Genomic DNA, 116,689 nt, shown 5'->3' on the forward strand with positions numbered 1-116,689 from the left:
TGAATAAAACAGAAAGAGAGGCGTTGTTATGCTGGTCATGTTGTCCTCCAGGGATGTACTACTTGGCGCTGGGATTTTTGGTGGTGCAGCAGCCGTCTGAGCGAGCCTGTTGTTTGCCTAGTCACATGTAGTGTCTCAGGCCTAATCCCTCCACTTCTCCCTCTCGGAGCTCCCTCCCTCTCCTCCCACAGCTTTCCCAGCTCCTTCTCCTCCCTCTCTCCCATCCCTTTTCCCCAGCTCCCTTCAGCTCCCCCGAGTCCCTCTGCTCCCACAGCCCCCTTTCCTCCTTCATACTCGCTCCTGTTAAGGCTAGGGAATTTGGCTGCCAGTAGAGGCTTAATCAGTAGAGGACCATTTTATGCCACTGAATTTGATATATGTCGAACTATGATCATGCGTAGATGTTGTCAGAATATTTTTCAGGAATTTATTTCTTCCCTTTTTACAAAAGCCTAAACTTCCTCACTGAATGTAAACTATCAGCTTGATTTGGTAGACACAGTGCACTTGCATTCTTAAAGCAGCATAACGGAATTATTGCTAATCGCTGAAGAGATGCTAGCGGCTAAAACTAGCGAAACCGCTTGAAATATGCATACTTTGACACTATGACAAACTAGTTAGTCAACAACTGTCCTAACACAGTAGGCCCGTATACATGTGTCAATTTAACCCACCAAAATCGCGTTTAAGCCGGTAAAAGCTCGTAACTCACTTATAATTGCCTCATTTAGCTCACGCCTAAATTTAACCCGCTCATTTTTCCGGCGATGTCTGAGCCTTTCGAGAGAGGTGGCCTACGCCGATCGATGAGCTCAAACAAGGCGGGTCAAACAAGGCCGATGTAACATGGGGCTAGTGGTGACAGGGAAGCCACTCATAGGGAGTGTGTGAGAAGCTGAACATTTCCCTTCTCACTGTTTAGAACATTGCGCACTGTTTTACCGTGAAATGCAGGAGTAAGAGACGGTGACTCCATTCATTCACACACACGCACGCACGCAGCCACCATTACACAGCTTCTTCCCGGAGATCACAGAATATGTGAACCATGAACATTGTTGAGAGTGTTGTGGGATGTTTTGGGGGTTTGTTGTGCTTGTTTGTTCCACTGTGTGAGTTTGTAATGGTGTCGGGTGTTTACCGCGAATTTGGTGAATAGTTTGGTCTGTCGCGATATACAACATTCATACATGATATTTGCATACACCTGCTGTTGCTCAATTATACTGATATACATACTGTTTACCCACCATCTCATTCACTTACCATGTGCATGGCAATAAGATTCATAAACTGGTTAACATGTACTCACACTTCCTTGTTCTCACGCTCACGCACATACTGGTCCCATCGCGAAAGCGCGCTCGCGTTGGAATGTCACTTTTACATTGTGTCACCAGTGGAGGGAGCGGGGCATTATGTCACAGGGGTGTTTGTCATGTTCACATTTCACGTTCGTAATTACTGTGCATTGTAGGGTTATTTACTATTGGGTTAAGTGGTGATTGAAAGCATAACAATATGTGTGTTATTTAATAGACATTTCATGTGTTAAATTAGTATCGTTAAGAAGGAGCCAGATGTGCTATGATTCCCCATATTTATGGGTCAGCCCTATTAGGCCAATTAGTGGCAATAGATAGGCCTTCTTAAGAGGCTAGCTCAGTGCCATTCAGGAGGTTGAAGGAGTAGGACAGCTTTCCTGTTGTGAGGAGTTGGTCTCAAAGGGTAACCCTGTTACGCTGCATTTTTGCTATTGAATCTTTGTTTTGTTTGAAGAACTTTGTTTTGTGCTGTTATTACTTTTGTTAAAATTCCTAACTGGGAAAGAAAATAAATCTTGGTACATTGAAAACGTGAACCACTGCTCTGGCAAGTCTTTTTCTCCACCATCTCCGAGTCCACATCCCTAATCGTGGGCTGGCAGCGGCGGTCACTCACATTGTTATGTGCATGCGTGCCTATGTGGCAGTACACCAGCAGGCTACAGACCGTAAATGTAAATATCAGCAGCAGTGGTGGCTGGTGACATTTTTTTGAGGGGGGGCGCAGTTCGGCGGCGCGGTTTAAATAGCACTCCACAATGAGAAGAAAACAGGTTTTGAGTAAAACATTTGATACTGAGGTTAAAGGACGGCATATTTCTGCTTTCACTACATGGCACTGCATGAGATGGTACATATGGGTGTGGTCTGCATTGGGAATAGGGACCAATACGCACTGCACTGGATTACATCAATATGAATGATTGTTACACTATAACAATTACACATAACCAATATTATTAAGACACATATCATAGTGGACATTACACTAAGCAACATACATAGGTCTCATTCGTATTATATTTACAGTATGAGCTGTATGAACTCATCCTTATTACATAAATCAATAAGAGAACATGCTAATGGTATTATGCTAATCGCAAATCGCTGCTAATAGCAATGTAAATCCCACTAACTTCATGAAACACACTTACTTTTATCAGGTACGCACACAATGCCTCACATACGAATTGAAACAATGATGATTGGAAAACTAGGCACTCAGTATGTTGAACAACTTAACTATTACTGCCACTGAATTGGCTAGGAATGAAATGTATCGATATATAAAGTAAAGTTCCTCCCGCGATCAGTGGTTGTCTGTTAAACTTTTAAATCCGGACGTTCCCTGTGTTTTAGTTTCTTCTTATCGACATCTGATCGTCGATTGAAAGGTGTTCCACGAATAGATACAACTGAGTTTTCAATCGCCATACTCTCAGATTAAAAGTTTCTGATGGCTATGATTCTTCCGTAGATATGTGATATTTAAATCTGATGTGAGGGAATAACAAAAGGTCTCTGATTGGACAGTCCTGTCAGCATGATATATAAGAAACCCTTTCATTGGCTGGGGGCGCAAGTGAGGTGCGCCCCGGGATCGAACTGTCATCCGCCAATGAGAAGCTGTCCTTGCTCAAATGTTCCTGCCCCTTTTTTTAGACTTCCACTTCAGACTTTTTTAGACTTCCACTTGGCCGGCGCCCACAGGGAGGAGTGGCTTCTCTCTCAATGATAACGAATGGCAATATATTATATTTGGTCACATTTGAGTTTTTTTTTCCACAGGGGCTTACAGTCTCCGGCACACATTTAACGCTTTAAAACGGTACATTTCTTATTAAATTATTTGATGTATAATGTTTTTTGACATTTCATTTATTTATTTTTTTCATATCAAAATTGTAGGGTATTCGGCGCCCCAGCGCCTTGTATTGACGCACAGCCACTGATCAGCAGTAATTAATCAACTGTACTGATATTAAATGTACTACTAACATGCCATTCTCAAATTAAAGCCAGTGACATGAGTATTTTGGTGGAGTTAGCGTAAATACCGACCGTTAGCATACCTAGCTAGGTAGCATTACCATTGGATCTGAATGGCAGTTATGCTAAGCTAGCTGGCTACACCCAGGCAGGCTTTTTTGCCAGCCCAACGAAGGAGCACTTTTTACGGGACACTTTTCACTTGACGAGCAGGGGCTATCAGTATTGGCTCGGAAGCTGCCTGTAAGTGCTATTTTCATATTGTTGTATGATATTATATTATATAGATATTATATCATTTATATTCATATTTAGTGATTGTTAATTATAATGATAGCATATTTGTATTTATAGTTCACATTTAAGTTTAAAATACGTTTCAGTGCTCATGCATTGCATTGCTTGGAAGCTCGGTTATTAATGAATCAACTGTCACATTTGTTGCACTGGTCAGAATTCAGTAAAAGACGGAGCAAACACAGTTTTCTACCGTTGTTGAAACACATACATGCGTAGACTCGTTTTCTTTCCGTCTGAGAGTGGTTATTCAAAGACAATGTTAAGAACTATCTACTGATAGAAAGAATGGAACTTTTAGCCACTACACTGCCTGTGCACGATGCGGATCCACGTTGATGTTGTTAGTAAACAAACAAGGTGAGAGCACATCTCCGTCGTCTTTGCGCATGCCAAGGCAAGGTCAGAGGCTTAAATTTCGGTCCATGTATACACTTACCAACAAGAGCTGTTTCCCTTAAAAAAATGTCACACCTATTCGGGAAAACGATTCTGTGATTTGGGTTGAATTGGGTGGGTTAAATTGACACATTGTATCCGGGGCTACTGAAACATCAAGCAAGTGCAACACAAGACAAATCAAGATGGTAAATAAGCTACTTACTAGTTGAGACAGTAGAGACAGTAGAAACCGGGTGGCTTCAGGCAAACCTACATAACGCAGTAATATGCCTACGGACCCTGGTATGGCAATGGCACGGAAGTGATTCCTCCATATTAGTCATTGTAGCGCCCCAATTTTTTTAAGCTGTTATTTTAAGGTAAAACTGCTTATCCTTACCCTAACCCTGAAGTACAATTACTGCATAATGCCACTTTAAGAAAGAAATGTAGTATTTCTAAATTAATGTTTTATGTGTGAGTGTGTATTGAGAGAAAAAGACAGATGTTTACACTTGTTGATCTGTGCCTTGTGCCGTAGGATAGAGGAGGGGGGGGGCTGTCAGTATAGTGTGTACCCAGAGTTAAATATAGTACTGCAACTATGCCGCTGTAGCATGTCCGACCCCGTCATTCAGCAGTGCTTCAGCTAAAAATTCTCACCTGACCTTCACTCTTGGAGGACTGCTTGGGTAGACAGCAGCCAGCAGAAGAAGGCAGAGGAGCATTCCCAAAGACCTTTGTGGATTTACCACCAGCATTCCCAAAGACCTGTGTGGATTTACCATCAGCTTTCCCAAAGACTTGTGGGGATTTACCATCAGCAATCCCAAAGACCTGTGTGGATTTACCATCAGCGATCACAATCCCCCACCCCTTCCGGTCTCACTATCGTTCTGTTGGTCTGTCCAACATGGAGCGCCACGAGTATGAAAACCAACAGATTATACCAGAGCAGGTTTACATGGACGTGTGATGCATGGAGTTGTTGTTCTTGACTTGGACAGTCTCTCGACTCACACCTCCACAGCTTGTCAGTATGGAGGGCACAGGCATGTGCTGGAGCAAATCCAGTATGATCAACTTCATCAAGTGCCTTGGTAGGTGCATGCTGGGCTCAGGCTGCCATGGGGGGTAGATGCATTCAGGGGGGCAGAAGAGTAGGTTCAAGCGGGGGTCTGGGGGCAGGAAGGCATGTGCAGGTTAGGGGCAGGAGGCAAAGTCAGGTTGGGGGTTTTCCTAATCCTCATCTCTGGCCCCCTGTGCAACTTCACCTGGCTAGCGGCCATAGGCCTCATCTATAGGGAAAATAATGAATGCTAACAAGTGGTAGGTCAGTTACTTCAAGTCAGTAGCTTCAAACCTAGCATTAGCCCCTAATGTCGTGTTTAATAAGAGAATAAGAATAAATACGTCTTTGTGTTATTAAATATATATATATATTCTGTTAAAGAACCTTCTGGTTCAAAGTACAGCAGGTCCTGTGCTGCAGGCTTGTGACTGTGCACAGCAGCACTGCTGTTGGAAAAAAACACAGTGGAAACACTGGTTGGTTCTTGTTTTATTTTTTTAATTTTTTTAATGAATTGTCTGGTGAGGTGTCTCAAAATAAGAGTGCTCTACCCTTTATCAGGCACATGTTTACCAGATCCTGACATTTTAGTCCTTTTTATTTATGCATCACAATATCACATGACCCTGTCAGCACAGCTGAGCACACAGCACACGAGTGCCAATGCTGATGTAGAGCATTCACACCGCATTGGGACTCAAAGCATGTATCACATGAAGGCAAAAAGCCACCCAATTGCATGCATTTATTTTTCAGCTTACACCAAAGGCAGGTGCACCTAGCCAAGTTAAGAAACGTGCACATGGTAGCTTTTACTGCAGTTCAAGATATAAACCGCCATGTTGTGTGTTGTAATGTAAGTTGAGTTGAGTAATGTTGAGTATGAGGCAAACTGGATGTACTGCATAGTGGTGAATAATATGAATACCACATAAACAGAGAGAATGAGCAAGAAATAAGTCAAACAAGGGGAAATTGAGTAGAGATATATATATATATACAGTGGGGAAAATAAGTATTTGAACCCCTGGCGGTTTCACAAGTTTGGCCACTTGCAAAGAAATGTGTGATCTATAATTGTAATGGTAGGTGTATATTAACAATGAGAAACAGAATATCAACAAAAAAATCCAGAAAAATGCATTTTATAACATTTATGACTTTATTTGCATTTGATGCAAAAAATAAGTATTTGAACCCCAAGCAAAACTGACTGGCAAAAATGACTTAGTACTTGTCGGAATAACCCTTGCTGGCAAGCACAGACGTCAGACGGTTCTTGTAGTTGGTCACCAGGTTTACACACATCTCAGGAGGGATTTTGGTCCACTCCTCTTTGCAGATCCTCTCCAAATCTTTAAGGTTCCGTTTTCAATGGGAGGGAATGAGGGAATGAGGTTCAAGCCCAATATTCCACGTAACATGGCCCCATCCATAGTCCCCTTGATGCGGTGAAGTCGTCCTGTACCTTTGGCAGAAAAACAGCCCCAAAGCATGTTTCCACCTCCATGCTTGATGGTGGATATGATGTACCCTTGGGGTCATATTCAGCATCCCCCCCCCTGTCAAACACGGCAAGTCGAGTTGATGCCAAAGCAGTGGCGATTCTAGAAAATTTAACATGGGGTGGCAGCAGGGTGGCAAGTTGAAATTCAAGGGTGGCATATCACAAACACATTTTTTTGTAGGGATAGGCGCACTCTACATTCAAAATAAAGGCGTTTTTGGGTGCGAGTAAAAGATTGTTTACTTACAGTAGAAAAAAAACGCACTCGCAAGCTTTTCTCATTGCTATTTCATTTAGACCAGTTTATTCACAGACACGTTTTGTCACACTGACGATGTCTTAGGCCAAAACGCGTCTTTGAATAGATGGTCTAAATAGAATAGCTATGAGAAAAGCTTAAGAGTGCGGGTTTTTTCTACTCTAATACCACACACACATGCCTGGTGTCTATATGTATTTATTTATACAATTCCAGATAGTGAAAACAGACAACAGTAATGTCTTGCCAAGAGTCTAGATATTGTTACAAAAAGCCAGAACAAATATTTGTCTTTAAGACTTAAAACACTGTCAGATATTACATATAATATTAACATATTCAGCAGCAAAACGTTCATGACATATTTCCCTTCATAATGACAAATGTGTTTCTAAATGGCCAATTTCATTTCTAATGGCTTGTTCTGTATGTATTGGGTTATCACATACAAAATAATTTATACGTGACAAAACGGTTAGTGGTATCTAAAATCTGATTTCTTAATGATACGTAATGAAAATAAAAACTGTAATAACATTTACTGTCAGTCCACTTTACTGTAGCCTACTAAAGACGTTAGTAAGATGTTGGTTAGCTAAGCTAGCTAACAGTGGTAACTTCAAGGTTAGCTAGCGCAAGCAAGCTGTAGGGGAGAGTGGGGTAAGATGTGCCAGCGGGGAAGTTGTGCCACCCCTTATTTCTAGGGAACCATAGAAAAAATTGGTCAAGTGGCCACATATTTTTGAAGAGTCAGCCATTTAACTCATCCTGAAAAGAAGAGAGTCTCTTTGCATGAGAGATAAGCACATTTAAGTTCAAAAAACTGTTTTTTGCCTTCCAAAGTAAAATTGTGTCTAAACGGGTTTAGACAAGTTTAAAAACAATTCACACGTGTTTTAGTGCTTTGGTAAGCTACACTATGAGTCTATATAGCTAGTATGAATTTAGCTCAAAACAGCTGGATGATGCATTTTTTCCAAAAAGGTGGGATTGGGGTGATTTGTGCCAAAGGGCCTGGGGTAAGTTGTGCCAGTGATCTATATAGAGAATTCCATTCAATTTGGTCTTCATTTGAATTTCATTTTTTTCTGAACATGTGTTTATGTAAATTACCTTTAAATAGAATTGGCTCAACTCAGCTTTGTTCTGATGTGTTCAGGAAGCTCTAGGCCTTGTTTAAGAAAATGTAGGCTACCTTTGATGTGCTCATGTGGTGCAATAGGCTTGTAGAAAATCCGCTTTTGTTGTTGAAAAATAACTTTAAATAAACCTTAAATGAGTAATTTTGCATTGAATTTGTCTAGCTTTTATATGTCTGCTAATAAGTATAACGTTAGCATGCTGATATGCTCTCACACTTCCCCCTCCTTTAGGCAGAGGTAGCCTACTGTTTGTCTCCAGGCTTGTCTTTCACTGCCGTTTTATGTAAGGTCCGCCATTCTAAATAGGTTCTACATGTGAAATACATTCCATATTTAATGGATAGAGAGCAACGCTACCAGCATTACTCCATAGCAAATTACTATGCTGACAGGGCAGTGTCCTTGTGTAGCTGCTAGGTCAGTGTCAAACATCGGCTATGCTGTTAAACAATCAAAATGCTAAGTTTAATAATGGTTTAACAATCGATGTGCTCATTTTAGTAGCTAATGGATTAAAATGACAACATGAACGTTTGGCAAAAACACACGCGGTCAGATAATTAACACTACAACGATAGCTGTCTAGTGAATAGCTAACGTTAGCTAGTTTAAACCAAAGATAACTTGCCTAAGCCTAGCATAACATCAGTGGTGAAAGTAAGACGGTACTCACAATGACAAAAATGTGAATAATGAGTTTGCCTATGACCATGTAGGCTTAGTTTATTACTTTAGCAGAGGAAAATTCAAACCTAACAAGTTCCATTTGGGAGACCCAGAGGTAAACTGTCACCCGCGCCCCTTGTCATTTCAAGCTAGCTGTAGAGAAGGCACTTTCATATGGAATCAGATCAATGCCATAAATATTTTGTAATCTGTAATATAGATTTTGTATATGTAACATAGATTTAGTATCTGTGAAACCATCTACACTTTCAAAACCTATCTTCACTTTCAAAATGTATTTTACAGATACAGATTTCAAATACGAAATGTATCTACACTTTCAAAAACTATCTACACTTTCAAAAACTATTTACACTTTCAAAAACTATCTTCACTTTCAAAATCTATTTGCAGATACGGATTTCAGTTACGCATTACGGATAGGGATACGGATTTCTGTTACGAATTACAAAATCTTTTTGGCACTGTCTTTACTGCCTTTCTAAAGAGCCAATCAGAGCTTTTGGCAGATTTTCTAAAGCGCCAATCAACACATTGTATCCTGTACTGACTAGCCAATCACCGCTAGCTTGCTGGCAACTGCTGCTGGCCCGCTCATTATTCAATAGTTATAACCTAAATCTGCCACCGCTCTGCCTAGGGAGAGATCTGGGGTCTCCCCCGCACGGTTTGAATACAATTCGGTTTACGAACACCGTGGGGGAAGTTAAACAAGCATGCCTTATGTCTGGACCAAAGGGCTGATGAACACCTGTACTATTTAGTTAATCTTAGGCTCTGGTGATTCAGAGATCGCTTGGCTGCAGAACGCATTGTAACTAAGAAATTGGTCTCATATATCTCTTCCACTGAGACGCTAGAAAACTCGCTTCCACACAAAATACACAATCAAACGTTTTCAAGGACTTCAGAAAAGGGTTACAAATAGCCTACCCCAAAGTGCCATGAAAAGAAACGAAAATTACATTACAAGGTGGTTTTGAAATCAGACTGGTCATTATCCAGCTGTTGAGGATGCACTTAACGGTATACCCCCACCATCACTTTGCATGTGTCTGGAGAACAAGACAATAGCAGTCTGTCTGCTAAATGTTCTCATCGTGATAATGGGTCATATGAATACTGTTCATTGTTAACTTAATTAAATGTGAATAGGAGATCGGTCACGAAAATGCTAACGTTAGCTTTCGTTAGCTACCAAAGCAGATCCTAATATCTTCCATACAACGACAAGGATCTTTGAAACAGGTGTAACGAAGTGTGGAGTGAAAACCACTGACTATGATTGTGCGTTTTACAATGACTTTATTAACAACTCCAAATATAGGACTTCTTACTTGTGCCATTTCTCGGTCTCTGATCCATGACTGCTGCATACACCGTTTCACTCAACTTCCCCAGTTACCAGCAAGCTAGCGCCGCTGATTGGCTAGTCAGTACAGGATACAATGTGTTGATTGGCGCTTTAGAAAATCTGCCAAAAGCGCTGATTGGCTCTTTAGAAAGGAAGTAAAGACAGTGCCAAAAAGATTTTGTAATTCGTAACAGAAATCCGTAACTCGTACTTCAAATCCGTATCCGTCTCCGTATCCGTAATGCGTAACTGAAATCCGTAACTGAAATCCATATCTGCAGATAGATTTTGAAAGTGAAGATAGTTTTTGTAAATGTAGATAGTTTTTGAAAGTGTAGATACATTTCGTATTTGAAATCCGTATCTGTAAATAGATTTTGAAAGTGAAGATAGTTTTTGAAAGTGTAGATACATTTCGTATTTTAAATCCGTATCTGTAGATAGGTTTTGAAAGTGTAGATGTTTCACAGATACAAAATCTATATTACAGATTACAAAATATTTATGGCATTGATCTGATTCCATACTTCCAACATCGAGTCACCAGCAAATAGAACAGCAGTGGTCAGAAACAATGTACTGTTCGAGGTTTTATATAAAATACGGTAGCCGTAATGCTGCAAACGGCGCGGCTTTGTAGTTTACCAAAGTCGTACTAAAACATTTTGACAGAGCGCAACCAGAATTAATCCATATATAAGGCGCTCCAGATTATAAGGCGCACTGTCGTTTTTTGATCAAATTAAAGGCTTTTAAGAGCACCTTATAGTCCGGAAAATACGGTACTTATGAGTTACTACATGAAGGCAGGCATTTTGGATATAACATTTAACGGCCCACTACTGCCTACAGTGCACCTACAGTGGACGGATAATCCACCAGATGAAAGAAGATATGTGACATTGTTTTTCAGGAAAAGATTGATGTAGATGTTTAAAGGGTTAAGTAAAACAAACATGCCCTACGTTGGGTAGCCTAATTAGAAGAGGGTGCATTTACACTAATATTGGTCAAACGTGTCAAAAGTGGCCGCTGCATTGGCAAAACCATAATAACATAAGGTCTCTAGTCCGAAGACCTTAAAAATAATCTGACTTCAAGATGTAATGGTTAAGCCATATTTAATCGTTCTGTGAACACACAGTGAGTAGTAGTTTTAAAGTAATGTGCGTTTAGTTGCCTTTCTCACTTTCAAATGACTCATCAAATGCAAACTAGGCATATCTGCATGTGGTTAACCATTTGATGCTATATGCTTAGGCCAGGTGCGTGGGAGTGAGGGACATTGGGGTGATGCAGAGAGAGAGCTTGAGGACTGTGTGAAAGTGCAAACTGTAGGAGAACCTCAGTGCACACACTATTGTCAGAGATTTGTACCTCCTGTGGCGTAAACTTACCAAAATTAGATCTGGGCTGTTTTCTTCATCTTACATCTCTGCAGTGAGCATGAGAGCTAGATGGAATATGTAAGGTCAGTGTACAGTAATCTGTCCCATAATTACACTAAGCAATTTCAGGGTGATGTGTGAACATGTGCATGCATGTGTATTTGGGTGTGTCCTCAGCATCTCCTGGGTACAACAAGCCATCCATCCCCCCAGTGTGCTTCCCTCACGGGGAGAGAGGGCCCCCAGCCATGATGCCCATCAGCATCGACCCGGAGAGCAAGCCAGGCGAATATGTCCTCAAGAGCCTCTTTGCCAACTTCACCACGCTCTCTGAGCACAAGATTCGTATCATCATGGCTGAACCACTGGTGAGCAACATTCAACCTAAACCTTAATACTCTGTGCCACTTCAGGTATTTAAACTCAAATTCATATACAACTCTGGAGTGAGTCTGGTCCCTCGTTGTGAACGTCCGGTAACACCAAGGTGGTTATTCCCTGTTAATGATTTGGTTGCTTTTTTAACAGGAGAAGCCATTAACCAAGTCTCTCCAGAGAGGTGAAGACCCCCAGTTTGACCAAGTGAGTATATGTCTGCTACTACATGATACTTGGCTCCCTATTCTGGATGCATTTGCTGTGGTCTGTGAACTTGAGCCGTTGCCGGGGCATGTATGTGTGTGTGTCACCTTTTTCCTCCTTTTTAGATATAGTCTGATCTACTGAGATCTTTTAGTTTACTTTTTGCTTCTACTTAATTGCATAGTCAAACGTTACACTCTGCCATCAATAACATGTGCAATGTGTTATACTGCCCTGATTGATTTGATGTTATTTGAAATGGCATAAATTCCACTGGTGATGTTGTATTTGAGGGCAGAGGGATGAATGGAGTTTTGTGGGTGGGTGAGTCTGAGGGGACAGAGCTGTATTTGTGTGAGGTTGAATGAAGGGGAGGCTGTGTTTCTTGAGCTCCAGGCCAGGCCGGCCCTCTTGACTTTCTTTCCTGCTGATGTGGAGGCCACCCACCCACTGGCACTACTACATCCCTCTGCCTGCTCCCTCTCTTGCATCTCCCACCATAGACTTATATTCAGTCTCTCTCCATTTTGCTTGCTTGCTCTCTGTCCCTCTCATCTCTACCCCCCCCCCCCCCCCCCCACACACACACACACACACACACACACAATCTCTCTTCACCCTTCTCTGTTCTTCACACAAACTTTATATTTGTTGTCTTTGTCCCCCAGTTTGTCCTTCAGGTGTTGAGCTGCCAAAGGTGTTTGTCTCAGAGTGAACAGACTAAACTCTGTGTTGTGTACTGTTTCTAGACTGCTCACTGCTGTCCTCCCATATTAAATATTATCAGTGCCATATTTCCTTGCCGCCTTTTTAACACAGTGTGATACATTTACTGATCTGATCTTGTTTTTTCACACTTCAATGGATTTCTAGACTTTGTAGACGTTTGCTTTCTGACATGAATCTGTGTCTCATTACAGCTGGTTAGTACCATGAGTTCCCTGGCCGAGTACTGCCTGCCTTCTATCCTGCGCACACTCTTTGATTGGTACAAGAGGCAAAATGGCCTGGAGGATGAATCCTACGAGTACAGACCAAGAGCCAGCACCAAGTCCAAGAAGTGAGACTTAACAAAGTCCCTCTTAGAGGTCCCTTTCTTCCAACCATGAGTTTCACTTTGTGTTCAGAAGTAAGGAGTTATAGCAACAAGTAATCATGGGAGTCTATGGTGTTCTAGTCCTTTGAGAGATTCAATTCCATTTTATTTATATAGCACCAATAACAATTGAAATGGTCTCTAGGCGCTTTACAGTGCCCAGAGCTGGAACCTCTAGAGCATTCAGCACTTAGTGACTGCTATACCTGCCCTCAGTTGGGTTTATCACAAAAGCCAACCTGATAGTAGGATCAAGAATAGAGTACATCAGGCCAAAAGCTGAGCCAGTCTGTTGATTGAGCATTTTGAGCACTGTTGCAACCTGGAGACTACAACCTTTAATTCCTGAATGCCTGAATGATGTACTGTATATTGTGGTCTCTCCCTCTTCTTAGCGATGAACTACAGAGGGATTATTTACTGGAGAGGAGAGATCTGGCCATTGACTTCATATTTTCTCTGGTACTAATAGAGGTCCTAAAGCAGGTATTTGATCCCAATAACCATTTCCTTCATTTCATATAATTTGTATGGCTACACAAGCAGCCTGGATGATGATGGTATAGTAGTAGTAGTCGAATTGATGCTGTTGTGACATTAACAGTAAAGTTTTTAAATGTTCTGATATAAGTCTCCTTTTATAACCAGATGCCACTCCATCCAGTCCTTGATGGGTTGGTCAATGAAGTAATTAACTTGGCATTTAAGCACTTTAAATACAAAGAAGGGTAAGACATCCTAAGTCCATAGGGCTCCTGCTTCTGCCTGTCTGTGTGTCCTTCTTTATGTTTTTCCAACTTAACTTCCTTGTTCCTTTTTTTAAATTATTTGTCTTTCATTGTATTTTTCATTTCATGGCTCTCTCTTGTGTTCTCAGATACCATGGTCCCAACACTGGCAATATGCACATTGTAGCAGATCTTTATGCAGAAGTCATGGGAGTCTGTGCCCAGACCAAGTAAGTTGAAGTCTGTGTAGATGTAGGACTCAAAGCTGCTTTAAGTATGAAAGGTGGAAAGGGTTTGCAGTACCCACTGGCATCTGTCACACTGGAACATATATGGCACATATTATTCTCATAAAGATACATCATGACTTACAAGTGAATAGGTGTATGTGAAGAGAAAGCTTTACCTCTACAAATAACTGATCTGACTGAATTCAGAACAGCTTCTGTTTAATTTTCCCCCCACATAAATCCTGGTGCTTTGTAAATCTTTCTGTTACACCTCAGCAGAAGACATTTGATAAAAACTGAATTAATCCAACTCAACAAACAAAAGTGCATTAGTTGAGTTTTGTATCTACTATGTTTATGTATGCATGTATTGAAGCAACATTGGGGCCTTGGGTTTTGTGCATCAGGTTTCCAGCCTTGAAGAAGAAGTTCCTGATGGAGCTGAAGGAGCTGAGACATAAGGAGCAGAGTCCGTACGTGGTCCAGAGCACCGTCAGTCTTATCATGGGGGTCAAGTTCTTCAGGATTAAAATGTACCCTGTAGAGGAGTTTGAGGCTTCCTTCCACTTCATGCAGGTACGGCCGCCCCCATCATCTGTCATTGCTTGCCATTGTGGTGATCAGTACTGATTACAATGAAAGCATTCCCATCTGCATTGCAGGAGTGTGCCCAGTATTTCCTGGAGGTGAAGGACAAAGACATAAAGCATGCCTTGGCCGGGCTGTTCGTTGAGATTTTAGTTCCTGTTGCTGCCGTAAGTGAAATGCAGTTACGATTAGATTATTCCCTGCAAATATTCAAGTTCTCTGCTAATAGGTTTGATGCTTTAATTTACCATTGATGAAATAATAACTTGTATTGGATTGTGTGTTTGAACCACATAGGCTGTGAAAAATGAGGTGAATGTTCCTTGCCTAAGGAACTTTGTGGAGAGCTTGTATGACACAACCTTGGACCTGTCTACCAGGAAGAAGCACTCTCTGGTGAGTCACCCGGCCAGTGATTATGACCTATAGTGCTTTCTTCATCTAACAGTACCTCCATAGTAACTGCAGAGTAGCTGACAAGCTGTACAGAGCTGTCCCTGAAACTAAAAGGCAGAGTTGCGTTGAATCAGTCAGCAAACCTGGAATATTACTTCGGTCCCTCCAGGATTTTATGATCTTGCATTTCCACAAATTCACGCAAATTCAAGGATTTCCTGCAACTGCAATTGTCTATTGCAGCAAAAAAAAAGGCAGTCATGGAATTTATCCATTGTTACGATTGATTTTATTTAACTTATCACTACAATTTCAACCACATTTTTTTTGTATTTCCACTGCAAATCCTGTAATTTTTTGGCCCACAATAATCACAACAAACCCTCACATGATCCTGAAGGGACTGACTGCAGATATTTCTGCTGCTACAGAGCTTTGATTAAATTAGAATCCATCCGGGAGGGAGCTGGTGCAATTGGTAGTGCCCACTGGGACCCGGGTTCATGTCCCTCTGCCACTCACTCCTCTCTCTTTCTAATAGCCAATCCAAATAAACATACAACTCAGAACGAAGACAAAATAGTCAGTTGTAGCCTAATCTATTTAAGAGTTGGCTATATTAATGCCAGTCGGCTATGCAGCTGTTGGTAGTGACTGCGGTCGCGTCGTCGGTATGCGCATCATTTTGTTTATTGGTTGTGTTGTGTGCAGAGGTTCCGCTAGAAAAAAAAAATATGTAATGATAAGCTGGTCAAATATCTATTACTGATTCTAAATTAGCCTATTGAAGAAAACGGCATGCTATGTAGCTTAAAGAATCACATAATAGCAACATGTTTATTTGCCTAAGTTTACAATGGGAAAAAAACATGAATGTCTGATGCGCGTCAATAAGTGGCCTTTAAAGTGAGCGCCGCAACATGGCCATTGCTTTGACTGTGTTCAATGAGAGTAGAGATTCTAAAATGATTTGACCCTCTTGTGAATCCGTTGCGTCGTCCTGCCTTTTCGCAGTGTGAACAGAACATTTTATCGTCATCAATTACCTTGCGCCTTAGCCAAGGGAACTCACTCCATTCCGACACTTCGGCATTTTCTATAGTGGAGCTGTCCGAACATTAATGGCTTCAGGTATTACATGTTCATCCTAATCAGACAGTTCACCCTCATCAGTTGGTGTTTGGCCTTTGAAAAAAGTTTTTAAGGCTAGCCTAGTCTGCTTGGCCATGTTGAATCCTTCTCACCCTTCTCGCTCCTTGTTTATAACCGGCGGTTGGGGCTTTATTTAAAATGCAGCATATGCGTGTTGTTTAATAACTTTCAAACAGCAGGATAGCCTGTTCCTTTAAACAAATGATAAGGCAGTGCATGTTTGTTTTATAGACCTAAATATTAGGGTTATTCTCAAATTCCAATCGGACAATAGATCTAATATTTTGGACATTTACCTTTTTTATCCTGGACAAACGGTGCGAATCCATACAAGCGATCTGGGCGACGCGATCTGGGCGACCCCATGCATTTAAACGGGAGCCAGCTCCATTGTGACGTAGACCAGCGATCTGAGCGACGCGACTGATGAAAATTCGAACATGCTCAAACTTATGCAAATGAGGAGCGATATTTCACCGGCAGCGGCCAGACATTTCAGAGAAAGTACACGCCCACTCGAAGCGATGGAAGCGATGGAATTTGATCGCGTCGCTGGTATGGATTCCCACCAAACCTGGCAATTACCGCACAACGGAAATGCTGGTTGTGTGATACATTGGCGTGTCTGAGTGTGTGATGGGAGTATGAGGCGGTGACCGAACATAACCAAGTCACGCTTGGAGCAGGGTTCCAGGTGCTTTGCCTAGCGCATTTTCATATCTATAACTAGCCTACCGGTACGTAAAAAAGGAGAGCCCACCCGCAATAACAATTGTCTGGCACCAGGTCTGGGTAGGAGGCCTGTTGTTCCGGGGATATAATATTTAGTTAGATGGTCCGCGAGTTTTTTTTTATTGGCTAAGTGGTCCTTGGTCTGAAAAAGTTTGAGAAACACTGAACTAGACCATACATGGCAACATAGGACATGAGAAATGTATTGTTTGTGCAGAGTGTACTTTAACATCACAGTGCCTCTTTCCTCGGGTGTGTAGGCCCTGTATCCCCTGGTGACCTGTCTGCTGTGTGTGAGCCAAAAGCAGCTCTTCCTGAGCAGGTGGCATGTTTTCCTCAACAGCTGCCTTTCCAACCTCAAGGTGAGTAGCAATCGACTGTCTCTCATTAAGACAAGCGCATTTCTACAGCCACCTTAGGAACATGTAGATCTGTGAAACTACTTCCCATCAACAACAGACATTCTTTCCATGACTTTCTAAATGTAGTGCTATGGAATGGATCATCTTTTGCCAGGTGTTGTGATCAGGAAGCTGAAACGGTATATCATGTCAATTTACAGAATAAGGACGCTAAAATGACCCGGGTTGCCTTGGAGTCTCTGTATCGCCTGCTGTGGGTTTACATGATCAGGATCAAATGTGAGAGCAACACAGCGACTCAGAGGTATGTCCCTGTATGCAGTGCTGTAGTGGTAAAATTAGAGGTGGGTAAACTATGAATTTTATGATCAGACAGGCCTCGACGCGACGTGAAGCAACGCAACACAAAGCGTCGTGACTCTGTAAGGCTGTCCTGGCTATATTACATTATTTTATCAGTTAAAGTCTTATTAAATCAATGACAGTGAATAGATGTGTTTAGCGTTTGTAGTTTATTGAATTTCAAGAAAACAGTAAAGAAAAGTATGAACAAAAATGAAGGGGGTGGTGGGGGAGACAAAAGAAAAGGACCTCTACAGGACCTAAAAAAAATGAAGGCGTCTGGAAACAGACCCAGAGTGTTACAGCTGAAAGGTAGATTATGAAAAGAAACCATGCTGCAATTAAACGCTTCCCCTATTCTTTAACCATTGGATAAACATCCAATGTCAACACAACAAGACAATTGCTGGATTAAGAACTATCTAGATATGACATAAAACCGCAGTGAAAAACACGGATGGGAGGCAAACAGAACATCTGCCTTAATGAAGGTGGTGTGCGAGAGCCCACCGGTCGGGTTTATGCTTGTTCTGCTGTTGCTATTCTTCTACACTTATATTTGACCTTGATCGCGAACATGGAAAATTCTATAGCTAAGCTAAAGCATTTCACTTAGCTATGTCTAACTGGCTTGCAAAGAATCTGTCTACAATTTCCAATGAATTCGCCTAATCTGCAGCGATATGCGTGAGGATGATTACTCATGCATCTTAAATTACTGAAAGAATTCACGTTTTATTAGGCCTATTTAGATGGAACCGGAAAGGCTGGCTTGTTTCCTGCATCATTGTATTTGAAAGCAGGTTCTAAATAGCGTTTGACTTTGTCTCTGTCTTAATGCGATGTTGTGCGAAACAAAACAACGTTTAAAATCTTCTTCAGTCTTACTTGGTACTTGAGGCCTTTTCCGGGCATCTGACGGAGTGGTCGATGGTTTCTTAAAAAATCGCCTGATATCCATGGCTAATTAATCCATACCGAAAAGAGAAGCAGGCAGGCTAAACCACAACGTGTATGTGTTTACATACTTCCTGGACCCTGATTGGTGTTGCCGTCGCAGCAGCAAGGCACTGATTGGAGGGTCACAGACCATAATACGCAGATGAAAATGATTCCGACTACAGCCTTTATATGTTCAACAATATTGGTTTTAGGTGTTTTTAAATGACACCAAATTTATTTCGGATTCTTACAACAGAAGAATACAAGGCGCAGGGAACTTTGAGGTGCGTAAACGCCACTTACAAGTGCGTAAACGCCATTTAGAGGTGCGTAAGCGCCTATTTCCAAAATTCCAGAGGTGCGTAAACGGCGCTTAGCTGCTTTAGCTGTTACAACATTAGAGAAAGACAAGTCCCTCAGGGGAGCCTGATTAAGGCAAGACCTGCAGGGAGTTTGTTTTTCTTCAAAAATATAGGCACGAATATCATCTTTCTTGGTGGATTTGGAGTGTCAGACAAAGCACATGAAACAGCCGCAACCCCTCTCCTCCCTCTCCAAGTTATCCCCAGATTTTTTTGTCTTGGCCCAGCCCCCTTGGCCTAGCCTCTGTGCTCTCTGTGCTGAAAGTGGCCCTGTAAACAGCAGCAGTGCAGTGCTACCTGAGAGGATGTGGCTGGGAGGGGGGGCTAAGGTGGGACAGAGGCAGGCTTTATTGGATCAACTTTAGTTAGCAGTCACTTAGCATCCACTATTTTGATGCCAGGAAGTTTGATTACCACAGGCTGACTTATATCATGAGCATGTGTGCATCAGTGTAGGGTTGTAGTTACTGAGGTCATTGGTCATTAGCAGCTGAAGTGATTCTCTTCGTAGTGTGCCAAAACTGAACACCATCAAGCTGACTGGGCTGAAGTAGCCAGCATAGCATTGAAATGAATGGAGTGGTAATCCGGCAGGTGTCCAGGTCTATTTAAGACCTTCATGGTTTGAGATGTCGCCCCTAGGGCTCCCCTAGTCCTCTCCTCTGGTGCTGGAGGCTGTGTGCGATGAAAGCCAGGCCTGAGACTGCTTTTGGACAGACAGGGGTGTATTTGCTCTGAAGCATAGGATTAACAAGCAGCAAATCAGGCAGAAGTAACAGAGATTTATCTGGGAGGTCATCTGCATATCCACTGACACTCTGTGGAAATCACAAGGGGGCCAACGCAGACTTGGAGCAGAATAATTATCCCCAAAAACGAGCCAGCCTTAAATTAGACACCGTGTGAGTTTAGTGTGAGTTTAGAGTGCCAATTGAACTTATCATGCCTTCCAATATGCAGACTTTATGCTGTCACATTCTTTGTTTGTCCTTTAAAAGAACACAACTTCAATGACAAATGGTTGTATTTTCCCTTCTGTAGTCGCCTCAACACGATTGTCACCACACTGTTTCCCAAGGGATCTCGCAGTGTGGTTCCAAGAGACATGCCCCTCAATATCTTTGTCAAGATCATTCAGTTTATAGCACAGGTAAACACTTGCTCTTTTCATTATGGTGAACCCTATTGTTTACATTTCTGTGTTCAAGACTGTAATAAATAGCATATTTATTGGAAGCATACTTCTTTTATATTGTTTTGATGGGTGAAAGTGCCGTGGTTGGTGTTAATTTAAACTGAATAATGATGTATTACTTTTTTTTCCCCTTTGTTACGCAGGAAAGGCTGGATTTTGCCATGAAAGAGATTATTTTTGACCTTCTTTGTGTCGGAAAACAAGCCAAAGCCTTTAGTCTTAATCCAGAGGTATTGAGGGAGGAATTTTCTTTATTCTATCTATTTTTCTTTTTAAATGTATCCATTTATTCTTGTTCTTCAGTGTCCAGGTGTTGTCAGCCTAGTAGTTGGTAAGGTGTGTTTGTCATTGTGAGATGAGTGTTGGTGTGTATTCTCTCCAGAGAATGAACATAGGACTCAGAGCATTCCTAGTGATCGCTGATATGCTGCAGCAGAAGGATGGAGAACCCCCCATGCCCAATACGGGTGCCACCCTTCCCTCTGGGAACACCCAGAGGGTGAAGAAGACGTACCTGAGCAGGACACTGACCGATGAAGAGGCCAAGGTCATCGGTGAGTGTGGATCAGGGACACTTACTGCTTCCATTATCTATGCATAAAGTTACCATCTGCAATTCTAACCCAAAAAAACGTTTTGTATTGCTTCTAATGGTCCTTTAGTTGTGCATTCAGTGTGTGCGCTCAAAAAAAGATTTGTGTTCGTACCCAGTCCTGGCAGGGGCGGATCTAGCCATTTTGGGGCCCTAGGCAAAATATAGACATGGGGCCCTCATTTTTGAAACACGTACACAAAACAAATAACCATCCCAATACTCTTAGAATCGCAATAAACCCATAGTGCACTGCCACTCAACTCTCCACAGTAAAATCAGTTTCAGATTTCTCCAGCCTTTGCCAAAATGACATGTTTATTACTCAGATCAAACGAGAGAGAGAGATGATAATCTTGTTATATGTAAATGTACTAAGCTGTTCCACAACCAATACTTTGAATGCTTGTTACTCTTTATTTTTATTCACTTTCAATCATCAGTCTTGTATGTGTCCTGTGTAACACAGAACAACCTCAGCACCTCTTACTGGTGGGAGCCTAGAAATGAATACAAGAAAATCTTACTCTAGATATTACACTATCAAAATTGTTAAAACAAAACAACACAAAACCACACATAGAATTTTCAGTCAAAAGGGATTTATTATCCAAAAGGAATAGCAGTAGGCCTAGGCCTATTTGTGCACATCAAACAAGCAAGTAAATGAAACCATAATAGACCCAAAATATAGCATGCACTCAAAACAAGTGATGAAACATGCAAACAAGATCACTTAGCGAGGCCCTATTAAAATAGGTGTTGCTTCAGACATGCAAACAAATAGGTCCAAATAATGATTCAAATAATTAAAATAATGATTAAAATCTGTTGCTGCAATCTATTATCAACATGAATAGCACCAATCATTACTGGGCAGTAGTTCGAGTTGGTAACTCTCCACAGAAAAGCATGTCCTCTTGTAGAATACCACTCCAACGACAACGCACAAAAACCAGCAGTAATGCAGCGTTACTGGCGTCCGTAGACTTGTATAACTGTATTGAAAAGAACGGCTACCTTTCATCCTTTCTAGGACCTGGTTCTATATGCCAGAGGCCATCTCCGAAATCCGGCGACTTACTGTGTTATTTGAAACACTGCAGCAACTTTTTCTTTGCTTTTGTATCATTTACACCTTCAGGGCACCTGGTTTTTTACACCCTTTTCTTTTTTGGACAACATAAAATACATAATGGACCTAACATTGTACTTTTATTCTTTTAGGAATGGGCCATTATTATCCCCAAGTTAGGAAAGCCATTGACAGCATCCTGAGATACCTCGATAAGGATGTTGGTCGTTGCATGATGATGACCAGTGTGCAGATGTTCAATAAGGAGCCAGAGGACATGATCACGTATGTGTCCCACTTAAGAATACATTTATTAAACCACTATCTGAGCGCATGTGGAAGTACAAATATATTAAAAAATAATAATAATAATATAGCTGATGTATGAGGGTTCTGTCTTGTGCTTGTCCTGTGTTTGTGTCTCTGTTTTGTCTCTAATTGTATCTGTGTTCAGTCTTGTCCTGTGTTTGTGTCTCTGTGTTGTCTTTGTTTTGTTTGTGTTTAGCCTATTTTCTGTCTGTGTTGTGTAAGAGCGCTCTTGTTATTTAGATCTATTGCTGATTACGGTAATTTTGCTATACTTCTGAAAGTTTAGTCGCTGCACAACAAATATCTGACAGCAGTAATGTCAGGTGATTGAGGTTAGACATGAGCATGACCTTGTATGTCCTTTGGCAGGGGGGAGAGGAAGCCAAAGATTGACCTGTTCAGGACATGCTTAGCTGCCATCCCACGCATCCTACCTGATGGCATGTCTAAATCGGAATTATTAGATCTGCTCACTCGGTAAGTTTGTGACTGTGCATTGGTGTTATTTGTGTTTTGTATGTGTGTGTGTTTGTGTGTGTGTGGGTGTGTGTGTGTGTGTGTGTGTGTGTATGTGTGTATGTACGTGTGTGTTTACGTGTATGTCTGTGTCTTTGCCAACACATCATGGAATGATAGTGATTTACAGTGAAAGCCCATGTACAAGTTCTACCTGTGAAATACAAGTTGTCCTTATAGTACTTGTCACAACCGTGTAACCACCAGGGGTGCTGTTTTTACTTAACTGCATTGTCAGAGATTCATGAAAAAAGGTTGTTGATATTTAGGCCACATCCAAACGAAACCTGGATTGCCTGAATCTGGAAACATTTTTGGATCCGGTACTTTTTTGAATTATGCCACACGAAGCCATGTAAAAAAATGTCCACACAGAAACACTGGAGTCACTTAAGTGACACTAAAGTCACAGGAGCTCTAACAGAGGGTTTCAGATAGAGGGTGACTAGATATGTACAGTATGAGAAAAGTTTTCTCCGGTGTCTTTACAGTTACAGACACAGGTGTGTCTCCGTAGCTATCTTTTCAATGTTGTCAGACCCTTATAATAACATGTATGAGCCTGTCAGTGGCGAACTACTTTGCTGTTGCTACGGTTGCTGGCTTTAACGTTAAATTACATTCGTTAACTCAATACTGAACCTATTTTGATCATTAAGTGTTCCTAGTAACGTTTTAAACCCAAAAAGATCTACAAAATAGAGCCCAGGTTAAAAAATCATAACGTTTTACTTTAAGTTACCCTGTAAGCTGTTGGCTGAAGCTAGTTCAGTGGCTCCATAAATATTGCTTTGTTACTTTGTCACTGTGAATTAACACAAGCAATAAGTGAAATATAGACTGTTATTAGACTGTTATTAATCTAAAGGGCTAGGAGCGGAAGTGGCGCCAAAAAAATCTGTGGAATAAATAAGGTGTGCAATAGTGTAACTAGAACTGACAGCCTGATTAATTATTGATAGATTGATAAAAGGCTTAAACAGGGTCTCTAAAAGAGCCTTAAGCAGAGACCACATTCTAGCCTCACTGAATTAGGTGTCATTTGTAAAACATTGTGTAAAATTGTAAAATTTTAAGTGTAAACCCTAACTTTAGCAGTGAACTAAACTAATCTTCACTTCTTTTAGTGGTGTATCCTGTCTGTGATGGATGCAACTTTTGAAAGGAGGATGTATGTGACCATGCATCTAGCATTAGACCTACTGTTGAATTAGAATTCATTTGTTTTTCTGTGTGTGTATGTGTGTGTGTGTGTGTGTGTGTGTGTGTGTGTGTGTGTGTGTGTGTGTGTGTGTGTGTGTGTGTGTGTGTGTGTGTGTGTGTGTGTGTGTGTGTGTGTGTGTATGTGTGGTATAAATGTTTCATTCTTGACTTTGTGGTTCACACCAGGCTGACCATCCATATGGATGATGAGCTGCGGCTCATTGCCCAGAACTCCCTGCAGAGCCTGTTGGTGGACTTTCCTGACTGGCGTGAGGATGTCCTGTTTGGTTTCACCAACTTCCTGCTGCGTGATGTGCAGGACATGCACCAAAGCCTACTGGAGAGCTCCCTGAAGCTGTTGCTGCAACTCCTCACCCAGTGGAGACTCACCTTGCTCTCCGCAAACAAAGTCTTTGACCCACCCAAAATCTGCACCTCTGAGGTCATTATAGTTATATATCATTTTACATATCACTGACTTATTCAGTAGTCTATTAGTTATAATGTCCACAATGACATAGTGAATCTCAGCACAAGTCGCAACTCTTTAAGTACATTTTACTGCACACAAGAGAGGGAATGATACAAGGTATGACTGCATGTACAGTAGGGAAAATAAGTATTTGAACCCCTTGCGATTTCACAGGTTTGGCCACTTGCAAAGAAATGTGTGATCTATAATTGTAATGGTAGGTGTATATTAACAGTGAGAAACAGAATATCAACAAAACATTTTTTTTTCATTTTACAACATTTATGACTTTATTTGCATTTGATGCAAAAAATAAGTATTTGAACCCCCAAGCAAACAGCAAGAATTCTGGCTCACAATGACCAGTTATGTGCCCAAGAAGCACACAGATTAGTCCTCATTAGGTCTAACAAGGTACACCTGATCTGAACTGGTGACGTTTATAAAAGAAACCTGTCCAAAGAATCATACTTCACACCTTCAACCTCACCACCATGGGCAAGACCAAAGAGTTGTCCAAGGACGTCAGAGATAAGATTGTAGACCTCGAAAGGCTGGAATGGGCTACAAAACCATTGGCAAGCAGCTTGGTGAGAAGCAGACAACTATTGGTGCGATTATTCATAAATGGAAGCAACACCAAACAACTGTCACCCGCTCTAGGTCTGGAGCTCCATGCAAGATATCCCCTCGTGCGGAATCAGTGATCATTCGAAAGGTGCAGAATAACCCCAGAACTACACAGGGGGAGCTTATGAATGATCTCAAGGCAGGTGGGACCAGAGTCACCAAGAAAACCATTGGCAACACACCACGCCGTAATATTTTGAAGTACTGCAGCACTCGCAAGGTCCCCCTGCTCAAGGAAGCGCATGTACAGGGCCATCTGAAGTTTACCATTGCACACTTGGATGATTCTAGGGAGGATTGGGAGACAGAATGTGGTCAGATGATACCAAAATCAAGCTCTTTGGCATGAACTCGACTTGCCGTGTTTGACAGGGGGGGGAATGCTGAATATGACCCCAAGAGTACATCATACCCACCATCAAGCATGGAGGTGGAAACATTATGCTTTGGGGCTGTTTCTCTGCCAAGGGAACAGGACGACTCCACCGCATCAAGGGGACTATGGATGGGGCCATGTAACGTGGAATATTGGGCTTGAACCTCATTCCCTCATTCCCTTCCATTGAAAACACAACCTTTAAGATTTGGAGAGGATCTGGAAAGAGGAGTGGACCAAAATCCCTCCTGAGATGTTTGTAAACCTGGGGCCGTATTCACAAAGAATCTTAGGGCTAAAAGTAGCTCATAAGTGGCGAATTTAGGAGAAACTCCTAAAAATAATGGGCGTGTCAGTCTTAAATGTAGGACTCCTAATTTTTTTTACTAAGAGCAATTCACAAAATATTTTATCTCTAAAAGTATTTTATCTCTAAAAAATATTTTATCTCTAAAAGTAGGACTCCTAAGGACTCCTAAGTCACTAAGACCTATTCACAAAAAATCGTAAGATGGCTGCAGCCGACTTGGAATTGATAAAAGACATTGCTTAAACCGTGAAGGTATTAATATTGTCGTAGAATTAGCGCGGGATGCAATGACGCCTTTAAACAACGATGTGTCCCGAAGTGAAATGTTTGGAAACATAAAGATAGCCTATTTGGCTTCGCGGAAAACGCAAATGACGACACTGGGAATCATCATTCAGCCGTTTAATTCATCAAACTATCAACGCACTGTAGACCCCACATCATCCAACAGTTGGATGTACCGATGACTTGTGCATTTCAACGGAGAGCGGTCTGCAGCAGGTTTTTGAGAACTTACCAGCTGGATGCCGCTGGGGTGACAGTGGCTATTGGTTCGGGACCAGTATGCTTGCTTAGGCTATACGTTTCACGTTCGTTTCGCTTTGATCAATTAAGATTGGAGGGCTTTGGGCCGCATGTGCTGATATTTGAAGTTGTCAAGGGCTGGAAATATAATAGCCTTACAGTTTGCTGGGTGCTTTAATTATTACTGCCTTGATTACATGCAATTGCCATATTTTATATTGATCGCTTTATATTTCTCTTAACGTGCAAAGTGTCATTCCCGTTGGATGCACAAACTTGTCATCATGCGTGTGCATTCTGCTAACTGCACTGTCCATAACTATTTAATATGACTTAATTTGAAGCCTAGGTTATTCTCTTATTTTCAGTCGATATAGTGGGATTGTTAGAGAGACGTCACGAATGAGTTTTTAATGAGAGAGCCTGTCAACAACCAATCACCGTCCTCACCCCTTCTAAACTCGTGCATGAGAAGCGACGTCATCCATAGCAACGGAGTTTTTATCTTAAGCTTAGGAGTTGGTATTATCCTTAGTATGAGTAGGTCTCAGAGCCGTTGTGAATCACTTTTAAGAAATGACTCCTACGTAAAAGGTTTTAGCGCGAGTTAGGAGCACTCCTAGTGGTAAGATAAGAGGCTTTGTGAATACGGCCCCTGGTGACCAACTACAAGAAATGTTTGACGTCTGTGCTTGCCAATAAGGGTTATTCCACCAAGTACTAAGTCATTTTTGTCAGTCAGTTTTGGGGGTTCAAATACTTATTTTTTGCATCAAATGCAAATAAAGTCATAAATGTTGTAAAATGCATTTTTCTGGATTTTTTTGTTGATATTCTGTTTCTCACTGTTAATATACACCTACCATTACAATTATAGATCACACATTTCTTTGCAAGTGGCCAAACTTGTGAAATCGCAAGGGGTTCAAATACTTATTTTCCCCACTGTATACCAAATATGATCCAGTCCTCCCAGGCATTTGTTGTTGATTCTGCTCCTTTTCTGTGTGTTTGGCAGCTCCTGCAGCTGGGCTCCAGCCCGAGACTGGCAGCAGAGCACAGTGGCCACTCCCGGGTGCTGCACGCCGTGGAGGGGTTCGCCCTGCTGCTGCTCTGCTCCTCCCAGGCAGTCACACGCAAGCTGGGGGTGGCCATCCTCAAAGAGGCCGGCCTCCTCCACCTCAGAATTGGACAGGCTGAGGTGAGAGCAATGACCTTTTTAGGAAGAACATGCCTGACAGGCAGACATAATTAGAAGAACAGCAGCGATTAAATGAAGATCTAAGTGATATAGTTAATAAATAAATAAAACAATAACCCCTGCACAACTTACATAAGTACATGGTGACCATAAAGCGATGGTGAAACACGATGGTAGTTGTCTTTTTTGTATGTGTTATCTAGGATGATGAGAAGCCCATGATTGATGTACTAGACCAGCTAAGCCCAGTGGTACTGGAGAGCTTTCTCCACGTCGCAGTGTCGGACATGGGGAGTGTGTCAGACACGGGGAGCGGGTTGGAGGTGGTGAGTTTGTGTGGTTTCACTAAGTGTGTTGAACTTGGTGTGTGTGTGTGCTTTCACTAAGTGTGTTGAATGCGGTGTGTATGTGTGGTTTCACTAAGATTGATCAACTTCAACAATGCTGACCATCCTTCTCACAGTAACAGGTAACAGGTGTTGCTCCAACATGGGATCAATTAACTTGTTTGTATCACATGATCTGGAGAAGAACTTCTTCCATCCTTAACTCTGACTACTTCCCAGCCCTCAGTGCCTTAACTCCAAAGCCATCATCTGCCCTCACTGCCTTACGTAGAATAAGCAGGCGAGCAAAGTGAAGCGGAGCTAGCAACAAAATCTTAATCCAATGTAAATGAGAATCGAGTTTTGCCTGGGAGTAGCCATGCAGAATGCAGCCGTTGACATCTTCAGCTGTTTGAAAATGGAGGGACTTTCACCATGTTCGGTTATTACAAAACTCCTCGTCCCTCACTGATTTAACTCCTCATCCCAGATTATCTAAGCCCCTAAGCAGGTCTCAGCCCCTAGGAGTCCTTTTATGAGGTCCCCCAGTATTCAACAACTTCCTCCATAACAGGTCTAAATTGCATTAATCTATGCATCCATTTGAGTGATTCGAATGACTGAATGTAATGACTTATAATGTTAATATAGTATAAAATAATAGCCCCTGCATGCTCTCCCTAACCCAGGGTCCGCAGCCTGTGGGTCACCATGTGGACCTGCAGTGGCTGGTGGAGTGGAGTGCTGTGTTGGTGAACAGTCCCTATGATGTGTGGAGCCCATCTCACGTGTGGATCTTTGCCCAGTCTGTGAAGGACCCCTGGGTGCTCTGCCTCTACAGCTTCCTGCGCCAGGAGCACCTACCCAAACACTGCCCCACAGCTCTTAGCTACGCCTGGCCCTACGCCTTCACTCGCCTGCAGCACCTCCTACCCCTGATAGACCCAACGTGAGTGGCACACACGCACTGCTGCCCATTCCAGGCCTGCTTAAGCACCAGAGTCAGCTCTGTACTGCTCCATTTCTAAAATGACCATGGGGAAAACCTACATGGTTAAGGGTGATTTTAAAATGACCATGGGGAAAACCTTCATGGTTAAGGGTGATTTTTATGTCTTTGAAAAGCTAATGTTGCACTGTGCAATGTTGTTGTATTGAATCTTGTTTGTCTTGATCACAGTAACCCTGTATATGCCAAAAGAATCACAGCAAGTTGTGGAGACAACTATACAGGCCTGTGGAGGAACTACCTCATCCTGTGTTTTGGCATTGCTAAACCCAGCATCATGAGCCCAGGCCACCTAAGGGCATCCAGCACTGAGATCATGAACCCCACCACAGATGGCTGTGTCAGTTATGACTGCAAGGTGTTTACTCTTACCTAATGTACTCCCTGTTTGTGATGAAACCTTATGCATGCCAGTCATTTACAGACGGACCTTTCTTTGTAAAAATAGCAATTTTACGAAAGTCAATTTGATTCCTGTGTAGAAGCATATTTAGTGAATAGTCATGTCTCTAATTTGTATTTTGTTAACCCTAAGCAGAGGTAACATGCAAATTAAATTACATTTTTCCTTAAATTGAGTGTGGTTGGGGCTTTTAGCTGTGTAGTGACGAATGCCTCTCTCATTAGGTGATGGGGAGCCCATCTGTGACCTGGCTCCTGAAACAGCTCGTCCCTTTGATGAGAGCAGAGAGCATCGAAATCACTGAGTCTCTGGTTCTTGGCTTCGGCCGTACAAACTGCCTGGTGTTCAGGTGAAGTACAGGATTTTAAATGTATACCATATTATTTGCTTAATTTTGGTCATAGATACCATTCAAGTAAATGTATACTTTAATGGTTCACAGCATTTCTTATTAAACTGTTATGGATAGGGCCATGGCAATGAGAGCACTTAACCCTCAACAATCCACAAAGAGGTTTGAAAGAACAGTCCACTATCAGCCAAAGGACCAAACCAACATGTGCTCGTGTCATGTTTTGTGTAGATAGAGAGATGGTTTGAAGTGTGAGTGATTTAGAGAGATTTACCAAGACAAAGCATGGGAGAGGCAGCCTGTGGTGGCATAGGGACTGTTTTCTTTTTTGTGTTCTGAATTTTGGGTGATTGTATGAAAGACAACAGGTGCTGTTACCGTTGTACCTTACTGTGGTAAATTCATCAAAGCTACCATCATGTTAATAAGAAGGTCATTCTTTCCCAAATCCTTATCCACTTTTTAATGTTTGCTGTTTGTTCTCCAACCTTCCCTTTCTGAGTAGAATTCTGGAAAAAAATTGTCTTGAAACAGTTAAATGATTTCTTAGATGCTAACTGTACCTTTTGACATTTTTAAAATCTGGCTTTTATTCCCATCAAGGCACAGAAACAGTTTTAGTCAAGGTGGTAAATTACATCAGAATTAATGCTGACTCTAAAAAGCTCTATTTCGTTGCCCTTCTAGATCTGAGCGAAGCTTTTGACACTGTAGATCATGATATCCGTATTAAAAGACTTGAGAATTGGGTTGTCCTCTCTGGTCCAGTCTAACCATCTGACTGGCCAGGAGTATTTTGTCGCCATTGGGGACCACAGCTCAAAAAACATTTGTATGACCTGTAAGGCCTTTACTTTTCAGTCTGTACATGTTTCCCCTTGGTAGTTACATTAGGAGGCACAACATTAATTACCATAGCTATGCAGATGACACACAGCTCTATATTTCTAATTGTAAGATTATTTTACTAGTCAGGCATATCAGGCATGTTCTTAAGATACACACCCGGTAGATCCCCGAGGTCCTCTGGCACTGAACTCCTAACAGTACCAAAAGCCAGGACCAAAAGACATGAAGAGGCAGCTTTTAATTTCTTTGTTCCCATCCTTTGGAATACTCTGCCAGAGGACCTAAGAATGGCTGAAACAATAGAAAACCTTTAATCTAGCCTATTATTCTCTGTGATATTTATCTGTGGCTCATTGGTGTGCAGTGGCTCTATAGTACATGTGTATGAGCGTGCCTTGTAATATGTTTGCACCTCACATTATATGGCTTTTGTGTCCCTCTGAAAATTAGTATAAAACATAAAAGCATTTGTCCCATCTCATTTTCTTCTGTGAAGCACATTGTGTTACATCCTGGTATTAAATGCCAATGAAAATTTTTATTTTATTTTATTTAGCAACCACCATAAGGACCAACCCAGCTACCATAACAAAACCCTATGTCCCACCACAACTACATCAGCAATACCCTACCATCCACCATAGCAATCATCTCAACAACCAGTGCACCACACGTTCAGCACAACTGCCTGAACTACCATAGCAAGCTCTGTAGCAATCAACTCAACTCTTTTGTAGCAACATTTTGGCAGTAGAGATGTATTGTTTGACATTTACTTATACAAAAGCTTTCTTTTATATTTGTTTTACATTTCACAGGTATAAATGTCTTCTTGTTATTACTTGCAAGCACTGATCAGGAAATGGAAATCTTTTATTATCTTTTTACTGTTTTATTTTATGTTATTTTCATACAACAGGCCATATCTTGCCACACCACTGATAGGGTATGACTACGGTTGTCAAAGTTGTGTTCACATTACCCGCTTCTCATGGCCGCTTACAATCACATATTTCCACTGAAATCATTACCCCTTAAAATGGAAGATAGTTGAACCATAATACTGGCATGAGTTTAATTTAACCTGTAGGTGTTTTTACAGGCTGTTGTAGTTGCCATTGAGTTTTTTTTTATTTGCCCCATGGTATCGAACAGCTGGATGTTTGGTTCTGTTATAAATGTCGGGATAAGACAAGACCTATAAAGATCTGGCATTGTGCAACAAAATTAATTTGATGTTTTGGGCCTCATGAATCTTTTCCTTGTCTTTTCATGTCTTCAAAGGCAAGGGCACAGATAATGGTTTGCCTTGCAAATCTACAGACAGCATTGAAGTCTTTAAAAAGTGCTCTTGTATTCCCACAGTTTAAAGTCAGCAATGTGAATCATAATGGTTACTCTCTGCCTACAGAGAGCTCATTGAGGAGCTTCACCCTCTAATGAAAGAGGCACTGGAGAGGCGACCTGAGGTGAGCTCTAACAGTATGTGCCATGAAAAGCTAAGCATGAATTTGGTTCTGTGCTGGATGCTGGTGGTGGTGTTTTGTTGGTTGTAATCTGATGACTATCACAGAACAAGAAACGGCGTGAGAGGAGAGACCTGTTGAGACTTCAGCTGCTGAGGATCTTTGAGCTGCTGGCCGACTCTGGGGTCATCAGTGACAGGTGGGTGAATCTCCCTTTACATTCATTCACATACACACACACACACTGTGGTCCAGAGTAGTTTGGTGATGATGTTCCCCTTTACAGCACTAACGGGGCTCTGGAGAGAGACACACTGGCGCTCGGGGCTCTCTTCCTGGAGTACGTGGACCTGACCCGCATGCTGCTAGAGGCCGACAGCGACAAAGACATTGAGATCCTCAAAGACATGCGGGCCCACTTCAGCGCCATGGTGGCCAACCTCATTCATTGTGTCCCTGGTAAGTGAATAATAAGGACAAATCCAGGACTTCCATTTGATAGGGGCCCAGTTATGCTGATATGGTCTTGTATAGGGTCTCCACTCAGAAATGGATCGGTCTATGCCATGTGAGTGTGCAGGATCAAGCCTTGTAAAAGGTGACAGATCCTGATACTGTTGGCTGCACCTCTGTAGGCCTCTGTGCTGTTAAATTTACCTTGAAGTCAACCCTTACCGTACAACTGGCAGGTGAACAACATTGACAGTCCAGTTACCACAGGGTGCTCAGCACGTTTTACTACAGACATACATTTGATACATGAGACACTATCACAGATAGGTGTTTCATTAGTGTTTTGTTGGATGTGTTTATGTATGTATTGTCAGTATATCAGTTTTACTGATACCGGTATATGTTTATTTGTGTGTAGTTGGATATAACTGTATAACTGACGGTTGTCCTTGTTTCCTGTTTGTGCCAGTGCACCAGAGACGTTTACTCTTTCCCCAGCAGAGTCTGCGTCATCACCTCTTCATCCTCTTCAGCCAATGGGCTGGCCCTTTCAGCATCATGTTCACCTCACTGGACCGCTACAGTGACCGCAACCACCAGATCACAAGATATCAATACTGTGCACTTAAGGTACAACTCATACACCCAGTCAAAACTACAGTTTTTGTCATTCAGCGAATTTCCCCATTATCCTCTGTAATTATGCTATACAACTACATCTGCTTACAGGTGGTGGCTGACTATCACTTAATTGCAGTGATTCTCAGCTGCAGCCTTTTTCATCTGCAAACTCTCTCTCTTACTCTAATTGTAACTGGAGGGTCTTTATTTAGCCTTACCCATGTGACCACACCATGCCACAGTAATGCAGAGACTGGGTGGCAAAGCGAGGTGCTCGAGAGCAGCAGGTTAAATAGAGGATGACAATGGTACCATGGTCTCGTCTACTTCACATTCCATGGTTACACCGTGCCTGCCTTTGCTCTGAGAAAACACTTTCCATGATGTCAGCCAAGTGTTCGGAGATGAAATAAGAATTCCTCTTCTATCTAATGAAGGAAAGTGAGGAGGACTAATGAAAAACCTCTCCGTTCTTTTCTCAGGCTATGTCAGCAGTGCTGTGCTGTGGTCCTGTCTTTGACAATGTGGGCCTTTCTCCAGATGGCTACCTCTATAAGTGGCTGGATAACATCTTAGCTTGCCAGGATCTGCGGGTATGCTGCCAGAGATTTATCATGCTTCTGCATTTTTACAAAGACATGAACCAATTATGCTATTCATGGGCTTGCCTGCTTTGAGGCGTGGAAACCAACAAGGACGCTTACAGCTGCTGCTCCTTGTTTTGATTCAGTGTTGCCAAAGACAACAGGCTGGTTCATGTAGAGACTGGGATTCTGACCAGATAAAATTCACTGTCTTGGAACTTAATGCCATTAATTTACATTAGAGTGACTAGACAGATTCTAAGACAGCATTATTTTCACAGGCTAAAAGGATTTTAAAATAAAAATACAGTACCAGTTTTCTCATTCAATGTTTTTTCTTATTTTCTACATTGTAGATGAATACTGAAGACATCAGAAATATGAAAGAACACACATGTTATTATGTAGAAAACCAAAAAGCGTTAAACAAACCAGAATATGTTTTATATATTAGATTCTTCAAAGTAGCCACCTTTTGCTTTGATGACAGCTTTGCACACTCTTGGCATTCTCTCAATCAGCTTAATTTATTTTTAAGTGAAACATATTATTATTTTAACACTTTCTGTAGGTTCACCAACTAGGGTGTGAGGTGGTCATCTTGCTGCTGGAGCTCAACCCAGAACATGTGAACCTGTTTAACTGGGCTGTGGACCGCTGCTTCACAGGCACCTACCTGCTGGGATCAGGTTGCTTCAAAGCCATCGCCACTGTCTGTGGCAGCAGGTACTGTATATCCAGTATGGCCACACAGTCAGCCAAAGTCTTTATAGTCACCTGAGTTTAATGAAATGTTTGTGGTTTGAAGTTCCATTAAATAAACCGTCATTTGGGAAATGTATCATTGGAATAAAATGGAGGTTTAAATGTTTGGGCTCTTTTGCTCTGATACCATGATACTGATCTGATACCCTCGTCAGAGTAGGCAGAGTAAGTCACTTGCAACTTTGTACTTGGTTTCAGTCTGCAAAGCCTGTTACTCAGGCCCTAATCTCTGTTTGTTGTTTCACTGCAGGAACTACCCTTGTGACCTAGTGACATTGATGAATTTGGTCCTTTTCAAAGCCTCAGACACCAACAGAGAAATATATGAGATTGCAATGCAGCTAATGCAGGTAAGAAAGACTAAATCTGATAATAAATAAGGTATTAAAGAAGTTATTAATTCATTATCAGTGACAGTGAAGAGTGAAGTCAACTGTGGGGCCTCATGTTCCAAAGCGATGCATAGTCCAGCTTTCACGCTCAATGTATCAAGATGTATGTATGTATCAAGAGTGAAATGAACGTGAGAATGTGTGCTCCTCTATGCCAACTTCATGTCTGGAGTATGCACATTTCTTATTGTTTTAGTCAGTTGGTGACACCAAGAGGCTATGCAATGTCACTACTAACATTACAAGTTTGTTTATGAGTCTGTAGGCTCACGACTGAAAACAATAAGTCCTCAAAATTACCAACTCATAGATGCCCAAGGATGATTTGATGCGTTTCTCTGCATCTACAGCCACTGCCACACTTGACAATATTCTTTGTTATTATTTCCAGATTCCAAATTGCCAAGTAAAACTATTTTATTAGATAGATTTAATAAGATAAGAGGACTTCCACCTTGCATTCTCTGAAATTTCATTTTTGGTTGATTTGCTGCTTGCTTTTGCCATTTAGTTTCAATCTGACCATGGGGTAGCCTAGGCCTAATAATATGTATTAGCATAATAAAATGTGTGTATTGAAGCAGGAAAGAGGGTGGAGTGTGGTGCTTGTGCACGCATGCTTGATTTCTTGTTGATCAGGATTTACAAAGATAAGGTGCGTGGAATCTGTCATGCGCACAGTTTCATACATCTGAATTGTTTTGTATGTACACAGCATTACAGTTTTGTGCGTACGCTACGTTTTAGTGTGAATTCTATGCAAGGCTTTGTAAATGAGTCCCCTGGTCTCTTTTCCTGTTCAACAGATCCTGGAGGAAAAGCTTCTGTCCTACTCAAAGAAATTAGCTGAGCAGAAACCCAGCAGTATCCTGTTTGAAACCCACCGGCCCTTACCCCCACTCTACAGTGTCTCTCTCCCTCAGCTCTCTGGCCAGCTGGCGAGGATGTACCCTGAGCTTACACTGCCTCTATTTTCAGGTAACCTCTAGCTGAACAAAGACCTGTCACTCTGTCACTTCAAAGTAAAGCTTTGATCACTGCTGTTAAGATGTGTGTACTGTTGTGCATGACATGGCTGAAATAACACTAAGGTTTTCTGTCTCTCTCAATGGAGATGTCTGAAGGTCTGTTCTTTTTGACAGTGCATCACTTGTCTCTATGACAGATGCTATCGGCAACCAGTGTTTACTACCCTGCCACTAGAGTTCTAATGGATCAGTGCAAAAAAGTTAAAATGTCCTTTGTGGTGAGTAAAAGCCTCTCTCCCACAGAAATAAGTCAGAGGTTTCCTACCACCCACTCTAACGGGCGCCAGATGATGCTCATCTACCTCCAGCCCTGGCTGCGCAACATTGAGCTAGTGGACAGCGGCCTGCTACCCCCTCTCTCCAGCCCATGCTCACCTGAGGAGGAGGTCAGGAGCCGGGCCAACACCACCCTCACAGACCTGCGGGGCTCTGGCTGGGGCTCACTGCAGGCCACCTGTCTGGTGCTCAACAACCTCATGTTCATGACAGCCAAGGTAGAGGACCTGGGAATCTACAAGTCTTCTGCTCATAGCAGGATATTAGCATACAAGGGTCACTTTGAGCATCTTATATTAATGGCTATGTACTGTTCTGTAGAAGTTGGTGTTCTTTTACTGTGGTTCATGAGAAGGTCTATTTAAGCAACATGACCCGAGTGAGAGTCGGGTTGGTAAAAGATATCAACATGGCTGTGCCCACGAGCATGAGTATCAGTTCAACTACCAACAAATTGAGCTTAATGATAACACCAGATTTGGATTCCTTTTGTTTATTTCACAGCACATGTAATCTCTTAGTCAGAATCAGCACCTGTAATCTCTCAATCAGAATTAGCACCTGTGATCTCTGTCAGAATTAGCACCTGTAATCTCTCAATCAGAATCAGAACCTGTAATCTCCCCTCACCCTCTCTGCCAGTTTGGGGATGATGTGCCCGGCCCCGAGATGGAGAACGCCTGGACGGCCCTGATCAGCAACGACAAGTGGAACAACAACCTGAAAACCACTCTGCAGTTCCTTATCAGCCTGTGTGGCGTCAGCAGTGACACTACCCTCCTGCCTTATGTGAGTCTCCATTGTAGCCAGGATCACCCAAAGAATCCAGTTGTCCAATTCCCTGACTGTCCAATTCCCACTCGATGCAACCCATTAAGGCAGGGACTTTCATTGTCCCACTTACGTTTCACTGGACTTACTGAAGGGGCTGATTTCATATTTCGACCCAGTTATATTAGCAAGTGGGATGTCATCACCCAAATACCCATTAAATCCTGATATATGATTTCATTGTTCTTGAAAAACAGATCAAGAAAGTGGTGATCTACCTGTGTCGGAACAACACTACTCAGACAATGGAGGAGCTGCTGTTTGAGCTTCAGCAGACAGACCCTGTCAACCCTGTGGTGATCCATTGTGACAACCCTCCCTTTTACCGGTTTGCTGCTACCAGCAAGATCCCCATCGCCACCTCAGGTGTGCACTTCCACATGCACAGGGTGCTTTCACAGCTGCAAGCTTAGTCATGTTTTCATCTCCTGTTATTCAGACATCTTTGTGAATAATAATTCAGTAGCTTGTATGACATGATTGAGCAGTGGTGTTTGTGAGATGCTTGTGTTTACCCTATTAATCCAGTGCTACTGTCTTGTGATGTTTGCCTGTGGTTTAGGTACCACATCTAGTAGCAACACAGTATTGGCAGGACAGGAGGGCTTCTCTGATACAGACGAGGCTAAAGCAGCCAGGGAGCACGAGGACAGGTGGGCTCTTCTACCAACATTTGCCACTCCATTCACCACTGTATAACATAGTAAATAGTCAAAACACATGCCAAAACATACTATCAAAACACAAACACACTGCTATAATAAAAGACCATATGCCTTCTGTGTGTGTGATTGGTTACACAAATTTGTATTGTTAAGTGGTTGATTTTGTCTTTTATTTTTGTCTCTACAGACAAGCCCACAATCGTCTGGAATCGCGCTACAGCAACAGTTCAGGTGGCTCGTATGATGAGGAGAAGAGTGAGTATGTCACAAGACAGGCACGTCACTATAGCCTACTCAGCACACTCAGAACCAGTTCAAATAATGGGATATATTGGCAATGTGCCTAAGGACTTTACACACAAAGGAAGACTGAGACACAGAGGCCTACCCTGATCTCCTCCTCTCTGATCTCCTGATTTCCTCTCCTGCCCTCCTTTCCCGATGTCTTTCCCCGAGCTGACATGTCTTTCATTATTTGTTGAACTGAAACCCAGTGTGTTATCCTGTCCCCAAAGATATGTGTGTGTATGTGCATGCATCTACTTGCATCTACTTTATATTATGGATCAGAATATGTGTGTTTATGTGTAACCATTCATTTCTTTGTTGTGTGTGTGTGTGTGTGTGTGTATCCACATATCTAAAGTGAGTTAACTGTTGGGAAGTTCAGGCTGCAGTCTAAGAGGGTGTGTCACACATTTATAGGATGCCGCTTGTTAGTGATAGGCTGTTTGACCCGGTTTGTCTCACCCCCAGGTGAACCCTTGCCACCCTACACTGATTGGCTGCTAAGCATCTTGGAGACCAATCAGCCACTGCCTCTGCCCATGCCTGTAAATGGAGGGTGCTGGGCACCTCTCGTGGACTTTCTTCCTGAAACTATCACCCCCAGAGGACCACTGCACAGGTGGATGAACACATCCCAGCACTCCTCCATACTTTCACATAATCTGCTCTCATAGCGGTTACTTAATCAAGAGTATGACACCTACAGTTTTCAGATTAATGTTGCAGGTCTTATTCAGATTGGGTAACAGTCATTTAGTAATCAATATCTTAGGGGCTTCTCACCTCAATCCATCCATTATCTTCCTGTACAATACTCCCACTATGAGCTACATTATGTCGAGGGTCACTTCAGCCTTCACTGGGCCTCATGGAAGGTTTGATGATGTAGGTATGTTTGATAAACTGTTTCATGAACTAAAAACAGATATGAATTAGTCCTTACCTGCTACTAGGCTTGTGAGGGACCGGACGGTCACCCCATGTTCTTTTAGGGATGTGGCGACTGGACTTGGTGGTGAAGTGGAAATACATAGCAGGAGATTTTGGTTTTTGGTATAAAAAAATCTATATTTATTTACAGGGGGGACTGACAACCCCAACACAGTGCATACAACTTAAACACATGGAAATCAAATAGAGAACAGATACAGGCCGTACTCACCCAGGACTGAAGTTACCTGGCACCCTAGGCACCCGCTTGGCCGATTAGGCCCAATTATCGGCACCCTCTTAAGGCCCAAGCCAGGCCCAAACTAGGCCCAGGCACTCAACCCGGAGCTAAGTACATCGCTAGCCGTACCAAACCACGCCACAGTGAGGTGGGGGAGAATTCACTCACAAGGCTCCTCTGTATGGTGTGGGAACAAAGAGAGCTTGGGGAGTCACTGATTGGTGGGGAGGGGTAAATGATAGGCCGGGGCAAAGAACTGATAGGCTGGTGTGACTCACCCTTCTTAGCAGACCCGGCGGCAGCACAAAAATATGAGGGGGGCGATTCATTTATCACAGGGGTCGGGGCGCGCGCGCGTAATGAATTGGGTGCGCTGCGCTCCTGGAAGGCTCGTGTATATAAACCACATGCCTGCAAGACCCTATTAATAATGATGGAAGTAATTTTTACTACTATTGTTGGAATGATCTGAGCAGTGAAACACTCACGCAAGCACGCACACCCACCCGTCCATACCGAACCCAAAATGAACTAACCAAGGCTACACACCATAACGAACTGAACTGAAATGCCCGTGAAACATTCATACAACGGCATTATTATGTAATAACCAATGTATTTTCAAGCACCAGCCACCCAACTCTTCCTTCGTCATAATGTAAATTGTGCTCAGTACTCCGTTGACGTTTAGGCATATCTGCACTGAAACCACATGCATAGACAAATTAAAATGATATTTTTGAGAAAACGCCTACCTCAGTAAAGTTGAAGCCTTCGGTTGGATGCCGCGTTGAATCTCCTCAGAAGGACCTCTCGCTACTCTCCATTGAATTTCCTGGTTAGGTCATTCTCAAATGCCAGTCTTATTAAGCTAGCCTTTTGTCCATGCAGCATGCTGCGTCTGTGCTCACTGAACACTCTTTTCAGTGTTGAGAATGAGTTCTCGCACATAGCAGTCGAAGCCCCAAATGTCATGGCTTGTTTGAAGGCCTCAAACACCTGAGGCATAGCTACGAACACAGCTCTGTGTTTAGTGACGAGCTCACTTATGGTCATCGGCTCACCACCCTGGCTCCGTACAAACTCGCGGGCAACAATGAACTGCGTCTCGTTAATTTCAGTGCCACTTAATTCCAATAAAGGTTTCAGTTTTTGCGTGTTCAAAAACTCCTCACTTGCAGGGTCAATGGCTTTTAGAGCAATTGCGTATTTTTGGTTGGTCTCACTAAAGCGAGCAGCCATTTCTCCAAGCACACTGTCTATGATGGCAAAAAACAGTCGCTTTCCTTCCTGCTCATTGAAATCTTCCTGTTGGCCTAGAGTCTCCTCTACCACATACTCTCGGAGGGCTGCAGGTGCCTGTCGCAGCCGCTTTGCGGGAGTAGGGCCAGCACTTGCAGTCTCAGCCCAGAAGTTCTGGAACTCCTCATCACACCGAAGTCTCCTTAGGCTCTCTGTGGAAGCATGGATGAGCTGTACTGCAGTGAGAAGGTCGCAGTTCTCCGCTTGGAGCATCTTGTTGGGTGGGTCCATCAGTTCTAACACCTTCAGCAGCAATCTGGCCAGAAATAAGAAACTCGGCTCACTGATGGCGTTGTGAAGCCCAGACGCTTCTATTCTGACTTCTGCAGTGGTTTTCCTCGATCGCAAGTCTGCCAGGAACTCTGCAAGACTCACATGTGATTTCACAACTAGGGACACCGTGTTAAGGTGTCCTGTCCACCTTTGGTCCAAAAGCCGTTTGAGGCTCGGCCCCGTGTACTGTGCTGCAACGGTGGGCTTTCGCAGGAACTTGTACAGCATGTTGCAAACATCAAAGAAAGACTCAACTGCGTCCTCGGATGTTAGGGCATGCACAATGACGAGGTGGAGTTGGTGGTTGAAGCAGTGAATGTAGGGGATCTCTCTGTGCAGTCTGTCCTGGATGATCCTCTGCATCCCCCCATCTTTGCCAGACATAACACTTGCCCCATCGTAACACTGGCTGAGCATTTTGGCGGTGTCAAGCCCAACTCTTTCAAGCTCTGTAAGCACAGTATCCGCAAGTGATTGCGCGTCACACCTGTCTGTTGTGAGCATCGCCAAAAGCCTCTCGTGGATCCGACACTCACTGTCCACATAACGGATTATTACGCTGATGTTCTCGCGCCCCGTTGGATCCTTGGTGCCATCGACCTTGAGGGTAAACCTCTGTGAGAATCTTACACATAAGTTCGATCACTTCGTTTTGGATATTATGTGACACGTATTTCACATTTTGGGGTATTGTGTTGTAGATAGAGGCCAATTCCTGATTTTGGGTTAATGTGTAGTCAAACAACGACAAGAACAGCCCACAACCCTTTTTGTCCCGGTCACCAACCGCGTCAAGGGCACCTCGCAAAGGAAGTTCGTTTAACACTAGGAACACGATTGTGTCCATGATGCCACGCATATACAGTCTGTTCCGGGACAGCTGTTCGGTGTTGACAAGAGTAGAGATCTCTTTTCCCAAGGAACGTCGTTGTTGTTTCTCTCTCCAAGCAGCTACACACGCAAGATGCTCCTTGCAATTAGCATGTCGGCTAAACCCTTTACTCCTGTCAGTCGCGTGTTTCCAGTTGTTGTAGCCGAATGTTGTGAAGGTACAATCACTGCCTCCAAAATGTCGGCACACGAAACAAAAAACAGCATCTGCCTCGACGGAATATTCTAGCCAGTCTCGGCCACTGTACCAGTTACATAGAAATGATCGGTTACAGTCGTTTTGGCTTTGTTTTTTTCTTGGGTATGCTGCCAGCTTCGGTTGAGCAGGTTCATCTTGGCCAAGGTCCCTTGGCTCATGGCATTTACCTTGATTGCTAGCTTGACCTCGAGAGTTGCTAGTGCTGGCAGACCGTACCGCTGTAGAAGTAGGTGCGACTGCAACCGTGTCTTGAGGTGCTGGTGCTGGCGCTGGCCTCGGACCCTCTGGAGTGGTCTTACTTGTTATAATCCAATTTCTAATATCCATCATTTATCCATATCCATAACTTCCGTCACTTTTCAAAATTCAATATCAATCTGTCGACGCTGTCTCGAATCAATGGCGCGTACGTCTACCATTCAATCGACCGTAGGCATCAACTCAAAGTCAAAGACGTGTAGCCTAACAACCATCCCGCAACCCTCAACCTATCACATCGCCTGTACACAGACACGCCATATCCGTCTATTTTAAAAATATTTATTTTAGTTAATTCGTTTGGTTTATGTGTTAAATACGTTATACAACTGAATAGCTTGTATTCCACCATATTTTCCGGCATTTTTTCTTTTTCTTTTTTTTTTTTGAGAACTCACACTCAAGGGGGCGGAGCATGTTAGGTGAGGGGGCGTCGCCCCCAAACGCCCCCTCATGACGCCGGCCCTGCTTCTTAGATGTCTTCTTGGAATTAAGTGTCTGGAAGTGTTCCTTCATTAACACTGCATTTCCAACCTGTTAAGTGTCCCCAACTTCTTTCAAGCAATATTCATCCCAGGCAATACGATGCATACTTTTAGTATATGATGATGATAGAGAAGTAGTATATCCTGTTAAAAATGTTGGGGCTGATCCTCCTATAGGTGTAGTAAGGCCTGTGTTTGCAAAGAAGCATGCCCTTTCCATGTTCATACTCTACCAGCACACTTGTGTATTCCTTGATGGTCATTATTAGGTGTGAAGGAAGCTTCACTTAATCTGGATTGATGTACCGAGACAGAAGCTTTACATACAGTATACCAAGTGTGATCGTGAAAATCTGTGTGTCTGAGCAGGTGTAACATTGCAGTGATCTTCATGACGGAATTGGTGGTGGACCATAGCGTGAGTGAGGACTGGGCTCTTCATCTGCCTCTGCTCATACATGCCCTGTTTCTGGGTCAGTGTCTCATCCTTTATCTCTCTGTTGAGTCATGTCAGAGGGGTTGAGTGACGTGAGTGAGAGGGATGCAATGGTCCGTGTTATCGGCCGTCTCTATATGTCTTCGGTGTGACTGAGACTAATACCAGTTCAGTGATATTTACCATGCATGTCTCCAAGAGACACAACATAGTCATGCTGAAATATTGAGCACTAACACACACATAAACGCTCACTCACATCCATAGACACCCACGTACATACAGTATACTTAATCCCTCCTCTCTGACATGATTGTAAATACACAGAAAACAATGATTTGGTTTTGATTCTGATTATAGCATTGTTTGTTGTTTTGGTGTTTGTTTTGGACCCTGCACAGGCATGGACCACACACGTCCTGAGGTGTTTGAGCACAGCAAGCGTCTGCTCCTCCACCTCCTCATCACCCTTTCCTGCAACAGCAACTTCAAGGTCATCGCCTCAGTTCTCCTGCAATCTAGAGAGATCAATTGCACCAGGAGCCTGACCATCAGACCCACCTATGAGCATGAGTTTCTCTACGCAGGTAACACAACATGCACAAAACTGTCGATGATACTTAATGAGATATTGAGACACAGGATGAGTGAAAGAAGAAAACAGAAGATGGGATAGAAAACACAGTCTTAATAAAAGCATTCCACTTCTCTGCTAGACTTGGAAGAGGTTCTCTGATAGGGACAAGAGTCTGTTGAGAGGGGAGGGATAGTTCTATGACCACATGTCAAGTCATATGGGCTTCTGGCAAATTAAATATCAGAAAGCTTCCCAGATCCCCTCAACGGAGGTGGAGCCATATGCATACCTCATTGGATAGTCTGGATTGGTCCTCCAGCCCAGGATTCTGCATGAGGAGGCTAAATACTCAGATTCTTATTCAGTGCAGGCTTAGAGTCTTGGAGCTAGTGGCCTTAAGTCACAACTGAAGGTAGTAGTGATTACTGTGACCAGTGTTTAATGACCTTAGTGGGATGTGAGGTTCAGTTCTCCCATGTCTGCTTCTGTGCTGCAGGAGGGCCTGACTTCCTGCGGGACTGGCAGCCGTCCCCAGTGCCGGACTCAGGCCTGAACTCCTCCTCCACCTCCTCTAGCTTCAGCCTGGGGGGAAGCAGCAGCCACCTGCCTCCAGGGCCCCCTCAGGTCAATGAGCTGGAGACAGCCACAGAGATAGAGGAGAAGACCAACAAACTTGTAGAGTTTCTCACCAACAGGTACCAAATACATCAGTGGCATCCTAAATCACCGAACACTGTTGTGTCTGCGGTTCACTGGGTGATTTTCACATCTTTACCCTTACGATCCTAAAGAGATTTATATTAGGGTGCTATCAATACATGCCAGGTCTTCTCCATTAATTGTGTGCTAACAAATTCCTTGCAATAGATACATGTATGTATGTAGATACATGCATGTATGCTATAGCTTTGTACTAATGTTGTGTGACATTCACCTAGGTCATATGGGCCCTTGTGGGGCCATGAAGACATCACTCCCAAGAACCAGGTCACCAAGAGCACTGAGCAGCTCACCAACTTCCTCCACCATGTGCTCTCTGTGTTCAAACAGTCCATATCAGGTAAGGCCTTTATGTTGTGTTTCTCAATGAAGGATGCAATAGCACCGAATCATTCAGTTTTTCCCAACTGCTAAGATGCATTTTTTAAAACAATTCACCATTTTTTTTTACCCACACTTTCTCAAAAGGAGAACTTTAACTTCCAGGTTATAGTAAGGTTGGTTGATATTTGAGCTCAACAGACAAAGATATTACACCCCTCCCTTACGTGCTCATGAAGCAACGTGTTGATTGACTGTAATTGTTTATGTCTCAGTCCGTGCCAATATGTTTGGTTCCCATATTATGTCCACTAAAAAGTCCCAATCAATCTTTTGCAAATGTGCATTTTTCTGTGTGTGTGTGTTTGTGTGGGTGGGTGTTTGTGGATGTGACGTGTGTATATGTTGTGTGTGTGTGTGTGTATATGTTGTGTGTGTATGTTTGTGTTTACAGTGTGTCATCTGGAGCAGCAGCTCAGTGAGGTGTCTCTGCAGACTGCACTGTGCAGCTCTTCTCGTCACTATGCTGGCCGCTCCTTCCAGATCTTCCGGGCCCTGCGGCAGCCGTTGTCAGCTCACGCCGTGTCCGACCTATTGTCCCGCCTAGTGGAGGTGGTAGGGGAGCACGGAGACGAGGTGCAGGTAAGGGGGGTGTGAGGGTGAGAGTTAGTAATGGGGTTTGTGGTAAGGGTTAACCCTAGGGGGGCTGCTGTCTCACCTGGTGGAGGGACCAGGTACAGGTGAGGGGGGGTGTTAAAGTAGGGGGTAGGTATGGATGTATGTGAGGATGTGTTTGTGTTATCCTTTTTACACTTGAAAAAACATCATGTTTTATCATCTCCCTTATCTGGCGGAGGTGGGGGGAAAGCATGGGGACGAGGTGCCGGTAAGATTGTGTGTGTGTGTGTGTGTGTGTGTGTGGGTTTCTTCTTTTTTCAATAAACGTATTACATGTGTTTGATGTTTTTAAATACATTATGCATGTATGCATGTATGCATGTATGCATGTGTGTGTGTGTGTGTGTGTGTGTGTGTGGGCGTGTTAATTAATTAATTGTATTTATTACAAATGTATTTCTGGTCTGTCTAGGGTTATGTGATGGAAGTCCTTCTCACGCTGGAGTCAGTGGTGGATAACTTGGCAGAGTGCCTCAAAAACAACGACCTGATGGCAATCCTGACAAGGTACCCTCCATAGGAGACCTTCCTAGCCATTGTAGGAAATTTCACATCCGTTTGTTACATCCACTCATATTATTATATCTTGCTATGCAGAGCAACCTCTCCAGACTTCTTGAGTAATGGGAAGCTGACCTCCAGCAGGAAGAGCACTGGCCAACTGAACCTGATCCCAGACATGTCCTCCTTAGAACACAGCCGCCACCAAAGGAGTTACTCCGTTCCCAAGAAGTTTGGTGAGGCAGAGCACTCCTCCCAGGTCCAACGCAGTGCCACGCTGGACCGTATCCATGTCTATACCCACCAGAGCCAGAGTCAGGGCCCCATCCCCTCCAAAGACAGTTTCAGCAACCCTGACAGCATTAACCACCCTAGCAACCTGCTGGCCACCATCTTCTGGGTGGCTGTGTCTTTGATGGAGTCAGACTTTGAATTTGAGTACCAGATGTCCTTGCGGCTTCTGAGCAAGTTGTTGGCCCACCTGTCTTTAGACAGGCCAGAGAACCGGGAGAAGCTGGAGAAGCTGCAAACTCAGCTGAGGTGGAGTAGCTTCTGCGGGCTGCAACACCTGCTGCTCAAGGGCTTTACTTCCATCTACAACACCGAGCTCACACTGCAGCTGCTCTGCCAGCTCACACCCATCTCACGGGCACCCGTGGTGGACACCTCGCAGGCTATAGGTGACATGGATGCGCACACACATGTAAACATACAGATCAAGAGAAGTGTACTAAATTACCACAAGTTTCACCAGTCCTTTTCTGTGATATGGAGCTTTTAGTGTTTTGTATTTGAGAAGTATCAATTTAAATTAAATGTAACATGATTGTGTTAGGAACATTTTAAGGACTTTTTAGAATCTGGATTTTTTTTAATTTTCGTTTTGATGTGTAAACTTTCCCCCCCCCCATTTTGTAGGTTTCCCTCTGAATGTACTCTGCCTGCTCTCCCATCTTGTGCAGAACTTTGAGTGTCCTACACCCTTTTGTAAAGATGCTGCTGAGAGAATAGCCCAGGTTTGTTAGGGAACAGCATTGGCTCAGATAGTATAGGAATACAGTGTTGGTTCTCGTTTGTCTGAATGTTCCCTTACTGATGCGCAGGTGTGTTTGGAGGAGAAAAATGCCAAATTGTCCAATCTGGCTCATGTCATGACACTGTACAAAACGCATTCGTACACGCGTGACTGCTCCTCCTGGGTGAATGTGGTTTGTCGTTACCTCCATGAGGCCTTCTCTGACATCACCCTCAACATGGTCACCTACATGGCAGAGGTGTGTGGGACCCAGGGCTCTTTCATCCACATGTCTTTCCTTTCCTCTGTCTGTATTCTTCATATGAGTTGTTTTTCACCTTTTGCAGTTGTTGGAAAAAGGCCTTCCCAGTATGCAACAGACCCTTCTGCAGATCATCTACAGCCTTCTCAGTCACATGGACCTCAGTGGCATCCAAGCCAAACCCCTTAATGCTGAAGTACTCAAGACGATAGAGACATTTGTTCAAGTAAGATTTGTATCATCAAGTAAGCATTTCATTGGCCTTAGTGTGAAACTGTTTGCCCCCCTTCCAATAACTGGTGTGAAGGCATTTATTAACAATTATTTCAAACAAGTTGCTGGTAGCTGTTGATCAGTCCTGTGCAACAGCTAGGAGGAATGACTGGCCCATGCCTCCACACAAAAGTACTTAAACTGGGTGATGTTAGGTGTTGATCCTCCTGTTTCAGGTCCTGCCACTACATTTCCACTGGAAACAGATTACAGACTTTGACTGAGCCATTTCAAAACTGCATAATGTCCTCTGCCTTAACCATTGTTTGGTAGACCAACTTGTGTTTTCTTCCGAGTCATTGTCTTTGGCACTTGGCTGCACAATTTCCCAGCCCAATGTAAAATTCACAGTTCTATGTTCGATGGTGACGTGATATCCTGGTCCTATGAATAAATATCCTAAGAAATATAAAGCTTTTCTTTATCAATGTTGATACAGATCTGATTACATAGGGCATATTTATGGAGACCTTCTGACATATATCAATACTATACTGTACTAATATACTGGACTCCCCTCGTGTCTACATATATTTTGAACTGTTAGACCAGGGGTGTCAAACTCAAATACACAGAGGGCCAAAATAAAAAAAATGGGTCTAAGTCGAGGGCCGGACAGTGAGGCAAGCGCTTCCTAAATTGACGTTTGCTACCAACGCGGGGACAGTGCCTTGTGGGACTTTGCAGTATTTGTGGTGTGTTCGACATATCAGAAGCCGCGACAGACAAGCTCTGATAGATAAATAGATAGGAAATAGATGGATACTTCATTAATCCTGAGGGAAAATTAGGCAAGCCAAATAAAATTTCACCGTTGCTCATTCAAATCAATGGAACTTTTTGCAACATTCTGAGGAGCTGATTAAATTGCTTGTCGGGCCTGATCAGGCCCTCGGGCCTTGAGTTTGACACATGTGTGTTAGACCACTAGGTCAACAAATTCTTCTTATGGCCTTCTTTTTATCAATGTGTATAACTTTTATAAAGATTTTTGGAAATTTCTGATAACTCCTCAAGTCACTTTAGATCCTATGAAATCAAGTACACCACAGGGATTATACAGGGTTTTCCTATTTTAACATACGTAACTCAAAATCATTGACAACAAAACCTGTTGCAGAGCCAATTTAGTCTATGATTGCTGAGAATCCACTTGTTACACTTTCTCCCTTTTCTTAACTCTTGACTAAAGCAGGGCCTTGTGTGTAAGCTGTAAGGCACACCCAACGCTCTATAAACAGTTCTGTCTGTTTGGCTGCCAGCCACATAGCAGAGGCCTTCCACACATCCCCCAAATTAACATTTCTCTAAAACCGATGTCACTCACTGCCTTATCTGTTTACCAGCTCTCTGTGCTGCCCATAGGAACTACTATATAGTTGAGAAAACAAGTGTAGGGAAACCTTGTGAAAAGTGTGTGTGTGTGTGCGTGGGTGTGTATGTGTGTGTGTGTGTGTGCTTGCCCTTGTCTCTCTGTGTATGTGCACGTTCCAGACGCCACACTGGAAGGAAGCCTTGAACATTTTGAAGCTGGTGGTATCGCGGTCGGCCAGCTTGGTTCAGCCTGCATCCCAGCCCTGCAGCCTCCCCCAGTCGGAGAGCAACACAGTCTGGGAGAGTTCCTCTAAGGCCCTGCCAGGGAAAACTTTGGATTTCCACTTTGATATTTCCGAGGTAAGTGTGCCATGATCCTCCTTTCCGATACTTGATATGATACTTTCCTTTTCCCTCTGTCATGTGTGGGAGTGCCCTGTAGCTCATTACCGTTGCCCTTGTGGGTGTGGCTGTTGTCTGTCGGAAAAAGTACATTTGTCAGAACAGAACTGGGTATATCTGATGGGATTTTCCCCTCTACACAATTGATTTAGGAGACCTCTGAGTTGTTACTCTGTCCTGTAATGCATTCATTGCTGGATAACAGCTAAAACAACAAGTAGGCAGCTCGGCTCCACTCCCAAGTGATGTGAAAACGTGTGGGAGGAGAATGTGTGAGAACCAAACACTGAGCTATTTGTGTGTTATGTGAATTCCAGGAAATGATGTAATTCCGACTCCTTCTTTGCTCTGCCTTCTTTGTATTTTAGCCAGTGAGAGTTCAGGGTCTGGAAAAAGCACAAACAGAACCAGATTTACACATTGTTTGAGTGGATCCCTTTCTTCTCTGTCCTTATTTTTAGCCTTGGCTCAGTAAAACAGGCAAAAGGAAAACAGTTAGGCGGGTGATTCCAGACAGCAGGATTCCAAGTCAGTTAACTGTTGAATTTAGTAAAGTGGGCTCAGTCATCGTGGTGTTTGGAATCTTCCATGTAACACAGGAGCCTTTGATGGTGGGCAGGCACTGTGAAGTACTGGTCTGTCAGACAGCAAAGCTGACCTGAGCTCAGGAGCTGGAAGACAGGACATGGATGGATTCTGTCAAAGGGAACCCCATCAGACTGCCTCCTCTCTGATATCTATGTGATCATTCTGCCTCATCGGGCTCATCTCTGCTCTTCATGTGCGTCTTCTCCTCCTTGGCAGACTCCTGTGATTGGGCGACGCTTTGATGACCTACACGGCTCTGCAGGGCATGATGGGAAGAGCAGGGTCATCGCCGTGACTCGCAGCACCTCCTCCACCTCCTCTGGCTCCAACTCCAACACCGTGCTGGTGCCCGTCAGCTGGAAGAGGCCACAGTCCTCACAGGTGACTCTCTTATCCGCTCACAGGGAGAATGGCTATGGGGTTATGTGTGCATCATTTTTAGTTGAAAATCAGCAGCTATTGGATGGGCACTGTGACAGATAAGGTTAAACAGGGTGTCCATGTTTACTCTCTGTTATGTTTGAATGCCCAGAGTCCCCTGGGCAGAGGTGCATGAAAAAGAAATCAAATTAGTAAAATTTTCTGTAATTCAGTTTTCTTACTTAGATCCCAAGTTCTGTCTTGCATTCTCCTTTCAACCAGTCTGGCACTTTGACATGAAGCTATTTCTCTTTGCAGAAGAGAACTAGAGAGAAACTGGTGAATGTCTTATCTCTGTGTGGACAAGAGGTTGGACTCACAAAAAATCCCTCGGTATGTTATACTTTAAAACCTTTTATAAAAAAGCTGAAGCTTTTCGAAGTGTCTTGTTTTCCTGCACATTCAGGATGAAAATGTATTTAGTTTTTACTTTCGCAGGATTAACTGAAATTGATGTCTGATGAATGCAATGAAAGATGACTTGGGTTCTTCTTGTAGGTGGTTTTCTCCTCTTGTGGGGAGCTGGACCTCATTGAGCACCAGCTGAGTCTGGTGTCCTCAGAGGAAGGGCCACGCGACCAGGACAACATGGATGACACAACCTCAGAGCAGCAGTTCCGGGTGTTTCGTGATTTTGACTTCCTGGATGTGGAGCTGGAGGATGGAGAGGTGAGTCTTTCGTTGTCAAAATAAGGCTTCGATTATGATTCATTAATTATAGAAAGATAAGTATATACCTTTGTGGACCGCTCAGCGGCAGCCATATTGGATGGATATAGTGGCCAGTCTGTGTTGCAGTAATAGTTACTATTTATTCCACTTCATGCTTTTGATGTGGAACTAGCATACATGTTTTGGACTGTATTGGTAGTGGGATGTTAGGTCTACTACCTCATGTTGGAATTACCTCTATTACCTTATTTTAGATAAACTTTAAGAATAAACTGTTATTCAACTATACTTTATAAAAAATATATAAACCTTTAACAGAGGCAAAACATATGACGAAGGTTTTTTGGTGACATAAGTTCACAAGCTAGCAAGATTTGATCTTTGTTTTAGGTGTTGATGTAGTCTGATGTTACCTAAATGACTTAGCTCACTAGTTTTAGACAGAATATGAGATGGGTTAATCAGGAATAAAGAAATGTGTTCTTCAAAGTATCTGTTGTTTGCCATTAATGTATGGTGAATGTCACACTGCCAATTATTGTTTACTTTGTCACTTCAAGGTTATCACTAGCAAATCTGACAGATTTTGAAAGGCTTCTCATGGCAAGTTATTATATATGTGATTCATTTAGATTAATTAATCACAAAGCATGTAATTAATGACATTAGGTTTTGCTTGACAGCCCTAATAAAATAATGCAAATCACAGAATACCGATTTAGCCTAAATACTAAGCCAAATCAATGGCTTTTTAAAATTGGAGGAAATAGCAGATCGAAAGTTACGTATGTAACTACGCTTCTATGAATCACTGGATGACCGCTAGGCGGTGCTTTCAAGCACTGGATGATCCATCTCACGCACGCGCAGGTCGAGGAAGAATACCAACATTGTCACCTCGTGACCCCGATGACCCCCGGATAGTCTATATCTTCCGGTAGGGTCAGGGAAACTGTTCCTACACAATCTTCTCGCGACAGCACGAGGATTCTGAGTGACAGAACAGTCTAGCGGTCTAGCTTTCAGGGGAGTTGCACTGGATGACATATACCAACAAAGTCACAAAGAACTCCAGCACTTACCTCACTGAGGGAAAGCAGCATAGTCAGGCAACAGGACCACAGCCAATGGATGGGGAGTGGCGACGTTCACCCGGTAGAACCTGGAGAAGGTACTAGGCGACGCCCACGACGCTGCCTCACAGATGTCCTCCAGGGGAACGCCCCGCAAGGCTGCCCAGGACGTTGAGACCGCTCTTGTGGAGTGGCACCTCACCCCGGATGGCAGGGGGTGCCCACTTCCTCTATATGCCTGGGTGATGACCTCCACCACCCAATGCCCCTCCTAGGGCCCCCATAGCAGACAAACAGCTGCTCCGACCGTCTAACACTAGCGGTCGCAGCCACATATGCCCTCAGGATCCGCACAGGGCACAGCACCTCCAGCTTGCGCCAGGTGTATAGGGCGATTGAGGTTCGCCGTAGTCAAGACCTTGGCGGAGTTTGGCCACAGGGTAACCCCCGAGCCATCCGAACTCCACCTCAAGCAGGAGCTGCTCACAGTCAGTGCGTGGAGCCCCGACGCGCTTCGCCGATATGATGGCGAGGAGAAAGGCGGTCTTAAATGAGACCCACTTCAGCTCTGCCTGAGACAGGGGTTCAAAGGGAGGTAGGCCCAGGGCCTCAAGCACAAGGTGCAGATCCCATGCTGGAGTGCGCCTTGCTCGTGGGGGGCGCAGCCGTAAGGCGCCCCTCAGAAAAAGGGACACCAGCCTGTGGCTTCCCACTGTTCCATTGTCCACCCGAGCATGCCGGGAGGATATAGCCGCCACATACACCCTCAGGGTAGCCGGGGACCGGCCCCCATCCAGGAGAGACTGGAGGAACTCTAGGACACTCGGGACCCCGCAGTGCACGGGGTCCTTGCCCCTGCCCGAACACCATGCAGTAAACAGCTGCCACCTGTTTTCATACTGCGCCCGGTTAGAGGGTGCCCGGGCATTCAGTATGGTATTGCGGACAAAGTCCGAGCACTCTGTCAGCAGTGGGTTGGGCCCTGCCATGGCCAGACCCACAGCTGCAACCGATGAGGGTCGGGATGCCAAATCCGACCCTGTAACTGAGACAGGAGATCCTGGCTCAGAGGGATGCCCCCCCCTGTCCAGGTGAACCAGAGGGGGCAGTGGGTGGATTCCTCTGAGGCAAAGAGATCCATCCCTGCCCTGCCAAAGACATCCCAGATGTTGAGGACCATGCTCAGCATGCAGGACCTCAAGACCCTCAGGACCCTGCTGAGGCCCCTCAGGTCGAGGATGGGGTGGTGTCCGCCATCTTTCTCTGCCACTAGAGAGAAGGCCAGGCAGAACCCCCCGGGTTGTGCCAGGGGGTCCACCGGGCTCGATGGCACCCTTGCCCAGGAGGGCGGACAGCTCCTGGGTAAGGGCTTGGGATTTGGCCGGGTCTTGTAAGACGGTAATCTTGACCCGGCCGTAGGCTGGGGGCCGACGTCGGAACCAAAGTTGGTATCCGTGGGCTAGAGTGGACAGCACCCACGGGTCCCTGATGGAAGCAGCCCGAGCTGAGCTGCTGCTGGGAAAACGCCGACGCCGGCCCCTGGGCCTTAGCGCCTGGCCCCCCCGCCCCTAGGGGCTCTGGGGGGGCGATGGGCTGCGGGCAAACCATGAGGTTGGCCCGAGGGCTGTTGCTCCGGACTCTGAAAGGCCCGCGCTTGCTGCTGAACAGGCTGTGGGGCGTTGGGCCCCGTAGCGACCCCTTGGGTTGGCCTGTGCCTGAGGGCCGTGCCATGGGGCAGCCGCAGACCATCTAGGCCTACCAGGAAAAGGCGGCACCCTCCTCCGGAGCCCAGACAGCTCCTCCCGAGTCTTCCCCGCTTGGACAGTGCGCTGAAGCGGGTCCAAACAACTCCCCTGGTTCCACCGGCACAGTGAGGAGGGCCTTTTTAATTGCTTCTGTGAGTGGAGACTGCGCCAGCCACACCTGACAGCGAGCCTGGACGAGGGTGGACATAACACGTCCCAACTCTCTGGACATCAGCCCAAATGCCTGAAGAGAAGCGTCGCTCAGGCTTTGGACTGACGGGTCCACTTCGGCGCCCTGTAGGGATGCTGACAGGGCGAGGACTAGGTGGGACATAGAGATCCCTATGCGCCCCATGCGTGCCGCTGCACCATAGGCCTTTGTGAGGAGGTCGTCCGTAACCCGGCACTGGGGACGAGGACACCTCAAATTCGGCCTCAGCGTCTCGTCAGGCTATACGATGAGGGCAGTGATGGTTGGGTCGACCGCTGGCATATCAGCCAACCCGTGCCTGGGCGTGTCCTGCATGGCCGACCATCGCTCGTCAGACGATGAAGGGCTCTGGAATCCCTCCAGCACGCCTTTAACTCCCCCAGATACTCCTCTGATGGGGGTACGAGCAGTTTGGCGCGGGCTGGGCCCCGCCTGAAGAAGGCACTGGCCGGAGCCGGCTGAGCCCCTGGAACGTCCAGCTGTAGGCGGGCCAGGGCCACACAAATGGTGGCCTCCATTGAGCAGTCCTCAGAGGCGCTGGCAGAGCTGTGGGCTGAATAAAGGGAGCCCACCTCGGAGGCATGGGACACTCTGTTGGGTCCCATCCGCCCCATTCTCAGTAAATTCCGAGGCTGATGCTGCCATGGATAGCACATCCTCCTCTGGCTCGGGGGCTGCTGCCTAGAGACGGCTGGCATCCCAGCGCTGCTCCTGCCCTGGCAGGCCAGGCGGAGGGACCTCAAAGAGTCGACCTCTGCTGCCCGCTGGGCTTTCTGGTGGTGGGGCCCGCTGTCTCAGCAGCCCGACGTCTACGTCGGGTCGGCAGAGCTTGGCTGCATCGCTGGGCGGGGGTCAGTTGTTCAGGTGACTCAGTGAGGCCCAACAGCTGCTCCGCCCCAGCCAACCTAGCCGCTCTTACTGCCCGCAGCATGTAGCTGCAATTCATGCAGGGGTCATCTGAGAGCCCTGCTCTCAGGTGCTCGACCCCGAGACAAGAGGGGCACCTATCATGGCCATCCTCCACCTGCAGAGGGGCCATGCAGGTCGTGCAGGAGTGGTCGCCCACCATGCCTGCAACCCACACAGAGCTAGCCCCGGTAGGGGACAGTGGTCCCAGTGTAATGGGGACAACCGGAAAAGATAAGGTGCTGGAAGAGGGCGGCAGGAACCGCTGCCTTCACCGACAGATATTAAAGACTGACAGTCAACCACAATGTGCTGGGAGCGGGGAGCGAAAGCACTACCTTCACCAGGAGAGTGGCCAATCTCAACGGGTTTAAAGTGCAGAATAGATGCCGGGAGAGGGAGGCAGGAACCGCTACCGTCACTGACAAATATGTTCGCGGGCCGAACTGTACACCACACCTGTGCTGGCAGCGGGGAGCGAGAGCGCTACCTCTGCCAGGAGAGGGTGGATGGCCAACGCGCAATGAGTAACCCGGCGCAGAGCAGATGTCGGGAGAGGGAGGCAGGAACCGCTGCCGTCACCGACAAAATATGCAGGGAAAAATAAGGCTATTGGCGAGTAATTCCCCTAGGGAATTGTTAACTGCGCTAGTAATCCTGCAAACACAAAATTAATGGTGGGAGAGGGGCGAAACGCAGCCGTCACCACGATTCTCACACAAGTAATCCCCCTAGGGAATTGCTACTGCGCTAGTAACGTAGTAAGCTGAAGAGCAATATGAATGGTGGGAGAGGGGCGAATGCAGCCGTCACCACGATTAACACAAATAATTCCCCTAGGGAATTGTTACTGCGCTAGTAACGTAGTAACCGTAAAAAACAGAAATTAATGGTGGGAGAGGGGGCGGAAACGCAGCTGTCTCCACAATTAATACAAATAATTCCCCTAGGGAATTGTTACGCTAGTAGCGTGGTAACCGCAACTACAATGAATGGTGGGAGAGGGGGCGAATGCAGCCGTCACCACGATTAACACAAATAATTCCCCTAGGGAATTGTTACACTAGTAACGTAGTAATCGCAAACAGAATTAATGGTGGGAGAGGGGAGATAAAACCGCAGCCGTCACCACGATCTTAACACGGTAATTCCCCTAGGGAATTACCACGATTACCAACTTCTTGCGGCAACAGCTGGCTAAGCAACGTAACTGGCTGTCTAGTGGTGGGAAGGGCGAAGACACTACTTGACCACAATGAACAGAGTAATTACGGCCTCGCATACCTATCGGCACGCGCAGGCGATGCCAATAGTTGTAACCAGCGACAGTAAGAGAGAACCAGGGTACTTATCCCACAGTCGGTGCGGCCTCTGGAGGGTGAGAAAGTTCACGGCTCCGACAGTGTCACGAGGCCAACGGGACAGGATTAAGCACCCAACTTTTTAGCTTCCTTAGCTTCTTAACGAACACCAAACCTGCGTAGCGAGAAGATGAAAGGAACAGTTTACCTGACCCCACCGGAAGATATAGACTATCCTGGGGTCATCGGGGTCACGAGGTGACAATGTTGGTATTCTTCCTCGACCTGCGCGTGCGCGAGATGGATCATCCAGTGCTTGAAAGCACCGTCTAGAAGTCAGTAAGGATGAAATAGAAATAGAGTGTGTCCACTAGAGTTATAAGTCTTTACATGCGGTCTGTTTATTTTACTGAACACATACCTATTCATTTCAGACCTTTTCCAATTCTTGGGTCAGTATTAGTAGTCATGCCTCCGGACGTTTGCATTTAAGGACAGACATAGACACGTGTTGTAATCACTGATTAAACTGGAATATAATTAAATAAATTCAGACATGATTACAAAACAAAAACTTTCACAGTCAAACTGTTTAGTCTGCCCAACACAAATAAGTCTAAATTAATTCTAAATTTGATTTAGCAAGGAATGCAAGTAAATAACTAGATTATACAACAGTGGCCAGTAATGTCATGAAAACATTGAGCCATTCAGCATAATGTTAGCTAAAGGTAAGTACTGGATGATGAATAAGACTCCCAGCTGCCTGCCTTAAGTTGTTCCTCTTTAATATCTGTGTTATATACGTGCTTTTCTCTGTTTTTGTCTATGCTACCTAGGAGCTCCAGGTATGTCCAGCCATGGTTAAATGTGTGCAAAGAGCAGTGAATTTTAGAACATATATTTTAGTTTCTCTCGGTCACTTTGATACATTTCTCAGATGAGAATTCATATCTTTAAAACTTTTTTAAAACTCCACAGAATCTAGTCACTTGTCAGATTATGGAAGAAATTCCAAATGTTTTGGTGCATTCATGCAAATTAGCCACAGTTGCCAGTGTTACCGGTATCAACCGCATAGTCCTGTCCTGATCAAACATGTATTACGCTGCTTCTCAGTTGATTTGCCTTATTCCCCAGAACATTTAGGCTGTTATTCATTGTAAAAGTCATAACATGCAAAATGGTTGAACCAGTTATCATTGTAAGTGAAGCATACAGTAGATTTAATCAGTTTTGGTGACATGGTGTTCTAAGAATGTTTGCTAAAATAATGATTTACTTAATTTCAATTGGACCTTGGTTTGTTAACTTGTGATGACGACACTTTGTTCGATTGTTCTAAGGCACTAAATGTGTCTAAAATGCCACAGGCCCCCGAGTCAGATTGGATGTGCCAGGCCAGCATGGGGGGATCTACAGTTTTGTGAGCAACAATGTGCCAAATGTGGTTATCGGGTCAATGTAAAGTTTCAATGGCTAATGGTTTGAGCACGACCCTTCCACTGGAGGCTTGCCTTCCATCCTTGTTTCGAGCAGCAGGTCTGAGAACATTTTTGACTTGATTTTTGACTTGGTCAGATGATTTTGCGTGTCTCAGCCAGTGAGGGAATTGTATAGGAAAAATGTTAGTAATAGCAATACAAAAAAATGTCGACAGAGAATTCTGACAGCTTTGCTTTTCAACGTTTTTGGGGGGGAATTTATATGTAAGGGATAATGTATTGTCCGGAGGTCATTCTCCAAAAAGAATTCCCGACGGGGCGAACAACACCCCGACGCGCAGCGGAGGGTGTTGTTTCGTCCTGAAGGGAATTATTACCGACGGACAATACATTATCCCGCTTATTACACGGTTACTTGACAAAAACGATAGAAGACATTCCTCCAACATACCTCTTTTTAATGATTTAGTTGCCGTTTCATGAGTCCCGTTTAGAAATAAATAGTTCTTCAAGCAAATAGAACTTTGAAGTTTCAGGTGTTGCATAGCAACCCATTACTTGCTGACTTCAAATTACTGTCTACTGTTGCGTTAAAATGACTGGACTTCTGGCGGAATGATATGAAAGAGGTGAATTAGAAGTACAAAACCCGTTGCCAATGACAGCGGTCATTATCTTTTTGCAGCGGTATGTTAGCAGGAATTAATGTGACCTATGACGTAGGGATGGCCCATTCAAATCAACGGTACTTTTTGGAACATTCTGAAGAGCCGTATAATAAACAATTATAAAACAATTGAGTTCTATTGCGTTATTTAGCTGTTTCTGATTGGACGAGAGACGTTCCATGAGTTGGATTATCTGTCAACATACCAACTCGGATTTTTCACAGCTAATAATAAATCACTCCGCAATGAAACATTCTTTAGCGCATTGATGATAACCGTTATTTAAAAATTCTTATAATTCCAAACCAAGACGTTGACAATGGAACTATTTTTTGTTGCGGAGAAACAATGGCGAAATAAACACTTTTTAATCAATAACTTTGTGTTGAAATGTTAGCTTGTTGACTGTGGAATTGTTTTATAAAAGCAATATAGCACTCGTGGAAGTGGGGTAGGTAAGGGATAATCCCACTGGTGTTGTTGCCTACGCCACTCGGCCTCTGGCCTCGGTGGCTACGACCGAACACCACCGGTGGGATAATCCCTTACCTACCCCACTCCCACTCGTACTATATTGCTTGAATATACAAATGACAGATAATCAAACATTTGCAAAAATCGGTCCTGATGATCTAACAACCAGATAGTCGGTTGACCCCTAATTGGTTGCATGAATTATTTTGACAAATCCATTTTGAAAATCTTTCAAGAAATGTGCCAAAGTGACTGAGAAATACTGAAGTATGTGGCATCTTGGAAAGGCTTTGTGTGGTAAGCCTGTGTGTGCCTATGTGATTGTAGTTTGTAGTCTTCAAATAACCAGGGCATGCCTAAGTGGCCAAAATTGGTCATACAACAAACCAAACCTAATGATCTGAGAGGGTCACACTGCCGTATCGCACCTCTGTTTTGGTAGAAGCACAGAATCAGAAGTCCGGCTCTTCTGGCTCACTGCTTGGTGTCTCTAGCTGAGGGAGGAGCTGCGGCCTCATATAACAGCCCTCTGGATCCCTAATATAGCTCAGGGATTCACTTACCCTCAATGTCCACCTCTCGCCACTCTTCCTCAATGGTGTGAACAGTAACACTCAAATTAATCATTTTCTGATGAACTACTGCATCAACATTCTACAATTGACAATGTTGGAAATGTTGAACAAATCCAATGTCATTTTATGATTGATTCAAAAATGTCCAGTGGGTTTCATCAAGCTCACACCATGGGAACCGTGCCTTCTTATGTCTTAGGTAGAAAGACATAGTTGGATTTTTGTTCTTTGTTTCAACACTGAGGACATGCATGATGTATTTTGAACTTTCTTGATGCCGCTGTTTCACACAATGTCTCCTTGCGGTGCTTTTAAATATATGTAAGCCCATTACACAGGTAAACTAATTTGTTTATAGGTGGGCACAGACATTTCTTTTAAATATACGTAAGCCCATTACACAGGTGAACTCATTCATTCACAGGTGGGCACAGTCATTTCTTTTGTGACACATAAAGCAGGCTCTTGTAATGCATTACTCCCAGCATCAACTGCCCTCTAATCTGGTTTTCTCTTAGAAAACAGGAAACCCTGCTACACCACACCATTTAGTCCATCAGTCAATGCTCACAGTAAATGCTTTTGTGCTCTAAAAAAATGTTAAATGTCAACTAAGGAGCATCCACCTTCCCCCACAACACCCCCTGTCACTATGAAGTAGACAGAAACTCATGTGCTTGAGGTGTTGAACTGAAGCTGTGGTGGAATGTTGTTCTGATCAGAAGCTGGAACCATATCCTGACAAAAAGGCACTCAGACCCTCCCACAATCAGGCAAGAGGAACATTTGTGTAGTCTGTATAATCAATCAGACATTCTGCCTGGCATCCATTGCCTTTCACTCTGTAGAGTCTGACAGGACCTGTGATCACCTAGATGTTCTAAGCATGGGTCTGGGTTTGGTGTCTGGAATTGTATGTGTGTGAGTGTGTGTGTATGTGTGCATGCATCCGTATGTGTGTGTGCTTGCGTGAGTGTATGAGTGCATGCGCCCGTATATGTGTGTGTATGCGTGCGTGTGTATGTGTTTGTGTGCGTGTGTGAGTGTATTTGTGTATGTGTGTGTGGTGCTGTGTAGAGCTGCAGGGGCTTAAGACTGTGCCCTCCACAGGGAGAGACGGTGGATAACTTTAACTGGGGTGCTCGGCGGCGCTCCATGGACAGCCTGGATAAAGGCGAAATGCAGCCTCTGCAGGAGAACGAGTTGGTGAGCAGCAGCAGCCTGGGACAGACAGCCCGCCAGGACTCAGACGAGTCATCAGAGGAGGAGTCACTCACAGCCAGCCAGATTCTCTCGCACTCCCAGATTGTAAGTTCTGCAATTGACAGGGGTGCTTTCACAGGATATAACAACTACGTCACATCATGTTTCTTGTTGTTGTTGACAATGTATTTTAAGCAGTGATTTAATGTTTCTGTGTTCTTACTTCTTGTTCATGTCTGTGTGGTATGCCCTGGAAATGAATGTTCCCCCTTTGTATTATTATGACCTCTATGTATTGTTGTGTTGTTGTATTTTATTCACTTTTTATCTTTATTTATTATTATTATTATTATTATTATTATAGTTATTTTTAATTATCATTATTATTTTTATTATTGTTATCTTATTGTACAGCACTTTGGTCAGTGTATGCTGTGTGTAAATGTGCTCTATAAATAAAACTTACTTACTTACTTACTTACTTACTAAGCAAAGCCAAGTTCCTCATTAGCATGTCATTGTTTGTCTGCTGTCTAGAAGTGGTCTTTAATCAGTTGTTTTGCATTCATTTATGTGTACAAGGTAGACCGTGAGGATGACTGTGTATTGTTTCAGATTGTCAGCCTCTCTCCCACTGAGGAGATGAGCAACATGGACTGTCTGTCGACCTCCTTTGACACAACCTCAGAGTCTCCGTCTTTCGACACCAGAACACCGAGTTTGGAGATCTGGCTGCCTGGGGATTCAAACCCACAGGTGAATAAGAGATTCCAGAGGCCTGACCTTAGTGTTCCTAATCCTCCTCCATAATAGAGTTCTTCACCGGTGCTACTGACTAAACCCTTTTTCTATTAAGCTTGTTTCATGCTTTCAATGCTCATGGGTGTTGTGTTGTTATTCTTCCCTGGTACCTGTGTAGATATTTTGGTTATCTACCATAAAGTGGAACTAGTCATCCGCAGACTTTTAATTGGTCAGACACTTCACCACTGTTATTTTATTTTTTTCTGACAAATTTAACTAATTACACTTCAGGTTTCAGATATCTTACAAGTCAGTTTCAGATATCTATGAAAGAATTTCAACTAGTAAAGATCATTTATATACCTTCCAAATGAGCCAAATTAAAGATATGTTTAATGGGATTTATGCATATTTCTAATATTTCTATTAAAATATCTTTAAGTCGTAATTTAAAAAGAATTCACACCTTGGAGTTCTGTGGTCTAGGTGCCAAATGTGCTGTTAGTGGTGGTTTTGCATGCCTTTTCAGTAGTGATATTGATAGGGTTTTGCTGCTTTGATATAAAACCAATTCATCTAATAAAGGACAAAATGGGTCAATGATCCATTTCAAAATCCAATTAGTCAAAATGTAATTGTACTTGAGAGAATGCAACTGAAGACTAATCTAGTTTTGGTGCACTGACTGATGTTCAGTGTGATTTATATTTGCATGTAGATTGATAAGCTCCATTTGTCCTGCCTTTCACTCTCTTCAGCTTCAGACTGAGCTGTCAGAGGAAGATGAGGAGAGCCATATGCATGAAGAGAACCTACTGCTCTCTCTCTCTGTGGATGACCTGCCACCAGCCTTTGGCTATGCCGACAGGATGGACATGGCAGAGAGAGACAAGACGGCAGAGCTGGAACTGGAAGCCAGCTGTATGCCCAGGTGGGCATTCTCACAGATCTACACTAACTGATGATTTCACCTCTCCTCATGGAGAATGTGTTGTTTTTCCTTTGTGGCTGCTGTCTGTAACTGTTCCTCATGTAATTCAGTACTATTGGATACATTTTACATTGCTAACATTCTTCTTTTTTTATATTGGCTGATCATATTGGTTGATCTCTGAGATTGTGCTCCTCTGCTCTTTCTGGTGTCCTGCCTTTAGCTGTGTGATTTTAACACTGCTCTTCGGTCTGCAGTTTTGTAGGGCAGAGCAACCAAGCTGAGGAGGAGGAGAGAGAGGAGATGCTAGAGTCTCGGTCCTCTCCTCCTCCATCCCCCTTCTTCTCGGCCATCCTGGCAGCGTTCCAGCCCGCAACATGTGATGATGCTGAGGAGGCGTGGCGCAGCCACCTCAACCAACTGGTGTCCGATACTGATGGCTCCTGTGCCGTCTACACCTTCCATGTGTTTGCCTCCCTCTTCCAGGTAACCTCAGCTATGAGGGTATGAGAGTTTAAAATGAGAGTCATTAACCTAATTGCTTTTAGATCAGTGCACAGAGTTGACAGCCTTCCAGACGTCAGATGTCAGAGTCTAACTCGGTCAGCTACTTTTCAAATCACTTGGTCCAGTGAGCTGCTGGAATCACTCTTTAAAAATGTTTTCCTCTTTTTTTTATTGCATAGAGCATCCAGACAAAGTTCTGCTCCTTGACCTGTGACGCTGCTGGTTACCTGGGGAAAAGCTTACGAGGAATAGGATCAAAGTTTGTTAAATCATCACACATGCTGACGTCCTGCGCTGAATGTCCCACCCTGTTTATAGATGCAGATACTGTAAGTATGCCATTATCTTCTGCATTCTTGTTTAATGTATTCATGTAGTCTGATATAGCATCCTTACATTCCTCACACTACAGAGAACACAATATTACACACTGAACGTGAAATTCTTGTTAAATATAGGAGAGTTTAAATATTTATCCAACTTCCCACATAACCATTGTTCTTTTCCAGATCATTTCTTATGGATTGCTTGAAAAAATGAAGTTCAGTGTGCTGGAGCTACAAGAGTACCTCGACACTTACAACAGCAGAAAGGAAGCAGCTATATCCGTATGTCTCTAATCTATAAAATTAGACTTATCTTTTTAAAGCAAAACAAATCTGTATCCATTCATCCATCCACGCTTTGTTCTCCTAGTGGCTACATAGTTGTAAGGCCAGCTTCCCTCAAGACTCAGGGGCTGGGGTCATCACATGCCAGCCAGGAGACGATGAAGAGAAGGTAGGGCGTCCCCTTTTTACACACCTGGCACACATTTAAGTTAAAGAGAATTAAAACTGAATCTTAAGATTTAGGAGAAAACCGAAAACTACAGGTTGCCAAAGACTTGGATCCTCGGGGTGTTAAACTAACTAACTGCTTGTTGCAAGTGAGCTCAGGCTAGATTTAGATAGTATCAGAGACACTGTGTATTCACTTATTTAAAATAATTCCATTAATCATCATTATTTCATTATAATGGCACATAGACATGGCATGACAAAAACATATTTGTGAGTAATTTCATTGTAATATCCTAGAAGACTAAAGTCACAGTAAACTCAAATTTCTATCAATCTTTCACATTTTTTGCTTCTTCTGATAACTCTGTGGTAGCTCTGTGAGTGAACTATTTTCATATTTACATATCTTCACCCTCAGCTTTGAGCCATTGTCTTGTCTTGTTTTCCATCACATTGACTCCCTCATCCTAATGTGCAATGGGACCTCTGAACTCTGCTGGGCTGTAGAGTACTCTATTCACAAGAATGCTTTCAGGATATAGTTTTGCAACAAGAAAGTGTTTTATGGCAAAGCTCTCCTCTCTTCACAGTTTCTCTTCCTTGTGCTTCATTTACTGTATTTAGAAAAGAACCTTTTACTGAAGGGACTTTTACTATAGGAACCTTTTACTGAAGGGACTTTTTATGCTGACTACTACAGCACCTTTGAGTGCCTAAATGAACATTTCTCCCTCCTTTGCTTTCGTGCTGCTTTTGCATGTCTACTGCGGTGTGTGCATGCGCCTCATGCGTCTTGCACTCCAAATTAGGGCCCTCTATCCCAAATGCAACTCTTGATTCTAGGTATGTTCTTTCGCAGTTCCAGTGAGAATCTGGGGTGTCATGTAGATTCTTAAATAGAAGAGCAATTCAGTTCCAACATGTCCCCCAAGTGCATTTCTCACCAAGGGTAGACTTATGACTTGCCCCTGCAATGTGCTTTTAATAAAAGCAATTTAAGTTTGACAATGAATTGTTTAAAATGCACAGAGGGGTTGTACGGATAGTGAAAGGAGAAGAGACCTGGAGAGACCTGGAGAAGGAAAGCTGCTGATATAACTGCAAATATTTATTTTTGAGACTTCTGAACTCCCAGCAGAGTGTGCATTACTGTTTACTGTTTGAAGATTCTTCTCCTGCTTGGCTCTTGAAAGATGCGGGGACTGCTGGCTGGCTGCAATATTATATACCCTGCTTTGTTTCAATATGCATGCAAAAGTAAAATGATGTAACTTTGTTTCACCTTTGCTAACACTGCTGCTTCCATGGGTTGTTCCAGTGGGTGCCTGCTGTTTTGTGATTTTCAGCACTCTCTTTACCTCATTTCTCTCTTATCTTATGATATGCCTACTTTGTAGCAAATGGAATCTCTGGCTGTAAGTTAACAACAAAGATGTTTCACTGTTCATTGCCAATCATCATGTACTTAACTAGATTTACTAGGTTGTAACGGAAATGAAAGGTGACATCACCTCAGCCAATTCTATTTCTGTGTTTGTGCTGTACACTGTAGTTGTTTCCTTTTCACAGGGATAGTTTATGTAGTTGTAGGTATTATTAGGATAGTTTTAGTTTAATGGGCTGAAGGTTTTTTAACGGAAAATTCATAAATAGAGTTACAGATATGTTTTTATTTTGTAATTATACAAATAGTTTTCATACTGATGTCGATATGTCATGCTTCTATTATAAACCAGCACTTTTACCTCTTCTCACTTGTCAACAACAATATTGGGTGGTTTCTGCCCAACACTCGCTTCCTCTTTTCAAATATTACAGAATTCAGTACATTAACAAAGATGAAAACCTTGATTTTAATACTCATCATGTAATCATTGACTTTTTAGTTTTTGTTTACATTTTTTAGCAACTGGAACTGTGTCAACGACTATACAAACTCCACTTCCAGCTGCTGCTGCTTTTTCAATCTTACTGCAAGCTTATTGGCCAGGTTCATGCAATTAGCACTGTACCTGAGGTATGTGAATGTTTCCACTTCATAATCACTTTTATAAATCTCAGACTTATTGTATTTTAGTCTGATGTTATGAGATTTTAGTGCCTGTCTTTATTGGTTTAGCTGCAATTACCATTTGACACTATTTAACAGCATTGCAGTGCCCTGTACTTGTTTTTGGCCATTTTGTCTAGACTGAGGTGGACTGTCTGTGTTGTCCCAGCAGCTTTCCAACATGTCCAGTGAGCTGAGTGAGCTGAAGATGAACTTAAGAGCCGCCTCAGCGCACCAGCCTGCCTCAGAGATGCCCTCTTCTAAACCCACCTTCTGCTCCTCAGAGGCTGCAGTACAGGCCATTTTGGAGAGTCTGAAAACCAAGGAATTGTCCTCAGCCATCAGTTATATTCGCGAGTGCAGGTTGGCATTCACCTATCCCATCTCAGTGAAATATTTGTTTAAATAGATTATCATCAACAATACTGCAGTCCTAGTGATGATTGCTGCGTAAAACATCCCTACAGCATTCAAACAGGCTTGGGTTACTCCGTTGCTTTTAAATGATTCACTTAACCCTTCTAAAATAAAGACTTCCAGGCCAGTCTTCCATCTCCCCTTTTTATTGAAAATGCGTGAAAACGTCATTTTGGTCTAGTTCTTGAGATCATTTGGGAGTGGCCATTCTACTGAAACTACTCTGAAGATTTAAGAAATGCAAGACTGCTCAGTCATCAGTTCTTATTTTACTAGACCTGTCAGCAGCCTTCGATATAGTAAATCATAAAATCCTCCTTTCTACACTGTCTGAACTGGACATCTTGGGTAAAGTATTCTGTTGGTTGGAATCTTGGACGTATCTTACCTCTATGGAGCACCTCAGGGCACACTTCCACTTCTATTTACACTGTTTTATTAGGTGAGGTAATCTGCTCCTGTTGGTAGACTTACCATTGTTATGTGGAACTGTAGGGAAAAGTGGGGTCAGTTTTTCTCATGGTCATATAATATTTCAGTGCACAATTAATATGTATTAACTTCAGAGTGTGCTCTTATGATAACTTGGATTACAGTGGATTATTAAACATTTAATTAATTGTAAACTGTTATGACCCTGACTTAAACCAAGACAAAACTGGGTGCTTTATTTCAATAAATAAATAAGGATCAGGCTCTATGCCATTTATCCATGTTAGGATAAGACAATTAAGCCCATGCACCACCCAAAAGCTTTTGCATTGCCACTGTACGGCCATTGGGGCTGAAGAGGGGCATACTGTATGATAACATTCAATTACATTTAAAACAACCTTAAATGATGTCATTTATTCATTATTGATGGATCATCATGCGTTTGTACGCAACCACTTAATTTTTAAATAATGAAAAGAAGACTATTTAGTAATACCAATAAGCTAGACTAATAATTAGTAACAATCATCAACATACTTTTTGGTAAATGCTATTTATTGTGGCCCTGATATTTTAAAGTGTTCCACAATCCGCCCCTTTGATATAATATTAGCATCTAACGTGCCTCAACATTATTGAACCCAACTAAAGCGGCAATACACTTGGGTGTCATGATTGATGACCAGCTTAGTTTCTTGGAACATTTGAATTCCCTCTCAAGGTTGTGTTGCTTTACGTGCCATAGTATTTGGAAAATTTGAAACATTGACTGAAAGTTGTTTTGGATATGGATGTCTTCTACACGCTACAATGTCTTCTACACTCTATGATGTCAGTTAATGGTTAATGTTATGCTGTTACGGTACATCTCAATTGTGGTTCTGTCCTGCAGGAGGTTGTGGCCCAGTGATATCTTTGGGAGTCCCCCTGAGGATGAGGTCCAGACCCTGCTGCACATCTACTTTCGGCATCAGACACTGGGCCAGACGGGAACATTCGGCTTGGTGGGCTCCAGACAGGACCTGTCCCAGATCTGCATGAAGCTGATGGAGCTCAACAGTGAGATCAGGGACATTATCCGCCAGGCCCAGGGCTACCGGGCCATCACCGCCTTCCTGCCAGACTCCAGTGTGTCTGGAATTAGTCTCTAATTCACTCAGGCTCCTACTCCAAATGGGTTATGCTGCTAACCTAACCATGGACTACAATGGCTTTCCTGTCACTCACAAAAACACACTCTCTTATGATGGGAAAGGTGGGTCAGAATGTAGTCAGATCTCCTAATGGTAATTAGGACATCACAGGAAATCACCATGCGATTTAGTTCTAAAAGAAGGGCAGCCTAGGTTTTTATTGCACTAATGATGTTGTAGTGAGTGCTGAGAACAGGGACCTCCATTACAACAAGGACATACCAAAGTTATACAAAGTTAATGCTATGTAGACGAGTGTTTGTGATAATATGAAGGGAAAATGTGCAATGCATCACATAAATGAAAGACCTCTACTGTATCGTGAAAGAATGTTTTTGAACTGTAGAACTGTGAACTGCTTCTAACTACTTGAAATCAGAGTAATGTTATGTATTTTTTCATTGCTCTTTGTGTGTGCTCACACTTACCAACTCCAAAGTACAGCTATGCTTTGGCACATACAATGTAACTTCATACACAGAGTGCATATCTACTGTCTGAAAGATTTGGATGACACTAAGGGTGTAGTTTTATGCTGGCTTTCTACTTTCTGAGACTTATTTATTTTCACATAAGGTCAACCTGCTTAATTGGAAAACACAAAACATTCTGTCTGTCAAGCTGCCAAGCATAAAAACAGATGTAAAACAGAAACATTTATGGGTATAAAAGAAAAAGAAAATTATTTTAACTGAAAGATGCATATGTACATATTATATTGGAGAATAGACGTTTGTAAGATTTTATTTTTTTGTTGTCAATTTGCTGTCAGATTACAAAAAAATGTTTCCCCAAGGGAATATTGCTGAAGCTGTTCATGTTGTAAATACTTTTACTTCTGTGTTGTTCTTTGGTTTCTGTTCTCTAAACAGCTGTATCAAAATAAAATTGTCCTCAGTTGTTCAATGGCCTCTTGCACCCAGAGAATTCAGAAAATGAAAATGGACACAATCAAACTTGTTTTTATGCATAATTTAGCTTTTTCTTGGCAGCCAGAGGATTTACAAAAGACAATTCTAAAAGTTTGACTTCACACCTGTTATATACAGTTATATATCAAAGCAAAAAAGCACACACAAAAATAAATACAACATCCAAAAATCCATTTCTATCAAATTCTTCATCAAGACAGCCCATGTCTATTATCTGAAGGACTCTTAGACCACATTTACATATAGCCGGGTATTTACAGAAATGGATATTTCTGCCCCTCATACCATTATTATGACGCCATGGCTCTCGAGCCATATATTTATACAGAAAGGCAGTATAAGTGAGCATTGCATCACCTCAACATAGTCGAGTACAACAGACTTTATTAATATTTCCGGAGCATTTAAAATCAATACACCCGTATTAACAATTAGGAGTAGTAAACTCTCAGTTATATGATCGCTTGGATACTCGGGGAAGATTTCTTGGAGCCTGGCAGCACTACAGGCGCCCTCACTGTTGAAGGCCTCAGGGAAGATTTCTCGGAGCCTGGCAACACATGATCGCTGAAATATGATTGGATAAAAGCTCTAACATAAATAAACAACGCTGGAAGCTATGAATTGAAGAAAATGGACTATTGGGAATGATTTAATACATATTTATGAAAAGAAAATATTAAAATTAAATGTATTTTATTAAATGTATTTTCTGATGATGTTTAGGCCAGCAGAGAAGGCCTTGCTGGCCCTGACGGACCACCACTGCGTCGTACACACAAGGTCGTTTTCAAAAAAGCTTCTGGTACCAACAAAACAGAACCCAAGGCAACTGGGTGGATGGTTATATTCATGATCCTATGGGCCTCATTTATAAAAAAGTTGCGTAGAAACCATCCTACATTTTGTCTAAGACATTTTCTGAAATGAGCATAAGTGAGATCCACAGATAACGAACGTACACGCAAAAAAACACGTGTAGGCCTACGCCAATCATTCGGTCGGTTATAAATCACAAATGATCGTGGAATTGTGCGCAACTGAATCTCCGCCCTCAAAACGCCCCTATTTAATCTAATCAGCATATTATCAATGCACAAACAGAGCGCATCCTCAATGCACAAACTCTCTGTGACAGTGGCAAACAAGAAAGAAACATGTAAACAGAAGAATTAAAGTGAGGCTGACATCGACGTTCTGCTGATGGAAGAGCAGATTCGGGCCAAAACAACGTTAGAAAGCCTGTCTGGTGGCGTAATGGCAAAAGCAAAGTATTTGACATGTAGTAGACACGTCTCCGAAGCACCATCACCTGCGGCACGAACAGCACCAGAAGCCGCATCTCCGGCAGCAGCACCAAGGCTTTGGTGCGCTCCACTACCAACCTGTGCTGTATTGAAGTGGGCTTCCTAGGCTGTCTGAATGTGCAAAATCTGGATGAGAATACATTGGGAACCCTGTTTTACGCAGGAAATCCTCTTTCACATTTTGCTGGGCACTGTATGGAAATCTAATAAATTGCAAGCATATAGAGGGATAGTAGCCTACAGCGAAAAACATTGGGCAAAATTCTAGGGTTATGATATATGTTAATGATGACGGGGATTGCTCGACTGGTGTCCAATTTCTCATCGGAATCCAAGAACGGACAAAACCTGAACGTGTATGGCCTGGTTGCAACTGGTGCGCCTCTGTAGACGCTCCCGGCAAGCGGTAGCCTACCTGCTTATCGGCCATACATCATCCTGTGTCAAAAAGTCTGCACGATCACGAAAAAACCCTCTCTCTCCTTATTGCGCAGTTGGCAATTTCCTCTAACAACGCCAATGCAGCCACATCTCCTACTTAAAACTAAGCCACTATTAGACTTTTTATAGGCTATAGTTTGAGCGAAATGTTTTACACTTGTGAAATTAAAACAGAATACCTAGCCTATAAGAAGTGAATCTCATTCATGTGTGAATTATTCTAATAGTTTAATTGATTTTATTGAGCGAAACATTAATTTGGCCTTTCACCATTAGCCCAAATGGTGACGGTGGTGCTGACGATGATGATGATGAAACTGCGTGTCGGCTGTCGGCGCTCGGAGAGTTCTGAATTCCTACAGTACTCCAGTATTGCCACAGGGAAATGTACTTACACGAACTGAAACCAGACGTAGAGTTATGTCCTTTTCAACGTCTAAGACGGTTTTTATAAATCTGTACTTAGACGTGGATTTGATCGCACGCACAGTCTAAGATCAATTCTGTGCGTAAGTACGTTTTATAAATGAGGCCCTATGACTTATGTCAAGTCTTGTCTTTGGGGGTCTGAAAAAGTCAATCCACCATGACCATCTATTATTACCATAAATTCATTCATCTTGGTGAATAAGAGAAAAAATTATGATAAAGACAAGTGAAAAATAAAAATATAATACATAGATATAAAATAACTGAAATAAAAGAACATGCATTAGATAGTACATACATTAGATAGAATAAAAACATAGAAACCCTGAGTGTGCATTTATCTATTTTGAAAAATGTGATCAGTTAACAAAAATCATCTAAAAACAGTTGGGTGTTGGTTCTAGATTTGAAACTGGCTACAGTTGGAGAACCTTTAATTCAATTCAATAATATTTTTAATGCGCGAACAATACAATTATCTCAAGGCAATTTTCAGAGCCAAGGGCCTGAAACCCCTAAGAGCAATGGGCAAGGACAAATTCCCTGTTAATCAGGAAGAAACTTTAAGCAGAACCACATCACAGAAGGGGGGGCCATCTGCTTGAAGCCTACCGGGTACAGAAAGAAAATGGGGAATCAGGAACATGGCTGAAATTTGGTAAATGTACACAATACATACAAACATAACATGGAACTGTTTATACATAATACATACAACATTGGTATAGAATAAGGAGGGGAGAGAGCATTCAATTTGTATAGCATATTGGGGTAACACTATTCAATACAAAATGAATGTATGAATCGTCATAAGTTAATACATACTGTAAGTCACCAGGAACTAAGTTATGCATTTATGTTTAACACAGGGGTCTCAAACTCAAATTACCGGGGGGCTGATGAGCGTCCAGTCTGGTCAGTGGGGGGCCAGATTTCTTTGATCTGTTGGCATGTCTATCACAATACTGTAGATACCACTTTTGATTGTGGCAAATGTAACATGTGTGATCAATGGTTAATGTTGTTGAATAACAATTAGCTGACCTGAGTGTCAAATCCTGGGCAATGCAAGATGCTCTTTGGATAGGGGTGTTTGTTATACTTGTATTTTTGTCTCATTGATAGCCCATGACTTACATATACAGCATTAATAGTGGGATAATGTCTTCATTGACAACTACTTCTATATTTTTTCCTTTATACATGCACATTTCAAAGCAATTGCTGTACTGCACCACTTTTGTTTAGTTGATAACAAGGCTGCAAACAAACAAAGCAAAGCAGAAAACTAAATAAAGTTTTATTGAAAGAATTATTTTATTTGATAAAATAAATGTATTTCAAGGGTATAATTGTATTTGTCTGTCAAAATACTGCATCTGGAACTGGCTAAAGATAGGGAAGAATTACAGCATAACATTGAGGAGGGGAGGAGAGACAACACCCAGACTATGCTCCTAGAGGAGTACAGTGTGGGAACAGTAAAAAACACACCTCAGCACATAAGCACATACAACTCACAAACAATACATACATGAATACAAAACACCAGAGCTACATGAAAAAGCTGCCACTTGCGTTGGCGCTAGGGATAGCCAGGAGCAGTGGCGATTTAGCCTGAGATTTCTGGTGGGGCAAATTGGTTTGACGTCATGTCATCGTCTTAATAATAGAGGTATCTGATTATTATAAGCAGTAGGCCTATATAGACCAGTAAGATAAACTATGGGCTACATTTTGAGTGCCAGCAGGGAACATTTCACATGCTTTAGCGCTCAGCGCGACACAAAGATGTTGCCTATAATACAGCTTTAAAGTAAAATGATTGCAACAAATTAAAAAGATTAGACAGACACATAGCTCAAATAACTTGCATAATTTATTAAGCTTGTGGCACACGTGTGGCATACAATATGAAGCAAAAGGCACAACTGAAACAGATAACAGCAACAAAACATGCTGCTAAATGAACAAAACTTTTCCATCAGCTCCAAAAAAAAAGAAGGTTTGACTCAAAGAATCGTTGTGTCTTTTTAGCCTGGTGTCGCCCTCGCACATCTTCTCAAAGTTCGCACTTCCCACAGAGCTTTCACTGCACGAAAAGCAAGATTATTAGGCCCGTAAACGCTGTGATACTGCCGCGAATGATAAGCATTCCTGGTTGATAGCGGACATTCCCCCGAAATTTCCGTCTGCCGCAAATTAACGGAATTTCCCGCATACAGGCCAAGAGGGGAGAGGGGGGCCATAGACATGTATAGATATATACATGTCTATGGACAGAGGTGTGAAAGGCTCTTATTAGCATATTGACTGTAGCCTCACACACAATGCAGCCATTGGTTGAAAATGACCATGATTTAAAATGTAACCGTCTTGTGATTGGGGAAATAGATTCTTCCCTATTGGTCAACTTTCAACTGACAAAATCGTAGCCTCTCCCATTAACAGCTATTGCCTCATAAAAACGAAATTAATAATTTATGTATAATAATATAGGCTACTAATAATGGTTATATATGAAATGAATGAATTTCTTATTAATCATTTAAATAATCATAATCATAGTAGGCCTAATAGAAAGGCAGTTGCTTTAGACAAATCGAGCATTGAAGACCTTAGTCAGGAATTGAAAACCAAAGCTTTATTTACACAGAAAAACAGAGAAAAGACAAAAAAACAGCAGCAGCAATAACAGCAACACAGCACTGGGACAAAATATTTTTGCAACTGCTGTAATAGTGGCGGTAATGTCTCTTTGCAGCCTCAGAGTCATACACCGGTGGTGGTAGTCTTGGCGCCGGTGTGAAGCCTTCTATGGTGCGTCAGCGCATATCTCGGGTCCAGGTCGAGTCTTCCATGCAGAGCCGCACACAGGTCAGAGAGCTCGTTGCTTCCGAAAACTGGCTGCCGGACGATCCAGCCAGTTTCCCCCTCGTCTGTGGCATCCTCTTCATCGGACATCAGGTCCAGAGTTACGTCCTCCCATAGGTTCATTTCGTCCCTTGTCAAGACAGTCATCCTCGCCTCCAACAGCTGTAAAGATAAACCAAATTAGTGCCACTGTGCTGACACAACAATAACGCATATTTATATACTTCGTCCATCAAATGTGTTTAACAGCTGGGATGTACATTTGCTTATAAGGGACATCGTCACATTTTATTAAAACGATTACATAAGACCATGCGCTGCAATTACTGTAGCCTACAGCTGATCTAATCCTTATCAATCTTATCCTCTTTCTTCTCTGGCGAAGACGGGCTGCAGACTTTGTGGCCGCAAGGCTTGGCTGGCTGTACCGGTAATTTCTCCGGACAGTCTCGTAATACGTCTTACAAGCCGCTGGAAAATAAATAATTAAGTTAAAAGTTAGAGTTAAGTTAAAAGTTAAATAACAGATAACATCGTTGTGCTACTTCAGATGCCACAGATAACAACAAACTGAAAACAAAAGTTATATATAAGGTCACTTAGGCTACTTAAAATAATTCCAGGGTCCACACCGCTCATGTCGGGACATTGGCAGGGGCGGACTGGGACAAAAAATCGGCCCGGGCATTTTGAACCAGACCGGCCCACTAAATTCGATAACACACCTTTTCAGTCTTTTTGGTCTCTCGAATGTCTACACCAACCAGGCTTTTAGCTAGCAGGGCATCTGCCCTATAGTCTTCTAAAAATTAAGAAGAAATGGGACGCCCTACTTTTGGGCAGGACGGCCTAAAGACGCCCTATTTTTCTCCCGTTTTACCTGTTATCTTCTCTGAATGTGACAAAATTCACAGTTTCAGTCGCTTCAGTGCTTAGCGAAGTCTAGAATCATACATATGCCCTGCCAATTAGAAAATAGCATTGCTGTATTCCCGCTACAACAACGTTACATCATGATTCCAACGAAACATTGATTCACGGGCTCGCAGATGCTACAGAATACAGGTGTCTCACCGCACGTCACTGAACCTACTACTTTATGAGTTCAACAAGAGTTTGTGTGTTAAGGTGGTGGTCTTAATTAATCTAAATTCAATACAATACAATATACATCATACACTTTAAAGTTGTGTAGAAAGTTGTTACTTTTTCTTAAAGTTGTTACTTGAATTTTGTACCTTGTTACCTAGTTTCAGTTACACTCACTGTTATTATTAGGGTGACCATATCCATAACACCAAATAACACCAAAAAGGAGGACACTATGCGGAATTTCGGAATACGGAATTCCGGAATCACGGAATTTCGTGGTGCTGTGAATAATTACATAGGACTCTGGCGTGCTCCCCTCTACAATACAACTTTGTGTAGTAGAAACAGGTTTATTTGTGTTTAACCTCCAGCGGGTTGATCAAGTGCATTAAGTGTTTGCAGTGGAATAATCATACATTAAAAGAAGTATTTGTAAGTGTTTGTGTGGTTTCTATAGAATAAAGAAATACAGAATATAACATAAATATACATAACTCGCAATCTGTACTAATTTACGTAAATATATAAATATCTGAACAAAATACACAATAACCTATCAGTTATGAATAATGTATAATATATAATTCACTATTATGCACATCAGTGTATCAGCAACACTGTAATTGCAATGCTGTCACATTACTATACCACAAGGTGGCACTCTAAGACCACAAATGGCCTGGCAGTCTGAACTCTAAGCTACCAGCAATATCAAAACAAATGGATCTCCGTATTAGCGTCGTATACAGGCTAGAACAAGTCTGCGATAAATTACTAGTTATAGCAGCTAGTGCTCGTAAACATTAATATAAAGAAAGTAAAGCTAGCAGATACATGAATTACACTTACATTGTCGGTAACGCACACGGCAACACAACGTTAATTGTATGCTAGCATGATACAGTGAAAGCATGTCCACTCGTATTAGCAGCTGGCACGAGAAAGAGGAGGAAAGTTTGTGCGCGTTTACATTGACTACTTATGTCAATGTCACAGCAACAGAAAATGCAGAAGCCATGCAAGGAGTCTCGACTGCTTTTTGATATAAAGTCGTGTTCTTTTGCCCACTCTGGATTGAAAGACGTCTGGCGTTTAGGCACGTTTCTTCTATGTGTGTTAACTGTCCTTATGTCAATAACAGTTTCTGTCAATGTAGCCAGCAGCATATGTATGACGTAGCCAGCACATGGAGCCTTTTTACATTTTTAACCAATGATATAGGGTTAGAATTGAATTTAAGCCAATCAGATATTAATCAGACACAGCTTTAAGTCAATCATGTGTTAGACTGCGATCCAGGCAAATATTCTAGAGCGCAGCTCTTTAGGCCCAGTGCAACTCCAAAAAGGAGGACAAATATGCGTCCGGTTTGATGCTGCGCCGGACGCCGGACAGGGCATTGGAAATCCGGACTGGCCGGCATAAATCCGGACGTCTGGTCACCCTAGTTATTATGTATTAAATTACTAAACATATAAATAAATCAGTGTAATTGCTCCAGACTTGTCTTGTATTTACAATGCAAACGAACTTGGCCATAGAACATAGGTCCTAAGTCAAACATATTTTAGAGACGTTTTAATTCATGATCAGTAAGCTTACCGTAGGTCGTTGTATCGTATCTCCCTGGCTGTCATCCACGGGAGCTGATGATGGCCCTGCCGTGGCAAACATTTCTGATATTTTGGCACATTTGGCAGCGTTGGCTTGAAAAGCAAGCTTCTTCTTATCTCGCGGTTTCTCTGCACCCCCTTTTCGCTTTCTCTCCATTTTGGACTGGAGGATTCTAACGAAACGTGCGTTTCTGTGCACCGACCAAGCTAAAGGTAGAAGGTGTTTGGTGATATGATTGGACGAGCCCCTAGTCACTAAAGAAGACAGCCAATGGGCCGCAGACTAGCGTGCACCTGTCAAGCCATGGGCCAGGCTGAGTTTGTTTACCGTCCTAATGCATTATGTAGGCAGGTCCAAATCGAAAGGTGTTGGTGTTGGGTCAGCCCAGGGGATGTGATTGGGCCAGCCCAGTGTCAATAGGGCCGCTGATGAACTACTTTCGTGGGCCAGCCGGTTAGACCATTATATGGGGAAAAAAAAAATGTTTGAGTTTGTTTACCGTCCTAATGCATTATGTAGGCAGGTCCAAATCGAAAGGGGTTGGTGTTGGGTCAGCCCAGGGGATGTGATTGGGCCAGCCCAGTGTTAATAGGGCCGCTGATGAACTACTTTCGTGGGCCAGCCGGTTAGACCATTATATGGGGAAAAAAAATGTTTTGAGTTTGTTTACCGTCCTAATGCATTATGTAGGCAGGTCCAAATCGAAAGGGGTTGGTGTTGGGTCAGCCCAGGGGATGTGATTGGGCCAGCCCAGTGTCAATAGGGCCGCTGATGAACTACTTTCGTGGGCCAGCCGGTTAGACCATTATATGGATATATTTTTTAAATCGGGACTGTCGGCCCATATTGCACGTCGGCCCACCGGGCAAACGCCCGGTATGCCCGACGGCCAGTCCGTCCCTGGACATTGGGACAGGGCTGCCACCAAATCCGTTGTGACTGCCGTGTTATGCGGTGAGCTCAATCTGTGAAAAACAAAATGTCAATAGTTTAGTCGAATGATAGAGAATGATGAACAGATCCAGTATTTGTCACCCTTGCATTGGTTCATATTGCATGGCGTTATCCTCTCTGTTGTGTAAACGCCTCTGTTTCCTGTAGTAGCCTAGTACAATAGGCCTACACAGTTTCAGAGTTAAGCAACAGGCATGGACAGTCTGGCACGTTTCACAATGATTTCCCTGAATAATTTACATTGCTTGCGGGCAAAGTCTGAGGCCTTGTATAGAATGTATGTAGCCTATGTAAGAAGAAATCACCTAAAAATAAATAGACTTACGGCGATTTTTGGATTATGCGCCCTTCGCTTCCTGGGCGGCTCTGGAGTCTCTGGACAGCCGCAGCTGCAGCTTGACGAGCTGGACACCAACTCCGACACGGTTTCTTCCAGCGAATGCATCCTGGCTTTCATCTCAGCAAATTCGGCCTTGACTTCAGCAGTGTTCTGCATACATTTACATTAATATTAAGTCATTTAGTCATAGTCAAAGGAGATAACATTCAAGCAACAAGCAATAGAGACCTAGTGTAACAATAAATACAATTTTACATAAGAAAGTAATCACCTGTGCCATCTGGCGAAACAAACCACTCAGGGCAGTCAGCATTCTCTTTTCGAAGTCTGTTGCAGGACTTGGTGATGCGGCGGTAGGAGATCCCCGTTGAGAGGGAACTGGAGTGGAGAACTGGAGACGTCTTGGCACTGGCATTCTGGCAGCTGTTCAGGATGAAACCGATGGCGGGAGTGATCTGATTTATCTGGTATTTGTCTCGGAAGACCGTTCGTGCGCCCACGACGCATGTGATTGGACGATGGCTATTTGGTAGTCAACAAATAAATCCTAAGCAAAGGTACGAATGTACATGAATTTGGATGTCAGATTGGCAACATCGCGTCTATTACAATTATAACTGCTGGCCCATCAACTAAGCAAAGGTGCGAATGCACATGAATTTGGATGTCGCATGCATCACGTATTACAGTTTTTTACAATTGCTAAAACACTAAAACCCATTGGCTGAACAAAGTTCTCAGTTGCCTGAACTCATGAAGCTAATTGTGCAGTCTGTTGTCAATACCTTAAACTATTTCACATGGTAAAACACAATTTACAGGTCTCACTTAGACTTTTAAGCAAAACTCTAAACACATTCTCAGTCTCAAAACACATTCTGCACTCCAATGCACATGTCATCCATACTGGTAAACACAAGTGGCAACAATCAAATACAAATAGAGAACAAATGTCATTGATTAAACTCAATCACTCAAAATTGATTTAACTTGTATCAAATGATGTGACACAACCAATATAAGCCAGTTTAGCCTGTTACTGCAGTGGGATATTTCGCCTTAATTTGGAACGATTTGTACTTACACATAATAACACTCAATATCTGAAGTTGTACACATGATACAAAGATCATTCATATCTTAAATTGAAGAAGACAAATGGGCCAAGACATGCATTCACCTCCTGACTTTTATTTTCATCATTAAGTATCAATTTCAAAGCATCGTATACAGAACAAAATGTCAAAAATGTAAAAAACGCCTTTCATTTTTATGTTTGACAGTGTATGGATGGTTTCAAGGGAAGAAAATTCTGTCATGTTCTATATTTCCTGATTCAACATGTTCCTGAGAAACAAAGTACAAATTTTGGAGCAGATATCTAAAAATGTCCAGGTGTTGCACAGCAATATCTAAATGGTGCATTCAGGCGTCTCCAAGTGTCCAAAACCTCTCCAAGCTCTCCAAATGCATAAAAAAAAATGTTCTCATTGTATATCATTGTTTTTTTTTCGTTGTACAGACATATATAACTCCATTTTAGACTAATATTATAATTTCTTTTGAAATTGGATTGTGTCACTGTTGGAGGCTGTGCAGCTGGTAGTAGTGGTGGTGGCGACGGGGGTGGTGGTGGGGGTGAGGGTGATGCTGGAGCTGGAGCTGGAGCTGGAGCTGGGGCTGGGGCTGGGTCACTGCAAGATAAAAATGTTGGACAATATAAATATTTTGACTGGGTCATGCCTTACAATTGAATTTTGCTTCATGTTATTTACTAAGCTAATGCACAAATATGTAAAATGTAAACATATGTAAAAAACACCATAGTCAAGCTGAAGTGTGATAATAACATAGGCATTATGCATTTAGCAGATGTAAATAAAACATTTCTATGCGTTTTGAGGCAAGAAGCAGGTTGTGCTATGTTAGTATGTTAGTATGTTGTAGCCTACATTGCAGCTACGTAAATACAGCAGCAGCATGCTAACCAATATCCATTACTAGCAAACTACATCCCACAATGATAAAAAAAATAAAGCACTAAAGAGAATAAGGCATATGCATAGCTTACTGGTATGCACTGAAAAGTAGTTGGTTTAAATTACTTACGCATCGAGGATGGCATCGATTCCATTCACTCTTCCACTGAGTCCATGCTAGCATGCTAGTCCATGCTGAGTCCATGCTAGCATGCTAGTCCATGCTGAGTCCACTGGCTTCCCCGAAAATCATCAAAAATCATCCCATGTATTTCACTAATCTGCAATCCTCGTCTTGCCATGATGGATGAGTACAAGGGAGACAAATTGCAGCCAAAAATATGCACAAACAAGCCCTCAGGATCGTGTGGACCAAACCACTTGCTGTGCGCATTTGAAGGTAAACAAAATGGCCCATTTACGCACCGGGAGCGCAGCTGAGACTCTTGAGTTACGCTTTCAAAAATCTAAACTCCAGGACTGAGCAATCAGGGCAAATGACCTACCTACTTTTTTGGTAGAATGTCTATTATTCGGTAAAACAGGTGTCAATCACTACTGAGAAGTCTTACAAGAAGTGTAAAGTGATATGATAGGACATGCCTGAGCAGCTTCGTGGTTGAGAGCTGATGCCATTGGTGGTAATGCCTGTCACTCATGACAAACATGTGTTTAACAGCCAATAAAATCCAAAGATTCTGAAAGAGGGGGTCTTAAGCTTTGTAACAATATATAACATCACGTGATAACTTCGTGTAGTGTTGTCAGGAAGAGAGCGAGGAGATCGTCATCAGAAACATACAAGAAAGTGAACGTTTTTTCTCAATGTCGTGAGCAAGTGAATAAACAACTTTATGGACATAACCATGCAGTTCAAGTCTGTTTTTTTAGATGTTTTGAAGGTAAATGAATGTTCTATAACGTTATTTAAGGTACGGATAATGCAGAAACACATTTAAATGGCTTAGTTATGGGAGGAGGCTGCTCCATATGTAAAAAATGAGGATGTGTCATGGTGTGTTTAAAATTGTATTTATTTGTAACGGATGCATGTAGACAACTGAAAATCGGTTTACACATAGTTGGATTACCACAACAAAATATTAAATGGGAGTTTGAATCATATTTTCAGAAATAGAATTTTCAGGATTTGTTTTGGCGATTTATCCAGTACGGGCCCGCCCGCGGGTCCATTAGGGGGCGTTAAAGCAGTAACAAGTCAGTTTAGAGAGCAAACAGGTTGTTGAAAGTGGGAAGGAGAAAGTCTTTGAATTGATAGAAGAAACAATGTGAGAGGACGAGGACAAGTGAACCCCACATTGACTCCTTTGATTTTTGTCCCTTTTACTGTAGAGATGGAGAGAAAAAAAAGTAGAGAATGGAAGGTGTCTTGATGTTCCTAGTTACAGTTAAATTGAGAGGGACAGAGAGAAGAGGTTCCTTGGATTTGGCGCAGGTGTCAGTGAAGCACAGGTGCAAGCCAGTTTAAAGACCCTATTATGATGTCATAATGGCCCAATGTAAGTCAATGGGAGAAATTTATATTCGTTTTTCTTTAATAGTATAAAGTTTAGAAAAGTGAAAAATACATAGCATAAGTGTCCTTTACAAGACCAACGCGACAACGTTTGAACGAAGTTTCTAAGTTAAGCGGTTCGAGCTGAATTAATCGCAGAAGTCGGTACAAAAATAACTAAAAATGCATTTCCTGAAGGAAATACCAGTGCATGAAATGCAAAAGTTAAGAAAGTAAGAAGAAAAGAAAGAAGAGTGAAAGAAGGAAATAAGAAAGGAAAGAAGCGTGGAAGAAGGAAAGACGAAAGGAAAGAAGAGTAAAGAAAGGAGAGAAGAGTGGAAGAAGGAAAGAAGAAAGGAAAGAAGAGTGAAAGAAGGAAAGAAGAAAAGAAAGAAGAGTGAAAAAAGGAAAGAAGAGTGGAAGAAGGAAAGAAGAAAAGAAAGAAGAGTGAAATAATAAAAGAAGAAAGGAGAGAAGAGTGAAGGAAGGAAAGAAGAGTGGAAGAAGGAAAGAAGAAAACAAAGAAGAGTGAAAGAAGGAAAGAAGAGTGTAAGAAGGAAATAAGAAAGGAAAGAAGAGTGAAGAAAGGAAAGAAAAGTGGAAGAAGGAAAGAAGAGAGGATGAAGGAGAAAAGAAAGGCAAGAAGAGTGGAAGAAGGAAAGAAAAATGGAAGAAGGAAAGAAGAGTGGAAAAAGGAAAGAAGAGTGAACAAGAGTGGCTCTGGATGAAGAGATAAAGAGAGTGAAAATATTGAAAAAAGCGGATAAAAATGGAGTGAAGAAGAGAGATCAAGGGCCTGATTTACTAACATTGCGACCGCTGCGTTCGCACATTAACGCACGGTGTTTTCCGCATTTTCCGTGGTATTTATTTAGGAAGAGAAAATGAAGCTTCAGCGAATTGGAGATAGATATATTGGTTCACGTTCGCTCAATCACTGAACCTGATTCAATGTGCTACTATATTGTTGTTCTGCCCGCCATACAGCAAGATGTTTAAAATAACACGATTATAAAGAATATGCTATTGGTGGCATTAATGCATAAACTGTCTATTATAACAATATAGATGTGTACATGGCGAGATTAATTATTTCTAAAAGGGACATGGGTTCACTAAAATATATATGGACGCATGACATCATTAGGCGCACTTACCTTGTCTCCTCCCACGTAAATTGCGCCTCACGCCTACGTTACCACCCACCTCCACGTTACCTCCCCAACAGGCGTTAATATGCGCTGCGGCCCTTAGTTAATACCGTTTTATGTTTACGACCGCTATTTTACGCCAGAAATGGGCGCAATCCTGTTAGTAAATCAGGCCCTAAGTGTGAGAGAAAGTAGACTGAAAGGGATAAGGAGAAAGATGGAGAGATGGAGAGAAAAAAAAGTAGAGAATGGAAGGTGTCTTAATGTTCCTAGTTACAGTTAAATTGAGAGGGACAGAGGGAAGAGGTTCCTTGGATTTGGCGCAGGTGTCAGTGAAGCACAGGTGGAAGCCAGTTTAAAGACCCTCTTATGATGTCATAATGGCCCAATGTAAGTCAATGGGAAAAATGTATATTCGTTTTTCTTTAATATCTTAAAAAGTATAACGTTTAGAAAAGTGAAAAATACATAGCATAAGTGTCCCTTACAAGACCTACGCGACAAAGTTTGAACGAAGTTTCAAAGTTAAGCGGTTCGAGCTGAATTAATCGCAGAAAAAGGTACGCGGAATAATAAAAAGCCTTGGAAAAACAATACAGGGCATTTCATGCACTGTAATAAGAAGTATTAGAAGCCTAGGAATAACAATACAGGGCATTTCATGCACTGTAATAAGGATGTTTATTACAGTGCATGAAATGCCCTGTATTGTGATTCCTAGGCTTCTTCTTCTTCTTCTTCTTCTTCTCACCTTTTTTCTGTGATTAATTCAGCTCGAACCGCTTAACTTAGAAACTTCGTTCAAACTTTGTCGCGTAGGTCTTGTAAAGGACACTTATGCTATGTATTTTTTACTTGTTTAAACTTTATACTTTTTAAGATATTAAAGAAAAACTAATACAAATTTTCCCGTTGACTTACATTGGGCCATTATTACATCATAATAGGGTAATTAAACTGGCTTGCACCTGTGCTTCACTGACACCTGCGCCAAGGTTCCAAGGCTCCTCTTCTCTCTGTCCCTCTCCATTCAACTGTATAACTAGGAATATTAAGAGACACCTTCCATACTCTACTTTTTTTTCTCACACACTCCATCGCTCTGTCTCAATATTTTCCCTCTTCACTCTCTCTTTACTGTCTTTATCGAGAGCCACACTTGTTCTCTCTTCTCTCTTCTTTCTTTTTTCCACTCTTCCTTCCTTTCTTCCACTCTTCTTTCCTTATTCCACTCTTCTTTCCTTTCTTTTTCCCTTCTTCCACTCTTCTTTCCTTCTTTCACTCTTTCCTTCTTTTACTCTTCTTTCCATTCTTCTTTCCTTCTTTCACTCTTCTTTCTTTTCTTCTTTCTTTCTTCCACTCTTCTTCCCTTCTTCCACTTTTCTTTCCTTTCTTCACTCTTCTTTCCTTCTTCCACTCTTCTTTCCTTCTTTCACCCTTCTTTCCTTCTTCCACTCTTCTTTCCTTCTTCCACTCTTCTTTCCTTTCTTCACTCTTCTTTCTTTTCTTCTTTCAGTCTTCTTTCCTTCTTTCACTCTTCTTTCCTTTTTTTCTTCTTTCCTTCTTCCACTCTTCTTTCTTTTCTTCACTCTTCTTTCTTTTCTTCTTTCCTTCTTCCACTCTTCTTTCTTTCTTCCAGTCTTCTTTCCTTCTTTCACTCTTCTTTCTTTTCTTCTTTTCTTTTCCCACTCTTCTTTCCTTTCTTTTCTTCTTTCCTTCTTCCACTCTTCTTTCCTTTATTTTTTCTTTTCTTCTTTCCTTTCTTCAAACTCCTTTCTTTTCTTCTTTCCTTCTTTCCTTCTTCCACTCTTCTTTCCTTTCTTCTTTCACTCTTCTTTCTTTTCTTCTTTCCTTCTTTCACTCTTCTTTCTTTTCTTCTTACTTTCTTAACTTTTGCATTACATGCACTGGTATTTCCTTCAGAAAATGCATTTTCTAGTTGTAACTGATGTCCATAATGTCAATGAACGTTAAGGTGAAACATGGGGGAAAGGCGTTCCGAATTGTCTCAAACGCTGAATAAATCAGTGGAAACGTCACCGTGACGTCACTGCAGTTGCCGGTCTAGAGGTTGGTCTGTGCGTGTGCCTGTTCATTGGCGGGTTTTGTTGAATGTTGACTGGTTCAGATGGAAGCAAAATAGTTAAGTGAGTGTGTGGACCCTCGTCGATTGATTGCGTTTGCGTTGTGTATTATAGTACGCTTGGTCGATGCACTGCTGTAAAAGTCTTTTCGTAAAAACTTTGAAAGAGCCTGCAGGTTAGTGCTCTTTGGTTTACGCAGATTGCTTCAACAGTGATGGCTTGAGGTAAATGGCTTAACTGCAAAGTAACGTTAGCCTACAGTTTCTAGTTCCGCTAGCGAACCACCCAGCTAACAACAGAGAAAACCAAAGTTACGCCAAAGTCCTTATAACGTATCTGGGTTCGTATACGCCCGTGTGTGTGCGTGGGAATACACCAATTATAGTTTTAACGTATTCGTTGAGAGCAGATTGTTAGCCAAGATTTTGTGCTACGATGGTAGCAACACCTAACTATAAGAGCTATAAACACATAACATCAGGAACACAACGTTTCTGACATTCGGTGCAAAAGGTTGATCCACACATCTCGACTGCAAAGGCAAGTGGCATATTCTACGATAAGACTAAGGACATCAAACATGTTATCTAGCGTAGAAAAAATACGGAACACCAAACTAAATACAGGCATATCTGACGCACAAACAACGTGTTAATTTCACATGTTGACAACATGTAAAAAACACCTTCACAAGGTGTGAATTTCAATGTCAGTTTCACATAATACAGTGGGATTGAACGTCGTCATTTTCTATGCGGCGGATTAACACATACAGGTTTAAAGAAAATCCCTGAGAGAATGAATGGGGTTTTGGAGATTCGAACCCATGGCAGGTACATAACTGTTTGAGATACCCCGCATTCGATTATGTTAATTAAAAATGCATATGTTGCCGGTATAGATTGTAAACCCATTATATATTTAACAAATGCCTGCTGTTATCCCTCTGCTACCAGTGAAAAATAAGGCTACAAGGCTCTTAGCTTCAAACGAAAAGGATCAGGAACATATTAAATCATAGACACAACTTGATGAGCATGCTAGCATATATGGTAAATGTACACAATACATACAAACATATCATGGTATACATGATGCATACACAATTGGTAGGGGATAAGGTGGGGAGAGAGCATTCAATTATTGTTGAACAGTTAATTTAAAAATGTATGAATTATTAGTGTGATTGAACAAACGGTATTATTATTATTATTAATAATTATACAAATAAGAAGAATATATCTAGTGTAAGGTTTAGTTGAGGTTGGGATGCTGGATAGTCATAGACCCCGTTCACACCTGGTATTATGGCTACAGGAGATCCAATCACAGGTGGACAGCTCCAAGTACAGGTGTGAACGCATTCAAGACGCATTGAGGACAATGGCGAACACAAATAACAGGCACTTCTAGAAATGTGCAACATAGACTTCCAACTTCAGAGCTGGCTCAAGGTTTTTCTTCCTGTTCCCTTGCCAGTGTTGCCTTGTATTGTCCTTCGGGGTCAGGCTCTGTAAAGGTCTTTTTGACACTATAAATCTGTACAATTTTAGAAACTATTCAAATAAAAAAGTTCCATTAAATATACCTTTCCCCCCACGTAATATTGACGTGTCTAGGGAGCAAGACCACATATTGATAACTACCTCGCTAGCTCGTAAACAGAAAATGCATAAAACAACAAAAAATGTTTTTACTTGATTGGTATCAGGGGCGGACTGGCCATCGGGGATACCGGGGAAATCCCCGGTGGGCCGATGGCCCAAAACACCGGCCCACTCCCAGCGCATATTGGTACAATTTGTTTCTGGCCGTTGACGACAACATAAGTCTTGTTTTCTCTAAGAACTACAACCACAGTAAAGCACTGACTGACTTTTATACTCCTACTCCGATTTTTTGTTTTTAAAAGTCTCTTCTTGAATGTGTTTTACTGACTTCGGAAGTTCGACGTAAGAAAATTTCTCCACCTTATTAATGAACACCTGAAAATTGGTTCTTACACAGCCGAAGTGTTCTCAGCTGTGCCGATTGAGGTAGAGGATACTTAAAATTGGATTTGCATACATACACGCAACACGCCCCGCCAAGCCACGCAACTGTAGTGACGTGTGCAGTCAGCCCTAGCTAGCTCTTCTAACACGGATGAGGCACAGCCCGTCGCTGCCTCTGTCTATCTCTTCCGTCAGTCTACTTTTGTTGTAGGTGTTATTAAATGTCAATTACTCTAGCCTACATTTTATTTGGAAAACCACCGACTGGTGACAGTGATAAGGTAAGATGTGGCGTTGTTGACCTTTCCAAATGTTAGCTTGCTATTCACAGCTGAGGTAACGTTCCCTACAGCTAGCCTACATAAATTGAGACCATTATGATCTGGTAATATAAGCAAGCTGGTGCTGTTGTCAACATCGAGATTATCTATTTTAACATGTTAGCCGTAGTCACTTGCTTACAATCGATGAGCAAGCTATCCATGGTGGTAGTTGTAAATAGGCCAATCTTATCATTTCTATTAACTGGTGTCAAATAAGTTTACCAGCTAGTTTGGTATGCTAAAATCAATGTGTTACACACAACACTTACATTATAAACAATGTTCATATGTTATCTAGATTGGTAATATGTTATCTAGAGATGTTGACTTGGCCAAGTAAAGCTTGCGTTTCACAACACTTACATTATAAACAATGTTAATATGTTATCTAGATTGATGATTCTGCAACAGGCTTGTCTGTTTGAGTAGCTGGCTGAAAGCAAAAAAAGTAGTAGGCTTACCTTTTATTGGTAACCTTACTTTTACGATTCATTGGTTTTTTTTTTTTTTTTTTCAAATAAGAGGCCTGACTGCTATGTTCACAGCAAACTTGAAAAAAAAAAAGAAATTATAAAGCCATGGTTTGACTGCACTATAGGCTGAGTCCTTGTTGACCTGAGATGTGCACTTTAGAATTTTATTTTGTACCGCCCTGTTTGGCAATGTCTGATAACCATCGGATCTGATCTATTCATCTAGCAACCTATACCTACCTTGGAGTGTTACAATAGCCAGTATCATTTTATTCCATGTGTCCATCCAGGCAAATTGGTGGATCCAAATGTTATTAAAAAACAAGCATATATGATGCAATTTCTTTGTTATCATCCAAAATAATGTTAAGTGTATGGGTATTTTTCCCAGTAGGCCACTGAGTGGTCTATACGTGCGATCCATTGAGTGGGCAATGCGGCGTGTACTTAGTGGGCAGCGCGCCGTGTATTGAGAGGGCCGGTCTGACAGTAACTCCCGTGCCACTTTTTCCCCCCAGTCCGCCCCTGATTGGTATACCACCTGTATTGGCTTTTTTATGGTCTACCTCTTCTGTTATCTTTTAAAACCGGATGAATTCATCACTGTCTGTTTTATTTAGCTGCCTCTGTGAAGCACTTTTAAGGATATTAATAAATATACACTACCATTCAAAAGTTTGGGGTCACCCAGACAATTTCATGTTTTCCATGAAAACTCTCACTTGTATTTATCAAAAGAGTTAAAAAATAAATAGAAAATATAGTCAAGACATTGACAAGGTTGGAAATAATGATTTTTATTTGAAATATTAATTTTGTTCTTAAAACTTTGCTTTTGTCAAAAAAGGCTCCATCTGCAGCAATTACAGCATTGGAGATCTTTGGCATTCTAGCTGTTAATTTGTTGAGGTAATCTGTAGAAATTTCACCCCACGCTTCCTGAAGCACCTCCCAGAAGTTGGATTGGCTTGATGGGCACTTCTTGCGTACCATACGGCCAAGCTGCTCCCACAACAGCTCAATGGGGTTGAGATCTGGTGACTGCGCTGGCCACTCCATTACAGACAGCATAGGAGCTGCCTGTTTCTTTTTATATAGTTATTGCATAATTTGGAGGTGCGCTTTGGGTCATTGTCCTGTTGTAGGAGGAAATTGGCTCCAATCAAACGCTGTCCACAGGGTATGGCATGGCGTTGCAAAATGGAGTGATAGCCTTCCTTATTTAAAATCCTTTTTACCTTGTACAAATCTCCCACTTTACCAGCACCAAAGCAGCCCCAGACCATCACATTACCTCCACCATGCTTAACAGATGGCGTCAGGCACTCTTCCAGCATCTTTTCACCTGTTCTGCGTCTCACAAATGTTCTTCTGTATGATCCAAACACCTCAAACTTAGAATTCGTCCAGACATTTTTTTTCCCAATGTTCCTCTGTCCAATGTCTGTGTTCTTTTGCCCATATCAATCTTTTCTTTTTATTGGCCAGTCTCAGATATAGCTTTTTCTTTGCCACTCTGCCCATACGGCCAGCATCCCAGAGCCGCCTCTTCACTGTAGAAGGTCACACTGGCGTTTTGCGGGTACCATTTAAAAAGCTGCCAGTTGACGATTTGTGATGCTTCTATTTCTTAAACTAGACACTCTAATATACTTGTCTTCTTGCTGAGTTGTGCATCTGGCCTCCCACTTCTCTTTCTACTCTGGTTAGAGCACGTTTCTGCTGTTCTCTGAAGAGAGTTGTACACACTGTTGTAGGAAAAGTTCAGTTTCTTCACAATTTCTCACATGGAATAGCCTTCATTTCTAAGAACAAGAATAGACTGGGGAGTTTCACATGAAAGTTATCTTTTTCGAGCCATTTTGAGAGTATAACCGAACCCACAAATGTGATGCTCCAGATACTCAATTAGCTCATATGAAGGCCAGTTTTATAGCTTCTCTCACCCGCAAAACAGTTTTCAGCTGTGCTAACATAATTGCACAAGGGTTTTCAAGGGTTTTCTAGTAATCCATGAGTCTTCTAAGGCAATTAGCAAACACAATGTACCATTAAAACACTGGAGTGATAGTTGCTGGAAATGGGCCTCTATACACCTATGTAGATATTTCATTAATAACCAGATATTTCCACTTAGAATAGTAATTTACCAATGTAATTTAACAATGTATAGAGTGTATTTCTGATTAATTTAATGTCATCTTCTTTGAAAAAAAATGCTTTTCTTTTTCTTTTGAACGCTAGTGTAAATACCACTTAACATATTAATACATATAAATAAATGTTTGTCGTTATAAAATAAAATTTTGACAGACATCTAACTTTATATTTTCAGTCAAACTGCGATTTTACAGACACAAACCTGCAGTCAAAAACGGGGCACCGGCATGTTTGAAGTGTTCACATATGACACCGAGAAGGGTAAGAGCTCCTTGGCTAAGCCAGCTCTCTGCAAGCATCACTATCATCACACAGTTATTGCGTTTCTTCATGAAACTTTTTCTTAATGTGATGGTAGATTTGGGGCCCCTGAACCCTAACTGGTTTGAGGAATTGACTGCGAAAGCATCAAGAAAAGATGAGTCAGGACCATCATGCCATGAAGACGTCGCCTTTAAACTCCCTGGAGTTAAAGCTGAAATATTTCTGGGCAGTCAGACGTCTACACCCAAGCAAAGCCCAGGAACCCCTGCATCTGGACAGATCTTCACTGAGTCTAGCTCATACCTATTTGGGTCAGCAAAAGAGAGGTATGTGTGAATTGATCGCCAAAGAAACAAATTAATGTTGACATTCTTCAAATTGTAACGGTCATTTTTGTCTCTCTGCTTATCATACAGTGGGCCTTTCAAACACCAAAACAGTGCAGGGCCAAAAATAGTCAGTGGTAAGCTTAGATGTCTCCCTGTAGTTTCTGTAAGGAGTTGTATTTACTTTTGGCATAATATATAAAAAATATACAACATTATGTAGTTTATTCATGATCCTGTTTTGTGTATGTTTGCAGACCCAGAGGACACACCTAAAAGATTTTCGGTAAAGAAATCATCAATGTTTTCCATATATAATACATCATGTTGCATTGCTCTCTTGAATGCCTGAACTCTGTTTGTGTTTTGCATGTTGATATGAAGTCGAAGGTTGTTCAGCGGATTTCGGAAAGCCTGGGTGCCCAGATCAATCCTGACCTGTCCTGGAGCAGTTCTTTGAACACCCCTTCATCTATGACGCCCACCTTCATTTTATGTAAGAATATATGTATTTGTGTATATCTATATGCACACACACAGTTTTGAGGATTTCTTTTTAATTTGCTAAATTCCTCATCTCTTGTTCCTTTGGTGTAGCTAAGAGAGAAGAACCCAGCTCTACAGGCAAGGCTACTGAGGAAAGGGTTGTTGTAAGTATCATAAAATTTAAAATAATGATTACAGTTTATGAATGTCACACCAGTGTCTATCGATGCTGATATGTCAGTGTCAGTGGCTTCAGCAGTGGTCAACAATACCTTATTTTTATACCATATACCAATACCAATACAGTTGTGAGCCAATACCCGTAGTTTAGCTAATTGCTATTACATGAGCTTGACACATTCACTAAAAGCTACATGAAACACTGCTTAATAGAATAGAATAGAATAGAATATATTTATTTGTCATTGCAAAAGTACAATGAAATATAGGTAGCAGCTCTCAGACTTCAGTACTTGAAAAGAAAAAAACTATACAGATTTACACTATACTCAGCTTAAGTAAAAACAAGTACAAAAAAAAACACAAGACATATTACACAACAGAGACACGAATATAGGTCAGTTTTGTGCATTGCCTCTGTGCATTGTTTAGTGCAATGATAGCTCTGGGATAGAAGCTGTTTCTCAGCCTTTCTGTTTTTGCTTTGATGGACCGAAAGCGCCTCCCTGAGGACAACGGTTCAAATAGGTGGTGACCAGGGTGTGTTGAGTCTCTGAGGATGCTGTGGGCTTTCCTGAGGCAGCGTGTTTTAATGATGTCCTCAAGAGGTGGAAGAGAGCAGCCAATGACTTTTTGTGCGGTGTTAATGACCCTCTTGAGTACCTTTCTTTCTGCTGCCGTGCAGCTGGAAAACCACAGCGAGATGCCATAGCTCAACACTGACTCCACAGAGCAGCAGTAAAAGGACACTAACAGTTCCTGTTTTAATTTATTCTTTCTGAGTAACCTCAGAAAATACAGCCTCTGTTGTGCCCTTTTCAGCAGTGCAGTAGTGTTATTTTTCCAGGAAAAGTCCTCCTCAATGTGAGTGCCCAGGAAGCTGAAGTCCGATACCCTCTCCACTCGCTCCCCATTTATGACAATAGGCTACATGTCCGATTTTTTCCTCCGAAAGTCGACTAACAGCTCTTTTGTCTTGGAGCTGTTGAGGATAAAATTGTTCAAGGTCCACCATGTAGACAGCCTTCGCACCTCCTCCCTGTATGCAGTCTTATCTCCTCCTGAGATGAGCGCGACCACAGTTGTATCATCTGCAAACTTAATGATGCCATTGCTCGGGTGGGTGGGGGTGCAGTCATGGATATAGATGGTGTAGAGTGGGGGGCTCAACACGCAGCCCTGTGGGGAGCCGGTGCTGATGCTGAGAGCTGAGGAGAGATGGGATCCTACTCTAACCCTCTGGGAGCGGTCTGTCAGGACATTTTTGATCCAGAAGCAGATATGTGTGAAAGTGATGTGACTCTGGACCAGTTTCTCAAAACACTTTATGATGATAGGTGTCCGTGCCACTTGTCGGTAGTCATTAGGGGTGCTGGCAGTGGTCTTTTTGGTAGAGGAATGATTGTGGAGGACTTCAGGCAGGGTGGAATCAAGCACTGGGATAGGGACTGATTGAATATGTTAGTGAACACACCATCCAGTTGGTCTGCACAGTCCCTTAGCACCCTCCCAGTCACACCGTCTGGTCCAGCAGCTTTTCTTGGGTTCACTGCCCGCAGAACAGGATTTACCTTCTGTGCCTGCACTGTGAGGGTGTGGCTACAGGGGTCTAGTGGAAGTGGCGGGGTCACATCCAGTGTATTGACCTCAAAGCGGGTGAAGAAGCAGTTTAGCCCCTCAGCCAGCGTGTCATCACCGTCGGCTGCAGTTAGGTTGCTGCACCTGTAGTTGGTGATGTGTTGGACCCCTTGCCACACCTGCTGTATGTTGTTGCTGCTGAAGTGGTCCTCAATCAAATGATTGTTTTCTTGAGTTTATGAATAGCCAAATGGTACTACAAAACAGATACTTTGCATTGACTTTGCATAGTATCCGCAGTGAGTAGATACAGTATACAGGTAGAGTACTGCCAATTCAATAAAGTGCCTCTCCTGTTATAAGCTGAAAACATCTTTCATAGGATAAAGCACTGTATATACAGTGCCCTCCACAAATATTGGCACCCCTAGTGAATATGAGCTAAACAGGTTATAAAAAAATATGTCTTTGCTGTTAATCCTCTTGGTTTTTCACTCAAAATATTCAGAAATATCTTACCTTTTCATTTAAGTAAAATTATTGAAAGAAAAAAAAAACTGTTGACATTAAATAAATATTTTCCCCCAAAACATGTGTGCCACAATTATTGGCACCCCTAGAAAAATCTTTAATTAAAAGCTAACTGAAGTATATTTCCAGTCATATTTAACAGTTTTAAGTTCACCTGTTTGATAAGGAACTCTTATGAGGTCAACCATGACTTCCAGTTCCACTGGCGTACCAATATGAGGTGACACAGGCCAAATCCCATTAGTCATTCATCACTATGGGAAAGACCCAAATAACACAGTGACGATGTGCGACGAAAAGTTGTTGAGCTGCACAAATCAAGAAATGGACACAAGAAAATCTCTAAACAGTTGAAAATACCCATTTCCACTATCATGGAAATAATTAAGAAGTTTAAAGCGAAAGGAGATATTAAGAATCAGCCTGGAAGAGGACGTGTCTGTACATTGACCCAACGCACCGTGAGGGGGATGGTTCTACTGGCAAAATAATCTCCAAGGATCACAGCTGGAGAATTGTAGAGGTTAGTTGAGTCTTGGGATCAGAAAGTCTCCAAAACTACCATCAGATGCCTCCTACATCACCACATGTCTACAGTGCCTACAGTTTGCCAAATGTAAGTCAGACTTTCAATGGGACCGAGTTATATGGTCAGATGAGACCAAAATAAAGCTTTCTGGCAACAAACATCAAAGGTGGGTTTGGCGTAAACAGAAAGATAGCCATATAGAAAAGCACCCCATACCCAATGTGAAGTATGGTGGCGGATCTTTGATGTTGTGGGGCTGTTTTTCTTCCAAAGGCCCTGGACATCTTGTTAGGATACATGGTATCATGGACTCCATCAAATACCAGCAGATATTAAATAAAAAACCCAACAGCCCCCTCCAGTAAGCCTTAAAATGGGCCGTGGTTGGACCTTCCAGCAGGACAATGATCCTAGGCACACCTCAAAATCAACACAAAAATGGTTCACCGACCACAGAATATATGTTTTGCCATGGCCATCACAGTCCCCTGACCTAAACCCAATAGAAAATCTGTGGGATGAGCTGTAGCCAAGTCTACAAACGTTGACCTCAGATTCTGAAGGATCTGAAGAGATACTGTATGTAGGAATGGTCTCAGATCCTGTGCCATGTGTTCACTAGCCTCATCACGCATTATAGGAGAAGACTCAGAGCTATTATCTTGGCAAATGGAGGCTGCACAAAACATTACATTAAGGGGTGCCAATAATTGTGGCACACATGTTTTGGGGAAAAATATTTATTTAATGTCAATGTTTTTTTTTCTTTTAATAATTTTACTTCAATGAAAAGGTAAGATTTTTGTGTATATTTCGAGTGAAAGACTAAGAGGATAAACAGCAGACATATTTTTTCATAGCCTGTTTTCACTAGGGGTGCCAATAATTGTGGAGGGCACTGCATTGCCCAAATAACTACTTGCATGTAACACAATTTGAAGACTATCCTCTGTTCTCTTTTAGTTTGTGCGGGAGCTTTTTCCTCCCATCTTCAAAGATGACATCTTGCCAACATCACAAGAGGATAGGCTGTCCACTGAGAAGGCTAAAGGTGACTTTGAACTGAGCAGTGTTTTTTTCAGGTCTTAAATCATATACTGCTAATTACCTCTGTGTTAAAAGACTGTACTCCCGCGATTAGGGCTGAACGATTAATTGCATTTGCGATTAAATCGCGATATGGTAAAACGCGATTTTCTAACCGCAACGTCTGCGATTACAACGTGGTATAAAAAAAAACAACATTTGCACACAGTATTTAAAGCAGCATAACAAATCAATTGCTAATCGCTAACGAGATGCTAGTGTCTCAAACTATCGAGATCTCTTCAAATGTGCCTACTTTGACACTATCACAAATGAGTTAGTCAGCAACTGTCAACTGTCAGACAATAAAAACTGGGCGGCTTCAGGCAAACCTACATTACACAGTAATTTGCCTACGGACCCTGGTATGTCAATGGCAGTAGTTATAGGTAAAAACTAGGGCTGGGCAACGATTACAATTTTTAATCGCGATTAATGGCATGATTTCCCTGATTAATCACGATTAATCGCATTTCTATATGCAAAATCTAATAATCAATTCAAAAGCAGTGTATAGCGCACTTTTATTTTAAATGTTCTGCCATATGAACATACTGCCCTAACATTTGTTGTGCAAACACTTAACATCAGCATTTTTATTTAGAAGCAGTTTAATAAAATAAATACTTTGTGTAATTCTCAACTTAAACAATGTTATCAAAACAAATACAAAACTAAAGCTTATTGCCACTGCCAGGGCATTAATGTTAGAGTGTAGTGAAGCACCAAAAAGTTCACTGCTGGCAGTTACTGTGCCGTACTTAGTCTGCCGAAGCCTCGCTCCACTGTTTTTTTCATTGAATGATTTGCTATTATCACATGTATGTATATAGCCTGGATACCAGCCTGAACCCCGACCACAAAAAAAATTGGTTGGGAAGTTCAGTCTGGCTCTGCGACCGCTGGGGAGACATTTTTCCTGGTCGAAAACAGTACAGCCAATCAAAGTGCCAGGGCGGGCTTCACGATGATGGACAGATGATCAAGCGGTAGATTCGAAATCCAACAAAGATGGCGCCGTCTCGTGAGCCTGTTAGTGGTGAATATTTTATGTGAATGAAGCTATCTACACGACTTTTTTAATGTCTAAATTGACTCGGTTAGTTGTGTATGTGCAACACGAATGTTGCAGAATATTGTTGGTCTTAACTAAAGCTCTCTAGACCATTATTTTTAGGTTATTGCTAACGCTTAAACCAAAAATCCATTGAAACACACAGGAGCTAGCTAGCCTCGCTGCTAAACGTATAGTATAACGTGATCAAGCATATCTCACAGATATTGACGGCGCATTCATTTGGAAAGAGGAACAGAGAAACGCGATTAAGGCATTTGTCGATCGAAAATATGTTTTTGCCGTCCTTCCTACGGGATCTGGTAAAAGTTTAATGTATCAGATGGTCATACTACGTTGCTCTGATTAGTTCTAGGTATCCAATTGAGCGAAGAGGCATTTTCTTTCCTGGTTCGTTGAAACACGCCCCATAATAATCACAGCTCAATGGAGCAGACTCAGACTCATATTCTGACTAGAATTATGAGTATGACATCGTCAGGCTAGTATGTATACATGCAGGGCTCGAAAAAAATAAAACAAAAACGTCCATGTACTTGATGGCTGGTTTCCCTGTAATGTAACTAAACAGCCTGGTAATGACAATGTTTTTATGCCATATCTCTTTTGATTTTGCATTGTTGGCTGACGTTTGTAGCTTGCTAGTTAATGGCAACTCCCCATGCTAGCTAGCGATAGCTAGCACGTTAAAATGAGTTATCTTAACTTATCTGGAGCCGGTAGGACAGGGGATAGCATTGCACAACAATAGTGGATACAAAATCATATTTTCGATAGTTGATTTTCTTGTCATCCTGATGTAGTAGGCCAGGGTGACAGGCTAGGATAGCCAGCTGCTTAGCTGCTGCTAACATCATTCAGAGACAACGAACTTCTAGATTCTAGCTAACAGCTGACCGGTTAACGCCCACTGACCTTAACCTTTGCTGGAGGTGATGCACAGGCAATGAATCGCCACATTATTTCGAGATGTTTAGCTTTCGTTTATCTTTGTAACTTGCGTGTGGTCAGCTATTCAAGTATATATGTCTATGCCCTTCGCCAGGTTTGTTTATCCGCCCATTCTTTTCCTTTCCAGTTGCGCAGCAGTCAGCAGCAGACTTTTACAAAATAAAAGCCTGTAGGCAACAGACTTTTACAATAATAAAATAAATAATAAAACCTGTGTTAACGCGCGATAAAATAATTGCCGGCGTTAATTAATTGATTAATTACTTATGCTGATTCGAGACGATTCTCCATATTAAAAGTCATTATAGCGCCCCAATTTTTTTAAAGCTGTTATTCTAAGGTAAAACTGCTTATCCTAACCCTTACCCTGAAGTACAATTACTGCGTAATGCCATTTTAAAAAGTGCATGCCTATAGCTTATACTTACAATGACTTTGTTTAAATTACTTAAATGCACAGTGGCAAAGCCGATTTCAGTTAAATAAAAATGTAAAATGTGAGAAAGAATATTTTACACTAAATGTGTCTAATATTGTGTTGGTCATATTTAAATCATTCATTACGTTTTGCTGGGAAAAAAGAGGATAAAATGAAGAAAAAAAATCGCAATATTTGGGGGGGGAAATCGCAATTAGATTATTTTCCCAAATCGTTCAGCCCTACCCGCGATGTCCGTCTCCTTTTTGCAAATGTAGTTTTTCGATATACACGTGTCCTCCACAATGCAGTGTGCAATGATCACAATTCATTGTACCTCAACGAGGGATACAAGCAAGTAGGATGCTGGACAAGCAAGTCGCAGCATCCTACGAGTTCAGATATCGTGCTTGGCCTTGAATGGAGGAAATAAGCCTGTGATTTTTCTACTGTATCAAACACGCATATTCATTAATTAACCGTGAGACTGCACCATTATACCCCTGACATTCTGAAAGTATATATTTTACCAGTGATGGGCAGCGACGCTACTAGCTTAACTACATTTGCCAGTAGCTTGGCGGTAGCGTCGCTATTTATAAAACCAAGTAACTTTTCAGTAGCTAAGCTCTTTTACTGATCAAGTAGGGAAGTAGCGTCCTCGAAAGCTATTTTCTCCTGCACATTTCGCTTCCCTGCAGCCATCAAACACACACAAATTAAGAAGACAGGATGTTTATGTGTGTCACGGGGTGACATTCAATGGGGGAGGAACCAACACGGCCGGGAATTAGGGTCTTAGGGGAGCACTAATACCGTGGCCCACTGAACATAAAAGGTAAACAATAGCCGGGTGGTAGTTTGGCAAACTAGCTGCAGCTGTAAGGCAGGGAAAATCTCTGCTAGTCATTAGCTAACCATGCGAGTGGAGTACTTTTAAGCCACAGGTTACCAGCAGCAAAGGGCGGACAACCCACACGCTAACGGTGGACCTGCACTCTACTGCTTCTAAAGACACCGCCTGTTGGTCCCTGCTCTGACAGTCGTACACCCACCTGCCTTACGCACATTATTACCCTGCACAGCCAGATCGTGGAGCTTACTGCCCGGACTGTTCAGTTTCACTGTGGACATGAGTTCCCTGTGTTGGGTTATTGTTCAATTAATAAATCTAAGCATATTTAAGCCTATATCTGACTGACAGTTGTGTTGATCACTAAAAATGCATTGACTTGGCTTGTTTAACTGAAAAGTTTTGACAGGTTTTTGTAACTTAGCTTGCTACATTTTCATGAGGGGTAGCTTCTGTGTAGTGAAGCTGAATTTATTGTAGAGTAGCTTGTAGCTTAGCTCACTACACATATCAAGTAGCTTGCCCATCACTGTATTTTACTCAATAGAAAGCTTCTTATTAAGAAGTTCTTTGCAGGCTAGATAGTTGCTGACAAATGCTTGTTGTGAGAAGTAGCAAACTGTATGCATGCCAAAGACAGACGACATCCCCAAACCAAACAAGTCAGATCAATTATCTCACAGCACCCCTGTGAATTAGAGATGACCACACTGGGCAATGTGGATTAACATATCTTACTTTGAGATTTACAGATAGGTGCACTGAAAAATCTGGTGTCATTGTGTTGTTAATATTATTGTTTTTGTTGTTGTTATTCTTATTGTTCTAGAGGATGGAGAATTGCACACCACCGTAGAGAGTGTTCTTGATGGGACTGAGGAGATCCTGTCCTTCTTCTTCACCAGCAGGAAGGCCAAGACCAGAGAGCGGGGTGGAGGCACACAGTCAGACGAGCCCTATAGTGATGCCACCAGGCAAGATAAGATTAGCAGTCCCTTGAAGAACAGAAACTGTGAAACGACACAGTGGACTCCATTAAGCTTGTCTGAGATGTCAGGCTCGTGCTCAGTTGAGCCATCCCTCACTAACCAGCATTGTGAACACGACTATGCCACTCAGTGTCACCAGCAGACATCTGTAGCGTGTGTTACTGATGGGCAGAAATCCCAGTCAGAATTACAGCTGGATGCACCACTGGATGCCATATCTGCACCGTCCTTGTCTAGGAAACCCAAGAAGTTTATGTACCCTGTAGGAGACTCAGCATCTTCAAGGCAAGATGTCAGGAGGCGGTTCTACAAACCACTTCATCAGTCTCCTACAATGCCATGCCCTGGTAAACATTTTAATTTGGTAAAGAAAGACCATTTATTTTACTGTTTGTATTTCTTGTGTATTTTTGTAACATAAAGCTGCTTTTTTTTTCAGACACACTTGAAAGTGGACAATCCTCTGAAAGAACAAAACAGCAAACAGGAGGACAGTGTCAAGAAGTTCATAGAAGCAGAAGTCAGGTTGTTCCTTCTAGCACTTTTGAAAAAGTTGTTGACATGACACAGCTGTGCAAGGCATTTGCAGAGGATTTTAGTCAAGAGGTTGTCATCCAGAGCAGAGCACCTGTGAGACCTGAGGAGGTTGTTGTCCGAAGCAGATCACCTGGCAGACGTGAGGAGGTTATTGTCCAAAGCAGATCACCTGTCAGACGTGAGGAGGTGCTGCCGTGCCAGAGCTCCTCCACTCCATCTGGTCCAGAGATGAATTGGGATGCTAGAGCCCAACCGCTGTGCAAGCAAGAGATAGACCACATCAATGGTTTCAAAACAGCCAGTGACAAGATTATATCCTTTCCCCAGGAGGCCATAGAGAGGGCAAAGGCCTTACTGGATGAATTTGCAGAATCTGACATTACTGACTCTACTGCCCTACCCAGCAAAGACAACACTAAAGACACTCAGGACGGTAGAAAGAGGAGCCATCTCAGCTCAAGGCAGCAGAACACCACATGCCAGCAGAGCAGTACTCCCCAGTCCCCTGCGGATGTGTCTGGTTTCAGAACTGCTGCAGACAGAAGTTTTAGTGTTTCTTCATTGAGTGTCTGGAAAGCCAAGAAAATGTTCAAGGAATTAGAAGATGAATCCGCAATAGACAATCTCACTGGAGTCCAGTTAAAGGAGGCTGTTGGAAAAGCACAAGACCTGAAGTCAGTACTGGATGTGACGAGCATATCCCCACCAGCAGATGCTTGTTCCTCCTTAACAGCATCACAAAGAGCAGATGTGTCCGAGCTCTGCAGCCTGTTGGAGGACGCAAACAGCCAGTGTGAGTTCACACAGGCCAGAGTGAACTCCAGCAAACCCCCAGAATCAGCTCAGCAGACTGGGGGTAAAGAATGGGACCAAGATATTCTGACGGGCATCAACTTTGATGATAGTTTTAGCACTGACGTAGAACATCATATGCCTGTACAGAAAGGTAGTGTTAAATTAAACAAAGCTTTACATGTCAAGGTTGAAAATATGTCAGGAGGTGAAATGTCATCACAATCAGAAAACCCACAAGTTTCTGTAGATTTAAACGCTTCTGTGGAAAATCTAATACCTGAACTGGGCTATTCTGATGATTTAGATATAAGTCACAAAATCAGGAATCCAGAGCTCCCTGGCAGCTCAAGTACTGAGCCATCATTGGACAAGTGTAGCTCTGACACTGGTTCTCTCATCAAGAAAACCCCCAAATCTGTCTTCAGTAGAACTAGGCTGTCTGAGGATGAAGATATTATTGGTAAAACTATAGTGAAGATGAACTTCAGTGTAACACTCAATTCAGCTGGTTCTTGTTCAGAGGAAAGCTTCTGTGGATTCAAAACCGCGGGAGGCAGGAAGGTGCATGTGTCTGAAACGGCATTACTCCAGGCAAAGGCACTTCTGAGTCACGATACTGAGTCTGATGACACAGAATGTGGGGCTGAGTCCATAGGTTGTTTAAATGACACAACACATGATGATGAGACAAGGTTGAGTGGAACTCAGTCGGCACAGGAGGCGTCTACAGGTTGTGGTGTTGGCACCTCTCACAGGCTGAAAACAAACATTACAGGAAGTTCACTCAAAGCTTTTAGTGGTGGGCCATCATGTGGTCAGATGGTTTCTGTATCTGTCGAGGACTCACAAAAGGCTGGGAATCTGGATATGGATAGTCAATCATATGAGTGTGTATCTAACGCACACAATACAAATACAGTGACTTTGAATGCCGAGATGAAACCTGTTAGTAAGGACGTTGTGTGTGTTTCAAGCAAGGCCCAGCAGGAAGCAGTGACTTTAAGAGACTGTGCTGGATATGCCGTGAATTCAAACTGCATAGAAGCAAAACCAGACACTCCATTGGAATCTAATTTGATGGGTTGTGATCCAGACAAAAGAAACACTGGTTTCAGAACTGCTGGGGGTAAATCTGTGTTTGTGTCTGAAGAAGTGCTGTCAAAAGCGAGGAATATTTTGAGTGACATTCCAGAGAATGGCCATGGTGAGTCTGATTTTACGAAGTCTTCGGTAAAAACTTCTCCAGTTACTAAAAATTCAGTTTTTTACACAGATAGAGGTATCATGTCAGTTTCTGGAAAACATACTCAGGAGGCTATGGCTTTGTTCAGAGATTGTGATAAGCCAGAAAAAATGCAACACCGTAGCCTCACGGGAACAGGCCACAGTGATTCAGGAAAAAGCTTTGGATTTGGTACAGCGAGTGGGAAACGTATGTCTGTATCGAGTACTGCTCTTCAGAAAGCAAAGACGCTTTTTGATGAATGTGCACAACCACAAGGCCAAGAACATGTGAATGGTTGCACAGTGGAACTTCCGCCAGTGCAAAGACACTGTGGGCAACACAGTTTTGGTTTCAGCACAGCAAGTGGTAAAGGAATATCTATTTCAGCTGAGTCTGTTCAAGCTGCAAAAGCATTATTAACTGACTGTGATACATCATCAGAAACAAACTGGATCAAAACTGACAATGCCCACAAAAATAGGTCAGAGAAAAAGGATGCTGTCAGTCCCCGTGGTATTAAATCTGAGGACTTGATGACTGAAACTGGAGCCATGAATATCAGTGAGCATTCACTCTGTAACCCAAGAGTCAACCAGTGTGGGTTCAGCACGGCAAGTGGCAAACTTGTTTCTGTGTCCAACACTGCTGTCCAACATGCCAAGCTCCTGTTCGATGAAGGCCCAAAGCCAGAAGACTCAGATCCCATAATGGGTGTTGCACTGCAGCATGAAAAACAAATATGTCGGCAGGACACAAGTCTGGGTTTTCACACAGCAAGTGGCAAAGGTTTGTCCATATCTGCAAAGTCACTTAAAGCGGCACATTCTATATTTGATGATTGCAGTGAAGTGCCATTGGAAATACTGAAAAGAATCCCTGCTTTCAATTGTAGAAGAAGCACAGAGAACAACTGTCCTGAGGCATACAACGTTGGAAGTTGTCTTAACATCACAACAGAGACTGCCCAAAATGGAGACACAAAACATGGAGAACACTCAAGCACAAGTTCTGGATTTAGCCCAGCAAGTGGTAAAGGTGTGTCTGTGTCAAAGAAAGCTTTGAAGGAAGCATGTAAGCAGTTAGAGCAATGTGTTGATGATTCACTCCCTGAAAGAAATACTGACTTTAAACCAGGAATGACCGGCAGTTCCAGCGGAATATCTATTTCAGCTGCGTCCGTTCAAGCTGCAAAAGCATTATTAACTGACTGTGATACATCATCAGAAACAAACTGGATCAAAACTGACAATGCCCACAAAAATAGTTCAGAGAAAAATTATGCTGTCAGTCCCCCTGGTATTAAATCTGAGGACTTGATGACTGAAACTGGAGCCATGAATATCAGTGAGCATTCACTCTGTAACCCAAGAGTCAACCATTGTGGGTTCAGCACGGCAAGTGGCAAACTTGTTTCTGTGTCCAACACTGCTGTCCAACATGCCAAGCTCCTGTTCGATGAAGGCCCAAAGCCAGAAGACTCAGAGCCCATAATGGGTGTTGCACTGCAGCATGAAAAACAAATATGTCGGCAGGACACAAGTCTGGGTTTTCACACAGCAAGTGGCAAAGGTTTGTCCATATCTGCAAAGTCACTTAAAGCTGCACATGCTATATTTGACGATTGCAGTGAAGTGCCATTGGAAATAATGAAAAGAATCCCTGCTGTCAATTGTGGAAGAAGCACAAAGAACAACTGTCATACTGATCCTGAGGCAAACGACGTTAGAAGTTGTCTTAACATCACAAAAGAGACTGCCCAAAATGGAGACACAAAACATGGAGAACACTCAAGCACAAGTTTTGGATTTAGCACAGCAAGTGGTAAAGGTGTCTCTGTGTCAAAGAAAGCTTTGAAGGAAGCATGTAAGCAGTTAGAGCAATGTGTTGATGATACACTCCCTGAAAGAAATACTGACTTTAAACAAGGAAAGACCGGCAGTTCCAGCGGCAAATTGTGTCTGGACACACTTCAGGACCCTAAGAGGAACCAGTGCAACAGTTCCTTCCTGTCAGGACACACTAAGAGAGACTCCTCTGGGTTGAGCTTTCAGTCAGACAGTCTGAGCAGTTGCACCGCCACCCAGGAAAGATACTTCGAACAGGAAGCTATGGCTTGCGCCAAGGCCTTACTGGAGGATGAGGAGATTCATGATGATGCTCTCCATGTAACTTTAGGCGCAAGTCAAGTAAATCCACAGGTGGAAAAAAGATGGAGTGGGAAACGAGGTTTGGAAAATGACGACTCCAAAGGTATGAGTAGGTTTTGAAGATTTTAAAAATGTGTTTTTTTTTTATTTCATCAAAGCCATTTTAAGTGTTCCATAAATACAAGCAGACAAAAAAAAAAGATGCGTGAAGTCATGATTGCGACATATTTTTTATGACGTTCAGATCAGCCACCTTTAAAAAGACGTCTTCTAGCAGAGCCTGACAAGTCATCAAAGAGACCTCTTCTTGTACCCTTGAAAAGCTCCCCTAATGGTAAGATACACATTTCAGTAGTTGGCTGTCATTGTAACACTTATTTCCTGTTTCTATAGCCTCATCCTTAATCACATCTATGAAATTTCTTTTCAGGTGTTTTGAGTGATAGGACGGTAAGATGCAATGTGCTACTACAGCCAAATATCACTCAACCACATAGGTAGGATTTATTTCAATGGAACTCACTACATATAAGTATTCTTTATTGTGAGACTTTATTTAATATTGGTACCTGCATTTTCTTTTGTTATGCATAATGCTAAATTTCTCTTTGTTGCATCTGCCAAATACTTTAAAGGGAACTCAATTGGCATTGTTGTCTGTGTTGGCTTAGGACTACTGTGGCACCAAAGAGGATACATGATGAGCAAGAGCTGACCACTCCTGAGTCATCCTGTGCCAAACAGTTTGGGGAAAGGGTGCCCATGTTTGTGCCCCCTTTTAGAAAACAGACTAATCCTGAACGACAGAAAGGGGATGGATCAGTAGACCATAGAGCACCCAGTGTTTTTGTGCCACCGTTCAAATCAAAAGTAAATGACAGCAAAAGCCCATTTCACCCGGCAGCTGAGTCTGTAGGCCACACTGAGGTGCATGCTAAATGCAGTGGGTTTGTTCCTGTTATTAAAAAGACTTGCCCTCAAGCTGAGGTTGTCATTCAGGACAACTTCGCCCCTCCGGACCCAAGCCATGGCAGGATTCTTCCATGCGAAGATAGGGAGGATTTCAACCACAGTGATGAGCATGCCCTCAATCATGAGGCACCAAACAAAGACGTACCCACTGCAGGTCTTAAATCACCTACCCCTTCAGTTCTTAAATCACCTACCCCTTCAGGTAACCTTAGGAATGCTAAATCTAAGAACTTAACTTCCATTTTACAGAATGATTAGTAGGGCCTAGGAAAAAATATGTTGTGTTTCCTGTTTCCCGACCGACCCTAAAAAAAACTGCCGACCCTAGACTTTTTTTTAGGGTGGGCCGCGTTTCCCTGTCGATCTCCCAAAAAAACCCCCTTGAAATTGAATAAGGTGCCAGATTTCTAGAGACTTCCAGGCGAAAAACACATCGTTAACAGCCCTGTATCCAGGTTTGCCCAAACAGTAGATGCTGCGTGTGCTTTCTATTACTGTGTACGCATGGCAAGTCTGAGAGCGCCGAAGTTGCGTAGTGGCCATGAGCAGTATTGCAGACAGATAGAGATTTCAAATTGGATATGAAGATGAAATCTGACACAGTTTCAGTGTTAAACTAATAAAATAATTGCTGTCTGTGGTTCTATATGGGCTGTGGAAATCATTTGGAAAAATTATAGTTTGAGATGGATTGACAATTGATATAATTGAGAACCCCTGGTTAAATGTGTTCTTGGTCACATCAATTTGAAAGCTGGACCTAAGTGTTTGATTTAATTCAATTACAACTTGGCCCAATACAAGGATAAGCTGTAAGTGCGGTTTAGAGTCTGAACAGTCTTTTTCTCTCAACGCCTCAATAGGTAGATCTTGCCTTCACCAAGGCAAAGGTCGGTGATCTTGGGCCCTAACAGTTTGGGGACCACTGCTTTAGAGGCTTAACAGAATTATGTTCTTTGTGAGATTTGTGAATCCCTGATGGAATGGAATTCATGAGTTAACTCTGAGCTTGTGGCCATACCCACGGATAGACGGTTACCGGTGGCTCGGTCCGTCACAATTGTAAAAAAAAAAAAAAAAAAAAAAAATGTAATGATAATGTAACAGTAACCCTATTGGTACAGTAATCTGGTCTTGCCTGTATCATGTGTTTACCACCGGATGTCTCTATACTTACTTTGTACAGCGACCAAATGCTGACTGTGTATAACCCCTGTTGCTTCCTTTCCCCTTCTGCCACACAACCCTCCCCCTTCCCCCCTTCCCACCTTCCTGTCTCCACCCGGCCGACCTCAAGCAGATGGGTCCCCCCTTATGTGCCGTGGTTCTGCCTAAGGTTTCTTCCTGCCTAACAGGAAGTTTTTCCTTGCCCCTGTTGCCATTGTGCATGCACTAAGGGGGTTTAGGCTCTGGGCTCTGTTAAGCGCCTAGAGGCAATTGTATTGTTATGGCGCTATACAAATAAAATTGAATTGAATTGAATTCAATAATCCCTACCTACCTACCCTAATTTTTTCAGGGTTGAAACAGGAAACACACTTTTTTTTCCCCCTAGGCCTAGCTTTCTTTTGGACTTACTCTGAATCTAAGTTTGAAACGTATCTGTTCTTGTGTGTATAGTATTGCAGCAGAGAGAAACTTGTTCTATTTCCCCTGCTTCAGAGGAAGCCTTACGGTGCATACTGCTGGCCAGAGATATGCAGGACATGAGGATCAGAAAGAAGAAACGGCAGACAATCAGACCTCTCCCAGGAAGCCTCTTCCTCGCAAAGACGTCTGGCATTGCCAGAGTCTCCCTCCGAGCCACTGTGGGATACAAGTGCCCAAGACGACACCCAGAGAAATGGGTAGGGATCAGATTTGATGTCTGTTTGAAGTGCATTACTGCAAATGATTTGTTGTTGCTGTACTTGAGTTGTACATTTATAGAGTGCTTCCTGGTGTTTTCTCCATCAGTTGTATGTGAATGGAGTGCCCTCTGAGGTGTGTCAGGTCAGCAGTGGCAGTGCTAAGTCCTTCCAGTTCCTGTGGGAGCACTTCTTCAAGTCAGAGGCACTCAGCCAGGCTGGTGGAGTTCAGCTGGCTGACGGAGGCTGGCTCATCCCAGACCACAGAGGAATGCTGGGAAAGGAGCAGTTCTACAGGTAGCACTCAGATATTCCCACAAATATGTGGTTGACTCAGAGAAGACACCAGAACAAGCTCAATGGCTTCTCATATTAAGTATTTCAGTGGAAACACTCAGCAGAAGTTCAAAGAGTTCAGAACTCATCCAATGTTGCAACCATTAGGGGATTGTTAACTAAGAAGATTCTTAAACCTTTCATCAATTTAGTTGCAGGTCTGCAGTCTCATCTGTTCTGTGAAACTCCTTTCTACCCAGAGCACTGTGTGATAGTCCTGGTGTTGACCCCGGGCTGATCAGTGAGGAATGGGTGTATAACCACTACCGCTGGATCGTGTGGAAGAGGGCCTCCATGGAGAGATCCTTTCCCCAGGAGCTGGGTGGCCTCTGCCTCACTCCAGAGCAGGTGCTACTGCAGCTTAAGTACAGGTACAACTTCTGTTTCTACACAGTAGCACAGAGAACCTGGTCAGCTATGAGGTGTTGACTGTACCTGGTTTATCAGGTATGATGTGGAGGTTGACAAGAGCCAGAGATCAGCCCTGAGGAGGATCACAGAGAGGGATGACACTCCAGCTAAGACATTGGTCCTGTGTGTGTGTGGTGTGGAGACCTCTGGGACAACCTGCAAGACTGAGGGGCCGGTAGCTGCCCTGTGGCTGACGGATGGCTGGTATGCACTCAGGGCCCTGCTAGACCCTCCCCTTACCGCCCTGCTGCAGAGGGGCCGCTTGAGTGTGGGGGACAAGCTGGTGACCCATGGAGCTGAGCTGGTGGGCTCTCAGGATGCCTGCCCTCCTCTGGAGGCCCCTGAGTCTTTGATGCTGAAGGTGAGCAAACATCACCAACAGATTAGACTGCCCAGATCATCCCCCTCTCAGTCACATGATCATAGGGTGGAAAGATTGATGTAAGGACTGAAAACCATAGAGCGCATTAATAAAATGAGTAAAGTTAACACGTAATATCACTAGAATTGTCAACAGTTTGTTATACTGATTACTGACGGTTGTCTCTTGCTCCTGGATGGCTTTAGATTTCCGCTAACAGCACCAGACCAGCACGGTGGGACGCCCGGCTTGGTTACCACCGTGACCCACGGCCGTTCCAGCTCCCGCTGGGCACCTTGTTCAGTGATGGGGGTGTGGTGGGCAGTGTGGACATGCTGGTGCTGAGGTGTTACCCCATGCAGGTAGGACTAGACTCCTTTCTAACACATGAGCACCCTTGAAGGGATTTCTATTTTGATGTGTGAACGAGATTTCATCTGCCCAAACAGTGGATGGAGAAAACTGCTGGAGGGGTGTTCATCTTCCGCAGTGAACGCGCTGAGGAAAGGGAGGCCAGGAGTCACGAGCAGCGGAAGCAGAAGGCCATGGAGGCGCTTTTCAGCCGCATTCAGACTCAGCTGGAGGAGGAGGAGCAAGGTCATTTTTATATCCCCAAATACAGTCAGTCACATTGTATCTCCCCAGCACAACACGACTAAGCCTTTTCCCTTTGTCCTCTGTCTCACAGGAAAGAGAAAGACAAGGAACCAGAAACGGGCTCTTCGTCGCCGAGAGGTGGAAGCTTTAGAAGATGGGGAGGAGCTTCATGAGGCCATGCAGTCTGACCCTACATACGCACAGGTCAGTCACAGGTAGACAGACAGACATAGGTGAGTGAACGGGTGAATCTGAATGAATGGATGCATGAATAGGTGAATCTGTGTATGAATGTATGCTTGAGTGGGTACAGTGCTTTCTATGGTAACACTTTATTGAAGGGTGATTACATAGCACATTCTTAAAACCTTACTTAAATGCTTCATAATACATGCATCAATGCTTCACTTACCATCAATCAAAATTCTAATCAAAATACTCTAAGTTACATAACTATGGAATACTATCTTGAGATATTTTTTTTTTAGTGAACAGCTACATAAATGAAAATGTTTGATGTGTTTTAAACAAAGGTTTTGGTTGATCTTAATTTGAAATGTGTTGCAAAAGGTGTTCATATGTCATTGTACCCTATGTGCTTATTAAAACCGTCTTCTTGAATCAGGTTGTGTTCACTGAAGGCCAATTTAGGGTCGTTTTAGACGCAGAGCCGTAAGCATGTAAGATACATAACCCCCCCTTGCGCGGTAAAATATCCCCCCTTAAGTGCTTAAGTGCGTTGCCCAAAATTCCTGACTATGCGACTAAAACACTACGGCCCTACACAGCTCGCAAAGGCTGTGATTGGCCGGCTACCACAGCCTTTCACAGAGTCTCACGTTTCCGGGTTAATAGCATACAGTCTTTTTTAGACCCAGACATTTTTTTAAATCATGAATACCCTGCAGACCGTCTCACAAGCCTTTTCTTATGGATTAGGAAAAAACATAACAGAAGAGGTCCGAAGACATGAACTCCTTTACAAATCCTCTTTAAACACTTATAAGGACGCTCAAATTACCGCAAATATCCCATTCTCACCCACGATTGTTTGGAGAGAATGTGGTCATTCACGAACAAATAGGTACTGTCATATTCATTTTCCGCCACTTGTGAGTCATGGTGATATCTTTCATTGAGTTCATATTGACGTGAATCCATCAATTGCACCAGCAAGTTTGATAGAATGAGCCCGGTCTGCTCATATACAAAAGTTAACAGTAACCTGCCGTTACCTTGTGGCCTGCTGCATTGTAGTTACAAGCATTGACAACATGATGAGATTCTCTCGCCGTTTACCACCTCATCTTTGAATAATGTAACTCATAAACACATCGTTTTAAAGCCTGTCGCATTCATTAAAAGATGTCAATAAACAAACTCTTGCGTCATGTGCTGTCATTTTCGCCACTGGTAGGCCTACTGAATTGCCAACATTTGTATTTTGTGTAACACATGTATTCATAACATGAAGCCTTTCGCCCACTACACTTTCATGCTCCGGTAAGTTTTTTTCCTTTGTCCTGCTGCAATAAATAGGCTTACTTAACTCAAAATAAATCTACAGGCGTCAATTTGCTTTGCAACACGCAACACGGCTCACAAGCCTTGCAACACGGCTCTGCGTCTAAAACGAACCTTAAATCAAAACTTGTCTAAAACAAGTTCCTTGTGTAAATTACGTGCTTACGGCTCTGCGTCTAAAACGACCCTAAATTGGCCTTGAGAGGCATCCTCCATTACCCTGAAGGGACTAGGAGTGTCACTGTACTATGTGGTGTCGTCCAACCTTTGTACATAATTTATGAATGCGGATTTGCATGTCACATTACTATATGGGCAGTGAAGGACATTAAGGCCGAATCTCGATTCTTCCCCTTGCCCCTTTTGCTTTGTCTTTGTCTTTGTCTTAAACCTAGCACTTGCAAGTGTAAGGGCCAAGGGCTGAAAACTTTCCCCTATGAAATGAGACGCCACTCGGTTTCGGGTACGTCATGCGTGACTGTATGAGCTATGAAACTAGCGATTTAAAAAAAGTTTCAATGAAGACCATGGTTGCAAACATATATGTATACAACTGTGTAGAGCACGAAACAAGACTGTCGTCATTTTTAAATTAATTATAAGCCAAAAATACTTACATGTAGTGTATGTAGCATCTAGCTGGTAAGCTACCATATAAGCCAATGGAGTGGTGGTATACGCGCTAATTGTAACCTAAAACTATCGTTTGAAAGCTTCAGTTAAGACCTACAATACTATGTATCGTTCGTGTAGCACATTTCAGATTCAAACCGAGTCATTATAAACATATAAAAAGTTGTGTAGATAGCTTTATTTATGTAAAATATTCCTCGCTTCAAGCAGCCATGTTTTTCTGAAAATTCCCGAGCTGGTTTCGCTGTGTGCTCTGGGATAGCCCTTGCAGGAGCAAGTAAGCTCTCCGATGATCTTAATTTTAAGGGGTATAAAGCCCTCAATCTTATCCCTTAATCTTGATCAAATTGGGTTTTGAGACACCACTAGCTCTCACATGAACGCGCAATTTCAAGGGTAAGGGGGAAGATAAGGGGTAAGGGGAAGTATTGAGATTGGGCCTAAATATACTAGTGCAATGCCCGTAGGAATTATGCATTCTGTAGTGTTAGCAGACGTAGGTGTAGCTGTTGGGTAGTGTAATAGCAAGACATATTTGCACTCCACATAGGTACAGGTTACACTGAAGTATTATTGTGATGCATGTTTCCTTTTCATTAAGAAATGTTTTAATGTTGTATAGCCTTTTTGGAGATATACCAACAAATAAAGTTTGAGATTATGTAGTGGATGCAGTTGAATATAGATGTCAAAGTTGCTGTCTAAACTATAAACTAAATGTCATAAAGAAAGAAATTATTTAAAATGAAGTTATGGTTGAAATAGGATCACTTCTTTATTGTAAGGGTAAGTGTAGGGTAAGAATGGTCATGCAGTTGGACTCAAATGTAGGTTACTTTTATTGAATGTATGTACTCTACTGTATGACTTCGATGATGCTAGCTTTGACAGCCCATTCTCAGACAGATCGTAAGCTAATAATGTCCTTACAATGGGAACACAGTTTAAATACTCTGACTGGAGATGGCGTTACTATCCCCCACCCGAATTCAGTGCAGAACTGGGAGGATAACATGACGACGTGGCCCAACATAACGTACAGCGAGATTTGCGCGTATTTCGTGGACTCCATAGCAACAGATGGGAAAGCAATGGACAATCTGAAAGCCTCCGAGGCTTATCAATATAAGCCACCATTTGTAGCGGTGTAGTACTCCACTCTTGCGTTGTGATTTTGATTGGCACCCAGCCGTTTATTCATACACTCTGACAGGTTTAATGAACACAGAGCAAAGGCGATCACACACAGTACCTTCAGAATGACAGCCTCTCCCAGCCAGGGTAAATGCAGACTGAGGTTTATAATATTGCAATAATGAGAAAACAAAGTACACACGAATTACAACAGATACATCTGGACACTAATACATCGGAAAACCTCTCTCATTACGTCAGTAGATGCATGAACGCATGGCCAGTGGTCTAGGCTAACCACACGACTGTTCTATGACTATGACATCATTCACATCGCTCGGGTCCGCCCCTCTTTCTCTGAATTACTACACTACCCATAGTGCCTCACTACCCATAGTGCCTACGGCAAACGATACCCATAGTGACTACGGCAAACGATAAAATACAAATATGTCGCGAACTTTGAATTCAGAAATCTTCAAAATCAAGGATGCACAGGTTCGTGACATGCGTAAGCTACATGCGAAATCTCATAACTAACGCAACTAACGTCAGGGAGATACGCCCTAAACAGACTGACTGACACACAGAGATTTTTGGATTTATAGATAGATTCTAAAGCAATTTGTTTAAAGTATTGGATTAAAATATTGATCTTGACTAATCAGTTTGACTTTGGTACAGAAATAGCTGATTAACAGACGTTTGCCTTACAGTGAAAGGGCCAAGCCATGCCATTTTTACAAAGCTAATATTTTAAGTTGTGTGGAAAATGCAATAGTGAAAAGGGGAAAAAATAACTATTCCATAGTTATGTAACTTAGTTTATGAAGGTTGATTCATGCTTTGTGCAGCATTGATAAATGTATTACGACGAGGCATTCAAGGTTTTATGAATGAGCCATTCACTCACCTTTCAAATTAGGTGTTACCATTTCTCCTTGCAATCTATTCTATTCAAGAGAAAAGAGTAGATAATAAAAGTACCCTCTGACTCCACAGTCACAATTAAAGGCAATTAAATATCACAGTGAAGGGTTAGAACCCTTGAGTCCATCTTTACATTCACTGTGTTGCTCATTTCACTTGGGCACTACCCACATAATCAGCTGTGCTGCTCCTCCCACAAATGCATGATCCTTACAATTTGGACATCATTGTAAAGGTAAATAACCAGGCTTTCCAACGATATAAAATACAATGCCAATTAGCATTGTAACAACAGAGAAATAATCGACCAAACACATATTTCCAAACTGTTTTTGCAGAGTTTATTATAGGTCAGGTCATGGTACTCACAGGGTGAGCTAACAGGTGGTGTCAGGGGCTAACATGGAGGACAAGGCTTTAGCTACAGTGAACAGCCTGTACATTTTTTTATGAATACAATGACACAATAGGTTTTATAATTACTGATATGCATTCCCTTCTGGCACCTCGCAGACTTGCTACCGTTGCACTGCAAACTTGATGGGCCCCTGATACCACAGGCATGGCTGGTCCAGGTCCTCCTATGTCTATAGCGTGTGCTGATTATTCTGAAATGCTGTCTGTGATGGTCGTCCCTGGTTTGGTTTGGCTTGGGCAATTCAGAGGAATTCAGTGATTTAAGGCAAAGTTTAAATTGTGTTGTCGATTGATCAAATAAAGTAATTTTTTCCTCTAGAGAAGTACCGATCACTTCCAATTTCAATTGCGTTTTTCTTTATTTACATGAATGCAAGGTGTGCATTTTAACTTTGTTAACATTGTTGTTGTTGTTGTGTTGGTGGTGTTAGGCTGACCTGCGTGAGGAGCAGCTGTCCAGTCTGTTAAGCTTTAGGCGCTTGTTGGACGAGAGGAGGCAGGTGCAGCTGCAGGAGCGGGTTCGAAAGGCTCTGGAGGAGGCAGAGCAGGGGAGTGCCAACTGTCACAGCAGGGTTGTCACCCCAGTGTGGAAACTGGCAGTCTGCGACTCCACCCGCCAGCAGGGCAGCAGCAGCAGTAAAGGCTCAGGTACAGTGCTGAACCTGCGCCCTCATGCGGCTCTCACGGATGCAGTTATTTTGCTTGGGTGTCAAAGTTTTTATAGTGTTTTTGCTGAAGATGTGTTGTGGACTCAGGGCACGAACCCGCCAAATCAGTGTTTGCAATCAGATCAGATCTCAGATCATATCCTGTCAATCTATAGCAAAGACTGTAGTAAGGAAGGAAGGATGACCAAAATTACCTTCTTGTTCAGTTTTCCTGCTTAACATCTGGCGCCCCTCCATGGAGCTGCTCTCCCTGTTGAAGGAGGGGGGCAGATACCGAGCCTATCACCTCTCTACATCAGTGGGCAAAAGGAAAGCCACCACCGCTCCTATCCAGCTCACTGCCACCAAGAAAACATTCTTTGAGCACATGAAGGTTACTGTTTCTACTACAAGTTATATTCCTTCTACCCTTACTGCTACAATGACTGAAAATGATACCTGATTTGAATGGACTGGATACAATGACTGACCTTCTTGAAATTAATTTGTTTGTATTTGTATAAAAGGTTCTGCCGGAGATGTTACGGGAGTGTTTCAAGCCACGTCAGTGCGCAAGCTTCAAATCTCTTCAGAACCCTTTGTTCCACTCTCCCTGTGGGGAGGTGGATGTTGTGGGATATGTCATCTACATCGCCGACAGAAATGGTACCTTCACTCTCTTTATTACTCTGGTTTGGCCCCTCAGAATGTGGTCTGGAGCAGCACTGCCGCTGGCTGGAAGGCTGTCATCAGCTCCGCCAGAGTAAAGCTCTGAAAGAGAATATATCTTTGATAGGCGTAGGTGAAAATTCACTCAAGTTACCTCAGGATTGGGAGTTGCATATAAGTATATTTATTAGACAACTACAACAAGCTTATTGGGCTCACCCACGTCCTGGCAGGTCAGAGAACAGCATGGGCCCTCTCTCAGAGAGAGAGAGGGAGCCCGTGCTTACTCCCACCTGCAGCAGATGAGAGAGAAACACTAAAAACATAGCACAAGGTTTATATAGATAGAAGTTTAGCGTTCTCTGGCGCCCAAATCATTTGTCAGCAGGGATAGACACGTGGTGGGTCTCTGACGTCCGAGGGTCCCTGTCTTGCAAGGATGGCAGTTTTGCACAAGGTCGGAAGAAGCATAGTTCGACCCTTCTTATCACTTCTGGTCTTAACATGCTCTTGCACATATGTAGACTAAGTGGCACCTAATAATCTAAGTTACACACACACAGAGAAAAGTCATGCTCCTGCTCTCATAAGCACATGATTCATACAAGGTAATTATTAATACAAGGCACTTGATTAATATATTCTGAAGTCATTAACAGTGTTTCGAAATGATCTCCACCAATCTCAAAGGAGAGTCTAAAACTAGATAAAACATGTGATTGTAGAGAAAATGGGATTTTAGCAGAGAGAAGGAATTAAAAAGGGTATGTTTTTTAATTTGCTCATGAATGCAGGTGCCTCTCCAGCGTTGTACCTGGTTGATGAGAAGGTGGACTTTGTGTCTGTACGCTGCTCCGGGCCTCTGAGACAGCTGGCTGTGGAGGAGCTGGTGAAGCCTCGGGCCCTCTTAATTGTGAGCAACGCCCTCCTCCGTCAGGCCTCAGCCCCCATACCAGCCTTGTATGCAGGAGACTTTACACTGTTTAGGACTAGCTTTTCGGAACCGCATTTCCAGGAGCGAATGAGGCAGCTAAAGAGCTTTGTCCAGGTACATCAACTTGCCTGTTTCTAATTGCCAAACGCACCTGCATTATCAAACATGAGTCGTAGCCCAATCTGTTTCCGGTGACTGTAATCATCCCTTACCACTGATTTTTTTGTTTTATGTGTTTTAGAGCCTAGAACACTTTTCCAAGGGTGCAGAGGAGAAGCTCTCCAGCTTGATCCCCATGCATGGCTCATCAATCCAGCCATGTCCAAAAGCTCTAGGTGGGACATCTGATCTCTGTAAGGTGAGAGGACAGTGAACTTATTGATGGCATTTTACGAAAAGGAAGGCATTCGCTGCTCCATGTCAGACTAATTCATTATTCATTTATTATTTATTCATCACAACAGCCACCACCCTTTCTTGAGCCCATCACCCCTGTTGACAAGAGGACTTTGACAGCAAGTACTTCGGAGGGAAAACAGCCCAAAAACCTGAAGAAAAGGAGGGGTTTTGAGTACCTGTCACGTATCCCATCTCCCCCTCCTCTTAACCCACTAGGTACTGTAATGTCTCCTCATGTAAAGAAAACGTTCAATCCTCCTCGGAGGTCTCCTATGAGCAAAACCTCTATCCCATCACCACGAGTTCCCAACCTTCTTCCATCAGAGGACGAGTGGGTGAAGGATGAAGAGCTAGCCTTGATAGACACTCAACATTTGCTGGATGGATTAGTCAAATAAACCAGGCAGGATCTCCATTTGAACCTTAATGTAAGGACAGTAGGATCAAACACTGACTGTATTGTAATTATAGTTGTAATTGAATATATTTTCATTGGCACATGTTGATAAAGTTTGTAAATTGTTCTTGTCTGTACATACAATTATTAATGTTTGTCCTTGTTGCAGTTGAAAATAAAATCAGCAATGCCTACATGCCCTTAAGAATAAAAAGTATGAATACTAATTTGCATATGCAAGTGTTCTATCAGTTTCTCTTACCCAACTGTTTCTGGTAGGCAAGTCGGATAGGGCAGTAATAAAATGGCTGACAGGCATAAAATCCTGCTACTTGCTGTTTCCGGTAGAAAAAATAGGATGTCATGTTTCAAGGATGCACATTTTTTTGTGTCCCCAGCCACACAATTTGAAGTTTAACAGTAGGGGATTCAAGTAGGCATAGTGTATTTGCATGTTGTATAGCCCAGCTTTCATCTGTAAATCTCAGTTATATACAGCCGCGGAAAAAATTAAGAGACCACTTCAAAATTATCAGTTTCTCTGGTTTTACTATTTATTGGTATGTGTTAAAGTAAAATGTGCATTTTAGTTTTACTCTATAACCTACTGGCAACATTCCTACCAAATTTCAAATAAAAATATTGTCATTTAGATCATTTATTTGCAGAAAAATGACAATTGGTCAAAATAGCAAAAAAGATGCAGTGTCTTCAGATCTCGAATAATGCAAAGAAAACAAGCTCATATTCATTTTTAAACTACACAATACTAATGCTTACACTTAGGAAGAGTTCAGAAATCAATATGTGGTGGAATAACCTTGATTTAAAATCACAACTTTCATGTGTCTTGGCATGCTCTCCACCAGTCTTTCACATTGCCGTTGGGTGACTTTATGCTACTCCTGGCGCAAGAATTCAAGCAGCTCGGCTTCTTTTCATGGCTTGTGACCATCCATCTTCCTCTTGATCACATTTCAGAGGTTTTTTATGGGATTCAGGTCTCGAAATTGGGCTGGCCATGACAGGGTCCTGATCTGGTGGTACTCCATCCACACCTTTACTGGCCTGGCTATGTGGCATGGAGCATTGCCCTGCTGGAAAAAACATTTTTGAGTTGGGGAACATTGTCAGAGCTAAAGGAAGCAAGTTTTTCTTCCGGGACAACGTTGTACTTTGCCTGGCTGAGGTTTGTAAAAGACCATAAGGATTGAAAAAAGCGGACTGGAGGGTCTTCTAGTTCGTCTTCTCCGATTAGTCCAATTTTCAGCTTTGCCCAACACATGGTCGTCTGATGGTTAGACGGAGACCTGGAGAGGCCTACAAGCCAGAGAGTCTTGCACCTACTGTGAAATCGGACTCATCAGAGAAGACGAACTTAGAAGAACCTCCAGTCCGCTTTTTCAATCCTTATGGTCTTTTACAAACCTCAGCCAGGCAAAGTACAACGTTGTCCCGGAAGAAAAACTTGCTTCCTTTTGCTCTGACAATGTTCCCCAACTCTGAGAAGTGTTTTTTCCAGCAGGGCAATGCTCCATGCCACACAGCCAGGCCAGTAAAGGTGTGGATGGAGTACCACCAGATCAGGACCCTGTCATGGCCAGCCCAATTTCGAGACCTGAATCCCATAAAAAACCTCTGAAATGTGATCAAGAGGAAGATGGATGGTCACAAGCCATGAAAAGAAGCCGAGCTGCTTGAATTCTTGCGCCAGGAGTAGCATAAAGTCACCCAACGGCAATGTGAAAGACTGGTGGAGAGCATGCCAAGACACATGAAAGTTGTGATTTTAAATCAAGGTT

At 42.7% G+C, this 116,689-nt stretch overlaps 2 protein-coding genes across 4 annotated transcripts; both read left to right on the top strand.

Moving 5' to 3' along the window:
* Positions 1-4,683: 4,683 nt before the first annotated feature.
* On the top strand, positions 4,684-67,952 carry LOC308370463 (protein furry homolog). 3 transcript variants are annotated; one of them, XM_080845111.1, is made up of 61 exons: positions 4,684-5,095; positions 11,582-11,772; positions 11,933-11,986; positions 12,907-13,046; positions 13,478-13,568; positions 13,731-13,810; positions 13,960-14,040; positions 14,448-14,616; positions 14,703-14,795; positions 14,926-15,024; positions 17,169-17,270; positions 17,471-17,574; positions 19,958-20,066; positions 20,255-20,341; positions 20,494-20,665; positions 21,931-22,063; positions 22,457-22,564; positions 23,993-24,248; positions 27,138-27,320; positions 27,524-27,646; positions 28,336-28,595; positions 28,827-29,013; positions 29,283-29,407; positions 31,671-31,728; positions 31,833-31,924; positions 32,012-32,184; positions 32,648-32,808; positions 33,282-33,392; positions 33,955-34,109; positions 34,399-34,498; positions 35,347-35,518; positions 35,812-36,062; positions 36,487-36,633; positions 36,873-37,041; positions 37,238-37,328; positions 37,528-37,595; positions 38,097-38,247; positions 42,577-42,680; positions 43,045-43,230; positions 43,717-43,915; positions 44,159-44,280; positions 44,716-44,903; positions 45,352-45,446; positions 45,537-46,120; positions 46,359-46,456; positions 46,544-46,714; positions 46,803-46,943; positions 48,485-48,664; positions 49,511-49,675; positions 49,973-50,047; positions 50,213-50,383; positions 59,895-60,092; positions 60,603-60,743; positions 61,490-61,662; positions 61,920-62,148; positions 62,349-62,498; positions 62,679-62,777; positions 62,866-62,949; positions 64,858-64,968; positions 65,171-65,364; positions 66,746-67,952. In XM_080845111.1, exons 1-61 carry the CDS (start codon positions 4,975-4,977, stop codon positions 67,002-67,004), a joined length of 9,084 nt encoding a protein of 3,027 aa, XP_080701237.1. In that variant the 5' UTR covers positions 4,684-4,974; the 3' UTR covers positions 67,005-67,952. The 3 variants fall into 3 exon arrangements, with proteins under 3 accessions (XP_080701237.1, XP_080701238.1, XP_080701239.1); XM_080845112.1 differs by having other exon boundaries at positions 65,174-65,364; XM_080845113.1 differs by lacking the exons at positions 59,895-60,092; positions 60,603-60,743; positions 61,490-61,662; ... (5 more) ...; positions 65,171-65,364; positions 66,746-67,952 and adding an exon at positions 56,462-56,981.
* Positions 67,953-83,787: 15,835 nt separating this feature from the next.
* Positions 83,788-114,888, top strand: brca2 (BRCA2 DNA repair associated; the record flags this gene model as incomplete). Its single annotated transcript, XM_080845082.1, has 27 exons — positions 83,788-83,822; positions 88,885-88,970; positions 89,068-89,299; positions 89,390-89,436; positions 89,557-89,585; positions 89,684-89,795; positions 89,897-89,949; positions 93,567-93,654; positions 97,816-98,322; positions 98,415-100,923; positions 101,686-102,782; positions 102,924-103,013; positions 103,110-103,176; positions 103,351-103,853; positions 105,314-105,498; positions 105,608-105,795; positions 106,035-106,205; positions 106,282-106,606; positions 106,813-106,968; positions 107,056-107,203; positions 107,295-107,407; positions 112,273-112,489; positions 112,716-112,882; positions 113,016-113,154; positions 113,952-114,205; positions 114,333-114,449; positions 114,556-114,888. The coding sequence occupies 27 exons, from the start codon at positions 83,788-83,790 to the stop codon at positions 114,886-114,888; spliced, it is 7,968 nt and encodes a 2,655-aa protein (XP_080701208.1).
* Between the last annotated feature and the right edge of the window lie 1,801 nt (positions 114,889-116,689).

This window comes from Sprattus sprattus (assembly GCF_963457725.1).
Source record: "Sprattus sprattus genome assembly, chromosome: 9".
Taxonomy (NCBI): Eukaryota; Metazoa; Chordata; class Actinopteri; order Clupeiformes; family Clupeidae; genus Sprattus; species Sprattus sprattus.

Coding starts and splice junctions, on each gene's coding strand:
- LOC308370463 (XM_080845111.1), top strand. CDS start 4,975: ATGGAGTTGTTGTTCTTGACTTGGACAGTCTCTCGACTCACACCTCCA. Junction 13,811..13,959: donor CACTTTAAATACAAAGAAGG/GTAAGACATCCT, acceptor TTGTGTTCTCAG/ATACCATGGTCCCAACACTG. Junction 20,666..21,930: donor TGAAGAGGCCAAGGTCATCG/GTGAGTGTGGAT, acceptor TTATTCTTTTAG/GAATGGGCCATTATTATCCC.